General features: G+C 40.0%; 2 protein-coding genes across 11 annotated transcripts; both read right to left on the bottom strand.

Moving 5' to 3' along the window:
* Nucleotides 1-30,884: 30,884 nt before the first annotated feature.
* On the bottom strand, nucleotides 30,885-76,896 carry SUSD1 (sushi domain containing 1). Its single transcript, XM_054184841.1, is given in 17 exon segments — nucleotides 30,885-32,005; nucleotides 34,567-34,660; nucleotides 37,360-37,399; nucleotides 42,054-42,309; nucleotides 43,117-43,210; nucleotides 52,101-52,287; nucleotides 53,401-53,495; nucleotides 54,507-54,696; nucleotides 56,320-56,414; nucleotides 66,375-66,554; nucleotides 68,553-68,732; nucleotides 71,190-71,366; nucleotides 72,690-72,842; nucleotides 73,437-73,566; nucleotides 73,568-73,593; nucleotides 74,710-74,841; nucleotides 76,606-76,896. Coding segments are annotated over 17 exon segments (2,241 nt in total). The 5' UTR covers nucleotides 76,679-76,896; the 3' UTR covers nucleotides 30,885-31,866.
* Nucleotides 76,897-87,845: 10,949 nt separating this feature from the next.
* Nucleotides 87,846-135,001, bottom strand: PTBP3 (polypyrimidine tract binding protein 3). 10 transcript variants are annotated; one of them, XM_054186693.1, is made up of 16 exons: nucleotides 132,817-132,922; nucleotides 131,441-131,565; nucleotides 130,158-130,222; nucleotides 120,108-120,179; nucleotides 114,618-114,787; nucleotides 113,576-113,722; nucleotides 109,073-109,237; nucleotides 106,094-106,204; nucleotides 103,338-103,512; nucleotides 99,272-99,346; nucleotides 98,465-98,595; nucleotides 95,818-95,851; nucleotides 95,085-95,177; nucleotides 94,306-94,522; nucleotides 92,991-93,068; nucleotides 87,846-92,321 (listed from the first exon to the last, which is right to left on the bottom strand). In XM_054186693.1, exons 4-16 carry the CDS (start codon nucleotides 120,130-120,132, stop codon nucleotides 92,189-92,191), a joined length of 1,554 nt encoding a protein of 517 aa, XP_054042668.1. In that variant the 5' UTR covers nucleotides 120,133-120,179; nucleotides 130,158-130,222; nucleotides 131,441-131,565; nucleotides 132,817-132,922; the 3' UTR covers nucleotides 87,846-92,188. The 10 variants fall into 10 exon arrangements, with proteins under 10 accessions (XP_054042668.1, XP_054042667.1, XP_054042670.1 ...); XM_054186692.1 differs by lacking the exons at nucleotides 131,441-131,565; nucleotides 132,817-132,922 and adding an exon at nucleotides 134,875-134,949; XM_054186695.1 differs by lacking the exons at nucleotides 131,441-131,565; nucleotides 132,817-132,922 and adding an exon at nucleotides 134,634-134,673.
* Nucleotides 135,002-144,179: the final 9,178 nt, after the last annotated feature.

The raw sequence follows: 144,179 nt of genomic DNA, 5'->3' as shown, positions 1-144,179 counted from the left end.
ATTTTGCCCAGCGTTTTCTACAATTCACCTCCACAGAAAGTGGAAATCAAGTCATTGATTTAGTTTATGCTGGTTATCATTAAATTATTTAGCAAACAGTTGGATATTAAATACAGAAATGTTTTTCTTGAGCTATTATCTCTGTTCCTGAAGTTCTGAGATTTGCTATTTTGTTGCTATCTCCATGTTGATAAGAAGCTTTATGCTTTTCAGATTTACATGATACAGGCATTCTTGAGCTGCACCACCAGCAAGAGTTCCAGTTCTTCGCGGGGTTTTTCCCAGTGTCCTCTTCACTTGCACTTTATTTCTGCATTTTCTATCAAAATAAAATATCTAAATAACCTTGTGACGGAATGAAACATCCTTACAATAAAGAAAAATATCCATGGTCTCATGAATGTGCATTTAGAACCACAGAAAGATTTTAACATTTTTTATTAAAAGTGCAGAGGAAGGAGTAAAAGTGAAACACAGTTTGTTTGGTTTTAAATATTTACTTATATCAAGGTTTGGGTTCCATATGTCTTCATTTGGCAAATCTTGTATTTAGCTCAAGGCCTAGGTACAGGCTTTTAGAAATGGAAATGGGGTTTGGTGCAGGTTTCATAAGTCTCTGTACTTAGTAATCAAAAATAATAAAATTGTAAATAAACACTGTCTAATGTAGAAGAAGGTATTTTTTTTCCTGACACAATTTTTCTAAGAAATTATTTGACTTAAATGTGCACTTTTTTCTTATGAGTTCTGTGTCTTTCTGTTAACAGAGTAACAGAGGCAAGGTTTGGTCCTTTCTAATATAATATTTTAATAACTAATATTTAGTTCCAGCAAGAAGCAATGCAAAATAATGTTTTCTATTACCTTTCCAGGAAGTAATCAAGTTTGTGTTTGGAGTGCCTGTGTTTCCTTATGATTAAGCCTTTTTACTGTAAGGAGGAATACGTTTAACAAAAGACACAGAAAAATTACAACGTTGATCTTCCGAGAAACACTATGGATGATTCATTGTTACCATTTGCCTGGAGAATAAAGCAAAATTCACTCTCTTTTAAAATCTCTAGTAAATCTCCCTTATGAGTCTCTCTGGAAAGAGCAGTAACCAAAGCACTAGACCAGCTAATAATTGATATCCCACCTGTAGATTTTTTACCCCTCTGCTTGAATTAGTCCATCATGAGGTTGATGTACAGCTGGGATATTTATTCCTGCTCATGACAAATAATTGTTCGTCAATACAAATACTTCTAAATATAAATCTTCAATATTTTTGAAGGAGTGTAGAACACCTAACTACTGAAACCATGTTTAGCACAGGTTTGGACTGTATAAACTGTCTCATGTTGCATGAGAAAATCTGAAAGATGATTTCCGGAGGATCAAAGCTCCTTTAGATGTTTCCCCCCTCATACAGGCAGTGCTTACAGCATCGTGTTAAATAGAAGCATTTTTCTGGTATCACTATGGATGATTTGTGCAATAAACACAATTACTTTTTTTCAAGGGGGCATACAAATTTTATTGACAGCATTACAGTTTGCCCACAGTTTTACCGAAGAAGCTAAACCGGGCTGTGCAGTGGCTTTATCACATAAACAGTTTTTCAAGTCCTGTCCCTTTCAGTGCTTTTCAAGTAATGATTTAGCTTTATGAATGCCTCTCTTTGGTCTTTCAGCTGCCGGACCCCTCAGAGTTGGATAACTACCATAGAAAGATATTGACCATTTCCAGCTCACCAGCTGTCAAAATACTACACAGCACAATCCAGAACAGTGCAATCCAGAAGCAGCAGCTGAGGTCCAGTAAGGACCTAAAAAGTAATTTACCCCAGGACTCAGCCTGCAGGCAGGTGGCCCCAGTTCTCGCCATTGTTTTTTTTAAAAAACTTTTTTAAGGATTCAGTTTGTTCTTTTTACTGTACCAGATGTTTGAACTCAGTAAAACTGAGAAGACCTGTTAGCCCCTTCCAGTACCTAAAGGAGGCCTACAGGAAAGATGGGGAGGGACTCTTGATCAGGGAGTGTAGCAATAGGATGAGGGGTAACGGTTTTAAACTGAAAGAGGGGAGATTTAGATTAGATATTAGGAAGAAATTCTTTACTGTGAGGGGGATGAGGCACTGGAACAGGTTGCCCAGAGAAGCTGTGGCTGCCCCATCCCTGGAGGTGTTCAAGGCCAGGCTGGATGGGGCTTTGAGCAACCTGGTCTGGTGGGAGGTGTCCCTGCCCATGGCAGGGGGGATGGTACGAGATGGTCTTTAAGGTCCCTTCCAACCCGAACCATTCTATGGTTCTATGATTTTTTCAGTTTTTAAAAGTTTCAGTCTATTTTTGTAGACTATCAAGTTCCCTTGGCTGGTTTCGGAAGTGGATACAGAGACTTGATCTGAACTTCACTATGAAACTGGAAATGCTTTGGGTTTCAAGAGTGTGTTACGCTTTGTTACTGCAACTTTGTTTTCTACACAAAACACCAGTCACACTGTTTCACATTTAATTTTGTAATAGGCAGCTATTCTGCTATTTTCAGTAGAATTGAAATTTGGGATTCATGCTGTTGTTATGTTCCTGCAGTTTATTGCTTATTGGAGGCTCTTCAGTGATCTTTGTGCTTCTCTTTTTCTTGGAAGTTCTGCTTCAGTATCACCTTTCCCACAGGCTTTTTAAACACTTTTGGTATAACAAGCTCTCTGTTCTGTAATTTAATGAGAGTGACAGGACCTGAGTTAGCTTTTGATATGGTTTCATTGCAATCTATACAAAAACTGTCTGATTTCTCCAAAGTCCATGAAATGCCCTATTTTGTCCTGTGATTTGCCAGTTTCTGGGGTTTAGTGGGTTTTTCTTCCCCACTTTGAATTAAAAATTGTTCTCATTTACTGTTATCTCCTCTCATTTTTTAAAAACAGCCTAAGACGATTTTTAGCCAGCTTGATAGAATGATATTTGCACATTTTATTGCTATACAACCAGACGACGTGAAGCTAATATATTACTGATGAGGCAGAAATGTAGTGAGTGCTTTGCAAACCCAATTCAAATGTGAAAATGCTGCTGCTGGGTTTTGACATTGTTACAACACCCATCAATCAATTCAACATATAGAGGTGACTGCACCTTAAATGATTTAAAATAGCAGTGGGTGCTCAGCTTTCTAACTGTATTTACCATGCATACCATGCCTCATATATTTTATTCCAGCAGTGCAATAACTCATGTTAACAACAGAGAACCTTTTAGCGTGGATGAACATCTGTGAGAGGTGGGTAGGACAAAAGTAGCTTTATTATTTTAGTAGATTAGTACTACCAGTCCACACTGGAGAGCGATACCACTGTATGAAAGTGCCCTTGGTAACCAAGATGGTTTGATTCAGGCTGGCTTCATTTGTCCATATGTTAAAGGTGCCATCCAGGAAACACGATCTGGTGCTGGACACCAATCCATCTTTAGCATTGCTCAAAGTACATATTTGATTGGACAATAGTGAGTGTGTTAAATTAAGTGTTTAAAGACATTAGACAAAACCAGTGTGAAAGACTCATGAAAAAACCAACTGTAACACTGCCGGGTGGTAACTACGCACGAAACCAGAGCTGGAGGATTAGAAAAACTCTGAAGGATCTTTCCTATTTCCGTAGCACAGCAGACAGAAGACTAAACCCTGGAGACCGCAGACACTGACTGAATTCATAACTAGATTTCTACTTGAGAAAGCATTTTCTGGAGCTAAGGTACTGCAGGTCTCAGCTTTGGGGTCTAATGATTTATAGAAATCTGGAATTGCAGCTGCATTCCGATCAAGGACAACACCACAGGTGTTGTCACCACACTTGACAAGTGACACCAACTCTTAGTCTCCCATTATTTCCCATGAAATCCTTTTGGTCCAGCAAAATAGTACTTGTAAGGGGCAGCCTATACTTTTTCATACATCCTTGCTGGAACAGTAATTCAGTTCTTTAGGTCTGAGTCGTCTGAGGACCGGTGTGTGGTTTTGGCTATACTGTCTATCTTACCATAGGCTGTATGTGTATTTTACCACATCTGTGTATGAGTAGCGAAGTCATACTCATTCCCTAGTTGTGTAATGATTCAATGATGTATTAAATACATCCCAAGGGAGTTGATATCTCTGCTGTTCCCCTCTGCCCCTCTCTGGAATGGAGAAAAGCGTCACAAAATTCTTCAAAGACATTTTTCAAATGATTTCCTGGCAAACTCTAAGATCACTCTGAACTTGCAGAGAAATACCAGTATCTCATGCACTTTGGTGTCCTGGTGAAAGTCAAGTGCGTTTATAAACTGCATGTTCTAAAATACACACTTCATATAGCAGAATTACCTCTTCTTCAAGGTAAAGGTTTTTATCATATATCTGAAGACATGAAACAATTTTTTATCTCACGATACAGATCACACAAGCAGAAGGTATGGCCCCACTGGCTCAAAAAAATTAAAATCAGCCTCCTAAACCTGTGCACTATTAGTTTACCATCTTTGCCCAATTTAGCATAAGCTAAAGCATTATGTGATGTTGACACTGTGGTGTTGGCTTAATTGCTGATTCCAGGACATTGCCATCCCAGACAGGCACTGCGCTCACGGGACACAGGAGCCACATACTGGTCTTTCTTCCAGTGGTTTCATCTTCATGTGTTCATGCAGTGAATATTATCTGCTGTTCAACGTCTCCAGCAACAGGGCAAACTGGAGCAGACAGAAGACTGTAAACTGGAGGAAGTGAGGGGAAAAAAAGATGCAGAAGCAATAACAGTGTGAGAATTAAATGAAAAGTGCTCCTGCTCCTGAGATAGGGCTTGAACTTCATAGCTTGGTCAAGCTATGTGAGATGCTGCTAGAGCTAGCATACTAATAGAAATGAAGAACAGGATCTGAAAGCCAAAAGACATGTGACTTGTTTGCAAGGTGCAACAGTAGCTGTCCTCACCTAAGGACACGTTGCTTCATCCCCTTAAGGGACATTTTAGGTCTTCTGGACTGTGCGGTGTCTTTAGGATCAACCTCCCACCTTTTATAAGGATGGCTCAGTGTCCCTGTTTTTTGATAATCCTTTAGGCAGAATAATTTTGAGGAGAAAATTGTATCTTTTTGCTATCCTTGAAGGAAGCCTAGATTATTCTGGAGGGGAAAAAAAAAGCACTCTTCACTCTGCTAGCAACATCCATGGTACAGGTTTCCTAACATTAAGGCAAATCTTACTAGCAGAAAAAGGTCGAGTAGTTTGAAGAAAATTGCTAAAAGAGTCTTAAGACTTTGAATTTTAGTTGCAGCTTTTTGCTTTCACAAATATTCTAGTATCTCTAAATATTCAAAATCTGACTCCAGTGCCTACTAGGTCTTTCTATTTCAGAAGAGTTAAGGCTCCTTTAGAACAGTTTGGGTGGGAAGCTAATTTGTCTATAATTGCTTCTAAACTTTCCCTGTAGTTCCTGCGCACAGCTTAACTCGCAGCTAAAATGGCAGTTCTTGGATATTGGTGTTTTGCAAGGACATGGTGTTACAGCTATCAAATTTAAAGCATGATTTCTTTTTCAAATGCATAACGATGTTGGCATAAAATTTCAGTGTTTGCAAAATCTAGTTTTTAGTATTAGCCACAGGGACCTGATAAGAAGTTTTTCTTCCGGCAGTGCTGAGATACGTGCTGAGATATGTGCTTGTGATTGCTGTTCAGATGAAATCTATGAAATCTTGCAAGTCTGTGAATGGTGGCATTGGTACACATACCAAATCGGCTGTCTTTGCCCTTTGGTGTTGTTTTTTTTTATTTGAAATCTTGAGCACCTGGGGACTGGGAAAGTTTCCTCTCTGCAGTTGGAAGGCACAATGTCTACCATAGCAATTAGCTGTCAAGTGTCACTAACCTCCTCTCTATAGACAGACTGCTTTCTTTCAGAAATTGGGATGGGAAAGGGGGATGGCCAGGAATTTAATTTGCCTGATTTAATTACAACTAGTTAAGAGGTGAAGGAAGCAATGTGAAGAAGGTGAAGCAATGTGCCCTCATGGCCAAGAAGGCCAATGTCATCCTGGGGTGCATCAAGAGGAGTGTGACCAGCAGGTGGAGAGAGGTCATTCTCCCCCTCTACTCTGCCTTGGTGAGGCCACATCTGGAGTACTGTGTCCAGTTCTGGGCTCCCCGGTTTAAGAGGGACAGGGAACTGCTGGAGAGAGTGCAGCAAAGGGCTACCAGGATAATTAGGGGACTGGAACACCTCTCTTAGGAAGAAAGGCTGAGGGATTTGGGTCTCTTCAGTCTGGAAAAAAGACAACTGAGGGGGGATCTTATAAACATTTATAAATACTTACAGGGTGGATGTCAGGAGGATGGGGCCAGGCTCTTTTCAGTGGTGCCCAGCAACAGGACAAGAGGTAAAGGGCACAAACTTGAGCATAGGAAGTTCCACCTAAACATGAGGAGGAGCTTCTTTCCTTTGAGGGTGGCAGAGCACTGGCACAGGCTGCCCAGAGAGATGGTGGAGTCTCCGTCTCTGGAAACATTCAAAACCCGCCTGGACGCGTTCCTGTGCCACCTGCTCTGGGTGACCCTGCTCTGGCAGGGGGTTGGGCTAGATGATCTCCAGAACTCCCTTCCAACCCTTACCATTCTGTGATTCTGTGAAGCAGAAATGGCCCTTTTTTTCTATGGTATTTCTCCTTCTGAGCTGAAAACGTGACCTGCACATCTAATGACCCTCTGCCTCATTGGATCTCCTGTGGTCCAGCCACCCACCCCGGCAGCAGCAGGAGTGAGTTGCAGAAACAGGCTGGTACATCCTGCGTGGTGGTCTCTGACCCGTGATCCTTCCCACCTCCACGGCACCCAGTGTCCGTGGCAATGCGGTGGGTCAGAGCTGCTCACATTGACTCCTTTCTGCGTTGTTTGAGACCCATGCAGGTCTCCATTGAAAAGCAATTAATGGGGAACAGCCACTCACAGCGACCTGATCTACCTCTTCATGCACCAGAGGCAAAAAGGAGGATTTTTTTTTTTCCTGTTGATTTGAAATAGGATTTAGGAAACCTAAACCTTTTTTTGTCCTTGGAAAACACATAATTGTTTTGCTCCTCTCCTTTCATTTAATGTTTTAATTGCTCCCAGAGTCAAGAGCCTTGGCACAGCTGGAGCCTGGGCTGCTCGCCCTATTTTCCTGAATGGCTTTGGGAGAAAGAAAGTCTACCTCTGATTGCAGCACACTCATGACCTTGTGTCACTACGCTCTGGCATAAACGAGGACTGATTGTGGCCATCAACTAAGCATAATGCAGTGTTATGGGCTGGAAATTGCTCAATCTCTCTGTGGCATTTCAAAGTTATAATATTAACCTTTCTAAAGCACTCATTCAGTTTCTGCTCAGAAGTGTTAAGACATTTCAAAATGGGCCTATTTGTCTACACCATATTTCAGAAGTTTACAGGTTTCTTTCTTTTCAGCATCTTTTCCCAAACCAATGCAAGATACAACTCACAAATTCGTAAGGCTCTTCAAGTTGACCATATTTTTACTCCTTCATCAAATTTAGAAACACCAATACTGACAAAACCTTTGGACTGTGATAATTTTTCTGTAGACATTACCTTGGCTTCCTGCTCCACATTGTTACTTTAAAACTCTGGCTGTTTTGTCTGTTTTCTACCATCTCCTGAGTTTTTCCTATGTTGGGGATCTTCTGGAAGGGAGCACCCTCACGTGTTCCACTCCAGTCTCTTCCTGAATTATGCCTTGTACACTCGTCACAAAACAGGTATCAACTATTAATGAATATATTATAAACTAATTTCATGTATCTAACTCAGGAAATAACAATCCCAGCAAGGCCACGCAACAGCAAAAACAGACTTCTTGATTTAATTTTAAATTCAGCTGTGTGCCTTGGCAGCAGAGTTTCTCACACAGGGCACCGATCCTCATCCTACCCACTGTAAGAGATACTGTGATCAGCTCTGGGTGACCGTGGCTTTTTGAGGTCTGCCTGTAGAAAGATCCCACTCATCTTTTAATTCTGATTTCTGACATTTTATCAGTTGTCATAGAGTCACAGCATAGTTTGGGTTAGAAGGCACCCTTAAAGGTCATCTAGTCCAACCCTCCTGCAACGAACAGGGACACCTTCCACTAGATCAGGTTGCTGAAAGCCCTGTCCAGCCTGACCTTGAATGTTTCCAGGGATGGGGTTACCACCTCCCTGAGCAATGTGTTCCAGCATTTCACCACCCTCACAGTAAAGAATTTCTTCCTAATGTCTAATCTAAATCTACCCTTGTTCAGTTTAAAACTGTTACCCCTTGTCCTGTTGCTACACTCCCTGATCAAGAGTCCCTCCCCAGCTTTCCTGTAGGCCCCCTTCAGGTACTGGAAGGCCACTATAAGGTCTCCCCGGAGCCTTCTCTTCTCCAGGCTGAACAACCCCAACTCTCTCAGCCTGTCCTTATAGCAGAGGTGCTCCAGCCCTCTGATCATCTTTGTGGCCCTCCTCTGGACTTGCTCCAACAGGTCCATGTCCTTATGTTGGGGGGCCCAGAGCTGGACACAGTACTCCAGGTGGGGTCTCACCAGAGCAGAGTAAAGAGGGAGAATCACCTCCCTTGACCTGCTGGCCACACTGCTGGGGATGAAGCCCAGGATGCTATAGGCTTTCTAGGCTGCAAGCACACATTGCCGGCTCATGTCCAGCTTTTCACCCACCAGTACCTCCAAGTCCTTCTTGGCAGGGCTGCTCTCCATCCTGCCATGCCCCAGCCTATGTTGATGCTTGGAATTGCCCCAACCCAGGCACAGGACCCCGCACTTGGCCTTGTTGAACTTCATGAGGGTCACACGGGCCCACTTCTCAAGCTTGTCCAGGTGCCTCTGGATGGCATCCTGCCCCTCAGGTGTGTCAACCACATCACTCAGCTTGATGTCATCAAGCTGATGACTTATACCCCAATAGTTTACTAAAACTAAGTTGTTTACAGTTAGACTTCCTTTTTTGCTAAGCTGCTGATAGTGCTGTCTTTCATTGTTTTTAATGTTACCTGTGTCATACAGCAAGGCCTACTAAAGCAGTTAAGAATAATAATAAATCTAAAAAACTTGTTCCCCCTGCCCGCTTTGTGAGGAAGCAGGGAAACTCTTTCTGTTTACACTCTGCCTTGCTTTAAAAACTGATAGTCACGCAGGAATCTTTGAAAATTGCTGTTTCTCAGCACAGAGGAGCAGAAGTGGGATTTGAATCCTCATCAGGGAAGGTGCAAACCATCTGGGCAGTTGTTGCAATCCCCATGTGGCTAGGTCTGACCATCCTGCTTCCCTTCATGCCCTGCAAACCCCATTGTGGAGCAGCGTACCATGTTTTTTCCCTCCTGCAGCTTACTCCCAGCTGTGTACCATGCTCCTTCCCCAGGAGCTGTGCTAGGAGCTCCAGGTCTTCTGGTTCTTGCTGTATGAAAACGCCAGTGCCTGTGATTGCCTCTCTGTCAGTGTGAAAGCTGCAACCAGGAAACTCTTCCCTAACCTGCCACTACAAGGAATTAGACTGATTTCCATGCTGTTTACTTTGGGTGAATAGTTTGCAGAAGAGAAAAAAAGAAAAAGAAAAAAAAAAAAGAAAAAAAAAGCTGTGTTTATGTATCTTAGTTGAAAAAGTCCCTTGATGAGTTTCCCCTGACCAAACTTTCCTCCTCTCCCACAGCCAGGTGTTGTGCTGGTGCCTTTGCCTTGGTGCAGGTGAAGAGCTGCCAGTCCCCCGTACCACGCGTTCCCTCTCGCCAGCTCCAAGTGGTGCAAGGGCTGCCAAGGGCAGGGTCGAAGGCAGTGCTGCAGAGCAGTGGGCACGGGCAGGGGACGAGGGAAGCCCATTGCAGGGCTGGGCACCCACCCTGCAAATCCAGCGCGGTGCTGCACCCCTCCCGCCTCCCTGGCCAGGCCCTGGCGTCGTCTTTGGAAGTGGGACAGGAGCAGTGGTTGTTGTTTGCAGGATCCCAGCGCAGACCTCTTCAGCTGAGGTTCGGGCGCTGTCACTCCAGGTCCATGCTCGTGGAAACACCAAGTGTGCCCCTAACCCACACCCCCGAGCAAACAGCCCCCAGCTCCCGTGCTGCTGGCAGGCCATGAACAACTCTCACTGCGCCTGCAGAACAGCACGAGTGAAAACTCCAGTGTTTCATAGCCTGTATTTTATATGCTAGACTTTTGTTCCTAGGGATCACAGAATGACAGAATGACAGGGGTTGGAAAGGACCTCTGGAGATCATCTAGTCCAACCCCCTGCCAGAGCAGGGTCACCCAGAGCAGGTTACACAGGAACGCGTCCAGGCGGGTTTTGAATGTCTCCAGAGACGGAGACTCCACCACCTCTCTGGGCAGCCTGTGCCAGGGCTCTGCCACCCTCAAAGGAAAGAAGTTCCTCCTCATGTTTAGGTGGAACTTCCTATGTTCAAAGGTCACAAGGGAAAGGTGCCACAGGAAGAACCAGAGGAGGTGGCAGCAGATGACAAGCCATAGAAATGTTCAGGTAGAGATGAGCCAGGAGACAGGGATCAAACTGTCTCACACAAATACATGGCAGCAAAATTAGGTTAAAAAATCAGGCGTGGTGTGAACAGAAATGGGATGACAAACTAGCCATGTGTCTGCTTTCCAGTCCTGCCCTTGGACTGCTTTGACCCATGCCTCCCTGCCACGGACCTAGGGAGGTCACTCCGCATTTTCCTTTTTTCCCTTTTTTTTCTTTTTTTTCCTTTTTTCCCCCCTTTTTTTCCTTTTTTTCCCCCCTTTTCCTTTTTTTCCCCTTTTTTTCTTCTTTTCCCTTTTTTCCCTTTTTTTCTGTTTTGCAGCTGGATATCAAACACATGAGCAAGACTCATCCCTGCCTGGCCATCTGCTAGTATTTCTTATCATCTTGGGGCAGTCGGCGGCTGCTGCTGTCTGGCTCTCATCTCGCTCCGCTTTTCCAAGGCTTGCTGCAAGCCCCCTCCTCCCTGGACCAGCCCCTGGAAACCTCAGAGCATTGCTCTGCCTGCTCCTCTGCCTCCACACGCGGCCAAAACGCAATCTAAAATGGCCTGCACAAGAAAAAGCAAGATGTAGGAGGATTTACTTTTTAAGGCAGGAGTATCTGGCAGCCTGAGCAATGCTAGCAGGCTCCAGAGAGAGCTGTTTAAATTTGTGACACGTCAGCAGTGGTACCGTTGCTGATAAACACTCTCTGACTCACCCTCCTTCATGTGCTAGGCACAAGATTTTCAGGGCTTGCTGCAAGACAGACCCTCAGCCCTCGGTGTGGGACGTGGGTCAGAGGCAGCCCCCACGTGCTCGGCTATTGTCCTGTGATCCCCATCCCGCCTCCCTGCCCCCTAAACCCACCATCTGAAACTTTCCCGCAGCTCCCCGATCATAGAATTGCTGGCAAAAAAAAAAATCCATGTGTGGCCAGGGGGCTCTTCCCCTTGAGGGAGGCTCTTGTTTTCCATTTTCTTCGGCCAGCAGGTGGAGGGAGGTCATCCTCCCCCTCTACTCTGCCCTGGTGAGGCCGCACCTGGAGTACAGTGTCCAGTTCTGGGCTCCCCGGTTCAAGAGGGACAGGGAACTGCTGGAGAGGGTACAGCAAAGGGCTATGAAGATGATGAGGGGACTGGAACACCTCTCTTAGGAAGAAAGGCTGAGGGATTTTTTTCCATCTGGAAAAAAAGACGGCTGAGGGGGGATCTTATAAACATTTATAAATACTTACAGGGTGGGTGTCAGGAGGATGGGGCCAGGCTCTTTTCAGTGGTGCCCAGGGACAGGACAAGAGGTAATGGGCACAAACTTGAGCATAGGAAGTTCCACCTAAACATGAGGAGGAACTTCTTTCCTTTGAGGGTGGCAGAGCACTGGCACAGGCTGCCCAGAGAGGTGGTGGAGTCTCCAACTCTGGAGACATTCAAACCCGCCTGGACGCGTTCCCATGTAACTTGCTCTGGGTGACCCTGCTCTGGCAGGAGGTTGGACTAGATGATCTCCAGAGGTCCCTTCCAACCCTACCATTCTGTGATTCTGTGATTCTGCTTCCCTCTTCAGCAGCCCTGGGTGACATCCCCACGACTGGCTGTGGTCCGCAACCTGGCAGCTGCAAAGCCACAGCAGTGACTGCGTGGTGTCAGCTCCCCTGGGGAAAGCCTGGGAAGGCTCAGCAAGTCACACCATTTTTAGAGAAACTGCTAAGTTTGAATGCCTTTATATAATTATCATGACATGAACAATTCAGCAGTTCTTTTATCTTCTCTTTAATTTTTTTTCTCATAAACTCATATATTCTCCCTTTTCAATACTGTCAACTCTTCCTTTTTTAGGAAAACTCATTAGCTTGCTGCCTGCTGGCAGATACCAAGTATGTAGCTAAGTACACAGAGATTTGGGGTTTAAAAGGCTTGCAGAAAACACACACTTAAAGGCACATTACACATCTCCCGAGAGATGCTGACTAGCTCCGTCTCTGAGAAATTTTAGGCTATACCCAACCTCCTGGAACACCACGCCCATTAGCCCATGACCCTCTGTGTTAATAAACCCCAAACGATGTACACCGAGCAACGATGCCAAGGCAGGCAGGGTCACCTTCTGTGTGCAAAGCACCACGTACCCTGTGCAAGCCCTTTCCCTGAAAAAATCCAGCCTGACAGCATGGCTATGGATGATGCTCCCCTGGTCATTCCTCTGCCAAGCCATAACGCTCCCCTGGCTCTGCCTGCCCTGGGCAAACCCTGACCTCAGGTGGGCAACAGGTATTTCGGTATGAAATACCTACATGAAGGTGTTGGCCCAGCTTGAGTTTTGCAGATGTAAATCAAAAGTCCTTGTGTTACAGGCACAGGCATTAGCCTTGTATTGGAAACAGGACCAAGTGTGGCTGCCCTTACCATAATTTAGACTGTTTTTCCTTCGGATGGTTAAATAAATGTTCTTTGCAGTTGCATCGCTGCCTGCAGGTGCTCCCATTATTATGTCCTGGTGACTTAGGAGTTACACTGGGCTGAAGAAGATCATGATTTGATATGGCATTGATGCTGCCCCAGGATTTCCCAGGACACAGAGTTTACTTCTAGCCATAGACCCAAATGGGCTCCGTTCCGCTTCGCCTTTGAGGGCCCTGTGTGAATAGTTTGTCTTTGCAGAGCTCAGGAAAACAGCACCTTTGTCAAACACCGTGCTATATGACTGTGACAGGATTTCCGAGGAACGTCCTTGCAGAGCTGATTCGTGTTGCTAAAGGACAGGGAGTGAAAACAGAATCGCTGAAGGGTGCTCAGCTGGAAAGCAGCCGTGTGAAACTGCGGCTCCTGCAGGACGCTTTTGCTTTGGCTTGTTTTTCTGCTTCAAAAGGTTCCACACTCCTCACAATTTGAGGAAGGGAGACATCGCAGCCCCGAAACGAACCTCCTGTTTCTCTTACCCGTGACACTACAGAGGAATCTCCACCCCTTGTCTGCCCCTCGGCAGCCCCTGGGCTTTGCGGAGGAAGGAGCCCACGAAGCTGTTCTCAGAGCTCTTCCCTATTCAGCATCCTCTCGTACTTCTCCTCGACACCCAGATGTGGTCGGCAGCCTGAATCAATACCATGTCAGGCCCTTGCTCTGACACAGGAAACATTTGATGGTGCACAAGCTGGCTTCACCTCGGCTGCGTGGCTGTGATTTACACTAACTTGTGGGCATGGCTGGCAGGTCACTTGACAGTATGTTGAACACTGAGAGGTCCCAGTCAAGATCCCCTAAACCACATCTCCCTGCTTTCATCTTTCCTTCCTTCCCGAGGACCACTTTACTTCAAAGACATCCCGCCTTGGGGAGTATTTTCCCCAAGAGAAAGGGCGTTTTGTAAAGCAGAGCCCAGTCTCGCACAGCACAGGAGCCAAACCCCCAGGAGGCAGAGCTCACCACTGCAGGCAGAGCTGTTGTTACTGGCTGGCAGCACAGCGCCGAGCACTAGTTCCCTTTCCATTTCTACTGTCTGCCTCATTGAATTCATACCTTTCCTGTGATGGATGGGATGGTGTGATATTCGTCCGCAGATCAGGAGAACAAAGGCTGCAGTCAGCAGAGGGAATCACATGAGTGGGATTTCCAGAGATGACCAGTTCTGTTGCCAGACACAACTGAATGTGGGCTGAGCTCTAAATAAATTGAACAAAAAAGGCCCAAACAAACCAAATCCATACTGGGTTTTGTTTTCAGATTACTGAAAAGGAGTTAGCAACTTCCCTGTGATGATGGATGAACTGATGAAGATACAACAAGTGTGTTTTCAGCCTTCATGCTGAAAGCCAAGACTGGCTGCACTTTGAAGAGGACCAAGTCTCCTCTTCTCCCCATGGCTTTAGCTAAAACCCTTTCTCACCCATACTCAGGATTAAGCAGTCTATCCCTCTGCAGATCTGTCAGATATGCTCACCCAGTAGTATTTCCTGAACTAAACTACATCAGATTTATCAAAACAATTCAAAAAAAAAAAAAGAAAGCAGAAGAGAAATCTCAAAGATAGGGATTTTTAAGTTCATGGAAAATTTGGTGGTGCTGGGATAAAATTACAGGCACTCTAAGGCAGAATGGGAATCCAGCTTCATATGGCTTCAAAACAGCTTGGAACACACGTGCACATTTGTTTGAAAATTATTTCTGCCAGACCAAACCGCAAAGATGTGCCTGGTCCCTGAGAGTTCAGGGGGAGCAGCGGGAGGGGGCAGGGAGCCCAGGCACCAGACGCAAGGGTCGTGTGGAGGAATCGACCCTCTTCCAGCAGAGCTGCTTTGCAGCAAGGCGGATGGGGGTGATCAGGCTCTACGGGCCTCCACGAGTATTCCAGGCATCCTCAGGATGTGAAGAAAATCTAAGACTCTCCTGTGAGTCTGCCGGGATGCATGTTTTGGACCTGAGTTTTCACTGGGGCAGCGCCTCTCAAGGGAAAAATATAATTTCTGGGGCCCCGGTCGGGATGTGTCTTGGAAGAAACGCTTCAGGAGTCTTAATATCTGCACTACATAGCTTGCGGCTATTAATAGGGTTTTCCTAAAAAATATTCCCTTTGCTGGGTGCAGAAGATTCAATGATCTCTCTGTGTTTCTAAATAGCAAAACACCTACGTGATGACCCTGTGTATCCTAACCCAGAGGGTCTGCAGTCCCGCTTTTGACAGCGTTTTGCGCCATGTACCCGACCTCAAGCCTGATTCCTATTTTAGAGCTTGTCTGTGGCAGCCAGTGGGCTCATCAGCCTACTTGTGTTGTTGCCAGACCTGCAGCACTGAAACAATAAAGATGATGTTAATGTTCCCAAGCCAGTGTTTACTCTGTGAAAAATCTGCATATACGGGAATGCCTTAACCCTGCCGGGGTCTCAGTGGAAGAACAGTGATAATCACACATATTGCACCCAGGGGGAATGGAGACATGAGGGTATAACACTTACCCTAAGGAGGTGAAAGCTTACGGAAGAGCTCCACAGTGGCAGCAGAGGACTCACAAGCATCTCTTTCTAGTACGTGCTTTAACAATACCTGTTCTCTTTAGTTCAGCCTTTTTAGAGGTTACTTGTAAGAAAATGGCTAAAAGTATCTCAGCAACTAAGCTCCCTGCATTCACCCTACCATCCTCCCTCTAGTACAACAGCATCTCTAAGTGCAGTTCTGCACCATATAGAGGTGTTGCAACGAAAAATAAACTGCAGGTGGTGTGCAATCAAACACATGGCAAAGGAAGCCACATACATACATCACAAGCAAAGCTAGTGCAGGACACAGGGCTGCGATGGTATCCTCCATTCATCCCTTCTCCGTGTAGATGCATGTGAAGGGACACTGGAAGGCTAAAAATCAAGAACTGAATTTAAAAAAAAATTGACCCCTAAGGAAACATTTCTGTGGTTTGGGCATCATCCCAAGAGCTAAAGGGAAGTGTTCTTTTTATGGTTGTGCTTTGGCTCATACACTTTGGGCTGTTCTTTGTTTGCTTGACCCTTTCCTGCTGGAGAGCAAGTAGTAAGTCATTCTTGCCTTGTAACACCAGAACTTCCCAGGCCTTCAGTTTTCCGGCCTGGGTGCAGTAGCTGTACCAAGTACTGATGCTTTCAGTTCCTGTAAAACTTTCTGTTGTTTGTAGATGCCATTGAGACTTCCACAATTTCATCAAGAAAAGCAAAGAAGGCAAAATGGTCCAGAGGTTATCGAAGAAAAGCTGTGCCATGGCAACCTGGAGTGGAAAGACCGAGTGTTTCTCAGCAAGTGTTCTATCAAACAAGAAGCAGGCTTTGAATTTGCAGGGGATGCCTTCAGGGAGTTTCTGGCAAGACACAAAGTTTCCCCTTGACAATGCTGAGGAGCAGAACAAAACGCGAAGTATCTCCCACCTCCCTGAGAAATCTGCATCAAGGGACATCTGATCAGTTCACTGGGCCACGACCTCGAGGCGTACTGGAACCTGGAGCTCTCCCAGCTACAACTGCACCTCCACGGCGGCGCAGGTATGCTTCCAGCCCTCTCGACAAGCTTTCGGCAGTGCAGCTATGTTCTTAGGGGTGTGGTGATGTGACATGCTGATAGAAACACTGATGGAGGAGTTAGAAAGCCACACTGCCCCTTCTTGTGCTACAATTTATACGACTTTAGGGGCTGAAAGTAATTTTATGCAGTCAAAAGCCTGTTTATGTAACAGGAAAACCTTTTATCAGAGGCAAGAAAACGCAGTATCAATACACATAGAAGTGTATATTTATATACGCAACCCACAGAGACTGGCAAACACCCATTCTTTCAATGCCTGTGGCTACAAAGGATTACTCATCTGCCAGCACAAACACCCATTAAACAAATATTCCTCAAGGACTTTCCTGCATCTCACAGTTGGATGCTGGTGAAGCCTGCACTCTTGGTTGGCTTGGTCCACTTGGTTGGTTGGCAGCTCCACTTCCTCGGGAGAGCATTGCTGGAGTGACACTCCAGCCCAGAAGTGCCTCTCCAGTTACTGTCATGTTCACCTTTGCTGGTGGTGGGCCAGGGGACTTCTCCACAGCCCTGTGGGGCTCCAGCAGAGGACCCCTGAAGCCACTGTGATGTTTCTCATCAGAGCCACCTTTTCCTCATCCATAGCTCACTGTAGGAGCAGCTATTGCCCCTTCCTCTCCTACTCATCCAGAACAGCTCCAGACATCTCCATCCTCAGGAAGCCTAATTTGTAAGGGTGTAGCTACCCAGTTAGATGTTTATGGGCATTGGTCTACTCCCCAGAAGAACTGCTAGCCCCTAAATGCCTTGGAGAATCAACACCTCACAGATAAAAATCCCAACAGGGCATCTCAGGCTGAGGGCTTGTCTTTGGACATGAGGATTAAAGCACAGAGGTGGAAGGGGTACTATGGTGTTCTGAGGTGACACCTTCCTCTCTCCAGCTGTTCCCTTATGTGGGGAACACTGTGAAAAAAGGTGGTTTGAAATCACTAGGCTTTCATAAAGTTTGCACCTGACAAAATGTCTGTCTATTTAATTATTTCAGCACCCTTTCTGTAAAACCATGATCCTTCATTGGCAAAGGATTATTTTTGTTACAAAATAATCGTTGTGCTTGATAAACAATTCCGAAGCCAGTAGAAACCCTGGTGTATGTAACTACCAATGCCCATTTAAAATCTGGGAAAAATAACGTGAGGCTGTGAAACCTAGCTGTACCATATTTTAATCATCTACATTTCTCACTTTTGCCAGCACTTGGACTAATTGAAGTCACAGTCTCAGGGAGACCCTACGTGGTGGGAGCAAGGCCACTACAAGTCAGTAGTGCCAAAGCAGGAGCTGTTTTTCCAGTTCACTGGAATCTCTCAAACAAAACAAAAACAACAAGAAGATATACTTTATTTCAACTTACAATATTCTGAAACTCTATTTTACTAAAAAACATTGAGTTGTGAAAGGGGAAGAGGGTCTACTGTGCCAGACAAAAAACGGATGAGGGATGGTGGAGTTCCATGGGGGAATACAAGAAGACACTGGTCCCACGAGCACCAGAGGCTGCAGCCAGTCTTCCCGTGCTACCTCACACAGGCTCAGCCACGCAGCTGTCGTACAGCTCCTGCCCACCTTCAGATCACGGCTTCATTGCACCTGCAGATTGCTAGCGCACAAGCACTGGCTGTGTGCTTGGGTATAAAAATGGTGCAAACACACTACTTACTCAAGAAAAAGAAAAAAAGTAAAAAAAAAATAATATGTGTAAACCAAAAGCAGCAGAAAGCCTTGTTTCTTTAAAAAAAGCATGGGGGGGAAAAAAAGCATGCTTTAAAAAAAGCATGGAAGGCATTGGAACATGATTTGCTGGGTGGATGGGGATGCACTTTCTACAGTTACTATGAAAGCGTCTAGGATTATGGTATTCACGGCGTTCTGCAGGGGGAGTTCCCCCCTGGATGCGGGGAAGGCTGCGGACGTTGTCTATCTGGACTTTGGTAAAGCCTTTGACACCATGCCCTACAGCATTCTCCTGGAGAAGCTGGCGAATCATGGCATAGGCAAGTGTACTCTTCACTGGGTGAAAAACTGGCTGGATGGCCATGCCCAGAGAGTTGTGATTAATGGGGTGAAATCCCCTTGGCGGCCGGTCACCAGTGGTGTCCCTCAGGACTCAGTTTTGGGGCCAGTTTTGTTTAATATCTTTATCAATGATCTGGATGAGGGGGTTGAGTGCATCCTCAGTGAGTTTGCAGACGACACCAAACTAGGTGGGAATGTTGATCTGCTTGAAGGTAGGAAGGCTCTACAGAGGAACCTGGACAGGCTGGATCGATGGGCCAAGGCCAACTGTATGAGGTTTAATAAGGCCAAGTGCCGGGTCCTGCATTTCGGTCACAACAACCCCATGAACACTACAGGCTTGGGGCAGAGTGGCTGGAGAGCTGCCCAGCAGAAAAGGACCTGGGGGTGTTGGTGGACGGCCAGCTTCACATGAACCAGCAGTGTGCCCAGGTGGCCCAGAAGGCCGACAGCATTCTGGCTTGTATCAGGAACAGCGTGGCCAGCAGGAGCAGGGAAGTGATGGTGCCTCTGTACTCGGCACTGGTGAGGCCTCACCTCGAGTACTGTGTTCAGTTCTGGGCCCCTCTGTACAAGAGGGACATCAAAGTGCTGGAGCGTGTCCAGGGAAGAGCTACCAGGCTGGTGAGGGGTCTGGAGACCAGGGCATAGACCTCAGGAGAGGCTGAGGGAGCTGGGCATGTTTAGCTTGGAGAAGAGGAGGCTGAGGGGAGACCTCATTGCCCCCTACAGCTACCTGAAAGGAGGTTGGAGAGAGGGGAGTGTTGGCCTCTTTTCCCGAGTAAATAATGACAGGACCAGAGGAAATGGTCTGAAGTTGCGGCAGGGGAGGTTTAGATTAGATATTAGGAGGAATTACTTTACTGAAGGAGTGGTCAGGCACTGGAACAGCCTGCCCAGGGAGGTGGTTGAGTCACCATCCCTAGAGGTGTTTAAGAAACGTCTAGATGTGGCACTTCAGGGCATGCTCTAGTGGCAGAGATTGTAGGGGTGGGTTTTTTTGTTTGTTTTGGGGTTTTTTTTGTGTGTGTATGGTTGGACTCAATGATCTCGAAGGTCCTTTCCAACCATGAAGATCCTATGATTCTATGTTCATAGAATCATAGAAGGTGTTGGGTTGGAAGGGACCTTTAAAGGCCATCTAGTCCAACCCCCCTGCAGTAAACAGGGACATCTTTAACTAGATCAGGTTGCTCAGAGCCCCATCAAGCCTGGCCTTGAATGTCTCCAGGGATGGGGCCTCCCGCACCTCTCTGGGCAACCTGTGCCAGTGTCTCACCATCCTCACTGGAAAGAACTTCTTCCTAAAGGAAGGTGAAGCTCCCGCTCTCAACAGGACAAAGAGCAGATCTGACTTTTGATGGATGCCCAAACAGCCAGGCTAGAAAGCTGCCTAGTGGTGCCTGCTTCCCCCTGAGCTCTGCAAAATTTAGTTAGGGGCAGACTTTCCATATTTCTGGAAGGGAAAAAAATGTTTTCAGGAGAAACTATGATCTGACCCCTAACCCAAAGGCTGCTTCAGCCGGCCCCACTCGTCCCGCTGCACCATTTTCTCTCTGTAGGTAAATGTTTTGCTGGGGAAATACAATTTCTCCTGCTCCCTCCACCAGCACACCCAGAGCGACCATGATGTTGCAATCATCATGCACATGCTGCTGACTTGCAAATGACCCATCTGGCTACCCCCTCACATTGACAACTGAACACAGCTGCCTATGATGGACATTGCAAAAAAAAACCAAACCAAACAGCACAGAAAGCAGAAGTGGTGCATTCATCTCTTCCCAGATTCTGTCTGCTTTTTTTCCTTTATCTCTTGTGCAAGTCATTCCTTTCCTTACTCATGTTCTTGTGATAGAGTTTGTTTTCCCTGGCCTCCCTCCAAAGTTTCCTTCAGTAATAATTGTCCTTTCCCCTAGAACATGTCTGTATTTTCCACCCGTGACTTCACTGTGGACCGAAAAGGTGATTGTCAGCCCACAGCTTAGCACTATTTTGCAGTTGTCAATGAGGTGTTTCTCATAACGCAAGTGAAAGGAAAAATTACAGTCTCACTAAAGTTGGCTGCGTTTATTGTCCTTACTCCTCCTTGGGCCCAAAGGAGCTTCAGATGTTTGTCATACAGTAGCCACAGCATTCAGATCACAACAGTATGCTCGAAGCCCAAGGCCCTGCTAGCAGATGCTGCTGGTATTTCTAGTCTCTGTTAGCTTGTACCATACACGAGCAAAGTATCAGTGAGAGCAGATAACCCCACTGAAGTCCCAGTGGAGTTATCTACAGCGAGTACTGTCTTGTTCTGCCTCTCACTACCCTTTTGGAGCTGTGGAAACCAGGGTACTGAGGGTTCAGCTCATGTCCAACTCAAAGCAACAGAAACCGCACAGACCACACCACGGCCGAGGGGAACTGCGCAGGTAACGCTGGCTGCTGTTGACACCACGTTTACAGAATGCAGACAGGTTGCTCTACTTGTAGTTTCTTTAATGAGCAAGATAACATACTTAGTAGAGGCTTTTCACCTCCTCCTCTTGCCCAGAACCAGTATCAGGCACATAGCTACAGAGTACACAATAATTTAGTATTTATCTTCATAGCCATAGCACCCTTCAGTGTAACAGTCACACAGATCATTTTCACCAATTAAAATATAAATAATGCATGAATTCCTACAGCATGGAATACTGTTATATTCTACCAACTCAAAATGTATCGCTCGAATCATGCACACAAAGGTGGCTAAAAATCCATGTGAAATACCCCTATATTAGCAAGCACCTCATGTAACCACCTCATTCACCAAAGTAATGTAAAACCAGTCTGTATCATGCTACTGATGATACAGACAGTAGCATGACCTGTCTTGACCACAGACAGGTACCTCCTAAGCCATAAAAGATGGTTATCAGAGGAGAAAGGGGTAGCATTGCCCAAATCAGTGTTCATGACACAAAACTGACAGTCAAACTACAACAGTTCCAGATTTATGTTTTTACCAATTCACTCTGTGGCAGCCAGTGCAACCTCTAACTTCTCTGTTCCTCATGCTTTCTTATGGTACAGTGTTTTGAGCTCTTCAGGAAAAAGATGTTGAGTAAAGAACAGGTAATGAAGGCAGGGAATAGACTGACAGGCGTGGGAGTAAGATGATTGTCTACATTGAGAACCAGAGATATGGTTCTTCATCCCAGTGAGATGCACTCTAAGATAATTAACTACAGCGAACCAGCACAGGAAACATCATAAAAGGAGTTTTATTGTAAGGGAAGAAAGAGGACTCAGTACTGACAAGATTTTCCCCAAGTATAAAGGAAAAGCAGCAGTTTTAATAACAAAGAAAAAAATGAATATTGCAATGCCTAGAAATGCAGTTTGCCCATACCATCTGTGTTTCCTTTTTTTTTTTTTAAAGCAAAATTGGTTGATTTAACAAGGCTTTTTAAACAAAGCTCCATATTTGTTTTTAAAAACCTCTGTCAAGGTATGTTTTTTTGTAAGTATTTTTCAAATGGATGAATCCATAAATGATTCAAAGGGGTGCCAGAGCCTCGATTGCACAGAACAGCATAAGCAAATGTGCAAACCCTGACCACAGACATGTATCCAAGTCCCACACCAAAAACACTAGGACTCTCCTTTTGCTAACGGTACATGCTCCAGACTTACTTCCAAACGAAACTTACCAGCGCTGCCGCGGTGCAAACCCTAACTTACTTCAGCAGTATCTTAAGATCTTGTTTACCTTATTCTTATCCTTCTTAATCAAGTTTTCTGATTTTTATCAAGGGAAGCGAGGAGTGAAAGGTACAGACTTTTGAAAAGAAATCTAAAGAAGGAAACGAAGTCTCTCCCTGAGCCAGTCAAGACACTTTTACAAACCGCAGCTTCAAAATAATGGCATACATTCAAACGTCTCTTAGAAGGAGACTATGTGGACAGAAATCCTCAGTCTTGACATGAACAGTGTTTTTCTTAAAAAGCTCAAAAATTACACACAATAACTCCTCTAACGTGTGTCAGGCCACTTCCCCTTTATTTAGTTGGATCTCTAATTTGCTGGTAATGCCTCCCTACCGACATACATGAAAGCCGCTGTCTGCAAGGCCGCCTTTGGCAGCCTGAAGTTGGAGTGAACAGAGTGGTTCCGTCATTTGCTTCACATTTCATTCACTGATCCCTGGATTAAAAAAAAAATCTATTGGTGAAGATTATCTCTAAAGCGAGTATCTGAGACCTCTTTATGACAAACACGCTAGATGCTAGAAACATTAACAGCCATGAGTACTGGTCTTGAGTCACAGACAGTCTGTTCAGAGTGCCATGGAGAAACGCAAAAGCTTGATACGCAGCAGATCCTATGATTCTGAAAAATAGATTCTTAAATGCGATGGCAAATGTCCTAAGGGTCTGCAGGGAACCACGACAAAGGCAGATCCAACGCCTGGCAGCAGAGGAAGCAATTCTTTTGCAAAATTCCAACAGAGAAGAGGCAATATCTTCTGGGAGGGTATTCCCAAGCAGTTTGGGACAGTTTGCCTCTTCGCTGTACTTTTAAAATATGAACTCTCCCTAGGACTTTTTCTTAGAGGAATCATTTATTGTCAAGAATAAGGGAAGTTTTGTTTGTGTCAGATTGTAAAACAAGGATTGAAATGATACTAAGTTAAGAGGCACTTTTTTCCTCTTTCTCTGGTTTTCCTGCTGCTGGACAGAACGTTCCACGTTTAAAGTGTATCCACACACCTTTTCTGCCTTGGTTTGAAATCTGAGAGGAACAGTGCAAAAAAGCAAATGCCAGAGCAAGCACATTTGAAATCCCAATCTCTAACCTCAGATTGGAAGACCTTTTAAATACAATGTGTTTCCTAGTGGTTTAACTGATTAATTTTAATATTTTTTTTTTCCAACAGAAAAAAGCTCCCCCTCCCTACAAAGAGGAAAACAATGCAATCATATGCTTCCACACAATGGTGATTCCGTTGTGAAAAAGACAAAGGGAAACAAATGCAGCATATAATGTAGAAGAAAATGAATACAAGATAAAATGGTAACAAAGTGAAAGTCAAAGAACAGCATGTTTGCTTAAGGATGTCAAACACAGGAAGAGAAAGATTTATACCGGTTTTGAAAGTTGCTTGTTTACTTGGAAAAACAAGAACTGATTACAGTGATTTGCACTCAGGAACAGCCAGAGAGAAACCTGCTGCTTCTGCAGTTTCAAGACTTGTATCTGTAGCCTGTGATTTCCCAACAGCCAGTAGCCAGAGTCTACAGCTGTGAGAAAGGCTAAGACTGAAGTGGAAACTTCTCCCAGATTACTCATTTCTCACTAAAAAGCAGCAAATTTTTCCTAGGGCCTGGCAACAGCGGAATTAGCATATAACCTTTAAGCTGCAAAACCAGCAATAAATTGCAGCTAACACACACAAGGACCTGTAATCAGCAGCCTCCAATACAGAACCTTAGAGACACAGGTACCTGCAGACTCAGCACAGTTCCTGGAAAGAACAGAAATGTGTAAGAGCATGAATAGTTGAGTTTAAGAGGTCACCTTTAAAAGCCCACTGTAAAAGCCTAAGACTCAAAGGCTTTTCTTAAGTGATTGAATCTAATCGTTATCTTGCTTCACATTTAAAATCTTCTACACTGATCAGTTCATTACAGCACACCTGCATAAACCTATCACCTTCCTCTACTCCTGTGAACACCAAGATTTTTTGCATAAACCTTGTTCTACGCCCTCCACATTCCCTGGACATTGTTTGTGTCCATCTTTCCCAGAACACCAGAGCACTGGGAAAACATGTTCCTTGAGGAAGCCTGAGTCTACCTGTGATGATCTTCTGCTTAGGTATCATCATTCTGGACCAGCAGCTATCAGATAAGACCTACTTAAGGAAAGCCTGCACTTGCATTGATTTTTTTCTCTTCTATTCAGAGAGCTGAGTTCAGAGAACATCACTGCTCTTTTCTAGTGAAAAACACTTCTGTGATTCTCTATGACAGCCTTCTTCAGTTCCACTGATTTTTCCAATGCTTGTAAAAGGTTTTAACAATTAAAAGACTGCAAATGAGTACTGAAAAAAACCCACTGCTCTATAATTGTTTAAATCTGTCTGCAGAGAAGAGTGTGCAGGCATGCTGAAAGAGTTTAGATAACAAGCAGATCTGTGAACACTGGGCTCAACCACGCCTGGTTTTCCTTAGGTTTGTATCTTGTGATTGACCTGAATTTCTAGCAGAACTTGAGGATTGCTGTTAAATAAGCTCAGCTCTTAGCAGACACAGGAGACTAATCACATACTAAGCAGTAAAAGATTTTCATCATTGTTTGCACGCAAGTGGTATAGAGAATTGACTGTCCAGTGGATTCTTCTGTATTGCTTGTTTCCTAAAGCACGGACAGAGCATTTGTAACATCCTTTACTTGCGCAATAGATTCCCTGGTGTCTCTGGTGACAAGAATAGAGGCTGGATCCTAGACCTTCTCAACTGCCTGCTTTCCCCAAACTTGCAACACGATGGTTTTGTGATTCCTGTTGCTGTTCAACGTGCTACAGACAAAGACATTTTTATTGGGAAATGGACAGAGTTTGTAACAGGGTCTTTCTTTGGAAATCAGTAAAACTGTGAAAGTTACTTACAGTAAGTAACGCAGAGAGAACATTCAACTAACACAAATGAACTTGGACAAACTGATCCCAAGCACACAATGGAAGGCAGCAGGGGGGCAGCGCTGATCTCTCTCTGGTGAGGGAATGGAATCAAGCTGCGTCAGAGGAAGTTCAGCAGGACATTAGGAAAAGGTTCTTCACTGAAAGGGCGGTCAGTCATTGTCATGGCACCAAGTCTGTCAGAGTTCAAGAGTTCCCAGAGTTCACTGGACGGTGCTCTTAGTCATATGGGTTAGTTTTAGGTAGCTCTGTGCGAGGAGCAGGGAGTTGGACTCGATGATCCTTATGGCTCCCTTCCAACTTGAGATATTCTATGATTGTGTGACTGTAAACCTCAACCCACATGCCGCTCACACTACAGCATACCTTAACAATGGAAAGGGATACAGAAGTGAAATTCAGGATAAGTGCTCCAGGTTCTTAGAGACTGCAGAGCTAAGATTTTCAAAAGGGATTGGAAATCTTAAAAAAAAAAAAAAAAGAAAAAAAAAGCATCTGAGTGGGGGGCCAGTGTAGTGAAATCATGTCTCTTTTAGGTACTGCAGTTTCCACACGCTGTACCAAACCACTTTACACAGTTTTCACCAGGCTGTTATTCTTACGGAGAAGCATATCCTGACTGCAAAGATTTTACCCATGCGAGAGCATTTTAGGATATGACTAAACAGAGGAAGCAATTACTCAATACCCGAGACAGACTTAGGGGAAAACATCTGAGAAGGGAAATTCCAGGTACCAGACAAAGAGCCTGGAGGCAGAAGTATTTCACTATCATACTGACTTACTATCATTCGCTAGGACATGTTTATGTACAAATACGAAACAGTGACATCTAAATGGGATTTAATCGGATCACTTCTCATATTAAAGGTAGTATTCTTGCTTGCTGACACACTACCAATTATTCTGGGATCATCACTCCTGTGATTACAAAATCACTGTCATTTAAGCCTTTGTCTCTCTAAATGCAAACCCTTTTTAATGCACGAGCTCTGCCTTTTGTTTTGGAGGGTGAACCTGGGCAAAGCCAGAACTGGTGCTTGCATTAAGTCATATTATCCGATGAGATACTTTTTATACTTTGTCAAAGACGGCATGGCTTTTCATTGCAAAACGCCCAAAGCCAGTACATGAAAATCTGTTCAAACGGCTTGATCTGTTTGAAAAGTATGAATTGGTCCTGCTGTGGTAATTACCAGGAGAGATGTGGGATGAAAAAACAAACTCCCAGGACACCAAGAAGAAAGCAGAACAGATGACTAAGATCCTAAACTAACTCAAGCAATCCTGTTTAATCTCAAATGCTGTTGGACTGACCAACAGAAAAATCTTGTAAGAAGGAAAAAAAAAAATAGGATGAAATTGCATCTTTGAACAAGGGAATCACCACAAAAGCAATGCGCGGCTCGAAATTCCCTTCCACCTTGCTTCACACTGACCTCCTGTGTAGACAAACAGTGGATAAATAATAGTACTGCTGAAGAGTCTTTGGACACTGCTGTTGCCATACTAGGAAACATTTTTACAGCTACTGCTATCAATCTCTTTGCGAAAATGCACAATGTACTCCTCTCTCTGGCCTCTTTCTGTCTTGAGTTAAAACATACGAGTGGATTCTAAACTAACGTAAATACATATCATTGCACTAAATTTAGAAAGAACAATGTTCACTGGCACAGGGTGAGAACGTGGATAATTCCATAATTTCAAGGGAATTTCATTATAATCTTGGGCAGAAAGCCGATTGTATGGCCCAATTTTGAGCCTGTTTTATTGAAATAAAAGTGACCATCTGGCAGATTAAAGCCATGAAGAATAAAGGGAGTAAGGCAGTAAAATGAGTGAGAATTCACAGGAATGTAAAACAAAATGGAACTTCCTAACATGTTCATTAGCCAAGACCCAAACTCAGTCGGTCATTTTACACAGCTAAAAGTGAAAGCTGAGAACTGCTTATATCACCCTTCCGTTCTTACTATGTTAGGCTTTATCCAACATATTGGCACAGAAATTTATGCCCATTAACTTGCAACATCTTCACCAGACTACTTCAACCCATTTTGCCCTCTTTTCACTTCTCCCAGGATGGCTGCAGGAGAGGCTTGTATATGAGCTGTCTCTAAAGTCCAGCTAAAACATTCAGAGCTAAAAAGCTGCTCAGGAAAATGTGGGCCTTTGGAAATCACCTTCTGTTAAGAACTGACTTTATTTCTATAATCCTTTCTCTGTTGCTCCCCAGTCTATTAATATTTTTTATACTCCTGGGGGCAGAAACTGAACTTCCCCAACCCTTGCTGTGAAATTCTGACTATATCTTCAGTTACTTCTTAAGTCAAATGGAAGAAACAGAACAAGCTACACATACGTACACACATATATATTATACAGATATAATGTATGCAGTTTTTCACAATGTGGTGACCCAACGAGGACATCAGAGAACATAAAACATGAACTGCAACTGAAATACATCAGTTGGGCTGCCTTGAGGTGGGGAAGCACCAATAAAGGGTCACTCTTCCTTATTCATCTGTGAGACTGCAGGAACAAAAGCAGTATTTCTGGAAAAAATTCACACAAACATCTGGGGAAGGGTGGGGTGAAATACTGAACTTCATGCAAAGTCCCCCTTTTTCGTGACCACAAAGGTGCCATTTTTGTGAACTTCAAAATAGAAATAGCTCCATAATAGCCATACCACAAATAGCATCATCGCTTTCTGCCTACTCTGACTTGGAGCTCTCCGTCAGAGCCAAAAGGAAGAAGTGTCTGTGCTGTCCACCGAGTCATTTCTCCTGCTGCCAGGAACTGCAGTTGTGGAGGTGCTTTTGCAATGCTGACACTTGCTCCTTTCCAGTAGAGCTCAGCACTGAGATCACCAACTAATTTCACAGAGGCTCCTCAGTATGTCATCATAAGGCACTGGTTGTGTTCTTGAAAGCAATGCAATATTTAAATTTTTCAGAGACTTTCATAACTTCCTAGCAATGCTGTCACTAGGAACAGAAATACTTCCGTCTGAGGTAGAGATCATGGATCTGCCACCTTAGGCTGACCTCTGGCTGAATTCTGCTCAATGTGAAATGGCTCTGCAAAATAGTGCAAGACCTTGGGAACCGGAATAGTGACTGAGAACTGTTAAATCTGACACAGAAACAAGGAGCATACTGGCCCACGTATCTAGCCCCGTACATACAATTTATTGAGACTATAAATACTGAAACAAACAAACAAGCCCGGATGGCTTCTGTCTCTATCATGTCCAGAACAAAGAAATCTCACCAAATGATTTAAAGGACCCATCAGCAACATTTGGTAGAAACTGTACTTTACAATAAAAGGTTTTTCATTTCACAGAGACCATCAAAATTACCTGTATAAAGCTGGATTTTTACAGTAGCCTGGATGTTATCTCACTATTACAGAATAACAGATAAAGAACAGTTTAACTTAAGCTTACACAGAATTGTTTATCCAGGGCTACTGATTTCCTGTTTCCTCTACAGATGATAATGCTATGGAGATAATGCAGACATTGGCATGTATCTAAACCAAACAGTTTCTCAATATAGCACATCTTAATATAGCACCATGCATGGGTATAGATCAGCAGTAAAAGCAGAGCAGCTTCGGTTGGCTTTACCTTACCTTGGCCTGAGTGTGGAACACACATCCAAGGAAGCAGTGCAAAAAACATTGGAAGAAAAAGGAGAATTTCAGTGTTAACTGAAGGAACACCAGTGAAGGATCATTAGAAATGTCTCTAGAATTTCTTGAATCATGAGGATGTGATTACATCAATGTGGCAATTAGTTCCGCAGGATGCTACATATAAAACACAGAGCTGCTAGATCATTCCGTGAACTTGAGTATAGGGATTACAAATCTGTGTAACCGAAGTACCCCTATGGATGGACACTTGTCACTCCAAGGCCCCATTCAAAGTGGCACCGGTTAGGACTATCTTCTCCTAAGAAGTATTTTTGTAAATGAACTATCTGATCAGAAGTCTAAAAGCTCGTATTTTCAGTGAAACCCTTTCTAGCATAATGCTGTATTTCCTTCTAATGAAATGTCAGAGAACTGGCCTTCATTATCAGTACTCTTAAACCCCATTAATTTCACTGTACAAGCTTCTTTCTGTAACAGACAAAAGTAAGTACAGCCACAGCAATTTCATGTTGTTCTTTTTGTCCAGTCTTAAAATAGTTGTTCTGAGTAGAACTTTTAAGAACCTTCTTTTACTCTAGCTACTTTTTCACTTCCTACTGTTTAAATCTTCTTACTTTCCTTAAAAAATAATTCAACAAATATAACTGGAAAGCTCGGGAGCAACAGAGCAATGTTTCTGAAAGAGAGAGGCTCTAAAAAACGAACTGTTAACAACTGCACAATTATCTGAGGAGGGCAAGGCTAAATTATTTTTCTATGCTTCCCACATTAAACTGAAACAGATGTAGATGGAAGAAAGATAAATACACGACAGATGAAGACAGGCTCACAGCCAGAGGTAGGTTTGCCAAGAGTGACAAAGGAGGCAAAGAGGGGAAACTTGCAGGACTGTAGCTATTTTGGAGAACTTAAGATAGCAGGGAGTCCTGACTCATTGCTTCTCTGTTATCAGTCCATTCCTGTGTATTAATATGCTGCACTGCTCTGCGGTGCAGAGACATCCCAGTAAGTCATTAAATACATTATTTAAGTCCCAGCAGAAGTGTGGCTGTTCAGTAAGAAGAAACCTTGCTCTGAAAACTTTACGTTATGAAAGACAAGCTAGGTAAAGAAGAGGCACAATGAACAGGAATTACTTGTTGAAAGTTACATGAAGACCTCCAACTTTCCAACGATACCTACTGACAAGATGGCCTTTATGTTCCTGGTCTTGCATAATGTACTGGAACACTGCTGGTCTTAGTAAAAGGTGAAATAAGTTTTCTTTCATGGAGGACAGCATGTCTGTCCTCTTTAAATCATTTCCTGCCTCTCCAGCTCTCCCTTATTCAGGAACAGCTGCTCACAAACTCTCACAGGATCAGGGCAGCAGGAGAATGAACCAGAATGATGTGCTACAGTTTGTACCGCTACGCCAAACCTTGGCAAGCTATTCTATTGAGGAAGGGAATTACAAGCAAAATGTGTGAGAATGAATTCCGCAGGAGAAACTGAAAAATTAAGTAACAGTAGCCCAGTATGAACAGTTAAGTTGTTCTTTCTCAGTCACTGAAGAAAAACATTACCAACTCTTAATCACTAATGCAAAGGTGTTCTTACTCAGCTACTAACTACTGAAAACTTACTAACATGAAGGGCAGACTTCAGTAAGCAGTGGAAATGCTGGGTAACACAAATGATATCAAAGTACTGCTACTGCCCAGAACTGATATAAGCACCCTAGTTAGACGTAGCAGTTAAAAGCTCTCTCCTGTAACTCCGATTGTGATTCCTCTCCGCTACCAACTATGAAGTCTGTTGTTACACTTTGAAATACCCTTTTTAAGCACCAAAAAAGGAATTACACAACCCAGAGATACAGAACATCTAAAACTATAAAGCCAGCAAGAATCAGAAACCTTTAGAATTCCAAAAAGGGGTATCATATTTCAAAAGTGGTGAAACACAAAACATAACTTGGAAAAAATGACAAAACTGAGTAAAACCCAAAACTCTCGTGTCTTTATTTCATCAGTTAACTGAATGATTTTGCTAATATATCCCAAAGCTACTTCTGAACAGGAGTGGAATTAATGAAAGGCACTTGATTCTTTCTTACAGAAGGAAAAATATTAATGCCATAGGAAATTGGTTAATTGTATTTTATTAAATGACTCTAACCAGATGTTACACACCAGCTCGTTAACCAGACAAGGATTTAATGGCTTTACTCAGCTATAATTATAGAACAGAAATTAACAAATCTGCACTTAACACAGGTAGCTCCTTATTTAAATTAGTTTCACATGCCATTAAGGCTACTCAGCTTTTTGGCAAACTGCAGTTTTATAAGTCGGTGTATTATTTGCAATTATTGCTAATTGCTATGAGCAATGATTGCAGTATCTCTGGAACACATCTGTTGCTGACACTATTTAAATGTAACAATTTCATGGCTAATGACTCTGTACTTGTTATTGAAGTACCATTACCCGTAAGTGACTGATGAAAGTCTTCCATTTTTATACTTAGAAATACAATAGGCACTTTATCTGACATAATGGTTGATCTGTATTCTCTCTTATAAGGGGCCAGTTTATGCGTCCTAAGGTATCTAAAATAGCAGTTGATCTTCAGACAGTCTTAACTGGATCAGGTGATTATTCATGTAATAAAGTACAATAGAAACGCTCGTTATCAGGCATTCCTGGGGCTGGAATAGCTGAAAGCCTGTGGCCAACACACAGGACACATGCTAATGTCTCTGACACAAACCTGTTTGTGTGAGGGAAGGTTGTCCTTTACATACCACACCATCTGGAAACAAGGGGAGATAATAAACATCTCACTTCCAGTAACAAATACATTTCAGCTGCCCATGCTATACTACATATGTGCCATGCAGATATATCCATACCCAACAGATGCTGGCTTTGGTAAGAAGAGTGCACTTTCTCTATGCTGACTTCAAGGGATAACACATTAAAGAAGAGAGACATTTTCAGTCTCTAGGAATGTTGATGTAATCCCCCTTTGTGCCATGTCCACTGTAGCAGATAAATGTACAGCCTCACAGGCTAAAGCAGCAGGTGGGGAGTGCACTGTACTGTGGAGACAGGAGCTGGAGAAAGAGAAAAAATTCCAGTTAAAAAGAAATAATTAAAAAACGTTCAAGAGACAAGCATAGACCTGACAGAACTTACATCTGGTGGGATGTTGGTGGGATAAGTCACAGAGTTCCTAAAGTGTTTTGAAGACCTAAGGTGCTGGTATAAATTCTGAACATTACAGCCAGTTTGAGATGGGTAGGAAACATTCCCATCGGGCCTGATGACTATCTGACTTACATTAAATTTGGCATTGATAACACTCGTGCCCAATGAAGACCTTCAGAAAGGCACTATCCTTACACATCTGAATGGGCATAACATAAAAAAAAGAAGCAAAGGATTAGGAAGAATGAAGGCAAGTCAATGTGTGACAAGGCACCTTAATAGTAACTGTAGGCCAATGCATTTTTTAAATGAAAAAAATTAATAATATCTAAGGACATCAGCAGTCAGGCTGCGCGCTTTGTGAATCCAGTGTCAGACTTTTACTCACTGAGGAACAGTTAAAGCTGCCGTCAGCAACTATGCTAGTGGGAATTCACAATCTGTCCCACTGCGGTAATATAATCCCCGAGGCAGCAGACATGTGGCAAACTGGTGAGCATTTGAATACAGTGGTTCTTTGTGACAGAAGCTGCAGAACAGGAGAGCTTACAAGGACCCCAAGAAATAATCCAAGACCATTCACCTAACACGATGTCAAGACCAGCTGTAGCTGTGTCATTCCCGACAAATGTTTGTTTAACCTGCTCTTGCAGACCACCCAGAAGCCATGGTTTCACAGCACTAGCAGCAATCTGTTCCCATGCCTTCCTTTCCTCCTGCTCAGAAGCACACGGGTATACTGCCCATGGATGCTACATGTACCACGTGCGCTATGGATGAGAGGAAGCTGGTCTTTCTATAATGGCTTTTTGTATATTTGTATATCATACTTCCTGTCAGTCTTCTCTGCCAGGCTAAGCAACCTACTTGTAGATTACGCTACTCGCAGTTGGATCAGACAGATCTCATGTCTCCCTCGTTAAATTCCTCTGTCTCTTTCTCCTGATGGGCCACATCTGCCTTGAAGTACCATGCCTAAAACAGGACTATGGCCTTACAGTGGACAGGGCAGAAGGCTGACTTCACGTGTTTTTTCAAATTACCTTCTTACTCAGAAATGCATTAAACTGATGCTTATTTAAAATGAAAAGAGTATCTGTTATTAATGGAAATTGCAGCTACTGTTTCTTGTGAGCACTGTGAAGGCCCTTGTCACAAATGACATCTGTTTTTTCCATTCTCTGTCTCTTAGTGGGATGGGGGAGCTTTAATTTCTGCCAAGTACTAGTACTGTCTAATATCTTAAATAGTTCTCCTATCATCATGATGCTAATTGATTTGACACAGTTTTATAAAGTATTTATATCCTTCTGTCACATTTTTGCCAGAGAACCTGAAATAACTGAGAAGCCTTTCATACCATGACAGCCCAGGGCTGCCCTTTCTCCTGCAATAAGCCCTCTGCCAGGAGTGCTAGTTTAGACATCAAGGCAGTTATAGTCCCTTCTGCCTCAAATGTCAAAGCTGACTCTGACACTGTTTTTCAAAAAAACAATCAATCAAGACTGCAAGTTCAAGTTTACCACTGCATCCTATTGCCAAAAGAATCCTGCGATCCCCTTCTTTAATTACTTAAAGAAAGATCCCATGGAACCTTTATTTTGGAATTTAGATTGTAAGAATTGATTTCAAATTTAGACAACTACAAATAATCCAAATAATCGTACTTTCTCCAGCCCTGTGTAAGACTAGCTCCTTCTATTTCTGAATGCCAAATAAGCAGTTTAACTGATCAATGCTCTGTACTTCACAGCCCCCAAGCTGGAGGCTCCTGACCTTTCCAGGGACATAAGTCACAAGACTATTCTTAGAGATAAACATATTAAAGCAAGAACAAAGTCATAATTTTCAGTCAGATTTTACACATACATAGACATTCACAATTACTTAGAGGCATGTATTTGGTTTACTTTGAAAGAAGGATAGTTATAAAGTTACTGCCCCTGAATGCAGGATCACAAAACAGAAAGAAATCAATTTCTTAAAATTTTCTAACGTTTTATTTGTAGCCTTTAGCTAAAGATCAACTGCTACTGAAAAACAATCCTTTTAGGCCTTTTAAATAAAGTTGGGAAGACTAGAAATTAGGTCCTTACATAAGAAAAGTACATCAACATTTCTGTTGGTATGACTTCACTTTTAGAGTAACACAGGATATAAACTTAATTTATTTAGTTACCATTAAATCAAAACACCTCTGAACTAAATTCCTCGTGCTACTCACTGTCTGAATCCTTCCTTTATTAAGATGAGCCCCATACTTTTCAGATGTTTAGCCAGTGATTGCAAAGATATAGAGTGCGTCAGTTCAAGCAATGGACAGTGCTAGCAGCCACTGAAGGAACTCTTGGTAACAGTTTCTAACCACCCAAAAGACCTAAACCAAGCAGACTGGCATATCTGAAAAGAAAAACACGTAAGCCTTGTGCAGAAGGACTACAAACCTGGAGTTAATAACAATACATACCGTGCTGCTGAGAATGACAGGAACAGTATAAGGCAGACAGCAGCAACTGACCCTAATCCAACAGCAGTCATGTATTGCAGAGTGGGTGATAAATCTGAAAGAAAAATATCAAACAATTCAGACAAATACCAAATAGTGTACCTTCAGTCTGGTGACTGACCAACTGAGTCTGCTCAAAGGTAAAATACTGGACTTACTGCTCAGTCAAGTAGTAAGGGAGCTGACTATCTAGTAGTTACTGTCCAGTTGAGGAAGTAAGATTAAATGGTGTATTTCCCAAAAGTGATTGTACTTTTCCATCACTCAGTTTCCTGCCTTCTTCTTTCTAATTCAGATACTCAATGTCAACATTTTCCCCGCTCACCCTTGGGAATTTCAGTCTAAATCATATGCCAAGGTGGTCTCTGGTGCCAGAAAATCCTACTGCTTTATTAAATGGCTTGATGCATCTCCTTCAAAATTTTTAAGAATTTTTAAGAATTGCCTGAATTGTCTTCCCCATTCTTTTTTTTTTTCCCCCCAAGCAACAGAATAGAAATAAACCTGGCAACGACAGCCTTACCCAAGCCCATAATACCGTAAGCCACCCAGGGACAGAACAGAAGGCTTACTTTTCACTGTCAAAACCAGAGTTATTAAGAACTACTGGTGAAGGTAACCTGACAAAATAGAAACTCAATCCCTTCCAGCCAGCTCCATCCCATTTTCAGCACTAGTTAACAGTTAACTATTTCTTACTGTATTTCCCACAGACATCTAGGATGCAGGATCTTATTCCTGCAAGATTCCACTACCCTACTTGATGTTAAATTGCGTAAGCATGAGCCACGTTTTAGCAAAACTTTAAATTCTTGCAAAAATGGCACATATACACTTAAATGTATATGTCCACAATGAGAATCCAAGTGCCCAAACATCAGAAAAGCAACTTCTATTACTTAAACTGAACCCTTATTTGGCTCATATGAATGCATAGATGAGCATTCACCCAAAACACCCTCAACAATTGATCTGAAGCACAAAAAAAATCATACAAAGCCATATGGAGAAGCTGACGAGTTTATCATCTTTGCCTAACACTGCTCAGTGAAGCAAGGCTTGTATCTGTGCAGCATCTTTCACCTGTAAACTTACTATAAGTGTGTCAAAATAAAGAATTTCAGACAGGGACCCTACAGGGAAAATCTGTTCAACCTACAAACATGTTCAGTTTTGGTAAAAGGAAGTGTGCTTTTAACAGCTTTCTACAACTTTTTATGACCATGATTTATCATGTAATGTGTAGCTTTGTCTAGATGGCACCTGAAACAGGGCAATTTGGTTTAGATTTAATTTACAGATTTGCCTTCCACACAAGTTGAATTAAGAAACACCCCTTAATGGATTCAGTGAGCCAAAAGTACTCTCAGCCTCTCCAGCAGCAGTACATTAGGGCCAAGGACACCATTTGGCTAGAAGTCCATTCAATATAAAGGCAAAAAATTAATAACAGAAAGTCAAAGGACTGTCCTGTCCTACTCCCATCTTCCAACGCCCATTCTTTAATCACAAAACCAAAATCCACCTATACCTAAGACAGTCTCTGACAATGCCCTACAAGCTGATAAATGACAAATTCAGAAGAGGGCGGATTTATGTCTTTCTAGAGTTATTTTACAGCTCTTGCCTATGCTGCTCTAGCAATAGAGCCCTCAAACCCAGCAAATCCTTGATCTTAGCCAAATCTCCACAACCACAAATTGATTAGATATTCTAAATGTGATGGTAAATTAGATTTTCTAAACGTGATGGTAAATGAACTAGGTCACAAGAGTAGGCAACTAAAGGCAACCTAGAAATACACAGACAGTTGTCACCAGAAGATCAGTAACAGCAGTAGTCAGATGCAGGGTTTGTGAACAGCAGAGGAGATGCACCTCAAGCACTCCATGCACTACATGATTTATTATAATTCCAAAGTACTGTCTCACTTTGCAGCGTCACTGGATTTCCTGACTCAAATTTGTCAGTCTTTCAACTCAAAAGCAACATTTAGAGTTTACAGGGGACTCCAGTGATGCCACCTTCTTTGTCAGGGGAGGTGAATGTTTGCTTTTTGCTGAAACATGATGAAATGAGTGAAGAAAGTACTTTCTACCACAGTGGAAGGGAGGGCAACTTGATCTCTACTGGACTCCAAACTACTGTGAGGTAAACTCATTCACTAGAAACATTTTATAGCCAAAAAGTAAAACAAGGATAAAGCCATGCTGAGAAATTCACTGGCTTCTAAAGTTATGTCATTATACTTTTCAGAAACTGTGCTCACAACTACAAAAATTAGCAATATTTTTCATTTTTGCATGGTGTCTTTTATTTTCTTAAGTTCACAACAGGTCTTAATTCTCCAAGGATCACCTGAACATACAACATTCTAGCTTCTAAAAGCTAGAAAATGTCTTTTAAAAAAAATATATTTAAGCCAATATAGAACTACTTTAAAATAGGCTTCTAAAATTTCACATCTTCTGTGCTTCAAATTCTTTGTGCATAAAAATTGCTCTGAAGATTTGGATGTGATGCATAGAAAGGGTAATATTGTAACATAGGAATTAGAGAATCCATTTTAGAATGGATTAGTGAATCCATTAGAGTGGAATACTAAAATGCAGGGCAAATTTTCTGGATCTAACAAAATCCTCAAAGTCAACTGACCATTAATGGCAAATGAAGAAACAGACACTGAAATTATTAGCTTATGCTGCCAAAGCCATGACAACTTCTATTTTCTCTTTGAAGGAAAAATTGACTTACTTTTAATTTGTGCCCAAACAGCACAGGACTGTGTTCTCACCTGAAAATGAAAACATAAAAATCACTGTTTCTCATGCGAGAAATTTATTATCACTAACACTCTGCAAGAGCAGCCATCCACAACAACTGTATTTTATCACTATTGGGAATGGAGTTTGTTATCCCCCTGGTAGCAGACTCTAGCTTGTCTGAAAAGATTATAAACCATAAAGACAAGATTAGAGATAGAGCTTTGATGAAAGGCTGGCTCTAGTCTTCTAGATCATCACTCTTCCTTTCTTTCTACAACCTAGGCATGCAAGTAACATGAAAGGATCTTTGAAGCTGCTTGGATAAGAATTCATTTGTGAAATGCTACGATAAGGCTGTATACTCTGTATTAACTCTATCCCCATGTAGAATATATATGTCAAAATAGGTACTAAATGGAATGTTTTTCAAATACTAGATGTAGGGGGTTTTTCAGTTATGACAATTTGCTTGGCAATTTTTAACAATTTTTATAGAATACTTACAGTAGTTAATGTTCACAGGAGTTGAATAAATGTTTATCAGGGGTCTGCTTTGGCAATTGGTTAGCAAGTTTGGGTTTGGTTGGGTTTTTTTGTTTGTTTTTGTTTTTTTTTTTTTGGCTTTTTTTTTTGTTGTTTTTTTTTTTAAATAAGCTTTGGTCCCTGTAGAGCTTTCTTCCCCCAGCACTTCAGACTCGCACATACACAAGATGTTCTATTCTAAGTTTGATTGTCTATTGTATAATTGCTGTGAAGTCTATTTTTGCAGTGCTTCTACACATACTTTCCCGCTAAATGACTTTCACAGACTTTCATAGAATACATACATATATGTTTTTCATGCTTTGGCAAAATGCGTATTATGTTGCTCTGCATAACAGTAGGTTTCTAGGAAATTGAAGGCTGCATTTTGAAGTACTTGCACAAAAGGACGAAGGCACATTTGCATGCTTAATCTTACTTTTGTGTGTCTGCATGCTGAACTGTGGAATCTCTTACACTCGTTTTTTATAGGGAATTTTCTGGTTATTTAAAAAGACAAAACACTAACAAAGAAAATCCTCTTAGGAGAGGGAAAATAAAGAACAAGGGGTGGATTTAAAAACTCAAGCAAATGCCTGATTATGGGGGCACTGGTATGAGTGCCATCATCTTGAAATAGCCAGCTCCATGGTATACTGTAGTTTGCAGGAAATCAGTCAACTCCTGTCTATCAGAGACGTTACAGAGCTCCCAATAATCTCAGCAGCAAAGTTCACTGATCTGTAGTTTATACTAAATCAAATTACAAATCCCATCCTCTGATGAATTAGCACCTTTCCAGAAAGCTATCAGTGAAATTACTCCTCCAAATACTTGAGTATCCATAGATCTCAAAGTCCATACTTCAACCTGGCTATTCACAGCCAGCTAAACAGGAGATAGAAACCCCTTCCACAGCTGCACACTTAAAGGAGTTCTGGAGAAAAGAGAAAACATTTTGCCATGCATGTACGCTTTCCAAAAAATAAAAACAGTAATAATAAAAAACAATAAAAATGATTTCTTATTAGGCTAATTAAAGACTTTTGTCACAGTAGGGGTCATTTTGATTCCAATTTTCCAAAAGCTCATAGCTTTTTTCCTGAAAAGATGGTGTGTCATCTTCACCTTTCAGAGGCCCAGTCTCACTTCTGTCACACGCATCAACAGTTTGATCCAAAAAAGCCAATGCCGACACTGAACAAAAGCTATGCTAAAGAAATTAAGTTTAAACTCCAAACACCTTTTTTAGTTCTTGCCCTTCACTATGAGCCTTGTCTCTCTGCACAGCACGGAATCCATAAAGTAATCACTGGAGATTAAAATAGATACCAGATGGGTTTCAGTTATTTAATTATCAGTATCCCTCATGGAGAGGGACAATTCTAAAGGTGGGCAAGTTGTTCCTGTTATGTAAGATTTTTATGATAATGACAGTAAATTTTCATTTGTTCCCAAATCCTCTCTTGGTCTCCATCATCTCTATATTCAAATTGCCAAATTCATTAGTATTAAAAATGGTAATTTCCATTATCTCTGACTTCCTCACTGCTTTCCATGTACATGCCTCCAATGATCTCCTCAAGATCACCTGACCAGCCTTTTAACACACCTGAATGTCCTGCACAAATGAAATATGCACTTCAAATCCTCCATCTTGAAAAATAAACAGAAAGTAAAAACTGCACAGCAGACACCTTTCTCAGGACCTCCAAATCTGAGAAAGGGATAAAGGAATATCGACTCAATAAAATGGAACAGCTAACTTTTCTCAGCTGTGTCCACGTAACTTAATCTGAACTGATTTTCCCACCCTTCCCACAGGTATGTTGAGGAATAATGGCACTGAAAAGTCAGAACCAAGCAATGATTTTGCAGCATGTATGATACAAATTGTACCATTCTCAGTATGAAGGGGCATGGAGCCAGAAGAGACACTGGAGGATGCCAGAACATTAAAGTATAATAATGAGAACATTAGTTAACAGTCTATGACATATATTTCTAATGTGTCTGTATGCAAATGGAAATATGTTCACAATTAAAATACAGTACAGAAATGCTGATTTAATGTGCATTAATAATTGAGGGCAAATAAAAGGACAGATTTTTTAAAAAGCAGACTTTTAAATATTAACTCTTGAATCCAAATTCAGTTACTTAAGTAATCAGATTTTCATAAATTCTCAAAACCCAACAACCCACAATTTATAATTCTGAATGTCTTTAACCTGTTAATATCAACAATTGCACAAAATACAATAGCATGGGAATTGAAGATAAACCACTACTTTTGAGTCACAGATCTATGTTCCATTTCAAAGAAGCAGAGCTGGGAACCAAAGCTGTTTGGTATTTGCAACCCTAACAATGATTTATAAATTTTGTATGTAACTTTGTGTACTTCAACAAGTAACAAAAGCCATGCAGGAAAGTGTATATTAAGGAGCTGATCCATTCTAAATGGAAGGAAGTGAAGAGTGACTTCTACAAGTAACAGTAATAATATTCCATTAAATACTTCTGGCAATGCTAGAGATGAAACAACAGGAAATAATCTATATGAAAGAATAATGTAACTTAGAATCAGTTTAACGAACAACTGGCAGAGATGCATAAGCACTGTTCTGTGCAAGAAAAGACTCAATACAAGCAAGAACAGGAAGTGTTCCCAAGTATCAGAAAATATTGAAGGGAAAGAGCTAGGGAAATCAATGTATAAAATCCAAGGATATATAAACTGAATTCAAGGATTTATTTAGGAATGCTTGAAGAGGCTAAACTTGTATACATTTGACTCACTAACAGTCCTGTTCCACAGAGTAAATTTTTCTAAAAAATACAGTTTGTTGTCCAAATTCCAGGGTATTTTGGGCTAACTTAACATTATTTATGAACTGAATCCCTTCAAATGTCATTTCCCTACTTATTCCCTCACACAATTAATTAGAAATCTATGACAAACAACAGACTCATATCAGGATCAGAAACCACCTTATCTGTGCTATAAAATCTTCTCAGACTATTGTTAAAGTAGGTACCACACAAAACACAGGCTGCACAGCTTAGCAGATGCCAGTAATGGCTATTACGTGTACTTGTTTTACTTCACTCACTTTGGACTCAGGCAGAGTTACATTTCCTAATAGAAGCTGTTTCCACTTACTGAGATTTGGGTGTGGGCTTCCAAAATTGTAGAGAATTATTTATAAGTGACTCACAGATCAGTTTTTGCATGCCTCCTTGCTTCGTGCTGTAGACACAAAGCCACAAAACTCCATTTTAATTTTTTTGGGTGGCAGGGTGAGGCACTGTTTAGGTGGTTTTTTTCTTCAGTAGGGGTTGCTTTATTCTGTTTTTATTTACATTTGACATTCAGGAATTGTCTGCACATGAAAAGTCTATCCCCTGGCCCATATGAGAAAAGCCTCCTACTACTAAGACTTATGAAAACATTAGAAGCTCTTGACCCCTCAGATAGATAATGACTGGAAAACAAGTGGCGTAAGGACATCATGAGAAGTAAGACACTGGAGCATGAAACAGCTGAGATGCACCTTTCAGAAAGTCTTTGTATCTAATTAAAATACATATTTACTTTTCTAATTAAAATAAGTATTTACTTTAAAATGAAAAAAAAAAAAAAGATAGTAATGCCCTTTTTTCCACAAGGCTTTCCCAAAGGAGCTTGAGTTGAGATTCATTGCTACGTGGAAGGTAACACACATGATAAAATATGTTCTTCCTTGTCATTTGGAGAACTGGAATATTTCGTTATGAAATATTCAATTAAAAACTACAATGGGTGATTTTTTATTGCTAAGGAGTAATTTTCAGATTCTCATACTAATCTCTTTCACTAAATTCTAGCCCAGTAAAGACAACCTCAATTACTGAGGGCAGCGATGGTCATTCATTTTTAGTTTTTTTTCCATTGTTTGCCTTGTGGAATCCAGAGTTGCTCCAACATTATAATGACATAAATATCTGTAAGGAATTACAAGAGTTATTTAGAGAGCTTCAGACTTAATCTAATTCTGTCAACTAACAGATCCTTGCAACACCATAAAAAATTTAATACAAAGCTAACATCTTCCTCTTGTTTACCCAGCAACATTTCATTCAAAATGTGTCAAGAAAAGGTTTTAAAACATCCATTACCTTATTCCACTCACTTATTATTCTCAAAAAAACACAATATTCTTCTCCCAGCTTTAAAGGGGCATTATAAAACTTCCCGTAGTAATGTCTGTCTCCAAGAGCAATTGACATGTTATCAGCAACATCCTTCGCCCGAAATTCAGCTGCCACGTATCCTTTAGCCTCAGTGGTATTACTAAAGAAAGTTGCAGCAGCAAAGGAGTCACAAATAAAAGTGCTTTGCAAACCCAGAGGAAGCACAATCACTTGATAAAGACTGGAGTGAAACAAAAAAAGTAAATGTTAGCCCTCACTTCAGTGTACGAAGCATCAGACATTCATTAATTCACGTTGTCTTTTCTATTTGTAGCCTTTTAAGTGGTTTTTATTACCAATGTCCAAGACGAACGCTTCTTATACTAAAGTATCTCTTTCTCTGTGTTCCATTGCATTTTGAACCAAAAGCACTGTATGCACAGCTTAGAGCTGGTTCTCCTCATCACATGCCCATTAACTTCACCTGTTTCTTCATGTTCAGAAGAGCAAACTAAGTTATTGCAGGCTATCTCTTACTCTTCTCATCTAACGCGTAAGTTCATTTACGAAACAATACATCATTGGCCTCTAAAAATTTACCAGAAACAAGACTTTCTCTGTAACTAATATGAAATATTCAGAATATGCGAAAATACAGACAATGTTCACCATTTCGTCTGGCTCCTAGAAAAAAAAAAACAAGTACTGGCTGCATGAGTTTGTTGGAAAATAAAAAAATCACATGGGTAGAGCTGTGCTTGGATCCATCAATAAAAATCTACTGTGACTTCACTGTGGATGAAGGAAAAAAGACCAAAACCAACAGTGAAATCTCAGAATTATCAAAAACAGAATTTTGTTCCAGAAAGCAGGGAAGAGTCTGAGGCCAAATATTACTCTGCTAAGGGAGGAGAAACTGGGAGTTACAGCTCAAGTTTTCTCCCATCGCTAACAAAAATAATCTAACCCCCACAAAACATTCCAATATGTAAGTTACATAAATCTGCAGAATGTTTTTTGAAAGGGTGAAGAGTGCACAGAGACAAACCTGATCGGTCCATTTCGATCTTCTGCTTTCCGGAGTCGGAGCAAGGGTGCAGAACCTTTTACTGCAACAAATTCTACATCTGGGAAAGGGGGATCTAAAAAGTAAACAGATACCAGTGCTTCAGAGAGGTTTTACAAATATTTCAGGCGTGAGGGTTCCTAGCTATTTTTTCCCCTCTGTTAACTAAGTCTCAAACCACTGACGCTAAAGTCTGCAGACAACATAGAGTCTGGTCAAGAAAAACACAGAACAAATAGAAGCATGATGGCATGGCAGCCCCAGCTCAAACCCCCAAATTGAAACATATCTGCTAGCTTGGAAAACAAACAAACAAACAAACAAACAAAACAGAGATGCCCAAAAATGATGGTAGACTACAGAGAAATGAGACAGGAAAGATTTGTTGGAATAAACAGTATTATTTATTAGACTAACTGAAATGGTCAAGGAGAACAAAAAAAAAAATACCCACAAAAACCCCCCAAACTCCAGGCACGCAGCTCACCAGGAGAAATAAAATGAATAAAGGAGAATCTATTAGCGCCAAAAACGCTTTCAAGAAAGCAACTTCCTTAGTTACTGCTCACACTCAGCTAGCAATATCCCCCCTTAAATTGGATTTCAATATGGGTACAGAGCTCTAATTTGCTTTAGTGGAAATTTGCATCAAGGCCAACCCTGAACAAACACTTCTGCCTCTGATTTCAATGGCAATGATGACATCTGCACACACACAGAGACTGGTGCTATGATAATGAAAAATACCACTGTATGCCTGGAAGCAAAAATGAAAAGAGCTTCAGTGTGCACAACTGAGGCAGCAGAGTGTGAAGCACAGACTCTGTCCATCCCAGAAGTCAGAAATAACTAGCGCAGATATTCACAGGTATTGCTAGGCTGTTTGAAAACTGGTGTATCAAGCTGCTGAGATGGCATCTGACTAAGAGTAACAAATGCAGTATTTGTATACAGAAAACCAAGGCCTCAGAGCACTGTCAGAAAGAATAATCAATGTCATGGTGACAAACAAAATAAAGCCAATGCAGATTGCCAAAGTTAAGTCATGTCAGGCAAGATCTTGCTGAAAAGCATGGATTTTTCAAACAGCTGCAATACAGATAGCTGCACATGTATGTTGAAACATAGAAATTCCTTAGTTCAGCAGGAGAAAATGAGGCTTGTTAGAAAAAACTGTAAAGTGCGTAAAAAACTGGTAAACTGAGAGCTAGCAAAATACAGGATGTTGGAAGTGGAACTGCTGGGCTGCAGGAAGGTTATTAGAGGAGTTCCTCCAAGACTAAAAAAAAGTAAGTACTAAGTCTGGCATTTTGTAAACAATCATGGTGCAAAATCTGCATACAGATGAATTTTGCTCCTCAAACCATGTTAGACATTGTAAACCTGAGCAGTATGGAGACATCATGCAAGAAGAACTGAATCACCTTTACAGCTGTTATTTTGCAAAAACAGGATAAAAATTTACCAGTATAAAGTACAAGATAACCTCTTGCTACTAGCAAGAATTTTTCTGCTACTTGTTCTAAATTCTTTTGAGTAGTAGGAAGAGTATATTAGTACATCTCAAAATGGTAACAAAAAAAAAAAAAAAAGGACAAGGCTGCTCTAAAAAGCGTAAGAAACAGATTTCTGTAACACCAGAATAGTACCACCAGAGGTACAAAAAGCCCAGGTGTGATTATTTCACAGTGTCTGCAGTTGCAAACATTAGTCCAACAGAGCTAAGTGAAACCAGTGCAGAGGATGACTACAAGAAAGATCCAAATAAAGGAGAAATTGTCTTATATGAGGGAAACAAATCTTGTCTTTGTAGACAGTGAAAAAGGAATTTGAAAGCCTACATGATCTCTGCTTTAAACAGATGAAATACAGGAAAGGAACAATTTAAGCACTGTACGCCCAAAATAAAGACAACAGGCCATAAACGCATCCCTGGCAATAAAAATCCTACCTTGCCCTTTGCAAAGATCATCCTCAAGAGAACCTCCTGAGAGCCTACTTAGCCAAATGAATCATGATGGTAGTTCCTCTCTACCAGGTTGTCTTCAAAATCAGGGTCTGGGTGAACTACTAGCGAAAAAAATAGCTACAAATGTTTAAGATTGAAAAGAGAATAAGATTTATATATAGCAAAGCCTTAATGTTCTACAGTGGTTTCCCTCTAACAGACAGGGCAGAAAACCCTTTCACATAGTCTTCTGAGTTAACGAAGTGTACTGCATGGCTGGCTGCAAGAACAGGAAATGGTATTTACTTCAGACGGTCTTTTCAATACTTCTGCAACTGCAGATATTATAAAATGTATAGATAGTATTTCTATCTGAACAAAATAAATGAACAAGTAATATTTGACAGCCAACCTTTATGTCCTTTGCACCTTGCAAACCAAAGCAAACAGAACTTAAGACCTGTAAACCCTCCCTTAACTTCAACGGTTCTTCAGCGCAGACATTGCTAGTGAAGAGAGTGACAAGAAAATGTATGTGTCAGGGTAGATTTATCTGGTACATTTCTCCTATCTTCCTTTCTTAGGCATCCAATGCTACCAGGAGACACCGTTATTAATTTGTCTTGAGAAGTTTCCCATTTCCAAGAAAAACTTGTGATTTTCTTCTTTAATGCTACCCAGAATGTACACTGCATGCAACGTTTTTGCATCTTTTTTTCCAGATAAGCAGTGCAAGGGGAACAGGGGACAAAAAGACTGCTAAGTTCCTAAGAATTACTTTTTTTAATTTTCTGTAATTCGACAGGAAAAATGCAAAACATGAAAATAAATAGCCATCCAGCAGTGACAGCCCTCGTGAGTGGTCAAAAGAGAACAGTTATCTGAAAAAACACGCAGTGCTTTTAAAGCTTGTAGTCTTTTGCCATTTTTAGTTGCTGGTAAAAAACCCAAGTTACTACAAACATCAAGCGCGCTGAAGACAACCTCCCTGTTTTAAGAAAAGTGAACAACTTGCAACAATGTGAAGTAGTATTAATGTTAATTATAATGCTATACTATATTTAATGTAATGGTAATAATTAATATTAATAATACTAATAAATAACAGGAATGGATTTCATTTTTGCTTCAGTGACCAGGAAGGAAACTCTGAAGCAGTTATTCCATATGCAGTATTTGGCCACTACAAACTTTTAGTAAAAGAAGCATCTCTCCAGAAATTTAATCTTTAAAAGAAAAAAAGAAAAAAAAAGTCTTCTGTGAGGTCAACATAAGTTCCAGATTTAAAAATCCACATGGAAAATATACTAACTTAACACCATCTAGAACAGGTGGAGGGAAAAGGGTAATGCTACGGAGAGATGAGGACTTGCACTAGGTGGGCTGTGAGAAGAAAGCAAAGTCTTCCAGTCTGTTCAGGTGCTGTTAGCACTTTGCCTTTGTTAAACATTTTTGAGGTTTTTTTTAAACACTTCACCAGCAGAACAGACTAATGTATCTGTAGCAGCACCAGGAAAACACAGAAGAATGCAGCAAGAAATGCAAGTATATCCAGAGATAGTCCCACTCTAACCGCTTCCTTGCCACAGCAGTGCTGTGTTACTAACACTTGGACATTTCAGACACAGTCTCATTTTCCACGATAAGAATCCATCCACTGAGTCTCCCTCTGAACACAGAGGCAGGCTACAGGAAAGAAGTGCACACCAGGAGGTGCCTACCATTGCAACAGCACAGGGAAACAGCACACACCTGAACGCTGGAGCAAAAGCCTGCTTGGTGTTATACTGTAATCACGCTCTTCAGAAAAAGCTAGCATGTTGGAAGCAGTTCACTGTTACTTATCATGAAAGGATTTCTCAATGGAACAGCTGCATTTCTTTCTATAATCCTGGAAATGAGCTGTTTACTTCTTGTTTTAAAGCCCTGTTTTTTGCCAATACTGTTTACTGCTGCAGAATGTGGACTTCAGAGGTAAACTGCTGCAATACAAGGAATATGAGCACTTTTATGACATTCTCCAGTAGTGGTAACAGCAAAATTTAATGCCTTTCCTGTCACCTGACCTTTTGTACAGCTCTGAAGCTGTAACTCTGGACAGCACTGTACTACTTGCCTTTGTATATATAACCCAGGCAAGAAAGGTTTAAGTTTCATGTACACAGACACGTTAAAAATAAATGCACGAATCCATTTCTATCCCACCTTATATATGGATATGCAGAAAACCTGTTAAACTGAATTATTTGTACCTTATTAAAAAACCTTTGCTTGGTGCCAGCATAGCCCTCTTTATGGCTTCCCTTCATCATTTTCGGCTAATGATAAAGCTTTAAAAATAGTAATGGAATTGAACCACAAACTCCAAAACCAGATAGCAACTCTTCCCAAGTTCAGGGAAGTCAAATCAAAGATTCCTCTTAGAGCAAAGTTCTAACTGAAACAACCCTTCACTGAAATAACAACATTTGCATGATCTTAGTTTCCTGCAAACAGGGATTTTTCTTAAGGCTTTGAGGGCTTTATGTCCAAAAAGTTTTTTACTGAATTTTAAAACAAGGAAGTCAAGAATACTGCTGTAAAATTAAAAAAAAAAAAAAAAAAAGTAGAGATATTGATAGAATAGACAAGGGTTTTTACCATTTGTATTACTGTCTGAAGTGTAATTAAGTTTACTGTACATATTACAGTATAATTGTTTTAACAAAGTGAAGTGATTTTTAACTTGGAGAAAGACATTTCTTAAAGAAGGGATGATGGGATGGAAGGAAGGAGGTTGAATAAATCAAGACCACTTCTACAGAAAATGATAATTTAAATCTTCTTTAAAGATCGTATCTTAAAAATGGATATACTAGCAGCGTGAATGTGTGATCTGTTCATGTGTAAATTCATAGCTGAAAAGACCTTACGATCTATCTTCTTCCCCATTGTAGCCTATTCTTATATTGGTTTTTTTTCCGTTTTGCATTTCATTTATTTTACTTAATGCTAATTACATGAACTAGGTGAGAACAACATAAAGACTGAGACAGATACATCACTATAAATTTTTAAAGGAGTACCTGAAGCAATACTAAAGAACACCCACTGAAAAAGCAAAGAATTTTGTTCAGCATGTAAAGCACTGACTATAAAGCATAGACTTTACCACTGTGTGTGTGTGTGTGTGTGTGTGTGTACATCCATGGGTGGGCAAACAAATTAGACATCACAACCTGATCTGTAATGTGTTTTTCAAATACCGTGATGAAAGTGCAGGGCTCTGGAAGAATATACTTAGCATGTGATGGAATTCATTCTTCTAATTCAAATCACTTTCTAGACTCCCTGCTTGTGAGTCAACTTTCTGACTTACGTGTTCATACAAAGACAGAGAGGATACAGACACAAGAGTCTGTGGCCTGCATGTATATCCTGGACTAAAACAAAAAGAATAGCAGCTGAGAAACATAGGAACTACTACAACTCTCTGAACTACACAGGCTCAAGGTCAAACCCACCAGAAAGTGCATGTACAAACGTGTAAGAAATGGCAGCAAGTGTGAACAGTAACCATAGAATAAACTCAAAACACACCTGGGTTCTAAGCAAAAAGTTGAGAGGAGGAAGAGTAATGTGAAATCATCATTGAATCTAATATTAATTATTTTTACAAGTAGGAAATGTAATTCAGCAATTCAGGCATGAAAGAGATATTTCTAGTGTCCAGAAAATTTTCTGTCTTACAGACAGAAACTAAACTGCTCTAAAGTAAAAAAACCTAGCCAGACACCATAAATAAGCAGGCATTCATGACTTCACAAAGACCACAATTTTGTCACATCCAACATAACACATAACACATCTATCCCAAAGCAAACCTTGCAAACAGACTCAAATATCAATAGTATTTTAATGTGACTCAACTGAAGAAGTTACTCTTACTTAGGATATTAAAAACAAAAGCCAAAGAGCATTAGCTCTTTCTCTATTATCCTGGTCTTCAAACACTAGGAAGCAGTTAAAAAATTCAGTCTTCTTAAATTCTTACGTGAAACCAGATAATGAAACAATGCCTTGTCTGAGCATGCCTTAATAAATGATCTTCAAAAAGGCTAATGAACAGAGCCACCTGTAAATAGTGTAATCCCAACAGAAATAATGAATGAGAAAGTATACCCACAAGACACTCCTTTCCTTCCCTGGAAACAGACATGAACTCCCTTCTTGCTTAAAAGACAGTCTTGCTACCATCTTTTTACAACTACAATATAATCACTAATCATTTTTCATAATTGACTCGATTTCCTATCTCAAGTATACAGGTGCTGAGAGCTTGTCTAAAATAAGCTAAGATGACATGAAAGACCGTGCAAAATGCCTGCTACTGGAAGTGTGAAAGGAGCAGAATTTCAATGATCCATGAAGCATTTACTTGGCTGTATTTACCATCCACAAGATGATGGGCAAAACCAACCTTGTGCTCAGCAAAGAACTATTTTTAAAGGATGCTACTTGCCAGGGAGAAATGCAGGCTTTTAAGTCCCCAGTTCTTGCTTTTTTTCTTTAGAAATACTATGGATATAACAAATCCTCATTTAGGAGATACATAGATATAAATATAGATATTCAGGATATAGAAGTAGCTTTCTTAACACGCATTTACAAATTTTGCTTTTTGAAAGAAGACCCAAACTTATCGCTAGCATTATACATGCTTATTGTATTCTGCAACAGTTGTTTTTTTTTTTTATTTACACAGATGACTATCCTTGTCAGGAAATTAAGCCTGTTAGGCAGTGTTCAGCCAACCGTTTGGGACTTGTCTCTTCAGAATAGGTGAAACTCCACAGTTAAGATTTCCCGAACTCTCAAAATGTGGGAGGTGTATGGAAGCGAAGGAGATACAACATCTAGATTCACCCCCAGCTGGGGAAACAGACCAACTGACTGTGCATTTGTTAAAGGATGCTGTATGGAACCTTAGACAACAAATGAGGCCACCTCCAGTACATTAACAGTAAAACACTTTCATAAGTCAGCTTCCTTAGAGCCTCTGGGCTTAAGGCATATCTTGCATGTAAGCAGTACCATTTAGCCAGAAAGCCCCCAGAGCCAAAAACCAGTTTTCAGACTTAAACTGGCAGAAAAATTGAGATCATTCCACCCGTCCTGGAAACACAACCTTCTGGTTCAACAACGTACATGATTACAAAATAACGGACAAATGAAGAAGCAAATTATACACCTACTCTAAAATTATAAATAGTTTTTATATAAATTAAATTGCTTGTACAGATAATGCGATTCCCGAAACATAAGGCACAGAACTCAAAGGGACACTGCCAGAAAAATTATTTTAACTGTATCCTTTTCATTTTAGATAAACTGAAACAGCAACAAATTTAAAGTCTTATTTAAATTATCATTACTTGGTGAGCTTTCCAGCATGATCACTGTTGGCTTTTTAATTTTCACTCAATTTCAACTGCAAAAAGATCTACTTTTATTCTCTGGCTTCTATTAAAAAGGCACAACGTGGAGTGTTTGCACGGCAAGTTTTGCATGAAGATTGCTAATGACAGAGCAACACCTACCTATTATTGCTTATTGAAAAAAGTAGCTACCAGATATAAAATGGCTTGTGTAGCAGGATCTTTCAAAACAGAAATGACCTAACTTTTACACAAAGACCTTTTCTGGGGCTATGTATATGCATTTGTTAAGCACTAGCTCAGCAGAGAGGGAAACATGCCAGCTGCTAAGGCACAAATACCATTTCACAAGCACCTGCTGCAAAGTGTTCTCTGTAGCTCTACTGAGCAACTGACTTGATGCAATCCTGCAGAGTTTAGGAAATACCACAGGACAACAGTGTAAAGGGCTACACCTTTACTCTGAGCATGTATTGAAAAATTACCTCACTCAACCAAATTCTGAGACAGCTTACTAGTTTTTACAAAACTACATGTACTTAGGAACTCCTGGATGCTACTTCTGAGTGACAGCTAGGAAGCTTCTGAAAATGTATTATCAAATCATTACTGTAATTGCATTTAAATTAAAAAAAACCCCGGTCATTGTATATCCTAAGCAGTAGCTTTAGGAAACGAGAGATGTTTTGCCTTTCATGAAGCTTAAAAACCTTAGATTTACTATTACAAATACTGTAATACTATCAATTTCAAAACCACCACAAATCTCATTCTTCATGAGCAGTCAGAAGAGAACCGGTTCCATCTAGTGGCTGAACAGAATTTTACACACTCAGAGAGCTTGTCTCTTTGGAATTCCAATTTGTGGCCCCAATGGGAAGAACAACACCAGCACCAAACACTGCACTTAACAGTGTAACAGTAATAACCTAATTCAGAAAGTCTGACAGTATTGGGATGGTGCAAAACTGTTCAGAACTGTTTGTTCTAAACAAAAATGAGCTAAAAAGTGACGTCTGTTTTTTATCACGGCACCTTAGTGCCACACAAGTATCTTGCTAAATAGTGAAGCTGAGACTCTTCCCTACAGAATCGCTCAAATGCCTTTTAGGTTTTGTACTTTAACAATTGCAGATGAAAGTATCTGTCTGAGGTAGTTGCAGGACTCTCTGTACTTTGGATCCTTGCAAACTTTCGTGATATCTGTTGTCTTGAATACTCACATGAAGTGCAGTTTTGCTATTATCTACATTTAACAGTGGTCAGAACTTGTACTAAAAAAAGTGACTTAGTCTCTAATACGGCAGGGAATTTAATGCAGCTCCCCTATCTACCCATCTTGTGTCTAACCCACCAAAGTATCTTTTCCCTGCTGTGCCAAAATGACACTTCAAAACATTGTACCCGCATTTCTCTCCCCCTTCTATTGCTGGACTGTCAGTCCTATGAGATCTGTGAAATCAAACAATGAACAATTCTAAGCATGGAAAGAGCACTTTGCTAACGCACCATATGACACAGATCAACAATGCTGTTTCACTTGAGCTTCCTGCACCCAACAGATGCTTTTGTAAATTTATAAAATAAATGGCAGGACCTACCTGTGATTTGTGTTGTCATGGAAACGAGCAGTGAAAAATTCAAAGCTACCATGGAAATATTAACTGAGTAATTGGTGCCTGGCTGCAAATCAAAACAAACTTCTGGAGCCTGCTTGTGTGTGGTGAGGTTGAAAGTCATTTCATGAAAGAACTCCTTCTGATACCAGCGCTGGCCCTGCACATGAAACTGTAACAAAACAATCAAGGCATAGAAATTGCAATGTTTTCATATATCTGCACTCAGTCATGTCATGTACGAGAAAAAGCAGAAAAATACATCACTGCATACAGAGTACCAAAAACGTTGGCGCTGACAGTTACTCAAATTCAAATGCTTCCAAAATTCGACAACTGGAGTCCTCTAGATCAGCTCTGGCATTGTCCTAGTTCTTTCACCTCTCCTCCTCCTAGTCTATGCTATTTTTTTATTAGTACTGTAATTTCCCCCAATTCTTGATTTCCTGCAAACATACAGGCTTCCAGTAATAGTGCACTTTCGTTGTATTATTTCCTCATAGTGCAAAGTGATTAGTTCTAAAAGTAAGCTCACATGAACACCTCTCTGGTTTGACCCTGAGGATCAAGTCAAAATCAAGTAATTTTGACCTATGTTAAAATGCCAAGTATCCTCCAGGACCTGCCTACGGACAGCTATGTTTCCAGGCATATTTACAGAACCTTGGTTTTTTTATTGTTTCAGTTGGATTTTGTATGTGTTTGTTTTGTTGTTGATGTGCCAAATGATCATGAAGTTATTAACTTAAGACCTCTCCTGATCATTTCTCTATTAATGAAAACTAAAATGCTCACTGTATTTTAATGATGTGCTAATTTTCCTTTAAAGACATACCACGCCTTTACATAACCTCTGAGCACCTCTTAGCACACAGAGATCTGAGACAACAGCAGGTGGTCAAGAGTCTGGCAGAGACAGAAATGCCCTGCTGGGATGAGGGAAGACTGAAGGCATGTCACAAGACACAGTGGACTGACTCCGTGGAATTGGAACAGAGCTGTCTGAGGCCTGAGCGTGACAAAGTTGAACGTACAGATAGGGAAGGCAAAATAGAGTAGAACAGGGTGGAAAATAAGCTAGAAGAAGGAAACTACAAAAGAGCATGGTGGTTTCTTTCTTTTTTGAAGGTTGCTATGGAAGCTTACTCTCTGTGTTTTCATGAGAGACATTATTAGGATAAGGAACACTGCCAGCAGCAAGTGTTTGAAAAGTTACAGGGGCTTTTTTCACATAGGTGATTGATGTAAATGGTTTTCTAGATTCAAAATACAGATTGTCACTTACTGAGTATCTGTCTTCCACATCAGTTCCCCTGACACTTCTCCGCCATTTCAAGCAGGTCTCATTAAAAATTAATACATTATTGAAAGCTTCCTTTACTGTAGAGACAATAAAAAAAGGGAATAACTTATTACAAAAACTTCAGTTTCTTCATCTTAATTGAATGAGTAGCTGAAAATAAAAAATAAAAAGGTTTTTATTTTAATTCTATTCTGAGAAGGAGGCAGAATCTTATTTCTTTTTGAATGAACAAACACAGTAAATAAATGAACATATTCCAGGAAAAATGTCTTTCAGATAAACCCAAGCAGGCTATTCAGCAAATCAAGATAGGATTTATTTGTCCAGACCTACGGAGGTTATAACAACAGAAAGACCCAGGGCTTTAGACCTTCTGATGGAAATAAAGTTATCATAGAACAATTTGTCACAGTTGATGCCCTTTAGGAAAAAGCACAAGAGAAAAGGCATTTTTGTGGATTGCAAAGGCAATTATTTCTTAAGGTCTGTCTCATCAGAATTAGTATGTCAGAAGGCAAGCTTAAAGTTTCCACAACGAAAATACTACAGAAACCTGCTGTTAGAAAATGCCTTCTCTACAATTACTGAAAAACTGCCAGAACACTGCTCATCACTGCTAAACATAGGAACATTATCTATAATATTCACATTACTTAGATTAGTACCATACAGCTCAGCAACTGGGAATTCTCCCACAGGCAGAGAATCAGTTTTCAAGGCAAGGAATGGAAACCAGTAAGCACTGTACCATGGACTGAAATTTCAGCGTGTAGCCAGGAATGCCACTGCACCAATCCTGCCTCACACAGAAGACAAATATCCTGAAGATGCAAGTTTGCCAAATCTTTCTGAAGGGGACTTACTGCCACTGCTCTGTTTACTCATACACTCAATGGCCACAGTGAGCAGAAAGAAAGATGTCTTCCAGAAAAAGAGGATGGTGACAGTGGCTACATGTGTGTAGTCAGCATCAAGAATGATATAGTCTAGGAGACAGCCTGTTATACTGCCTGCTAGACTCAAAACAGTGAATTCTGCAGCATAGTTAAGTTCTTTTATAAGCACAGAGAATACAAAGCACAACCTACCCTTTGTCTGAACTGCCACTGTAACTGAGACGGTGATGTTTGTGGAAGAGATGGTAGTAATATTCACCACGTAGTTACTGCCAGAGCTGAGATCTAAACACACCTTTGGATTATCTTCGCTTGTAGTGATATTAAATATCGCATCTTCCGAGAACGTCTTCTCATCCCATCTTTGGCCCACTATGTGAAACTATTAAAGGATTAACAAAAATGATGGTGTAATTGGTTGTGGCTCTCCAAAATTCAGAATACAAGTTCAATTAAGCCTTGAGAACCTAGTATTACATCTGTTTTAGAATATGAGCTCAATCAAAAAAATAGGCTTGTGACTCACTGTTTTGGTGCAACAAGATGGCTTAATAAATTAGATATTTAATTTCTGACTGTTAAAATTATGAATAATTTTTCATATATTTCTACAATAAATAGAAGGAATCTATAACGTGGACCCTACAAACATCTCCAACACAAATAGTAAGATGTAAGTAAATGTTCCTTCTTGTTTACAGCACACAGATGGAAACTACCTCTGCTGGCTACTTTCTTATTTCTAGTTTTTCCCCTTGCCCTACGGAATCAGTACTAAGACTGAATGCCAAACAACAGTAAAAGACAAGCTGCCCTAAGATCGTCCCAGTGGAGTGAAAAAAAAAAACCTGTTGTGTGAATGAGATGAAGGGACAGACTAAACTTATGTAGTTGAGCTCAAGGTAGTCCACACTGTGTTCTGGACTTTACTGCATGTAGTCTATGTCCACATCATCCTCAGTTTTGACTATTCTGAAGTGTCTTGCAGACAGCTGAATTCACACAAAAGCACATGCACAGAGCACACTACACCGGAGATCCACAGCTCGCCAGTTACCACTGGGTACATGAAAAACTGGTACTGGTTTTGAACTGTTAAGAGTAATGGTGAACTTGGTTTTTCCATCTCAGCAGTGCTCAATAAAAGCACCCAAAGTAAAAATAAGTTGGTTTATAAGACAGGAGGAGAAAGACAGATTGTTTTCCAAACTTATTACCCAATCTTGAAACCTATTTTTCACATTAACCTACCCACCCTGGAGACCCTAAATAATCCCCTTTTTCTTTTTCCCCTATGTGTACATGCTCAAAAAAACAACCTTTCTTGGGATGCTATCATTCTCAAAGCATGGCAATTCATATCATACTGTTCTGGCTTTCGATAATGCTGACTGAACTATTTGTTTCTGAGAATTTATATCTTATCTTTTATTCTAGATTATAAATAGATAGCAAGAAAAAAAATGGAAAAAAAAAAGTAGTTACCAATGTTGTTTACAATTTTCTTTAAAAAACAATCCTAAAATGTTCAAATATAAGATGGTTGAATCTCTTGAGCAAGGCAGGGTATTTCAATATACTTTGTATTTCTAAAACAAGTTACATCAGTATGTGCAAATGATACACTGTTTACTTGAAATGTTTGCATCACAGACTGGACAGAGCTCAAGTTTTGCAATGTTTTCTATGTCAATGTGACCTTGAGCTCTACAACAGCATTTAACTAAAACATAAACTTGTGCTGAAACGCTTCTTATGGTTTCAAGCAGGTGTGTAGGTGATTTACTGGAATGGGACCCCAACGGCTTTTTAGTTTTTCACCTAACTTCAGGACAGGGATTTGTTTCTTTCCTAACCCAGACACCTTTGGGTTTCTAGGCAGTTCACTGGGAGCAGTGAGACAAATTACCATACAAATAAAACCCACAAAACAAATCTCCACTGCTGACCCACCAGAATTAACCAGGACAAAGCTACTCCCAATCTCAAATACTGCCCCACTTACTGTGTACGTTTCCTGCACTCCCAGTCTTCCAGTTTTCCTTTGCCACTTCAAACACGTTTCATTGAATATGGACAAATTACTGAATAATTCCTCCTCTGTGAGCAAAAACATGAATACAGAATGAAACAGTCATTATTTCTCATGCAAATCTTAATATATTTGGAGCAATTGTTTATTTTTTTTCTGTTTTGTTTTGGTTTTTTTTCAAACAAGAAAAATAAAACAAGGTAGGCAGAAGTTAGGTAGCTAAGCTTTCCCTTAACTGTGTCAGCTCCTAAAATTAAAATACAAAGCTAACTGAAGAAGCATGTCCTGAGCTAATGACTGTGAAGACCTTAAACACACAGCCAGCATTAGATAAACTACCATGACTAATGAAAACAAAATACTTTGCTAGGCTTGCATTTTAGTGTAGAACAATTTTAATCCTAATGACTTTATAGCTCTTGAAGAGGACATTAAAACCACATTACAGTTTCCTGACAGCAAAGGAACAACCTTATTAACTCCATCAGACTTCTCATATGTTTCTATAGGTAAAAGCATACATATACAATAGCATTGTTTGTTACACAAGACTCTTCAGTATATACTGTACTAAAGACTAGAATCTTTCATACCAGGTGACCAATCCCAGCAAAAGCGCGAATGAGAAAAGACATTTTGCTGTGCTTCGGAGATTCCTCTTAGTCGTAACACATTAAACTGCTACTATGCATAGGCATTCCTGGTCAAAGTCTTTCATTAAAGTGTACTTATGACAGTTATTACACCACCAAAAGTGAAGAACGATAAATAACATCCCAATTCCACTCCTTCTGCCACCTGTCCTATATTCTCCTTGAACTTGGGTGCCAGCATCTAGATCTCGTGACACACAATGGTCTGTCTTCTAAAGAATGAGACACTCACAAATCAACTTGAAGACTTTGTAGACCATTGTACCTCGTGGATTAGAAGTGTCATTAAATTGCAAATGAAAAAGTCAAGCAGATTTTAAAAAGCTCTCTGTAAGAAAAAGACGCTACCAATAAGCCAACAAACTTAGAAAGAAAGGCTCTCCTGAATACAACAACCTGCATTAAAGCATTTTAAGAAGCCTTTTGTGTTAGACTGGAAAAGACCATTTTTGGAGCTGAATTAATGTTTTGGTTCATTATTTGTTTGGGTTGCTTTTTAAAAGGTGTTGATATTTTTCCTTGTTTTATAATCAATAAAATTAAATAACACAGCCACAGTAAAACACTTTTCAGAACAAACACTAGATTAAAAGAATGAAGCCCACAAAACTAAGGCTGTAGGGAATACAGCTGTAGCAACCAGGGATATATCCCTCAACATACCTGTGTTAATTTACACACTTTTAAGAGTTGGCTTATGCCTCAGAGAAAAAGCACAGCAAGGAAGATCAACTCATCCGTTCTTTTTTTAGGCAGTTGTCTCACTGCTGTCATCAGACACAGAGCAGTTGCCTTCACATGACAAGATAATCAAGTATTCTCCCAGAGCTAAGAACAAAACTCCTTCTGGTCACAACTCAGATTGACAGTGAACGTATTTGCTCCTTTTCTTTCCTTCACCAGCCTTCAAATCGTCATTCCTTTGTCCCAATACCAGATTTTCTTATTACATTCACTACATGACAAAGGTCATACAAATGCAAGCTCATATAGCATTTAAGCTGAAAAGCCCTTACTAACTGGTGAAACTATGAAGGGGTTTTATATGACAGTCTTGGTACATACTTCAGAAATATTCACAAAGTAGTTGGTGTTAACAGTCTGGTGTAAAAGCAAGCATTAGTTCCGGGCACTCTTACTCCATATGTAAACTTCATTACCATTTCACAGGGACACCCTTGTGGCACATGGACATGAAGCTGTCACTGAAATAAATGAGTACATCAACCATCTCTAAAATTGTAGGCAGTTATTTAGAACTAAAGTGTAACTGTCTATGTATTTTGCAGCACTTTTCTTTTTCCTTTCCTTTTTTTTTTTGATTGAAACTGTCATAAAACTGTCTTTGAATGATATCTCCCTCCACATATCCAACAAACAGATGCCTCACTCTCTCTCCCTCAACTAATTTTAATTCCCCCACTCCAAACTGCTATTAAATATGGGAATTCTGTTGAAAACCCTCTACATAGCAGAAGAAGAAAGAGATTAATCTGCGGGTCCTCTAAAAAACAAATTTCCTTACAAATGACTGTGTGATTAACTGTATTTAATTGCTGCTTATTATTATTATCTGTTTCACAGTGATGTCTAGAAACTTCACAGTATTAAGGCTTCTGTACCAACACAGAGCAAGAGAGTACGTTCAGCTGTTGTGTTCTTTAAATCAGATACATTTATATTAAAAGAGCGGATGGCAAAAAAGACTCATTAGACCACAGCCAGAGGGAAAAATGTTTGCATATTCATGACATCTGAATTAAAATGCGTAACGAGGAAAAAAAAAGGTAATCTCTGAGACTGCTCAGCAGATAATCAGGCACTTGATTCATAAGTTTATAAAACAATCAGTAAAAAAATAAAGCAAAATAAAGCAGCAAACAACAAAAAAAAGTGATTATGCCAGCTATTCAGGCAAGGAAAAAAAATCTTATACAGTGGCCTCCTTGGAAGGAAGAAGGCAGAACTAGTAGCGGTTTCTTCTGTAATTACGCCATTTTTTCTGTCGTGCCTTCTGAACTTTCAGAAGGACAAGGCCAGCATGCAATTACCCACAGAAGAGCTGGCAGACTTTTTCTCAAAGTTTCCACTCTAAATGGGTAGGAGTGAAAGAGGATGAAAAGCTGCAACATGCTGAAAAAACGTGACCACCACAACAAAGTCCTGGAGACTTAGAAGAGACTGCTTTTCTCCCTTACTCTTACTGATCACATGTTCTTTCATTTGTACAGTAAGTGCTTGGTTTAACGTTAATTCCAGTAGCATAAACACAGTATCCAATAACAGCACAAATGTATTTCTGAAAAAAAATATTCTCACACCTAGAGGGAAACAGGTTCCCTGTCAGATTAGTTCTTCTGTTAAATTCAACAGTGACTTCCAGAGCTTGGGAACTCCCGATGTGAAACGCACTATATGTGCCTGACCTCAGTGTGAAGTCTTAGCAGACAGTAGCACCCAGATCTTCAACATATCTGATTTTGATCAACAGCTTTCACTCAGACTCACAAACGAGACAGGAGAAGTGAAGACCCTCAGCCTGCCCACAATTCAGCACTAGAAATTTCAACTTGTGATTTACCGAGAAGGCCACTGGATGCCACTGCTGCTCCACTGACCTCCAGCTTACCCTCACAGTCTCCTTCCTGTCCCAAGGGAAAGGGTCCTAGAAACAACATGCAAACGCCTGGAGACCAGAGCAGAAGGGTGGAAAAATACCCCGGAGGAGTCAAATACGGAATGGCAAATCTGTGAGAAGGTAGAGATATGCAAATACTACTTGGCTGTTAGCAGACAGGAAAGACAGATGCTTGTAAATAGAACACAAATAGGAGAACACAAAAAGCGAGCAACAAAGTGATGCAACAGTGCCAGTGAGTGTCGGTGCTGGGGGGGGGGACCGGGGACGGGCGGAGAACTCATATTAGGAAAGACAAAGAAATTCATTCTAAGAAGGAAAACAAGGAGTGGAGGTCTGAGTCTCCTTTACTCCACTTTAAAAAGCTTGGCTAGGAAGGAGGGCCTCTCTCTGTGCTTAAGTGTGTGGGGAAAATCTTCATAGTAATTACATCCAGTGCCTCAATGCCTGTACTGTCAGGCTGTTCTGCCTTAACCCTGTGCTGTGAGGATCAACCTTAACCCTTTGTTTATCAGCCTCTTCGAGTTCAGGTCCCAGTACTCAGTGTTATTATTTGCTGATTCCAAAAAAAAAAGGTAACAGACAGACAACTCTATGTCTGAACAGTCATTAAACCCACAACTTCTTCCACATATACAATCCACTAGTCCTCAGTTGAAGGAGCACTTGACTACCACTGACCTCAGCTTGAGATACGTCCTATCAGTGAAGTATTTTTGAACTTGCATGAAAAAATTGTGTTTACCAGAAAGGGGACAGAACCAGCTCCAATCTGACATTTCATCTTCTGCAGGTAGCTAAAGAGCATCCACATGTGCAAATTCACTTACAGAGCTCTTCCCACCAATCCCCACACAAACATGCAATGTAGGGGAAAGAAAAAAATCCAAATACTAGCTTTCTTGTAGGTTTTGCCTGTTCCAATTCTGTGAAAACTGTGAATGATGGTGCAAATGCCATCTGCTGCTAACACGCACCACACACGTGTTCAGACACAGAAATGAAAAGAGAGTGAACAACAATTCAAAGTGAACTTCTGCTCAGACTGTTGAAAGCACTTGTCCATACCAAACAGGCAAACTGCTCTTACACAGTAGCTTTCACAAGTACATATGGAATTTATTTTACAAAGACATCTTCAGTATTTATACCTTTTAGGGCAGCATGATAAGTTTTTACAAGTTTTTCACATTTTGAGTAACGCATGTGCTTCCAGTTTAACTAGCATTGCAAAATTTCAGCAGGTTTTCACCTTCAGTCCTAAATTTTACAGAGGAAGCCCACAAAGAAACTGCAAAGCTGTAGGCAGAGACAGTCAGGCAGGAAGGAGCAGACAGATAGCTAATGATCTACTACTTCCTTTGTTTGAAAAATCTTACCAGGAGACAATCAGGAACAGAGTAATTCATGTATTGAACCATACTGACAAAAGTGTAAGAGATGCACTTGTGAACATACCTACAAAGCAAAGATGTATCAATCAAGGGTGTCAAACCAGACAGGATTACATGGGCTGGGATTAGAAATGCACATGATCCCCAGCTGAAAGAGGCTCCCAAAACTGGTATTTGCCACCACAAACTGTGTAATTATTAATTTGGGTTCAAACAAACAAACAAAAGCCTAAACATCCCTGTAAAATGCTACACTTTCTTTTTCATTCGTTTTAACTGTCACTGGGTTGCATCACTTTGATCTAAGTACAATTTCCCATAACACAAACCTCCACCTGTGTTTTTCCAGGTAAGTAAAGAAATTACCAGAAATTTGGATTTAACATATCAAATTAGGCCTCTATAAGAACTAAGGCAAATCAGATCATTTTCACGGATGACTATAATTATCCTAACTGTTTGACAGGATTCTTATTCCTACAGAACCACGGGTTTTGAATCAATGCCCACAGATATGAGCGACACCTTTTCTATTAAGCTCATAACTGTTGACATGAATTATTTACACATGGCTGGGAATAAAAGTTAGGACAGCAACGGTTAACTCATTCAGTGTCGTGTGGAAATCACTGATGCTGCCACCACACAAACATTCCAGCTGCTTTTCTATACCATCTCTTACTGCACACATGAGGATGTAAAAACTGACATTCCAGAGGGGAAATCAGTCATTGGGAATACGGATAAAGCATAGGAGAAGAAGGGAAAGTGAAAGCAAGGGGAAAACAAGTCTGGATTAAAAAGAAAGGAACTAGACCCTCTCAGTTGCATGACATTATCTCTGCTGTAGGTCTACAGTTAAATTACACCTGAAGGATGATCCTGCTCTGTTTATTCCTGACTGGATTCAGATTTTGCTTTTGATTTTTTTCAAGGTTTTTTTGTTTTTTATGATGTAAGTATTCTTTTCCTCTTCTGCAATGTTTTAAAGTGCACAGTGTGGACAATCTGCTATGCCTTCTCTGGACTGATTCATCAAACCACTCTTCCTTCTAAACCTTCAAATCTCTGAAGCATCCTCCACCTTCTTCATCCATTAGGATTTTCAGTGCACCCATTTTCTGGGAAATGGCTCAAAACCCACCAACACCTTATTCTCTTGATGCTTTGAAGATACTCCTCAGTACCATAATACCCAAATTCCACGTGATTATCTCAACAAAATCTCCAAAGATCAAGACATGCAGCTAAACTCTATTTGTGGATGGGGAATAATAACGCAGAAAAATGAAGCATTCTGAAACAGAAAATCAATCTTTAGTCAAAGATGGACAGTTCACATTGCATTTCATAAAAGGTAACGTAAAAAAGCAAGCATGGACACAAGAGGTTATGACACAGAAGCTCCAAGCTCAGGATCAGAAAGAACGTGAATTGCTGTGAAGAATTATTTTTTTTCCATATTTGAGTTCCAGCTTCACAATACGTTGGGACTGGATCATCTTTTTCTCTGTACACCATGCACATGACACCTACAATCTGCCGACAGCCCGTACTGCCTAACATTGCTTTGGAAGGCTCTCACAACCAACCAGTAACAATTGCTGTGCTGTCAGACTCACCATTAAAGGGACACAGAGGTCAGTTTTACCTTTTGACTATAACAGCTATTTCTCACTGCCTGAGTTTTGGAATGTTCTACCAATAATGTGCATTACCTTTCCATGCAGGTCAGATTCATTCCCTCCACAACCTTTTTACGTATATCTATGGACTTTTCCCACCCACGTGCAGCACTTGCCTCTTTTGCAAGGACAATATTTCACTTAATACATAAAAAACCACTTTAATAAATGCATTCCTAATAATATAGTGAATAGTGGTACTGGGGAGTTATTAAATACTGAGAATTTATTCTGTAATGCAGACTTACATTTTCTTTTTCTTGGATAAAAATAAGGAAATTGGACAAACCATCCTTCATAGACACCATATTGTTGCTATCCACACCAATAGATGCTAAACACATTGAATACTAAAAAACTCCAAAGAAAACAAAAACAGAGAAGGTGTTTTCTAGGAGCAAAATAATGAGCAGCAGCCAACCCAGCCTATGTGCTTACAGCCATTGACTAGAGCCAATTGTTATAGGAAGGACAGATCAGATACCGTGAAAAAACTCTCCATGACAAGGACATCTCTACGACTAGGGACCCGAAAATTGGAAAAAGCCTGATGAATAGTAGAAGAAAGGACTCTGAAAATAGGTTAAAGAGCTGCAGTAGGTAACGGGACTATTTCCCTTCAAAATACCCCTAACAATTGTCCAATTAACATAGAAAACTGCACCAGACACTGCCCCTCTCTGTGCATGAACTGACCCCTTCATAACTGTGTCGAAGATTGGAAAAAGTACCGGTTTTAGAGCTACATATTGTATTAAGAGTAAGGCTACCCTGTAATCACTCTATTCTCCATAATTCATCTTAACTTTCCCTGGATGCCCAAGAAATAAGTTCTCAAAAGTTAAGCTCTATGTGTGTGTGTGTTTGTGTATGTCTGTACATGCATGCACACAGACAATCTACACATATTACAAGGGGAAAAGATTTTACTTCAGCATCTATGTTAGCCCTTCCTAATCTTTTACTATGAAACATTTGTATGAAAGTTCAATGAAAGATAAAACCAACTCGTTTACACATTTTCATTTCAGACACCCTCCAGTTCCTCTCCCTGCCCTTCTCAAAATGATACACTTCATGGACTTGGTAACAGCTTACCATATACATTGAACACTGTCCCACCTGCAAGTGCAGATTTAGGAACAAGCATCTCAGATAGATAGCCAAGGCATAAATCACCTTTTTTTCTGGCCTTCTGACAGACACGATAAATAAAAAAAAAAACCACCCTTATCTGTGGAATCCACTCAAAAAGAGTAACATGAAGGGGATGACTCCCTTTTATACTTTTTGCTTTTATAGAAAAATGGAACTATAAGTCTTATGTTACCTTCTGTTGCATTTTGAGCACACAACCAGAACAACCTCTCTCACTAAGATTACTATCAAAAAAGCTCAAGGTGACAATTTCTCCGCTGAAATTCACAACAGGAAAACCAAGCTTCTTGTTTCAGACTACATGCTATAGTGCTTCATAGCCAAAGCCCTTCCCTGAAACAAACTGAAACATTATTCCCATAAGGGAATCTTGTTTTCATTCCGTAAAGAGCTTCCCAGATTTACCATGAAATCCCATCAGAGCTCAACACAATGTGTGCCTGGAATAACAGCACACTATTTCTGCAATGAAAAGAAATGAAACCACACATCCCTACTCTGCAGGGCAAAAAGAAGTTCTAGGACAAGCTGTACAGGATGGCGAGACTCACACATTGAGCATACTGGACAGCAGGTATTTAATTGCTGGTATGTTTTCTGCACTTCAGTGTCTTGAGTTTATGTATACACATCAACAGTTGGGAAAGGAAGACTGTAATCCAGCTGACTATTGCCAGACTTCATTGCTGATGACTTAATCCAACCAGCGCCTCTCAGTAATGTTGCTAAGCAATTTTTTAATATTTAAACCAGCTACTATAATATGTACTTATATATACACACACACATTTACTATATAGCCCAACAGACAATGCAGCAGACAAGGGCTTTCCACAGCAATCACTGCCTAAGAAATGAAGAAGTGACTATCTGCCAAAGAGAACATACTCAAGGGAATTTCTTACCTTCCTTACTTCTAACGAGGTTTTTCAGGCAGTAGGAAAAGACAAATGGTTTTCCAACTTCTATCCTAAGTTATTTTCTCTCATTTTAATGGGAATTACCAATTAATTACACATACCCTTAGGATCCTACACATCTGAAAGGCATCATTACTGAAACAGAGATTTGAAAGTCATTCATTACCTCTAGTAAGTGTGAAAAACACAGCAGTTAAGAAACTCTGTAGAAGACCTCTGTAGAGTAGTACAGGAGACCTCTGTACTAACTTCCTATTCATGATTTTTTAATTTTTTTTCAAAGAGGCCTGGACTAGTTAAGACGATTTTTTTTTAAGTTTTTTTCTATTCTACTTGACATAACTCTGACTCATTTTTGGCCCTCTGATCCAACAGCTACAGCTGTAGTCTACATTTTGGCCCCTGGCAAAGCTCTTGCTGAAATCACTGGTAATCCTGTGGGTGCAGTCTGCAGGTTCAGGCCCTTCAAAGCTTCAGAGTGCTCAAGACAGAACTCGCAGCATTGTAACGACAGACATGCCTGATTAATTTAGCCACTCTACACAATGCTTGCTTCAAAACCAATTTAGAAAGTACAGCTATGCGAACTGCCTAAATTAAACATGAATTATGACTTCTAACACGAGCAGTTCCACTTTTATTAGGGCACTACAAAAAAAGTGAGAGAACTGCTTTTCTGCATGCTCATTTTACTTGATGTTTTATATTTGCAGCAAATGCTCAAGACATCAAGTGAGGCAAGGGAGGCATCAAATGGAAACTCTGTGAAAAGGCTTGGTCTGTGAAGTGGTAGCAGTCAAAGACATACTTCCAGTCCTTTTGAAAAACATAAGGACAGATTACCATCTGCAAAAGACAGCACTGCTACTTAGGAACAAGAGATGGAAAGCCGTAGAGCTATCTTGTGACACGTCTTTCTAAGGACACAGAACACTAAGGAGCACAACAGCCATAGTCCAAAACATCTGCTATTTTTTTGCTATTATTAAAATGTCAGTACATCCTGTCTCCAAGCCCACAGCATGACACCACCTTCGCTACAAATTTTCTTTCTCAGGACTCATTCTTTTATAAGAAAATCCTTCTGGACTGAAATTCAGGCAACTAGATCTAGGCCGGAAAGGCAACCATGAACGAGTTTGGGCAAAATGAGAGAAGAAAAAAAAAGAAAAGGGACTTTTGAATTCCATTGGCCCTACTTTCATCACAGTGCACTTGACGATATTAGGCCCACAATAAAATATTGTTAAACGTCTTCTGCTCATCCGGTGACATTCCCCTTGCTTTTAAATCTGTAGGTTCTCAGTGCAACAATGAAACTCAAATTACTTTAGTCCCTTTCTGTTTGAAATAAAAAGCAAGACAGCTACAGAAAGATCTGTGGCATCCCCTAGAAACTGTTGCGTGGCTAACATTCTCTTCCATGACCTTTCCACACAGAAGTACGACGACGTTCCATACATCGTAAATCAGAAAAGGATTTACTGCCTTCAGCCTTCCTCCTGTTCCTACCTTTGGAACAGGAATGAGAAACTATTTAGATTGCACATCCCACAGCAACGTCCTAGAGTAATATTTACCTTTGCATATGTATGTAATATTCTCCCACGACTGATCTATTGTGCATTCTGAAAAATTCCTGTCTCCATTAAAATAATATCCTTCTATACACTGATAGTACACTCTGCTCCACAGAGTGCTCGAGTTGTCCCAGATCATTTCTGTGTGTGGAATCAGCAAAGGTTTGCCGCAGTCTGTTCCTGGAACAGAAAAAACAGGATAACAAAACCTGAAAATGAAAACAGGCAAGGCGTATCAAAAGTGTTTAAGGAAGACAGATGAATTGTCCAAGTAAGTAACATTTCACTTTTTTTCACTTCCTAGTGATTTCTAGAGGTCAGGCCAGCCCTTTAGAACTCAGAATTTTGTGACTGGAGACTTTCTACAAGGGTGGGGCACTTTGTCCTTTTAGAAATGGAGAATAAGGATCTCTAAGCGAATTTTGACAAATCTATCTTCTCACAGCACTCTCTTATGCTATTTATTCCTTCATTTTATGTATTGTTACTAACAATAGACCTGAAAAATGACACACAGTCCAAGGAACAACATGAAAGAACAGCATCAAGAAGGTTATGTTCCTTTGCCAGGGGATTTAATTCAAGCTTTGAAAAAAAGGTGAAGCTGCTACAGACAAGCAGAAAGAAAGTAGAAAATTTTCTGGGGGAAAATATGATGGATTATTCAGACCACTTTGGAGATAATTAGAAAGCTGGGGTAATGCACTTACAAATTAATTCATTTGCTCAGCTGCTTTCAGGGGCTTCATAATAAAATTAGGGAACAGAAAAGAATAAAGAGCGAAGATCAAATCAATGGAAGAATACTACTTAGGGTTAAAATTCCCTTTGAAATCCACAAAGAATGTTACGCCCCAACAAAAGATTCTGCATCACTTCACTTAAGAGAAGTAAACAATGTAGGAATTAAAATCTTACCTTCACTAAAGCTTATATGCAGAAAACAAACGTTTTTAAAACTGTTTATTAAATAATCTTAAGTGATTCTGAAATTCTACTCAGAAAAAAGGAAAACAAAGAAGTAAAAAACAAAGTTTATAGAATCATGATTTGTACAATCTTTAAAGGAAAAGTTTAACATATGAATTGCAGTGGGCAATACATCCACCACCATGACTACCTTCCTCTTCATATTCCAATGTGTATGAATGTACGTATCTATTCTAAATCATTAGAAAAAGCTTTAGAATAACAAATGCACATGCAAAGAATATGCTTAACTTACAGGACAGTATGTCAGAAGATAAAAAAATTTCTGCTGCTTAACTCCAGCTATTTGCTCATGGCCATCCCGTAATGAGATTGCAAGGCAGAAATGCAGAAGTGCATTTCTGTGTAACATAGCGAACCTTCTATTTATACTGGCAACCCATAATAAGAATATTAAAGAAGATTCTAAAAGTAGAGAGTGGTTGTAACATACAAATTGCACATTCAAAAAAATTAATACATTTGATTGCAATGAACAGAAGACTTGACCCTGCTGGATCAAGCTGAAAAGATACTAATCGTCCAGTGAATGGAAAAGTGAAAACTGACAACGTAGAAATTGACTAAAGACTGTAATTATCCTGAGGTCACATTAATTAGTATTATGAGCTCAGAGTTAAAATACACTAGAAATCTTGTTAGGAAAAATACTTTGTTTTAAATGCACCTCTGTGGATGTACTTATCAAGGAGCTTGTTAGGCTACATTCTTCCAAATCATAGTAACAAAAGGCATTTATGACTCATGTTAAATAACAATAGCATGCTTGAGCAACCATAGTTTGGAACTGGAAATTGTCCGAATATGGGAATTTTAAAGGAACGCTAACTGCTAATAGTGGCTCAATTTCTGGGTAGTGGCTTCAACCACAGAGTAGATATTAAGCTAGAAAAATGGCAGCAATTTAGGCTAAATTTTCATCTAATGGTAATCCCAATGCTTGACATGCACTGGGATTTTGTCCTTAGCATGTTAACTTTTAACAATTTATTGCAACTTCATTAGCAACACAGACAAAAAAAAACCCTGTTTAATATACGGCCTTTGTTTTGTGACTGAACTTCATATGCCAGAAGACTGTATAAACTGAATGCCCAAAGAGGATGTCTTTAACTGATGACTGCTAATTCTTATGGTGGCTGAAACCGTATCTATGCTAAATAAATCTGAAGACAAGATTTGATTTACCTTTGCACACCAAATCAGCACCATCCCACTGCCCTTCAGCATTGCAGACTGCAGTCTGATTGCCGCTTGCAATAAAGTAACCATGATCACAATTGTAAGTAACTTCACTTCCATAGGTGGTCCCACTTAGAGATACTGGATGCGCATTTAAAACAGAAGGTGGAACCCCACAATCCACACCTATGGCAAAGAAGAAAGAGGAAGACAGACTTGTTAGTCAAGCAGCAGAAGTCTGCAGAATGATGTCTGCAAACCCATGAGTATTTCTTTTGTTACAAACTAACCCTCTTCTCCTGTGGTACGGCAACACTCCCTCATGTCCCCTCCGACATCCCCACCGCCACTCCAAGCACTGTAGCTACTCCAGAGCCGCTTTCAAATGAAAGTTACTTCTCTCTGCCTTTCTCTCAGAATGGCATGCTAAAATCTGTGACTCCTTCCTCAACCTAGCTGCTGGTATACAGAAAATGTCCTGGTTTTTTGGGGGGAGGTTTGGTGGGTTTTTTTAATCTTTAAGATTCTCCCTTCTCATTTTTACAAAACTGATTACAGGTGGCAAGATGGTTCCATACCATTTGCAGTGAGCAACAGTCAAGAGGGAGGCAGGTGAACAGAAACTGCCTTTAGGAATCAAAATTTTTAAAAGTGCGCAGGGACCCGAGAAATGCAAAATCATAGAAAAGGTTACAACATGCAACACAAAAAGTTCCTGTTAAAGCAAGGGTATACATAGTGTTCAAAATGCATTGCAATAGCTGCTATATTCACGAACACGTTGAGTGGTCGTTTACAAATGCATAAAACAAAGAATTCCAGTAGCACAAAAAAGCAATTTGTGTGATATGATGTCCATTTCCTAAGGTAAGCAACCATCTAGAAAGCTTTCACGTTAGCATGACACAATGCACACACTCAACAGTTTAACTACGCCACTTCACATACATCAGATCTTCCCACTAAACTATCTGACTTTTCATCTCAAGACAATTCTTCTATTAATATTCAAGGGAAGCTGTACTCTTCAATCCATATACTTATATTTAAAGTAAAAAAAGGGGATCTGCTCCACTTACATCACCCTGATGTTAGGTCACACATCTTACCAAGCTTGACCTACATTCAATGGCCAGTTTCATCATGACTATAAAAAACAAACTCCTAAATTACCATACGAAGGAAGACAAACAACAAACTTACTGATTTTCCTGAAAAAGACGACACTACACTTGTCCGGAAGAAATTCTTAAATTAGTGATAAATACTTATCAGGGAAGCTCTCAGAGTTTAAAGAATTATTTAAAGGTGCCTTTCCTAATATAAAAAAAAATAAAAATCAGACTTGCAGGTTTTACAAAACGAGAAGTCCTAACTGAAATCCAGGAAAAGAGCTTGCAATACAAAGAGGAAATAAGTTTGTCACTTCAGACTCATGGGCTGCCTCTTGGTATTTGATGTCTTTTATTTCAATTAACCATGAGACACGTGCTCAGAAACTCTGACCTGACCTACCATTTGACCATCGAAATTAAAAAAAAAAAAAAAATCACATGAAAAAGCAATCATTGAAAAGTATTAATAAAAAACAAATGTATAAACAACTCACAAGGGCTGCATTACACAAGCTTTCTTTGGGGACCCTCTTGAGACTTTGAGCACTTCCTTTTTGTTTTCAAATTCACTGTCCTTCATTAATTTTGGGGGAAAAATGTTATTTGAATTCTTTTATTTTTGATGCCAGTAATTTAATATTTTTTTATCTTTATTTTCTTATGAATTTTCTACTGCTATTTAATATTTCACTTTTCCCAGCCACACTGACTTAGCATCCTTATTGTAATTTATTTTTTTCCGATAGACACACACACAAACAGTACATCAAAGGGGGAAAAAAATAAAATAGGAAAGAATTAGAAACCAAGAGGGCTTTTGTATTTTGAGATAAGGAACTCCCCTCACCAAGTGGTAATTTTCAGGATGACAATTCTCCCCTGTAGAATCATTAGACAGTATAGCTTCTACTAGCTAGCACTTCAAGTGTCATTTAACTAATCTACAGACTTTCTAACTACTTGCAGGAACACTAAATCCTACGCTTGTAAGTAAAACACCAAAGCAAGTCGAAGTTCTAAAGATGCTCACAGGAAATTTAACACTTGAGGGATGTGAAAGTGTTTGCTCATGCACAAATGCTCTTGAAATCGTGAAGGCTATCCAGCGACAAGGGGTGGTACGATGCCTCTCTCTTGCATCTACAGTCAACCTTTGGAAAAAAACTTCATAAGCTGTCAGAAAAATTGTTCTTTTCATGAGAGGTCACTAATGCCTTCCAACTCTGTGGCCTTTTCCATGAAATGCTACAGAAACCCAGTTGTTTTAAAGGCCTTGATTCACAGGCAAAAGGACATGTTGCAGTTTCTGTAAAAATGCAAGGACCAGCACCAAAAATGTCATTACACTAACAAGAGGTGGCACAATTTTATAACCTGTCCTTTTTTCTTCTTTTTTTTCGCAAATAGCCAGATCTTGAAAAATTATCCTTTAGATTGAGGAAACAGTGTACTGTCTTTCACAAACACACTTTCCCATGCATAAGCCCCCTTAATGAAGAATTTAAGAAAGATTTAAGACTCTTTTCACCTTTACAGCTTAAAGTGGCAGGTTCCCAAGTTTCATTTGCAGTGCAATACGAGAACTTTCCCTCATTGCTGTAAAACCCTTCTTCACATTCATAATGAACCGCACTTCCTGGTAGCAAGCTGTAGTTCCCCACAATGTAGCCATGCTTCATTTCAGGAGGGGAACCACACCCAATTTCTGCAAAGAGATTGGGTTAAAAGATCTCACAGTACAAAAATCACAACACATGACCACTTTAAGATGAGCTGAACAGTCACAACACAAAATACACCCAATCTGATGAATGTGAGGGGTCACCAAAGAGGTAGAAGATTAAGAGTTGAACAGTTGTACTGGCCACAGCTGGAGGAACACAGTGATCCAGGTATTGCGCTACATCTTTACGAACATACAGCCGGAGCCATTTACAATGCCAAAGAAGTGATACTGCAGTGTGATGGTGCTTTGCATGCCAGCCTCATTGCACCAATAGCTGAATGAACCCTCAACACCATTTCAGGACCCAAAGCACAGGTTTTATTTCCCTGTGCGTGAGAAAGGTGAAGCGCCGTGGATAAGCTGAAATGAAATGGTCTGCCCCTCAATTCCTTCACTTCACCGAACTAGCCTGCATACAAAAGCTACGTTTCTGCAGCACAGCTGCTTGACAGGGCTCCCTCGTCCTACTCTGCAAGTGACACCATCAGTACAGACACACTACTTTACCACAGCATGTGGAGGGGGAAGTTGGTGAGACAAGCAGGATTATCAGCAATTACAGCAAGACGAAGAGGAGCACTCCAGCTGGAAAAACTGGGTAAACTACAGGCAGTGAGCTTTACTGACGGTTCTTGCAATAATTCAGAAGTGAGAACTGGACATAATTGAGGCAGTTCCTTCCACCTGGGATGCCTGGGTTCATTACATACTCTGACAGCTACAGCATGCTGCTCTAGCACTGGTAGCACTTCACATCTGTGAGAACCTACGCTAGAGACAAAAGGAGAAACAGTTTCAAATTGATTTTTTTTTTATGGCAAGATAAACAGAACAGTTTATTTATGCAGGTGGCACAGTATGTAATAAATAGCTAAACTATTATTTTATTATTCCTTTCCCCTAGGCTGTTTCATTCTTCTGACCTCTCTTACCAGCTATTTCTCATCTCTTCCCTTCCCAGTCATGCAGTGTGATTATACAAGTGGATTATACCACACTTCCTTCCTATTCAGAAACTAACTACATCACCTTCATGGCAATGTTAAGTTTCTCTGACCCTGCACCTGAACCCCTGCTGAGAGCATGCAGAAATCGTTTCTGGTGTCGACTCTTACCATCCAGACATCACTGCAACAAACTGAACGCAAGAAGAAAAAAAATAAAAAAAAATCACACAGCAGGCAAAGTCTACAGAGAGGCTTCTGCCCTGCACACTTAACAGCACAGGTCAGAGCAGGTACTACTACATCGTGTAAGATCTGATTTTATCTGCTAGCAGAAACAGCATCCAAAGACTCTCACCTTTGCATGAAACTATGTTCTCATCTGGATGAAAAGAACGCTCTCCATTTTCTAATTTATAACCATCATTGCAGTAACACCTGTAGCTTCCTTCAGTATTCACACATCTTGCATTGTGACCACACAGCCCAGACTCCTCACATTCATCTATATCTAAAAATTCAGAGAGAAATACATGCACTTTGTAATAGGTTGGGTTTTTCAGTTAATTAATGTAGGATCCAAGCTTAAAACAAATAGAGCATTCCATGAAGTTCCACATAGCTTCTGATGGCTCTTCTGCGAAACAAAGGAGCTTATCCTTGCCTGCTGTTCAAGCATCTGGAAGGAGAAGACTCTCAATTTTGTAGTTAGCTACCTTTTAAATTGTTTGTGCTTTACCTGAAAAATAGTTTCCAATGTTATCTCCTGCTACAACAATCCCAGAAATACCCTCTATCTGCAAATATCTTAATCAGTTACAACAGTTCATTCCTGTAATAAGAAACTGCCTAATATTCTACACTAAACGTGAATAGGACATTGTTACAGAAAGATAAGTATCATTTTATTTTCTTTAATCTAGCTGCTGCTTCTGGAAAGACTACTGCTTGCATTTGACTGTGAAGCAATGATTTGTAACACAGCAAAGAATGCAAAATGGAACTAATTCATAGTGGTTAGAATGCAATGGGAAAAAAAAAAGACTTGTGCAGTAGATAATTAAGTTCTGGATTCATGATGCTCAAGATTCTTTGTGATGTCTACCTGTACAATTTGTGCCATCATTGGGAATGAATGTCTTGTTGTTGTTGGAGGCTCGGTATCCTTCAACACAAACACAGTAAAAACTTCCATGTGTATTATGACACAGTGTATGATTTCCACAGATCTTGCTGGGCTCCAATCTGGCATTCATCTTTATCTGTCAACACATTTAAAACACATTAAGAAAAGTAGAATACCCTTCCCTCTTCACTCATCCTTGTGTAACCAGACTTCCCCTTACTGTTTTTCTAAGTTATTTGGGATGTAAACACTGCTAGTAAGCTGGAGGATTTAGACCAACAGTGGCTGTTGCCCCTGGATGAAACTGTGAATATAGTTTCATGACACTGCTTAAGCTGATCTAAGAGGTGTTGAAACCAGAGGGCCCTGCTCTCTGCTTCAGCTCTTCCTTACAGTTCCTCACTCAACTGGCAGAAAATTAACATGGCAAAATATGCAGCTTGTCTTCTCCCACAATAATGAGACAACCGAACTCTGTGCAGGGCCTGGTAGGTACCCGTGCTTGTGAAGGAAGGGGAAGAGATGGGAGCGCAAGAGCTCAGAGGTGGAGGACCTTCCCTTTAAGCAGCGGTAAGCCATTACATATGCTCAGACGCAGCACTTGACATCATCCTTTAGTTCATGTATTGATTTGTATGAGACACTATTAAAAAGACACTATCAGCTACAGTAATAAAGCTAAACAATGCTTTTCATGTAACAGACATTTGCACTTAAGAACTCTGTATATATGCACACTGTTATTAAGAACAGACCTTCAACTTCTGAAATTAATTTTAGTTACTTAGTAATCTGAGATAACCAGAACAATCAGCAAAAAAAAAGCAGAAATCTTAATAGTTTTATTGTCTAGTTTTCAGTTTAAAAATGCATAGGTTGAAAAGAATAATAAAGTGAAGCCCACCATATTTATTTTTTTTTTCTTTGCTGAAGCTAGGATAAAAAATATTAAATAAACCATTCCAATAAGTGATATTTAAAAAGTAAATGTTTGATAAACCCCAATATTTTCTAAGACAAAATTAATTTAAATCATTCATTATGTAACAGATAATTAATAAAATAGTAAAGCAACTAAGTACAAAACAATACTTATATAAAATACAAGTACAGTACAGTCCCAAGGCCAGCCGTTAAAAAAAAAAAAAAAAAAAAGGAAAACAAAGCTCTTACCATGTTTTGAAGAATTCAGTAATATTACTCAAGAAAGAACATTTTAGGAATGTACACAGTTCCTGCCAAGGCAGCCTACCTTGACAATGGGTTCTTCCATTGCCTACAAATCCATAGTTACAGATGCAGACGCTTTTTCCTTCAATTTGATGACATGTAGCATGGATGTGACAAGTTGCACAGACATCTGAAACTGATCTGTTCACAATTGCTTTAAGAACAAAGAGACATGATTTTTTTTATTTTTTTTTTTTTTTTTTTAGAAAGGACCAGAAAGGTGGTTTGGTATAGGTAGCTGGCACAGAATGTAAAGTGGAGATAAAATCCAGATTAAAACACATAGAATAAAATCCATGTCCTCCCACCTCATTTTCAAATTTGCAGGAAAACCACAGCCATCATATTCAGAGACCAAAGATGAAAAAATAAACAGAAAGGATTAAACAAAATAACTATACTGAACAGTTTTCTCCACCTATCTATTCTTTGACAAAAAACAAAACAGCTTTTCAGCAGCTAGTAAGGCTTAAGAGACTTATAGTAAGTAGATCTATCCAATATTATTAATCTTTTCTCCATATTCATTTTATTTCCCTGTTGACTTGATTTCTGTTTCATCATTTATTCTGTTATTTTTTTTCTATTATTTACACACAGGCATTTGGGCTATTTATCAGCCTATTTGTATCTTATATCATCAATATGTACATGGTATAAATGTTATTCATAAAAACAACATGGAGAATGCTGCCAGCAGGAAAATGACTTATAGTAAAGTCATTTGAGAAATGAATTTATATTAGAAGTAGTTTAGCAGCACATGACACATAACCTAATTTACTGTAATTTGGTATGGCTATAAATACACATGAAACTAGAATAAAATACGAACTTACACCCTTAATTGTATTCACACTTTTAGGGCATTATGTGCATTCCTCTCCATTTTTTGTAAGCTCCTTTTGTTACCTTCGCACATGCATTGGCTTTCGAAATGACAAACCTCAGAATGGACTGCTTGAATGTAGGCAAAGCGTTTTTAAATAAGTAATTGATACTGCAAAAGATGATGTCTCATGATGCTGCACACGGCAGTTTGGAATTTTCTTACTCTTCTAAGACATCTAAGATTGGTAAGGACGGCGTGGTTCTTGCAGAATACAAATCTTAGTGTGTATATAGCAGGTCTGACAACACCTTGCATGCCTTTTCATGGTGTCTAAATACATAACTGTAACTGGATGGAGAAGGCAGCTGAACACTCTAGCCAGCTTTTTTTACACACCAAATTTATCAGCACGATAAAACTGCCCTTCAGCACGCACAGTGTTCCAGTTTTATTCACGGTGCACTTCTGAGTGCATTAAGACTCCTAATTTTCAATGCTTTTATATAACTTCATATACTTTTTTGTGTGTGTTCCTTACAAGAACAGACAACAAAAACCGTAGGCATACAGTGGTAGCTAATGTAAATCAGATAACTAAATTTGAAAACAGCCATGGTAAGAGCTTTCTCATGATGCTTCAATCTTCTGATAAGACACGGGCGTGTCCTCCTCAGATTGCTGCTCTGGGAGATAAAAAACGGTTTTCTCCCCCCCCCCCCCCCCCCCCCCCCGCCCTACCCCCTTACTACTACACACTAAACTTTGCGACTTATTTCTCCTCAGTAACACACAGTTTTTCACTCCGGCACTGAAGTTAACCTCACGGGTTCGGTCCTAGCCCGGACGCTCCCTCAGGCGCGACTCCCGCCCAGGCCGGGCCCCTCTCGCCCGCAGCCGCCACAGCCCTCACCGGGCGGCGAGGCCAAACGCGGTGCCCCGAGGCCTGACGCCTCCGCCACCACCGCCAGGCCCCCGACATCCTCCGACCCACCGCCTGCCCGCAGCCCTCCCACCGCTCCCCTTCGCGCCTTCCCCGCCTCGCCCGAGGGGCACCGCCCTGACGGCCCGGGGAGGGGCCGCACTTACCCCGCCGCCCCGCGCACTGCAGCAGCAGCAGGAGGAGGAGCGGCCCCAAGGCCCGACCGACACCCGGCCTCATGTCCCCGCCGCCGCCTCCGCGCCCCTGGGTGCTGCGCGGGCCCGGTGCCTCTGCATCCTCCCCGCGGGGTGGAAGGTGGGAGGGGAGGGCCACAGGCCGCGGCCCCCGGCCCTTATCGCCGCCGCGCCCTCGGGGCCCCCCCGGCCTGGCCTCTTTCCTCCCTCGGCCGAAGAGCCTTTGCCCGCAAAACCCTCTCTTTTCTTCCTTTTTTTTGTTTTGGGTTTTTTTTTTCTCTCTCCCTTCCCTGGCACAACCCCTTTCCTTCCCCAGGACGCCGCCTGGCAGCGCTGATAAGGGCTGTTGCCGTCCGTAGCGGCCGGCCCTCGCCCCGGGGGTGGGGGAAGAAATGGAGGGAAGGGTTATTTATGATTCCTGGGAGCGGGGAAGGCCGCTGTAGGGCTGCACCTGTGGGCAGGTGGCAGCTGTGCTGGCCCCTGCCCAGCCGTGTCGCCTGTGTACCAGAGGGACCCTCTGGACCCCTCTGTCCTTGGGCCCGCAAGGAGCTGGCACATCAGGTCTACAAGTGTGTGAAAATGGTGTAGCTGTGCTTGGCCCTCGGTGCTTGAGATTAAGGAGGCCTTCCACATCATAGGCCTTTGCCGCAGTACAGGTGGATTCCAAAACGTAATGTTTTTAATCAGTACCAGCAGTGCCGCCTGAAGGGTTTTCTCCTAAAACGTGATCCTCCTGAAGCGCTGGGTGCTCAGTCAGGCCTCCGAGCCTGCATTTTTAGAAAGCTGTGTAAACTTGTGTTTATCTACAATTGCAGTTGCTCGGGTATCACAGGTACAACAGAGGAATGCCGAGGAGGTGAACGGGGGAAGGCTAACACAAATGTAGATTTAGGCATCGTGGATGTGCTCTAATGAGCTTCCTGAAGAGGTTTTGGTTGTGTGCTCTGGTGGCTTTACATTAATGCTAACACAGTCAAGTCCCTGTCTTTTACTGGTGTCTGCTGTGTTATAACGAAAAAGACCAAACAATGTGTCTAATTTCAATGGAAACAAACCCCATTTTCACAAAACTATCAGCTTCATTGGTTTATTTATGTAAGTTGGTCTGTTCCACTGTTTTTTAATTACCATTCTGCCTGCTTAAGCATGTATACATTTTTAACCAGCTTTGTTACCCTTATTCATCTTGACCAGGACAAAAAGTGACCTGATTCTTCAGCAGCGGCCAGTTACGTCACAAGCAACCCTTGTTTTGGAATAACACACTACACATGTCAGTACCGCATATTTCTATCTTAAATTACTGAAATTGGAGGCATGGTGGTAAGGAGTTTATCACTATAAGGAATGATTCAGAGAGGAATTGTTCTGCACAACGTATTAAAAATTGTTTAGAAATTACATTTTTTCTCTCTCTTAGCAGCCCACCTAGTTGCAGACCCACTAACCGCTGTGATTTCTACTGTTTCTTTCATAAAAAGTAGTGGGAACAACTGTTTATAAACATCTCACACAGCCAACGTGAAAATATTTTTGGCAGCAAGCCTGAAGAAATATGTCACTATATTTATAAAGAGAACAAGCTATGAAATGTAATTTAAACATTCTTCAAAGAAAGTAACAAGGAAGGGTATCATTAAGAGAAAATACAGGACCTAGACTGGAACAAAACCTCATCGTTTTGTTCCAGTCTAATATGTTTTAAACAGCAACTAATCGTCTGTTTAAGACATACTTCAATACCAAATAATTAAACTAATACAAAGACTATAAATTACATATATGTTGTTTGCATATCTAAATTCAAAGCACAGTCATGTGAAATAAGTGTCAAAAGGATGATGAGAGGTCATCTCTTCTGGTTTTCTGCTCCACAAGATAAACTCTACATAGATGATTCCTGACATACTTGTCTAACCTGCTCTTTATAGTGATAGTGATGTAGAATTCACAGCATTCCCAAATAATCTGTTCCAGTACTTCGCCTTCTTTGTGATCTGAAAGTGGTAATTTAAGGTTCGACTTAATGTTTAGTTAAGTTGTTAAGTCTTTTTTCAGTTCCCAACAGCCTTCATGATCTGGACCCAGATTTGAATCAGCCACTGAAAAGAGTCACTGATTGCTTCTGCTCTGAGGTCACCTGCATAAGCCCTGAGATAATTTATTTAGAAAGACAATTAAGCATTCAGGAGGGTAAGACAGATCAGTGTCCCAACATGGTGATCCTTACCGCCTAGGCAAATTTAGTTTATTTCATAGAAAAAACTGTCTATTAAGAATACAGGATAATACCCACATAGATTTTCTGTTTTGGATAGGATAAGGTTTTTAATCTTTCCACTGTCAAACATAAAGGACCTAGTTTGTAATTACAATGTTTCTTTTGTCCCTAATAGCATTAGATCTCACTACCCAGAACACATCTGTACCAGTATTTGCTTCCATTTCTCTTCTTTGTGATAAGAAATCAGTTGTGATGGTCAGAGTAATTGAATTCATGCCGAGACACTTGGAAGCTTCCTGTGCCGTTTTTCCTTGCAGCTGTCTAAATGGAGGTAATTTAAAATCAGAAAGGCAAAATAATAATAAAATAATGGAGATAATTTAAAATCGGAAAGAGGAGATTAAACATCTCATCTACCGTCTATATTTGTTCTGTCTCCTTTACAGACAATGAATGTCACTATGTCATCTAAATCACGTTCTTTTTGTAAGGATGTTTGGCATAGATTGCGCTACTTATTCTGATGTATAAAGACAAAATATTTGATACTAATGGCTCTTACAGCAAAAAGAATTTTAAAAACACAGCAAACATCTTCAGCCAGAGTGAATAAATATAATTCATCCTTGTTAACAGATCACTCAGCTATTCATAATGCAGTTGCATTCTCGAACAGCATGTTATCAAGCACTTTTTTCCAGCTGGCTATGAAAAGAGCAACTGCAACCTGATGGAAGGTTCCTTCCATCTGAATTCTGCCTTTCCTGCCTATTTAAAATGAATCAGATTAATAAATGGTCTCTGGTTATCCACTTAATTTCCAGAATAAGCAACAGCAGTTGTTGAAGCAGAAATAACTGAAAAATTGGCTGACCCTCTCCAGCTTCTAATGAAAGTGCTTCAGTGAATTTTGCACAGAAGAAAAGCATTCTTTTGTAATGAATTTTGCTCAAAAGGAAATATTACCACTCAAGTTGTTTGCAGCATTTCTGCCTGTACTCTCAGGTGCCCCTGTGCCACTCTCTCCACTCCTGACGAATGAAGTCAAGACGAAAAAAAGGTGGGATTTCTGCAAAAGAATTGGAGTGAGAGATACCCGAATTTGAGCCTTAAATATTGAATGCTTCTATATAATTTCCCTGGAGGATAGGCCTGGGATGAAACAGACATCAGAGCATGCCATATACATCTCATAGCAAGAGCATGGTAGGTGATAAAGCATGCTGACAGTTGCTGCTAATCAGAAAAGCACTCTACAGAGCAAAAGGGATGCTATCTGTGGGTTTTAGCATAGGAGCAAGAGCCCAAACAGAGCTTTGCCACATACTCGCTGTGACCTTTGATAAGATAACCCCTTTCTGCCTCTCTTTGCATCTCCCTCCCACTTAGTTGTGAAACTGGGATAGTAGTCCTACATAGGTGTGTTGAGGCTTAATACCATAAAAGCAGGTCTGAGATGATGCAATGTAAATGTCTCTGATTGATGTCACTACAATCTGACCTAATTTTTAAACCACAGGGACTTAGCATCGGTCTAACTGGGGCAGCATCCTAAGATTGCTGGATCTTGGAAATCATGCAGGAAGGCTGCTGACTGCTTCTGACTGTTCCATGCTGTTATATATGAGCTGTGTCATTATTTTGAGGGCCATGCTGACTGAAAGCAATCGTTGAGAGGAGAGAGGCAGAGCCACAAAGGTAAATAAGGAGAAAAAAAAAAAAGAGCAACAGCACCCCCTTCATACATTATTAAAAAAAAAAAAAGTAGCGTTGTGATTTCCTTAACTCCAGATAAATGAACAGACATCTTTTACTTTCTGATCCTAGAATACCTGCTACAGTCAGAAGAGAAAGAACCGGGGAACGAGCTTGATGCTTCCTTCTCTGCCAGGCTCCCCGAGGGTGCTGGCCTTACTATTGCAGCTGCACAAAACTTAAAAACAACTTATGGAAAAAGCAAAAATTAATGATAATTTCTTTGATAGGTACAGAAAGAAACCCAAATCCCATTGGCCCACTATTATCCATCTCTCATGATATATTTTGGGGCAAGATCAGTCTAGAGGTACCATCATTAGATGGCAAATATGGCAACTTGTCAAACTGTATTATCTATGAAAATAAAAAATTCCATGCACACTTCTTACAAGAAGGGAAAATCAAATATTGACTAGAGACCTAAACAGAACAGGTCTCAAGCTGTTCAGGCAGCTGGGGGTTCTTTTCCCGTGGGCTTCTTTCCCTACAGGCTAACTGTAGGGAAACAGTCACCTGGCTGTCACCTGGCAGACTCGTATTTGCATCAACACTTTGTAGTGGGAAAGAAGAGGGGAAGAATGTAATAACCAAACCTATCCTAGTAAATACCTTGACTTTCCTTCCCTGAGTTGTTTTTGTAAGCAGTTCAGCTTTCACATGTTGTTTATCCAATTTAAAGAAACTGTTGTTATCTCAATTAGAAAGCACCTCAAGTTACTGTATTTTTAAACTCTGGGAACACAAAGCCAGCAGGATGAGTTGGATTTCAGATTCATAACATTATGCATTCATTTTTGGCATACAAAGAGAGAGTGCTTTTGTTTGGTTACAAAAACACCAGGAGCTCTGCTCTTTGGTCTTTCAAAATTCAATTAGGTGTAACTCTAATATTTCAATGTTTACTGGCAATCAGAAGAGAAAGAGACTCTGGGTGAGGATATTCCTGTGTTATCATAAATTGTAGTAAAGACATAAGATTGACATTTCTAGGGTAATAAAAGGTCATCTTGTCTTTATATATATATATATATAAGCTGACAACCCTGTTTATTTTCAAATAATTTACAATATTCCTACAAGACTCCTCAAGTCTATCAGTAATGCTGCTATCCAGAAATTGATTTGCAATAAGAGACCACTTGTCACAGTAATTAAAAGTTGAATTCTTTCTAGTACTGAACATTTGTTATTGCACCACAAAAATACAGTAGCTAAGTGACAAAATCATCGAGCATTACTGGGATTTTTTCTGCTACCTGCTTCTTCCCACCAGGAACAGAATATGTGTTAGTCAACAGGACCTAAATAAAAATTAAGGATCAGAGATACGCTTAAAGATGATGGACACTTCTCTATAAAAGCAAAAGAACATATTTTGGGGATGGGTGTTCACATTCTAAAGCATCCTAAAAATTTGGAGGAAAAGACTGACACAACTAGACTAGTCAATTTTTCCATTTTATCTAAAGCCAAAATTAGGGAGATTACTATTAATCTCTGATAAAGGATCTGTGTGTGAAAATGCATTGTTGTATGTACTGGCTTTGGAACACAGCTTGTCAAACCATAAAACCACAAGTATTTGATACAAGTATTTGTTGGCTTTTAGAGAGATTTTTTTTTAAAGCACTGTCTAGGGTTAAAATATTTCCAAATATTAAAAAAAAATCTGAATTCAGGTATTTCCAAAATGAAACTGTTCTTTAAATGTAATCTTCCCTGCTTTAATCTGAAAAATTAGACAGAGAAGCGTCACTGTAGATGGCACAATAGCTAGGAAACAGGGAAAATGGATTTGAACATAACCTACTGCTTAATTGTCATCAGTATTATGGTGAAATGTTTGAAAAAACAAAGCACTTCTGGCAGAAGAACACTCAGAGACATCTGTGTATTAGAAGTGTAGAAACATCTATAGGCATTATTAACTTATCTTATGCCTAAGGAAAAAGAGCTACATCTTGGAAATCATGACATTTAGAAATAACCTGCTCTGCCTTTATAGTTCTTGTTTTTCTTCTTTGTATAGAAGAAACCCAACTCTTTAAGACAACCTGAGCATTTCATTGCAGGTTATCATGAAATTAAAATATAGTGCATATTAACTGTGCTTTTCTAGTGGTCTCTGAATGACAGATTTGTTCCAGCATAGCCTTTCTCAAACAGCAACTTTTCCAAATCTTGGGAATCCAGACTTCTGAGCAAATTTTTACTCAAAACAACAAAAAAATAATTGTTACTCAGAACAGTTCAACTTTCATTTGTACATAGAAATCCTTCTACACTTATGATTCTAGAGACAATTATGCATAAAGTGAACATTTGGACCTATAGTAAATGTTTAAGACCCAGAATCAAAATTTTGGGCATGTTTTAAACTTGTAGCTCATCTTCCTGAGGAATGCATGGCCAGCTTACAAGCTAGAATATTTCCCCAAAATTAACCTGGACAGGACAGTCAATAAGCATACGAGGCATCAGTAACTGCTTTTCCTAGACTACTTTTCTGACCTTGTAACTAAAATACACTTTAGAGTTGCAGAAGAGGCATTGCAATTGTTTTTGGTCACGTGCAATGTTCCGCTCAAAACTCATGTGATAGCATTACGAAGAGAGAAAGAGAGACAAATGAAACTTGTTTAAATCCACAAAATACCATAGATTAATCTGAGCCAGAAATCAAAGTTTGTCTTACAGTGCACTGCCAGTAGTAACCTTTAAATCTGCAGGGAAAAAAAGTCCATACAAGAATATAAGCTTTACCTATATAAATGTATAGAAAACCAACAAACAGACATACCCCCACCCGCCTCCCCACAACAGACTTTGACATGAGTTACATGTGGCTACTGTGAGTAGTTAATGAGCTACTCACACACTTAATCCTCTTTTTACCTTCTTGGAGAACTTTCTATACTCCAGAAGAACTTGAGATTCAAATAATGTAAGTCTGTGGGAACTAAGCGATGACTGCCTATTGAGTCCTGCACTAGACTGAGTACTTTTGTCTTGCTATGTATTACATCAACTCACTGTCTAATTACAATTACAGAATTTTTTATTTCATACCTATTTGAAATATAACTATTTCATCTGTGACATTATACAGCTACCTAAATCAAATATTACGATTTATAATTGTCTTAATAATATAACACTGTGCATTAACATAGCATTAAGATCCAGGTAAATGATTTTACACTTCTGTCCAGGCTGAAGGTGCAGTCCCATCATTGGGATAGTAAGTGAGAAGATATATATATATGTTCAAGTTTAGCAGTGTAGTTATTTAGATAGGATCCTAGACTTTGAAAGGGGGGAAAAAAAAAAAACCCAAGATTAGTCAGCAGGATTTCTCAATGTACATTCAGCACCTTAATCAAGCCCATTGTTTCTATGCAATTGATCTGCAAAGTTATCAGCAGTTTTCCCGTTAGATTACATGAGACAGTTAAGTGACTGAGATATCCCAGGCAAGAGAGGATGTTGTTGCCACATCTTATGGTTGTGTCAGACCCTTCAGAAGTAATTTCTTCCTTATCTGTTTTCATGCTGATGAGTGGCAATAATGACTGCAAAAATATTTTTCAGAGACCTTGATTAACATCTGATGCATCAAAATAAAAGTTAAGTGAAAGGTGTTATCTTCCCATAATATAAAGTTGGGAGAATCTAAGCCCTGCAGAATAAGCAGCTTATATAACAACTAAAGATAAAGAAACACAGTAATTTAACATCTTCCTCAAAGAAAAACAATTTACACAAGCAGCAGTCATAGTCCTGCACTGAGTGCTGAATAAAGGGCTCCATAAAGAGCTCTGGGAAGTTCTTTGTGCCCTGAAGATGAAATTAGCCTGCCCAGGCCATCTTGCAGGAGACAGGTTGTAACCAACACTGCCAACCCAGAGCAGAAAGAGAGAAAAAGACACTTATGCCCGAAGTAGTCTTGGCATCAAGGCGCATGGTGTTTTGTATTAAGTTTTATATCCCTGTGGCTGAATTAACATTAAAAGATCTTCTCTTGGGAGATGCTTAAATGCAAGAACTCAAATAGGATAATGCCTTGTCGTTTACTGTTGGAACAGAAGGCACTCAACAACCGGGATCCTTTCAAAATCTTCAAGTTCCACATCTGATAGACCAATGACGGGTAAGCTTGTTGAAGCACACACAGGAACAGGGTGAACCCTTTATGCTTCCAGCAAGGGAGAATTTAAAGCTATGTAGTCACACTAAGAACATACACACAAAAAGGAAAAGAGTATGTAACATGACCGAACGTCATATATGAAGGAAGACGTAGAAACAACTTTCGTTTAATAGATGTGGTAGAAGGGAGTACTTCAGTAGCAAACCCTTTTCAGAAACTTACTGTACTCTTAAATAGAAAAACTACTTTCACAGCTTTGTAAAATGAGGAACCTTAGTTACACAATTCACAAGATATTTCCAAATCTGTTGAGCAGATGAGTCAAATTCTGCATATGCAGGAATGACATTTTGCTGAATGCACCGTATTGCTGCTGTTAAATCTCATACTGCTTTGGGGCAATTTGGCAATGAGAGAGAATTGGAAATAAGAGGAGAGGAAAGGAAAGAACAGGCTGGAACTACTGAAGAATCAGCCAGTGATAGTCCCATGTTCTTTGGTAAGAACTAAACCTGACAATTTCAATTTTTTGTCAGTTCTTAACTGAAAATTTTTAATTAGAGGAGAACCCGCAATGCTCCCTCCAAGCACCCACCCACACTGCAGTAACTAAAATAGTTTATGGAGCTACATAATGGGATGTTCTTCTCAGATCATCAACAGAATTCATAGTACTGAACAGAATGGTTATCCTAATTTCCTTAGCTTTTGAGATAGTCTTAAGTGTAATTTTTTGTGTATTTTTTAAAATAGCCTCACTTTTATTTTTTCCAGGCAGTGATGCTTACTCACCATACAGGGTTTGCGAATACATTCTGTAGGTGTGTGCTGGGTACCACCATAGAAACAGAAACTCTGTGCAACCACAGCGCTGCAAGCCTGCAGCATTATGCAGTATCCTTCGGTCAGTCCTCTTTTAAAAAACGTCCGAGCGTGGAAGACCCAGATGGGCTCTGGAGGGGGGGAAAAAAAACACCCACAAAACACTCAATGAAAACTATTATAGACCTTTCATCATACAAGAGAACCAGTTAAACCATAGCTGGAAAAACTCTTTATGCAGTACATTTAATGCAGGTACTACAGAAGATATGCCTGTGCTTTTCAACCAATTTTTAATGCTTGCATTAAAAGCTAGGGTTCTCTCAGATGGACACTGACTAGCTGTACCTGAAGCAGACTGGAAATAAAAAACAGGACCTAAAAGCGTTACCCTGATAAACAGATTAAGCGGCAAGTATTAAGGAGTGGGAACGATCACTAACCTGAGACTAAAGAACTATCTCCTCCTAAGAGCTCTTTTGGAGTCAGGCAGCTCATGTTGCTACCCTACACTACCCTAAAGAGGTTTGTCCTCATTGTCAATGGACAATTTATCTTGTTTTTTGCAGCATCTGAGTTGAGTTTACGGTCGACAGTTCAAGCATTGGTCTGGAAATGGTCTCTGGGAGGATTCACTTCTCTGAAGTCTCTTTTCCCCTCTGCCTCCCACACTTCCTCTCACCTACGTACTCTACCACATGACTTCCACTTTCATATCTTTTGTTTGGACATCCTCGTACTCACCTGCTACACTCTGAAGCACTCAAGGCCAAATAGCCAAACGCACTTAAGAAAATGCAAGAGGGGACTTCTATTTTATTTTTAAAACATACATTATCTTGTTTCCAGCTCTGTAAACAGGTGAGCACTGGGACTGTAGAGTAATATTTTGGGATGGATCCAAACCATATGAGATCTTACCTGTTGGCAAATTCACCAGTTACTGCCCTTTGTGTTTCAGCTTGTAAGTAACAGAACAAATTCTGCTATCAAAAAAAATTTATATCCATGCTATTTAAAAGTGATTTTTCACTTTCCGAGATAGACACTTATATTAACTACTTAGCAAAAAATAATTGCTTGTCATTATTCCAGGGGCACAACAATAGCAGACAAGAACTTGAGATGGGATTTGGTTTTTGGTTAAGGAGGAAGGAGAGAAGATGACAGGTAAGAATTTTGTTCTCCTACCACACTGCCTCAGGCAGATGGGTGTGTGTGTGTGTCTGTGTACGGTTTTGGCCATGAAAAGCTAGCATTTTCTCCAGAATGCTCTTCAAATATTTAAGTATCAAGGGCAAAATCAATATTTACACTTCGGGACTACATATATAGCCTTTGGAGAATAAGTGTTTTGCTGAAAGCTGCAATCCAGTCTAAACTGAATTAGATTTTTTTGCCTACAAAAGCATCTACGTTGATAGGTTGGTAATAGTATAGTTTACACTAGATTTACTCAGTGCTGTAGTCCTAGCCTGGAGACACAGGCAGTCATTAAGTACATGTATGAGACTTCAGATTCTTCAAGATCTGCTAGGCTGGAACTCTGTGACAGACAGTTAAATCCTTGCCAGGTTGGCTGAGAATTTTAGCTCAGAAAGAGCACTACACTCCCCACATCACTGCATACTTGCGCCTATTGCTTTACTGTCAATCCTGAATTTTGGATGCAAGAATAAGAGAGTCTGTGTTGTGTAACACACAGAAGGACAAGCAGAAGAGTATGAAAGAAAAACAATCATCAAGAAAGCTAAGAAACAGGAAGCTGAAAGCAGACCATCTTTTTCAGCTACTATTCACATTTTTTTAAAGCTTTGCATAAATGATTCAAACTTGAATCCTAAGGCTAGAAAAGAGTACAGCATGCTGAAAGAGAAAATAAAAGAACTCTCATTAATGAGGTCCCAAGGCTTGAAGTCTCATCCCTGTCTCAAAGTATGAGCAGTCTTCAGCTGCTGTATTGGCTCAGTGTTGTAGAATAGATTTCCATCCTACTGAAAATTTCTACCCTGTTCAGGGGAAAGTTTAGGTGCTCCTGAACTTCAACTGTTGTTGAAGATACACATTAGTCCTCTTAAAATACTTTTGATACAAAACACTTTAGCATACATGGCCATCTAAGCAAAAGAAAAAAAAAACAAACAAAACCAAGAAAAAAAACCCACCAGAAAATAAGGGATTAGCTGCACAATTATAAGACAAGAAAAAACCCACCAAAGCAACAGACAAGAACACTGGAAGATTTAAGAGAGTAGAGCTGTAATGACATTTATTAAAAGGCATGCTACAACAACTAGAGTTAGGAAAAGAGTTAGGTATAGTAACAAGTAATCAGCAAATACACTAACCTAAAAGAAACAGAATATATTGCAGCATAAACAAAATCAAATTAACTATGCACTACACAGTCAGAAAATAGGTTTCTTTAATATTACATCTTTTCAGTTTTAAGTCATCTCAACAGACATGGAATCCCTTTTATGCAACACCACAGATGCTTTACAAATGAAAGCTGTTGCTTATTAAAATATACAAGACATTTGTGGTTTTTTTATATAAAAACATTTTACACTTCCATTTGTTCCCGAAAACACTTTTTGCCAGGTTTAAAAAAAAACCCAAGGCATGAAACATGATGTTAAAAATATTTACAGTATATTCTTGTGTTAGATGAACATTTTTATAAACTGAAAGGGAACTTTTATGAACAGATCATGTAAAATGAGGGAATGACAGCAATTCTTAGCCATGCTTTGTGTGTCTTGAATACAGTACTAAAAGTAGTCCATTAACCCTTTGCCTTATCTCATACCATTTGGTTCACATTATGATCTCATTTTCCATGGTGTTTCATCCACCAATAGTAGTCTCAAGTAAAGGCCACTTTGCACTGGGTCTTCCCATCAGAAAGGAGCATGAGAGAAAACAAAGGTTTTCCACAAAATGTCTCAGTAAAACCGGAGCAGTCGGTCTTTGGTCAGAGAGTGAGGTGATGTTCCAATGCAAGAATCTGCTTGGTTAGCAACCTTTGTCTTGTGCTGATGCAGTTTTAGGGTGAACTTTTGCAGAAAGTGGATAACATATTCAAAAAGAATTAGAAAGTGCTTAAAATGAACTGAGTACAAAAGTGGTAGCTTCCCACTCATAAATAACACACGGTTTCCAAGAACTGTAAAAATGCTTACAGTGATAACATTAGTCTACTAAGGTAAAAGCTTTCTTCATCTACCAAGGACCTTCAACTACGTCAGCATTTCATTTCTTTGGGACTGCTCCAGGCACAGCTTGTTATTACTATTCAGAGTTGGAAATATGTGGGTTATGCTTGGATTCCTTCATATTGCAGTACAATAGAAAAAACCACAATGGTAAAAGCAGAAGGATAATTAAATCTGTATTGAAACAGCTGTAATTCACTTCTTGTATAATTAGTGGACAACATTCACTTTTAACAAGATAGATATACAATTTCCAGGGGAAAAAAAAAAGATTTATTATACTTAAGACAGCAATAGATATGAAAAAACCCTACACGGAAAACTACTGAAGGCACATAAACTTTGGTCCAATTTTGTCCCTGTCCTCTATCCCCCCCACAATAAAATCCTGAAGTTAAGTACCTCAGAAACTTTCCATTCTTTCTTGAAATAATTCACAATTCTGAACTGTTAGGATTTGCTTTGAACAGAGCAGGCAAACAGTCTTGTATACAGCAAAGAAATCTTCAGGCGGCTATTAGAAGATAATTTAAAGGAAAAATTCTGTGCAATCTGACCAATATCCTTTCAGCACAACAGTAACAGCACTAAGTCTGCTAGTTCTGCTCTGCTTAACAATGTACCAGGGCAAAAGGAAAAGTCAAAACAATGCTTTTTGTTAAGCAATTGACCTCTCATTTGAAAAAGAGCAGAATGAGCTAACAGTATATAGTGACAAGCAGTAGGCCCATATCCCTTATAAAAAAAGAACTCATCACTTTCCCACTGAGATGAATCAGAGAAGCACAAGATATTTGGTCACACAAACCACGCTGGTAGTATTATCAATAAAGGCAAATAGTTTTCTCAGCATACCAACACAGATTTGCCATCTGTAATCAGAAAAGTCATATGCAGGCAAATCGCCTTATATATATGGAATATCTTGGGCATATAAATCAATCAATCAGTGCACAAAAAAAGTGCAACTGAAAGGACAGGCAGACAAGGCAACCAAGTCAAATTATGAATCAAAGTTTCAGAAACTTGTTTTGATGTTCGAAGACATTTGAAGAAATTCAAAGAAGCAAACGTTTTACCATTATGCAACAAGTTACAGGTAATTTGAAAAGGCACTAAACTGCTCCTGGGTTACTAAAAAGGCCTTACTACACTTTGAACCAAGTGTGCATCCACCAAATAAATGGAGCTAGAGGTAACCCAGAGCTGATTTGTGGACTTTACATATTCAAAGGCAGAGAACTCTACGCTCAACCATTTCCAGTACCTGTAGTCACATTATAACCACTAGTGTTTTAGAGTACAAGTTACAGGTTACACTATGCACATTACCACGTACTTCACAAATGACTTAAACAGAAATTAAGAACTTACACTAAAGAAACAATGAACCTATCTTTAACAACTTAAGGCCACAGTATAGAGAAGATGGAGCCAGAATCTTCGTGGGAGTTATACAGTTAACAGGACAAAAGGCAGACATGGGAAGCTGTATCTTTTAAGCCTAATTACCTATTAGGGAAAAAAATTCACGACGAGGGCAGTCAAACATTGGAACAGTGAGAACAGAGAACTTGTGAAATCTCCAGTGGGATTATTCTACAGATTGTTGCAATGATGTAGGTTGGAAAGGAACATCTGGTGGCCTTGATTCTACCTCTCACTCAGATTAGGACCAGCTTCAAGCAGTTGCTCAGAGAATTGTCCAGTTAAATTTCCAAGATGGAGATTTCACAAGTTCTCTGTTGCTGCTAACTGAAACCTCCTTAAAAGGTGGTTCAGTAAACACTATAAAGAAAAATCTCTTAAAATGAAATTTAAGTTTTTAAAATACAATCAGAAGTTACTGAAGTTCATACGTACTTTCAACAGCAAAACTAACTGCAGCTCAGCTCATTCTCCAAAGAGAAATGGACATTCAGTATCAAACGATTTTTCATACTTACAAAGGAAAGAATGATAGCTTTTTAGTACATGAAGTTTAATACTGAGAGAAAAATGCAGAAACACAGAAGTGAATATTCTGACACAGTGAACGTCTCTCAACCAGTTGGATGAAGTCCAAAAACTGGAGTAAATTTGCTGTTTAGTCTTTCTATGTAAGTTGTATTTAGCGCATTTTTCTGGGTGTGAATTTTTTTCAGTCCACTACTGGAACCAGAAAACTGCAACCAGGTAAATTAAAAGAATCTCTACATGATTATGCAATGAGTTAAACCTCATTCCCACCTCTATCCAGTCTCTATACCAAACCACAAAAGACTAGAATTCAGAGTTTTACTTAATGAAAAAAATATTTTGAAGTATCAAGGAGAACATTTCCAAAAAGATGAAGATGACAATTTTCACAACCTCCACAATATATTTTTCAAGATACTTCAGATAAAACTCTAAGCTATTGTATCATAAGCACATAGTAAGGCACATAATCAGAAAATAAGTAAATACACAGTAATTTAAGTAATAGACATTATAGTGGTACAAAAAACCCTTGAAGTTTAATTTTTCTGCCCCCAAAAATGACCTTAACAAAAATAACTTCTTAAAAACTTGTCAAACCATCACAGATCTAAATATTTTTCTATAAGATTATAAACGTTTCACTCTTTAAAGAAATGTAAAAAAATTCTTTGAAATCAGGACTATTTTCTTGTCTTATTTTCTCCAAAGTACTATTATACAACATCAATTCATAGTAAAAAATAAGACTTCAAATTTCCGGTCCATGGTTAAGTGAAGCTAAGTCTGATACCATGTAAAATATCTCTTACTCAACAGAGAGAAGGCACTGCCTTTTCTCTAATAATTTAACCCATATGAACAGCACAGACTGTTTGGTTTGTTTTGTTGGTTTTTTTTGTTTGTTTGTTTTTTTAAAAGTTATTTGTAAATATTTGCCAAAGTATCACCACACACCCTGGTAGCATAAATACTATTTAGAGGACACTCACAGTCAACACTTGCTTTTCTTCAGGAAACCCAAGCACTGCTTCACATTCAAACTAATGTTTAATCTGTCTAGAGTAGATTTACCATTTTGTTAGAAATACTCTGTTTGGTATATTGTACAAGCACTCCAAAATGTTTTGTAAGGTTGATTTCGAAAAAAAGCTAAAAGGATGTTCTCAAAACATAATGTTAAGTAGGAAATTTCATAATAAAGATTGTTGCTAAGACAATTTTACAGAATAATCTTTCTATGGATGAATAATAAACTTTGATCACATACTGGCAGCTAAAATCAGAAAATATCATCACTTAATTCTTTGGATATGAATGAGCTTTTTCTCTTAAGAGACGGAGCTGGATGCAGCTGTTCCAGCCTCTCTTTGAAGATTTTACTAAGACTGTGATGCAGCCTGAAAAGGAGAATTCACAGGAAAGTCACATTGAACATCTTGAGAAGGAAACCCGGAGGTGATGGTTGTCTCCAAGGTCATAATTGTGAAGCTCAATGAGAGCGTGAAGTGCTTCTTCCACACAGGCCAGGCGGATAAGAGCCATTTTGGAATCTTTCCTGAAGTATAATAAAAAACATTATTAATCCTAACCAAATTTTCATTGCACTAGCCAACACAGAAAATGACACAAGGTTTTTTTCAGCCACATCACACACACTAAACTCCTGCACAGTGAAAGAATCAGAACTATTTATGTATCTGCTAAAATGAGGAATTAACAAAACTATACAAATTTTGCAGATCAATGGCCTGCTGCTGTGGCATTCTTCCATTACACTGCACTTCAAAAAACAGGGTCAAAATAAGGCTTGAAGACCTCTGAGAAACACGCGCATTGTCCATATCAATGGGATTATTCTAGCAGTAATGATCATGCTAAAATAATGCTGCCAAGCAACCTTAATGGATGTTACAGCATATTCATTGTCATCTTTTACCTGGTATTTTACATATACACAGCTTGTATTTCTTTCAAGCGAGTATGAACGTAGGTGGAATTTGTCAGAAGGCTGAATATTTTTCATTTAATTTTGCTAACATAGTATTCCATTTAGAATTTAATGATTAGAATTATCATAAAAATTGTCATAGCTATACAGCTTTTGCCTATAGAGATATACATATGGAATATTGCCTATAGTTATACACACGTGGAATTTGCCAAAAAAGCAATTAGCCATATTCCAGGATGAAAGCTTGCTCAGCACTTTTACAAGAGAACTTACGGTAAGAATCTGAAGGCTTTCACAGTAGATCCTGCACTTGCAAAAAGGTTCTTCAGATAATCAACAGTAACAGAAGGCCTATTTGAAAAAAGACCAAACAAACAGAACCAAAACAAAACCCTCTCAACTTGTAAGAGAATACAGAGTTCTGCAATATGACAAAAAAATCTCAATTCTGTCTTCTAAATTAAATTTGAACAGCAAAAACTATCTACACCAACTCAAGCCGTGTCAACACTTTATCCCAAACATCTTGTCTTTGACACTAAGATTTAGCACCACACTGTGCTACAAAAATATTTCAGATACACTCTACCCCTCTTCATCCTCCCCCATTCCCCCCTCAGTTAAATTCAGATTGAAAAAAAAAAAAAAAAAAGAAAAAAATCACTTAAGATCTTAACTGGTACCTTCAGAAATACTTTTCACCTTGTAATTACTGTGAGTGTGCTTCACATATTTTCAGTTTTGGAAGTGTTCTGTTTTACTCAAAGAGGCATTTTCTAAGTGTCTTTTTGTTTTGTTTTTGTTTTGGTTTTGTTTTTTGTTTTGTTTTGTTTTTATTTTTGGGGGTTTTTTTGTTTGGTTGTTTTTTTTTTACTTTATTTGGACAAAATTCCATCATTTTCCCTTTTCCCTCCCTGCACAACTGCCGCTCCAAAGAAGTTTGTAAAACTTATGTTTAGTTGTCACTCCATACATTGTAGACAATACTCTAGACAGGAAAAAAGGTTGTTTCAGTTTTAAAGAACATGCTTCTTCATACTTTTTTTTAAAAAAAAAAAAACTTCCCCTGTGTGTAAGAGGTCTGAATTCTATAGAAGCTATTCTTTAAAAACTATTCTATTCTTTACAATGATTAAATGACTATTCTTTAGAATGATTAAAAACTGCATCTACATTAAATAACAATGCCAATGATGAACTTGATGTAATGTAACTCCAGTACATTATGTAAAAAACCATGTCTTTAGTCTCTGCAAAAGTTTATAACACAGGGCTTAATATGTGAAAAACAAAAGCATATTCTCAAGAAAATGTAAACTGTATTAAAATTCATAAAGAAGAGCATTCAATCAGTTATCCTCTTTGGTAACAATAAAAAAGTGACAGTTAAAGGCTTCACTTATTGTTAATTACACAGCAGAATGAGATAAATTCTCAGGAAACCATAAAAGGCCAAGGAAATTTAAACCTTATGTCAGACTTTGCAACTTAAGTTACAAAATAAAAAAACCCCAAAACTAAAAAAACTTAAGTTACAAAAAAACCTAAAAAACATCATTCCAAGAAGATCACACATGTAGATACTCACGGGATGTTGGCGAGATGCAGCGTGTCACATGGGGGAAAGATATTTTGGTAGCTCTTAGAGCCAGGATTCTTAAAGCGATGTAAAGGGCTATTGCTATAGTCCTTTGTCAGTTCTTGGCCCTCTTGCCCCTCAGAAGGAAGTTGAACTGTCCGATGTTTTGAAAAAGTAGTACGAAGGACCCTTCCATAAAGCCTCTGTCCGTTCAAGTAGTTGATAGCTAACCAGTGGAAATACAATTTGAACAGGAATAGAGGGAGGGGAAGAAAAAAAAGGATTCTCTGAATACTAATATTGCCTTCTATTTAGCGTCAGATTTCACATTCTGAATTTAAACTGCAACTTCCATGTCTATTAGGTGGGCTATGTCATAACATTATATTTAAAACATGTATAAGGATGTAATATAACTTTCAGTCTAAATGCAACAAAAATGCAAAGCAGCACTTCAATGAAGAGCAGCTGATTATTCTTCAATAGCTAGATATAGGATAAACTACAGGAAAACTGTATGATGTATTAAGATAAACTACAGGAAAACTGTATGATGTTTTAATTCTAATATTTACTAGATTGAGACTCACAGGATATTTTTTTTTTCAAACCACTTACATGAAAGCTAACAGATCGTGATTGAGATATACAAGGAAAAGTTGGTATGAGGTAAAGCATCACAATGATGGATTTAATTTGTTTATGCTTGTCACTGACAGATTGCAAATTCCTCATCTATATCACACTCATGCTAGTTAGAAGCATAACTGTGGCTTAAAAATCAGTACCTAATTGAGCCTGGTTTGCATCTGCCATCTGAACCAAAGCATTTTCTTTTTTCTTAAACATGATCTTCACACGATGCACATCACCATACACACCTGTGAAAATACAGAACGGAAATTTGTCCAGAGCATTAATACAAATAGCACAAGGCCAAGTCTGATTCTTTTGACTAACATTAGTGTTACAAAGAATAATCACTGCATTAAACAGTTTGGTTAGAGTATTAGTATGAAGGAGAGCTTTAAAGTTTGTGTATTATTTTTTGAGGCTCAGAAATGGGGGAAAAAACCCAGGATCTTAGTCATAAAACTACATGTTTATGTTCAGCTGTTGAATAGTCCAACAGTGTTAAAGTCCTCTTAACAGAAGCATACTAAAACATTAGTATGCCAACAGTCATTGTCCTCTGCAACTAGCGTATGTGCCAATTCTGTACTCCATTTCCTCTGATGCAATCTTTGTTTTTTCATCTTGCTTTGCTTTCCCATTTTTTGAAGTAAACAAATTGGACAACATACTGAAATTCTTCTGACACTGTGAACTTTTTGCCTTTTTGGTACCCTGTGGCCTACAACTATGGACTCAAATTATTGTCATTTTGAAACCAGCACATTCTCTTGTGTGTTTTTTGGACAAGGACAGAAGAATGGAGCTTGCATTAACCAGCATGTGTCAGATAAATAAAAAAAAAATACTAGCCCTGCAGTTTCTAAAGGTATATTTGACATATCTTACCAAATAGGATGAAAAGTCCATCTGGTGTGATGGCCTGTTTAAATGATAAAATGAGTATATTATTTTTAAAGCCATGCAAATAAAGAAATCTGTTCCATAAGTGCGTGGTGAACAAAAAGAATGGAAGAGATACTGCACACTAATACATAAACATGTCTTTCCAAAAGCCATTCCCTGCAATAACTAGTGTATAGCATTCTTGTTAATATATATTTTCTACGCACATATAAGATATTTAAACAAGCTAACACTTCAGCTCATGCATTTTCATCACGCAAGACTCATTCTGTCATGCTGCAGAAGTTATTAACGTTTTAAAGTGGCTTAATTACTTGAACTTATTCTTTCCAAGCTAGCAGTTCATTCCCTGAAAAATGAAAGACATTTGCTAAACCGGAAAGAGAAAAGAGCATTCAAGAACACCTTTATATTTTCTAAACAGCAGACTACACCTACAAAACTAAAAACAGTTGCTTCAAAATATGTTTTTGTCTTCAGTTTTGTCCCCGTCTCTGCATATGACCACGACACGCTGAAGTGATACACATACCATTTAACTGTTTATATATGAAATATATAGAAAGTGGCATTTAAATTGTGTTCTATTAGAATCTGTGAACTGAAAGCTGAATATTGAAAGAAATAATTTTTCTTCAGTGGTTTTTAATTAGATCCTTGTGTACCAAGCTCCTAAAGCACCAAAGATGATAATTGGCAGCCAAATTTTATTCAGCTGAGGCAAAGGTTTTGCCAGTAATGAGTATGAAAAATACCTGGGTATCTGAAGCACTACTCACACTCTCTGGCCCTATTACCTCTAAGCTCACAACATTTGAAATGTGTACCAAACTAAATTATTTAAAAACAGAAGATACTGCAGCCTAAGTGTAAGCCCATACCATTTTATCATCAGCATTTAGTAATAAGGAACAACTACTACCAATGTAAAATTTAAATGCTTCTAGAGTTTATCCTTCTGGCCCAAATATTCTAATTCAGCATAGAGTTTATTTAAATAAACTTCTTAACCAAATGAGACTGCAATATTTCTACTAAGAGAGCTAATTTAAAAAGTCATGAGAGAATGTTCAAATGCACACTGAAACCCTGTAACAGGGGAGAAATATAAATTGAAATAAGATCAAACAGATTTTCTATACCCAGAAAAAGAAGTGACAAGGCTCAGAAAACCACTACTGAAGAACAAGTGTTACACAGTTGCCAAGAAATGTATTTACAATTTATATTTCAACCAATTATTGTTGTGCATTCTTATTTTTTACCTTTTAAGAAATTGAGCATTTTTTAATGCATTTCTGTTGTATTATGCAATGCAGCACAAAGTTCTACATGACAACTTCTTAGATACTAGTATTAAGTAAAGCAGCAACATCCTAAAAATAGCTTTGATCTATGCTTCACGCAGGCTTATTCTTGAAAACCACACTCTTTTAAGACTCAAGAGAATCATCTTGAATAATCAGCTGTGGAAAGCACATCCACAGCAATCATCAGAAATTAACTGATAAGATATGTTAACAAATAAAAGAAAAAGTTACTTGTCTTACAGTCCTAATCTGCAGCTGTTTCTTTTGATGCTTACTGTGGTATTCAGATATTAGTACAAAAGCAAAAACACAGCAACTACTTAAAAATCAAAGCAACTAGTCAACAGATTTTTAAGCCTCGATAATAAGAAGATAACTTCCATTTTGCCAGTAACTCCTAATTTTATCAGTTTTATGGTTAAGTGAATCTAATGAGTGTGTAAAACAAGAATTTTACATTGCTGTAACAGAACTGCTTGTCAACAGTCAAGTAGAATTGTGTTTTGAGTGTCATGGTCTTGGTAAAACTTGATTTTTATTTTTTAAAGATATGTACATTGCTTTAAATTAAGCACAGATCAACGTGTAATATTTGAGTAACAGGACTAAGCTTATAGAACACTCCATATCATTTCCACTATAAAAATAACTATCCAAGTTGTCCTTAGCAATTTTACTGCCAAAATATGAAAAAAAGAAAAAAAAATCTGTGTGGTACTATGTAAAGCGAACATGTGTATTTATTAACTTTTAAAAATAGATTTACAGGGATGTCAATAGCAAAGTGCACCTGTGTTTTTCTACTCCAACGTGGGAAAAGTTGCAAAACTAGAAAGATCCTATGAGTGTTTTGAAAGGTACTTGATTTGGTATGCTTTTATCTCCTTTTCTCTTCCCTCTTGTTTCTTTAACTCCTCATGTTTTGTAACAAATGAAAAATTCTTTGTCTTCTCTAATGATAAAATAGCATGCAGAGGAGTCATATTAACAGAGATACCAGTAAGTTTAGTCATAATATATGTTGTTTACCTCTTCAAACATTTTTCATGTCTGACCGTAGGCTTTTCTGTAGTTACTAGCTACACTGCTAACATACGTTTCCCAAAGTAAATTGCATGGGAAGATTTTCACTGCTGACTGGAATTTTTAAATCTCATCAATATTGCAAACTATCTCAAAGAAGAATAGAGATGTCCTCTTTTTATATTACCAGCATAGAGATTTCCTCTCTTACTCTTTCAGTGACTGTCAACTTGCAAGAAGGATTCTGGCAGTTGGTACAAGTTCATACTTGCATCAGTTCCACCAATCAAACTTACTTCAGAGTTGAGGTTGCTGACTAGTAAAACAGAGTTTCCTGGAACCCCAGTAGCACCAGGAGCAGTCATGTGTTCAGACGGTGCAGATGAGATGACTGCAGGAGAACCAAATGCTCCAGGAACAACTGGAACTGAAAGACGTGGAAAGGCATTAATAGGATCACTTGACATCTCAAACTGGAAAAGACATTTTAAAAAACAAAAGCAGGTTATGTTTGGCAAAAACATCAATATTCAATTAAAAAACACTTTTAAGGAATTTAGTTATTTCTAGTACCTGACCAATAAAGCAGGAAACACCTCCCCTCCGGAGATAAAGAAATATTCAGCTACGCCAACAGACCCAAACAAAAGGGGACAAAAATGCAGCCCAAGAAAGAAGAAAAATAACGTAGCCCAAAATTTTATCCTGTGCTAGAAAGGAAAAGATCACTGAGTCTAAAAGACTATTTATTTCTAATTTTATAGCCAGAAAAGGGGAGACCTCCTGCGTTAGCTTTGAATGTCGTCACTGATGTCTTATGATTGTTGGAAAAACAGATGCTTAGTTTCTTCTCTTGCAGGTAATCTTTATCACAACATTTAATTTCTTCACTTATTAAACAATAAGCTACATCAGCATATGTTTTTTATCACAGAAAGTAGTTTTACTGAACAATATGAGAAAGAGAATCAGAATGACTCAAACAAACATTATGTTCTAACTATTATATATATTTTAAAACAATTTGCTCTGAATGCAGGTATATTCAGATAGACCACTAGCCCCAAATGCAAATACCACGTTTTTAGACAATAGAAACTTACCAGCACCTTGAGCAAAGCCCACAGCTGGGACAACCCAAGACCCTGAATATGATGGGAAGATGATATTTTGGGTGCCTAGAGAAAACAGACACATCTAATTGAAACAGATTTTAAAATTTTTAGAAAACAGAAGAGACTTCAGTAATGAGAATCAGCTTCCAGTGTTGCTATTCTGACTTCGGTCCATGATTACATATTTTATAAAACGCTTGGGTTAAAAAAATCTCAAAATCCAAGATTTTATGTTTTACAAAGATAATTTTCATCCAATTCTGAAGGCAAATATTCTGATCAGCCTTAAGTCCCTCTCTAAAATGAAGTCAGGGTAAAATGTAATTTAGACAAGTTTGAATAGGAAAGCACAGAATAGATTAGTATCCATTAAAGTTAAGACACCTGTGGTGCAATGTTCAACAGGTTTTAGAATAGATTCTAGAAATTCTGGAAGTAAGTACACTCAAAGACATTTTGCAATGATGAGATGCAACTATTTCCTAGATATTTCTAAAACCTGTATGGGCTAAATAATACAAACAACTACAACAAAGCCGAGGTTCTGCATTTAGTTACTAGCTATTGAGATGCATACAGAGGGACCTGGACAGGCTTGAGAGGTGGGCCCATGCCAACCTCATGGAGTTCAAACCAGGCCAAGTGCAAGCTCCTGCACCTGGGTCAGGGCAATCCCAAACACAAATACAGGCTGGGCAGAGAATGGATTGAGAGCAGCCCTGAGGAGAAGGACTTGGGGATGCTGGTGGATGAGAAGTTGGACATGAGCAGGCAAGGCACGCTTACAGCCCACAAAACCAACAACATCCTGGGCTGCATTAAAAGAAGTGTGGCCAGCAGGTTGAGGGAGGTGATTCTGCCCCTCTACTCTGCTCTGGTGAGACCCCACCTGGAGTACCGTGTCCAGCTTTGCAGTCCTCAGCACAAGAAGAACATGGACCTGTTGGAGCAGGTCCAGAGGAGGGCCACAAAGATGATCAGAGGGCTGGAGCACCTCTGCTATGAAGACAGGCTGAGAGAGTTGGGGTTGTTCAGCCTGGAGAATAGAAGGCTCCAGGGAGACCTTATAGTGGCCTTCCAGTACCGAAAGGGGGCCTACAGAAAAGCTGGGGAGGGACTCTTGATCAGGGAGTGGAGCAACAGGACAAGGGGTAACAGTTTTAAAATGAAAGAGGGGAGATTTAGATTAGATATTAGAAAGAAACTCTTGACTGTGAGGGTGGTGAGGCACTGGAACAGGGAAGTTTTCCCAGGGAAGTTGTGGATGCCCCATCCCTGGAGGTGTTCAAGGCTAAGCTGGATGGGGCTTTGAGCAGGCTGGTCTAGTGGGAGGTGTCCCTGCCCATGGCAGGGGCGTTGGAACTAGATGATCTTTAATGTCCCTTCTAACCCGAACCATTATATGATTCTACATGTATTTTTCTTTTATAAGGAGATGTGCTTTTTCAGCTTGTATTACTTCGTAAATAACCAGTGTTTTTTATGGTTCTCCTGGCAATCACAAGCATTAAACAGATTTGGAGTATCAACATACAGTGAGTACCAGCCTCGAAGATAGCTCAGTGATTTTCACATTAGCACATAGAGTTAAGCGCTGCCCAGGGCGGCACACAAACTTGCGTTCTAAGAGGCAGTTAGACACAAGCTTGAGCTGTGGATTCTTCCATATGTTAGCACACTATATTTTTTAAACATGGCACGTATAACCAGCAAATACAACCTGCAAGCCTTGCAATATATCTCTCCTACTACTCAAACCTCCACCATTAACTAAAATAGCTACGTTCAATAACAGATGGTTATTGACAGGGGTGATACCATAAGTATCTGTACAAATGAAACAGACACCACAGATCAAGTATTCATGAATACTGCATCACATTATACCTCCTCTTATCTGTAGCAACAAAGGGTCTTTCGTACAAACAACCGAATACATTTATCACACCAAAGCAAGTCATTGTCTTCTTGAAATGCACGCACTGGTGCATTATACTGACAAGTTCTGGCAATACAGGTATTAATCAGTTATTCACAATCCAAGAATGATAATGGAAACATTAATGAAGAAATAGATAAAGCGCTTTTGTTCTGCAAAGTAAGACCTGCATGCTGCACACTGATACCAAAATCAGGCATGTAAAACTTGTCAAACGGAGCTAACGCAGAAAGATCTGGAATTCTTTGTTGCATTTTTTTATGTGTAAAATCATTTGCTTCACGGCTTGGCTAGCCACTAGCTTTCAAAGCAAGCTAATTCATGTATCTCTGCTTATGCTGGGTGTGGGAACTCTGTAAATGCAAAACATTCACAAAATCTGCTTCTTTATAGTGCAGTATCTTTACCACCAAAAATAAAACAAAAGGAAAAAAAAAGAGAAAAAAACATCAAGTTTCAAGAGCAGCTCACTTTTGCTATTAAGATAATTTCAAGCCTACTGAAAAAATGGATGTATTATTCTGGTAGTTACGTGCTTTATGTTATAATTCTCCATCAAAACTACGTCCATTAGTAACAATATAGGAAGTGTAAGTGCTGACATGACTCCCAGCTTCTTTTCCTCATGTCATGCATCTGAGGACTATCAGAACATGCCTATGGCAACACATGCACGACGTTACCACTGACAGAAAGGCTAGAAGCATACTTCTCCGAGTCTACAGCCATTTTTTTTTTAAAAAGAAAAATACCTATGCAGCTGCTTCACTGTGACTGCACTACAAATTTGGATACAGATACCAGACTCTTGTTTACACCAGCACCTCTGCTGTTCTAACTATTAAAGTAGTTGTTCGATCTGAAAACAAGATTGCTAGCAAAGACATGCTTGGAAGAGTGAGGGGGAATGAAAAGGAGAAGTGTTCATGTGTTATCCTCCAAAAGCACACGTACAATGTTATCTCTGCCCTACAAGCAAGTTTGTCGTTAATCTACTCTAATTGTACTTTCCCCTTTCATTGACATTGCAAATTTCAATTAATCAGAACTTATCAGATTTATAACAGCACACTTCCATGATGCTGTATGGCAAATCCTCAAAAAAATTATAAAGATGGTTGTACATTACATAAATGTACTGCCTGCTTTAATGGGACCAGCAAAATCAATCAAGAAAGTGGTGAGTTCGACTCATTTTCTTACTCTAATCTAAGACACCAAAACCAACTGTCCAAAAAACCAAAGCAACCCCAGTATCTGCCTTAGCTATCACAGAAAACTAAAGGGAAAAAGAGAATTATTCCCAGCCCTTGCTACTGTTCTAACCAATTGGATGGCACTTAGGTACCTATTCAACAGCTGAGAGAGTTCTTTGCTGCATATTATTGCTAATGGCTGTCATAAGAGAGAAAGAAAAATAGCTAAAAATCACTCAAATTGCATTGTGAGCACTTCTGCAGGGTCTTCAGGTTAATCTGTTTGGTGATTCGCAGTTATTACCAAAGTTGATCAAATGAGCATGCCTGAGCTATTTACGCCAAAAAGGCTTCTCCAGTGTGGTTTCAAATAGACACTGTCACCTCTATGCCCTGGAACTGACTTCTAAAATTCAAGAAAATTTCTAAAATTTTATATTTTAGAAGGTGACTTCTCAACATACATAAGTAACTATAGTATTTCTAAGTTTCATATGGTTTTGTTTGTTACAGCAGGCAGGTATTCAAAAATAACACGTAAGAGCTAACACCCTTAAAATGCTTATATTCAAGCAGCTTTAGGCAGCCGGTGTCAATTTTGGATGACTGCCATTGACTGTTCTGATGTGCAACATTTATTATACTACCTGTACCAATGATATAATTTCACAACATTTTACAAATGTAGCTTTTTGACAACACTTTGAATTTGCCCAAGAGCATTCCTCATGTTACAGTTTCAGATATTCATCTATCTTGACTAGGACTTTCTGCTTTCCATACAAACTTTACTGGATCTAACAAACAGAAATGTACACAAACATTTCTATGAACCTGATATGAAGCCAGAGCATAAATGCAGCATAAAAAGTACAATGATCTTTTTGTATATTTATCACTAGGAGTCAAGGTTTCTTACCATAAGCAGGAGGCATGGATGGTTCCAAGAATGGTTGGCCACTACCACAAGGAAGGTCAAAGCGAGTGAAATCTCTACTTTTGTCATTGTTGTACTTTACCTTTAGGCTAGTTAACCTGGAGAAATCAACATGCATAGTGCAGCATGTAGAGTAGATATTTTGGCCATCCAGAGCCTGAAGAAAAATAATTACATTTTCAGAAACAAAACACATAGTGGCAGCCACCACTCTAAGTTTATTTTCACCTCCCAATTGTATCCAAATAGAAATTCATCTTCTGTTTTTAAAGTGTTGCTTTTAAACACCAAGCAGACAATTATACTGCCACTATCCTTACCTAAACATCCCGTGTAGAGTTCTAGTGTAGTCCACAAATTAGTAAGTATTATGTCACCTTTTGCCAATGGACAAAACATAGCTTTAAACATGATTTGTCTTTCTAGCTGTGCTTCTACTCTTACCTGTCTTCCACTCAACGCACAATATCAGATGCTAGTAGTGATACTAATTTGGAAATTTTTAGTGTAAGGCACTGCTCCTTACAGTGAAGGGAGAACAAGTTTTATGAGGAGCAGCTGAGGGAGCTGTGGTTGTTCAGCCTGGAGAGGTTGAGGGGAGACCATATCGCTCGCTGCAACTACCTGAAAGGAGGCTATAGCAAGGGGGTTGTCGGTCTCTTTTCCGAAGTAACAAGTGGAAGGAGTCTTCAAGTTGTGCCAGGGGAGGTTTAGATGGGTACTAGGAAAAATTTCTTCACCAAAAGTTTTGTCAAACATTCCACCGGGCTGCCCAGGGAAGCAGTTGAGCCGCCATCCCCGGAGGTATTTAAAAGAGGTGTAGATGTGGCATTTAGGGACATGGTTTAGTGGTGGACTTGGCAGTGTTAGGTTTACAGTTGGACTCGATGATCTTAGAGGTCTTCTCCAACATAAACAATTCTACAAAATCCATCTTTTCAAGAGCAGCTATGCTCAGAAAGACCACTGAAGTAGTATTTTCTGCCTATACCAGTCATAAAAGAATCATGATAGATGAAGGGGGAAAAACTCACTCAGAAGATACTGGTTTGTTATAATTATTTACTATAATCTAGACTATAATTTCTGTGAAATCTTTAATAAGGTATAATTTATTATTAATATTGTTCTTCAAGAAAAGATGCTGTTGCTAACAAACAGGCTGTAATCCCAAGTACCTTTACTAATTCCAATATATATTTAATCTCTAAAACACATAGTGAATTTACTTACTGGACTAAAGTGCAAGTAGCAATAGATAAAATATTCTGTGCCTTTAATTTTGAGGCCAAGAATAAAGTCAACTTCAATAATAAAAGTAGGGTAGACGTTCCATTCACTCTAGTCTTTCAGTAATTTAAAAAAAAATGCTAAATACCCCTTAACACTTAGCAGAATCTATTCTTCTGTATACCTTCTATGTGAACTTTAAATTTATTTTATTTATTTACTAATACTGAGATGACCACATAGGTTAAAGAGAAATAGGAAGTGTCTCAGGTAAGTGAAGTATTTTATTTTCCATCTTTATTTTTTACTTCACAGTTCAAATATAAGTGACGATTTTTAACCCTGCTGTCCCTTCTACAAAAATCTTTGAGGTCTCAGCTATCAATTTCATTATCAAACTACTCCCTACTGAGGAAATTAACAACATTTTCTAGAAAATAAAATATTTAGCTATTATAAGGAAACTAATTCTAAAAGTTGTTTTGGAAAAAAAATGTATTTGGTTTACATGGGAAGGTTTTGGTACTGGGAGGGCTGCTAGCCCTCTGGGAAGAGATATGGGGCTGCCCTGTGCTGGACAGAGTGAGTTCCAGCAGGCTCCAAAACAGATCTGCCGTTGCCCAAAGTGGAGCCAGACAGAACACTGGTGGTGCCTCCGTGATAACATGTTTCAGAAAGGCTAGAAAACACTGTGCAACAGCTGGGAGAGAGAGGAGTGAGAAAAATGTGAGAAAAACAACCCTGCAGATACCAAGGTCAGAGAAGGAGGGAGAGGAGGAGGCAGTCCCAGGTGCCAGAGTAGATATTGCTCTGGAGAAGATCATGGTGGTGCAGGTTGTCCCCCTGCAGCCCACAGAGCTCCACAGTGAAGCAGATATCCACACTGCAGCCCATGGGAAGGACCTATGTGGAGCAGTTTGTGAAGGACTGCATCCCATGTGAAGGACCCACACTGGAGCAGGAGAACAGTATGAGGAGAAAGGAGCTGCAGAGACAAAGTATTATGGACTGACCACAACCCCCGTTCCCTATCCCCCTGCGCCACTCGGTGGGAAGAGGTAGAAGGGCTGGGAGTGAAGCTGAGCCTGAGAAGAAGGAATAAGGGTGCAGGGAAGGTGTTTTTACTGCTGTTTTTGTTCCTTACTATTCTACTCTATTTGTAATGGTCAATAAATTAAATCAGTCTTCTCTAAGTTGAGTTCTGTTATGCATGTGAATGTAATTGGTGAGTAATCTCTTCATTACTGAGAACGTGCATTTTAAAAATCAGGGTACAGCTCATCTGAAATTAAGAAGTTTAAGGTGAAAACATTGGTTACCGTAAATTTCTCACTGAAATTCAAACAAGTAAAACATGTAACATTCATTTAATCTCTGGGTATTTAACTGCAGCACTCCTAGTATTGAACCCCACTGAAAATATACCATTTAGTTTGAAAGGCAGCAATGTGCCCTTGTGGCCAAGAAGGCCAATGGCATCCTGGGGTGCATCAAGAAAATGCACTTACCATTTTGGCATGAAATGCATTCCCTGGATCATCATACTCAAGCAAAGCTTGGAATTGATTGTTCCTAGTGAAGGTGATAATCTTCACAACAAATCCAAACCTAGAGAAAATCTGAGAAGGAAAAACATGGACTTTCAGAAACAATGAATAATTCATGCACACTAAAAACTACCATTTAATACTTCATACAAATTTCAGAAAGTTATTTCTTTTGTGAGAACAGAACAGAAATTGAGTGAACTCAGAATTTTGTTTCAGGTAAAAAAAAAAAAAATTAAAAAAGAAGCTACAAAAGATGGAGAAGGACAAAATTTCCTTAAAATTTAGCAATGACTGTTCAACTAAGAGTAGGGAAGGCCAGCCCAAACAGGCATTTGTCCAATGTCTGCAGAGAAATTGCGGATAATCAAAGATGAGGTTTGAGAAATGGACTTCCACAAGTCAGTTGAGATGGGAACTGCAAACTGCCTTTCAAGATATCCAACTTTACATTCTGTACTTCAAATAAATTCTGCAAATTTGGTGACGAAAAATACATCTTAAATAGTTGATATGCAAATTAATTAAGCAGACCCACTGTCCAAACTAGAAGACAAAGAAGGAAAAAAAGCAAGACAAAGACCTACTTTGGGATCTACCACTCTAGTTTACAATTAAATGGTATTTGATTTATTGCATACACAAACATTGCAGAAAAATTTTAAAACGTTGAAATTAAATATATGTACACTCAAAATGAGAGTGTGCACTACAAGAAGGTGTCTACAAAGACCTAGGACAAAAGTATAGCTACGACATACCACGCAAGTACACAAAAACTATGTCCAAATTAACAGTGGAAGAGGAAAGGTGATTTTGGGGAAGTACTAACACTTTTAGAATAAACTGTTAGAATTGATGCAAAGTCAGGAAAGCAGAACCATCCCCCCAGACAACTATTAAGCCTGGAATGGGAAGAAAGGCCAGAGATAAGAACAAGCATCTTTGTCTAGCCTATTAGGCCTAGAATCATGGATACAAGACACACTGACCTAATTCTTTGTTCCCAATTTTTCAATCTCTCAGAAAAAGGTTTTTAGGCTGCAGTCATCGTTTTGTGGTAGAAGACAGAACAGAAACCTTTTTCACAGCAATTTAAAATTAGCCAGTGATTTCCTCTTCATAAAGCACTTCCTCTTAAGACAGGCGTATATAGAGCTTCTGAACATATGCTTTTCCATGTTTATCCATGATTAAATAGATCTTTTTAAGATAATGGAATTAAATGTATTCCTGTTTGGTTTTAAACCAAAAACCCACTGTATATATCAATTTTGTTTCTCCCAAGACAAAGCTGAATATTCAGTATCCCATAATAAATATTTTAAGGTGAATTGTGGTAAACAAAGTGTTAGTTTCTTGATAAGCAGTTTTAACTACAAAATACAATGGAAGGTTTGGATGACAGCTTGCCTGCTAGTATTCCTATGAAACTATACTTACCAATGAAAATTTTAATTTCCATTAACATTACCACACTTACAAAATAATGTTATATTGTAGCTATCAGTCACAAAGTGCTGCTTTAATTAGAGGAGATGGCCCCTTGTTAAGAACTCCAAATAGGATCCCTTTTCAAATATTGCTTAGTTTTCCAGACCATTGCAAAAGTGGGTGAATGATGGTCATTGGCCAATTCAAAGACTGCAAATATAGTTCTGCTGCACTGAAGCACACATTAATCAAATCGAAGTAAATTAACATGAATTTTCTCTTCCACTGCCCGCTTATAAAAAACAAACATACAAAAACACACAACCCACCCCCCCCCAAAAAAAAATCCACACAAGGTTCGATCGAGGAGTTGCTATTGCACTATTAAACTAGTACAACTCGCATAACCACAGACGCTTGTTCTCAGGTTATTCTGAGCACACTAATAGTCCTAAAGACTTGACATAGTATTTGCACAAGCTCAATAATCAGTGAACAATACTCAGCTACAAACAAAAGTTTAGATCAGGCAAATTGCTACATCAAAGTGACAACTAGTATACTAGTTAATCAGTATCATGGGGGGAGATACTAAGAAAGAGGAAATATTAAAAGGTAAAAGGATAAAGTATTGGTAACAATCAACTATTGTTTGAGATTGTTTGTAGAGCAGCAAAAATCTTCTTCCAGGACTGTAGGTTCTTATGAAAACATCCCAATTATTTTAAATCACATTAATTTAAGGAACTTATATTTGGGGAATGTCTTTTATGGCACAAATTTACTAGTGTTACAAATGCTTCAAGTATGAAATCCTTTCCACTATATGAAAAAAGTATTGACAAATCTTTCAGGCACAAAGAAATAGTCTTGTAAAGTTATTGTTTTAAACTTTATAGTTTTCAACAGCATAGCACAACCACCTAGCAGGATTGATGGTAATGTCTTTCATAGCTATAGCCCACCACTATTCCAGGCTTTCAGAGGTAGTTAAAGTAAATGGCGTTCTAACAGTTGATGAATAATCAAAAAATATTTGTCCAAGCAACCATACCTGCATATTACATCACTTGCCTGGAATTATAAAAGTGAATATAAAACCATAAAATATAACACAAACTAGAAAAGTTTCTCAACACAAAGAGTGCTAAAATATCAATCCACAAATTCATAACAATCAGTATTTCACTAGTTCATCGTGTGGATGTAAATCAGGAGTATCGCCTCAAGTTTGTTGCTGCTTCCACAGAAACCAAGGAACTAAAAAAAGTTAAAGACAACATGAAAATCTGAGTACAGATGGACTGTTTACTATTAATTTTTTTGTGCAAAACTGATTCAAGCCTAGATTCCTAAATTGCAACAAGTCACTTTAAAGTGACAGTCCTCACTCAAATAATTAAGGATCCACAGGTACTTTAAAAAAAAAAGTTAAAATTTAATGGATTTACAATGGCAACACTGAAAAATATTTTAAATATTTTTTTTTTTAGCAATCCTCGTTACCTGATGCAGCATTTCTAAAGTCACAGGGTAGAAAAGATTTTCAACAATGACTCGAAGAACAGAACCTTGATCTGGAGAGACTCCACCGTCAGCAACAAGAGCACTTTCAGTAACCTGGTTTCCAGGCTGCTCAGCATCCACAGCATGCAATGCAGCTTGGGCTCTCTGAAACAATGACACAGCAGACACCACAATTAACTTACACACATACAAGTTATTCATCTCTAAACAAAGTTCTCTTACAAAGGAAAGCACGTAAAATGCATTTTAAATGCAGCTTTTAAAAAGCATATTCCCTTTATCTGAATATTGATTCAAATCCCACTTTGATAGGTAAATCATATCTCTTCCTTCCCCCCTAAAAGAAGTCAGATCATACTTTCACAGAATTATTACTTTCTTTTAGTTAAACTGTTACTATTTTGTAAAGCCATATAGGCACAATTTTGCTTTGATTCAGTAAGCTTTTGCCATTCTAGAGATTTTCCAGCAAATCAATATGACAACAATACTGTAATAGACTAACAACTAGTCAGTGTACCAAAACCTATTTGCTCTGCTTTATTAGGATTTCATTCTCTTCAGGAACTAAGTTTTGCTGAGGATAAGCTTAAGGCTGCATACCCTGCTCTTTTTTCTGAGCCAAGCTATCTACCACAGAAACCACTGTCAAATCTCATTTCTCAAACTGCTTCATTGGGACTTTGGAAGTCTCTATGCTTGTTTTTGATGGGCTTTCCTCAAAAAGGTTTTCAGATTACTTCCAAGAGCACTGTGGAGAGCCATTCCTTTCCAAACGTAGCACTGTAACTTGAAGTCATGTCTCAGTAACACTATTTCCTTGGAAGACAGACTAAACATGGCACACGGTACAGATGTTACCTAGTTTCAGAAATGTGTTACCCTGCAAAATAGTCTGTACCTCAGGCCTGAGTGTAGACACTAGGTCAGTAGCCTAGTGTTCAGCTGCTCTGCTAGGGTCTCTAAAACTTAAATAAAACTCAAATGTAAGAGTCATAAGTGAAAAAAAAAGTATAAAAGTAGACAATGTTGGTTTTATAGAAAGAGAAATCAAGTGTCATGTGCTGAGTTGAAAATACTCTGAGAAACAGATACAAGGAGTCTTATTTGCAAATATGAGTATAGTTTTCCTGAGGCTGTTACATACACTATATCCTTAAAAGTCTTGTTATTTTACCAATCCAGCAATCTTGGAAGAGGAGAGACAAATAATATTTATCAGATTGACAAACTTGCAAGATTTCAGTGACTTTTGTGTCAGCACAAATTAAAAATGATCACCAATTTTTGCCCCAATCGCTACTTGCAACATTCTTACAGAAAACAAAATCATGATACAAACATCACAGTATATAATTTATGTATCTAAATGGGAGGTCAACTGCAATTCATCCAGGAACCCAGAAATCCAAATGAATTTCAACTGCAATATGATGGTTTGTATACTTTGATCTTGCTGTGCAGAGTATTTCCTTGTTTGGAGATTAGGATTTAAATCACTCATCTGCAATGTTCAATTCATATTCTTAAGAATTCAAGTTTTAGTACCTCAAAAATACAACAAAGAAATTAATTCTGGTGTTTGGCATGAAGTTACACATAAAACTGATGTTTAATCAGTAAAAATATCCATTTTACTGGATCTAGGGTTCTTCTTAGAATAAAAAGTCAACAGAAAAAAAATAACGTTATTAAGAATCAACTTGAACAACTTCAAGATGATGATTTTCTGTTCCTGAGTTTAGCAAAGCCTTGGAACAGTACCAACAACGCAAACATTACAAAAGCAGGTTACATGACCTCTCACAGTAACATCCATATCTAATAAAGTAAAAAGCTTCAAAAGAGCTGCTTTTTGAGCAGAGAGTGGTTCATCATGTCAGCTGGGTTTGCTCTTCCACGTGTTCTTCAGATAGCATCTAAAGACCTGTGATTAGCAATTAACTTTTAAGAAAACACAAACATATAAAATTGAAGTAGTGTATTTTTGTGGTATTCTTGCTACTATATTATGAACACAGTAACAGGGGGGAAAAAAATCAGGACTAATCATTCAGAGAAAAGATTTGCTGGAGAAGACAGTAGTTTCTTCATATTCTGAAGCTATTGAGAGCTGTTACCTAATATTAAAACTTAGGAATGGAAAAAGTTCTTCCCAAACATACTGTAAGCAAGTATTTCTACATAGTGTAGAATGTAATAGCTGGGTCATCTACAGCAGGCTGCTAAGGACTGTTTCCAGTCAGGTTTTTAAGGTATCTGAGGATGGAGACTCCACAACCTCTCAGAGCAGCCCATTCCAATGTCCTGTACTGAGGAGCCCAGGACTGGACACAGCGTTCCAGATGTGTCTCTTCAGTAGAAGGGAAGGTCACCTCCCTCAGTCTGCCAGCAATGCTCTGCCTTCTGCAGCCCAGGAAATTGCTGACCTTCTTTGCTGCAAGGGCATGTGTGTTGGCCATCAGGACCCCCAGGTCCTTCTCTGCCAAGCTGCTTTCCAGCTGGTTGGCTCCAGTGTACCTGGGGTTACTCCTCCTCAGGTGCAGGAGTTGGCATTTCTCTTTGTTGAACTTAATGAGGTTCCTTCTGTCAGTCCATTTCTCCAGCTTTTCAAGATTCCTCCAAATGGCAACACAACCATCTGGGATGTCAAATACTCCTCTCAGTTTTATATTGTCAGCAAACTTGCTGAGGATGTTCCCCATCTCATCATCCAGGGCGTTAATGAAGATTTTAAACAGTATTGGATACAGTATCCAGCCCTTAGGATACTCCAGTAGCAATGGGTTTCCAGCTAGACTTCATGCCACCAGTCACAAGCATTTTAGCCTTTCAGATCACTTCACAGTCTACTTACCTAGACTGTATTTAATCAGTTCATCTATTGTGACATTATGGGAAACAGTGTTGAAAGTCTTACCAAAGTCAAGATAAACACCACCCACTGCTCTCCTCTCATCCACCAAACCAGTCATCTCACCATAAGTGGCTATCACATTGGTCAGGCATTACTTCCTTTTCAAAAACCCATGATGACTTTTCCCAGCCACCTTCTTGTCCTTAGAATGTTTGGAAATGGTTTCCAGGATTAGTTGCTCCATTACCCTCCCAGGGACTGAGGAAAGCTGATCAGCCAGTTGTTCCCTGGATCCTCCTTCTATTCATTCTTTAAGATAGGAGAGAGAGATTATCTTTCTCCTACTCTTCAGGAACCTCCTCCAATTGCCATGACCTTTCCAAGATCGTAAGAGTGGCCTTGCAATGACATCAGCCATCTCTCTCAGCACTCGCAACAGCATCTCATAACGGCCACAGACTTTTGTTTATCCAGTTTGTTTAAGTGTTCCCCAACGAGATTCTTCTCTACTTCCTTCATCAAGACTTTCCCACAGTTCTCAGCTGCTTGGTATACCCAAGGGTAAGACTAAAGACTGAGGAGAAGGCATTCAGTACTTCAGCCTTTTCCATCTCCTTTGTCACCAGGGCTCCTGCTCCACTCAGCAGAAGACCCACATGTTCCCTAAATCTTCCTTCTGCTGCTGATACACCTTGAGGAGCCATTCTTACTGCTGTTCACATCCTTTGCCAGAGACAACTCCATGTGGGCTTTTACTTTCTGAACCACATATGCTGGATATTCCTCCTAGATCACCTGTCCATGATTCTACCTTTTCTATGCCTCTTTTTTATGTTTGAGTTCAGTCAGGAGCTCCTTGTTCATCCAAGCAGTCCTCCTGACACCTTTACTTGATTTCCTGCTCATCAGGATGAACCATTCTTGAGCTTGAACTCCTCCACAGTTATTTTACAGACATTGAGAAGTCCCTGTCTGAAAGAAGTTACTGCTTAGATGACAACTAACAGAAATAATATCTATCAGAATTTGACGATTGGTGTAGTGGAAGGTAGTCTGTTTATTTAGCGGTGTTGTGATTTAACCCTGGTAGGCAGTTAAGTGCCACACAGCTGCTCGGTCACTTCCCCCCAGCAGGGTGGAGGAGAGAATTGGAAGGGTAAAAATGAGAAAACTCATGGGTTGAGATACAGACAGTTTACTAGGTAAAGCAAAAGCTGCACATGCAAGCAAGGCAAAATAGGGAATTCCTTTAGTACTTGCCATTGGCAGGCAGGTGTTTCGCTAATTCCAGAAAAGTAGGGCTTCATGACACTTAACAGCTACTTGGGAAGAAAAAGGCCATAACTCTGAATGTCCCACCTTCCTCCTTTTTCCCCCAGCTTTTATTACTGAGCACAACACCACACAGTGTGGGATATCCATTTGCTCTGTTGGAGTCAGCTGTCCCAGCTGTGTCCCCTCCCAACTTCTTGTGCACTCACACTGGCAGGACAGTGTGGTAAGCAGAAAAGTGATACTACGTAAGCGTCACAAGCTACTATGAAGAAAAATAACTTTATTCCACCCAAAACCAGTACAGAACTCATGTGCAATCCTATCCTGTTAAATTAAAATATTGTACTTACAGCCTGATCAGGTAGATCACCAGTTTTAAGTTCTCTGTGACTGGAATACTGAATATAAACGGGCTGATGGCAGAGGTGAGGTCTAGTAGGAGTATAATAATCCATCATACCAACAGCAGCTTCTTCAGAAGCCATTTCCAAAAATGCCTGCAACCAATACATATGAGGTTTTAGTGTTGTTTTGTTTACAGGAGAGAACAAAGCATCAAAGCACCATTTATTACCAATTCCACTCTCACTAAAAATAGATCATATGAAAGTACAGTACTAATCTGCTCAGCATTAAAATGCATTTGTGTGTCCCTGTTTATGGGGATGTTTGATTTGATTTGTGGGTTTTCTTAAAAGGTTTTACATTCTAAGTACAGTAAGTCATTAAAGAAGGGGTGGAGTAAGTCTGGCATATGGGAAGCAATGCTGCTAAAAATACTACACCACTAATTAATTTATTAGATTCCTGAACATAAGCACTACTGCCTAGGTAGCAGATACACATACTGATTGAAAAAGTAGGAACAGGACACTAAACATCTGTCAGTTTTTGTACTATATTAACCCAGCTCAGTGCTTTAGACAATTTTCAAATGAATGCCTGTTATTTTATAGAATTGCAGTGTTTATTAATGATGTGAACTACCCCGTCACATCTGAAAAGATTAAAAACCAAAAAACCCTAAGCAATTTATTTCACATTAAAAAATTAACATACATGTTAATTATTTAATCAGGCAGGTTATTTCAAGACACATGACAACATCAATAGGGACAATGTAGTTCTTCACCATCTATATATTCTCACATAAGGTGTTTAGCAATATTATTAACAAGTTACTAAATCATTATCTAATCCAAAAGTATATTAAAAACTTAAAATAAATATCAAGACATCCTTTCACAGTTGAAAACATGAAAATCTTGAGCTCTCAATGAAATATTTAGGCATTGTTGTGATCATTTCAGCCAAATGCAATACCAAAAGGGTCATAACGTGAACTATATCCTCAGGCTTGCTCTTATAATTGAAACATTGACAATAACACACCTGACTTCTTCCTTTCAGCATCAAGAGGTTGGTTACCTTGCCAAAAGGGAGGCCTAATGAAATGACTTCTTCTTCAGTAACGCCGTTTGGAATTTGATGAACATGAAGGACACGTGAAGGGGAATGTGGTGATCCGTCTCTTTTACACGTCTTCTTTTTATCCTCGTTATCTAAAATATTTTAGGAAGGGGGATGTACAAGGAAACAAGATAAACATTACACAGCAGAGACACCAAAAACTAAGGGAGATAAGTCAATGGCAGTTCTGAGACAGCAGTTTATCTACAGCTCTTTGAATCCTAAGAAAGGACAGTTGATATATAACCAAAGGACAGTTTAAGAAGATCCCTTCAGCTGTCCAAATCTCCCCTGCAAGAGGAGTATGTGGTGTGTTTGTTTTGCTTTGGGTATGCTTGTTTATTTTCTTACCTTTTTTTTTTTTTAAAAAAAAGCTCTTACACACAGAGAGGCCAATAACTTCTTCCCAAATGCCCGTGTAATGTATTTACAAAGTCTTAATTACACAGAAGAGGGGCGATTAGTAATTGGGAGGTAATACATTCTTTTTTTTTTTATTACTAACTTAACTTCCTGCATGGTATGTTTGTTAATTAGATTCAGTTGCTACCTCAAATATTTTTTTATTTATTTTATTAAAGAAAGCCTGGTGTCCTACATGATTGTAAATTTTAAAAGGTCTTTGAAAAGGACAGACAACAGCAAGGCATTAAATCTGTACAGATTATATATCCTAAAGTCCTCCACTTTGACAAACTGCCTTTTTTTTTTTTTAATATATGCCTATTTGGATCCTGTAACAGGTAAGTGACCAATGGTTACATTTCAAGGAGACAACTCTGAGTCCTTGAGAGCACTTTTAAGCAGAACACCACATCTGGAACAGGCATATTGTTCTAGAAGCTATCGCAATGGAGTAATAACTTAAAGTAGTAAAAATGAAATTCATTAGCCAAACTACAGATGCTATCGAGAGATTTTCCTAAAGCAAACTCATGAGACTTGATGAAAAAATATCCTAAACTGAGAGGAAAGACAGCATATTTAATGGAAATTGTATTGAAGTTGTCCTGGTTCCGGTGGGGATAGGGTTAACTTTTCCTGGTATTCCATGCCATGTGAGCCACGCCCACCCTGAGCTGCCGGGGGAGGGGGCAGGAAGTTGCTGCTTAAAAGCGGGCTGGGGCGGCCCGGGTCCGGCCGGCGAGCGGCGGGGGAGCAGCGGTTCCGTAATCGTGTTTGTATATTCCCCTATCCGTGGTGTTGTTGTTGTTTGCCTGTTCCCTTTGCTGTTCTGTTAAACTGCCTTTGTCTCAACCCAAGAGTCTTGCCTTTTCTTACGATTCTTCCTGTATTAGGAAGGCGCGAGCGAGCAGCACGTGGTTCTTTGTTGCCGTTTGAGGCTAAACCACGACAGAAGTCTAGCTGCATACCATTTAAATTAAAGGAAGAAACAACATCCTTTTTTTCCTTATGTGCCACAAACAGCTTCACTCCAACAAGTGAGATAGCCTTAACACCTCACATGTTACATTTAGCCTTCCACAGAAAACTACACAAGATTAGTAAAAAATAGCTGTATGATCTTCATAAGTAATTTCAGATTTTGCTGTAGGTTTTGAGTACAGTCTAAGGCTGAGATGCCGTTCACACGAGTCATCCATTATAAGGATCTTTACAGAGTTGTGGGGTTTCTTTAGGTGGAAGCCTGGAAAACTCCAATTTAGAAGATCTAAGTCCCAACCATGGCACACTCATAAGCCAAGTTATCTTAATTCCCCCACCTGCAAAACAGAAAAGTCTGTTATGCATTGATTTTTCCATCAAGAAATTTTAAACGGCATTATGTGCTCTGTGACCATTCTGAAAAATGTGAATATGTGACACGCTTTAAGACAAACAGAAATATATTAAACGCACATCAGTACCAAGCCACAACAGGATACAATACTATTAAAGCCTAACAACCCATCCTATTTTGTTAAATCTACTTTTCAGATTCAAAACGGACAAGATGTCCTTGACTTTACTACGTCAAGGCTGCTTGACTAAAGAAAGTAAGAAATGAAACCTAACAGGAATTTTGCCTTTAGTTTAAGATGAGAGACTCTCACAGAAGCAATACCTTCTGGGTTCTGACTCATTATCAGAGGTGACAAGATGGAGCTAAGTGGCAAGCATGGCATTTTCTCTCTGCATCTTCACTGAGTGTTACAGGAATTTGCAGGTCACACATTCAGCCAAAAAGGACAATGCTTACCAGAACAGTTTCAGCTTGTTTTCCATACCTACCCACGGAACCCATAACCAGTATGTTAGCTTTAGTTGATCTAATGTCTGATTAGATCAGATGACTTCTGAACAGCAAGCAACACCTGACCTAAAAATGCTATTACAGTGCTTCTGTTCCTGTTGCAATTAGCTGAAGTTCCACAAAACTTAATATAAGTCACTAAATCAGCAATAAACGCTAACACTCATTCCATACCAAGTATAAAGCCTTCAGCATTTTTTAAATCATGCTTCATTCTCCAGCTATTGTTTGATACTAATTTTGATGCAGAGTGATAACAATGTGGTTTTTCTGGCATCTAAATTTCAAAACTGATGCAATGATTCCTTAACGGATGCCCAAGGCAATCACATCTTCCAAATTTTACACCCATTGGGTGAAAGCAAAAAATTCTTTCAGACAAAGGTAAGAGAAGTCTATGAATAAATTGAAGTTTGGGGCCTGGTGGTACAAAATACGAGTTCATTACAATCATGATTCATGACTGGTACAAATATACTTTCCAAGTGACCAGCCTCAGATCAAGAAACTCAAAACGTGTTTTAGATATGTGACCCACTAGATGAAAAAACTGCTGCAGGTGAAGCAGTTGTATTAGGTAAAGCGCATCATCTCAATAGAGATTATACAAAATGCAAAATGAGGCATAGAGTGATCAATGAGAATTAGAGGGTTTTTTGGGTTTATTAGGGGACAAACACATTTATCTTTTTTTAAAGTTTAATATGATTTAGACACCCTGGACATCACTATGAGGATCAGTGGTTGCACTGGCAATTAACAAAAGCCACTTCAATTCAATACAAATTTGTATTCCTTGCCAGATGGTTTATTCTCACAAAAATACCATCTACACAGGCCTGAAATATATTTCAGCTATCAAATTACTGAGTTATAAGGTAATGCTGTTTCAAGCCAAGCAGAAGTCCCTAGACATCACACTGAATCAACTAGCAGAAGTATGAGCAATTTGACATGTGCAAGTCAAAGAAATCAAACCGAAAAATCTTTGAGTTAGTTCTTCAGACTATTCCTTCTTCATATTGGAAATATAGCAAGCAAGTCTTACTTAGATGCATATCATCTGCTATGTCTCTTGCCCCATTATAAAATCAACTATTTGAAAACCACTGCTGACAGGCAACTGTCTATTTCACAAGTTACTTAATTTATGTTACTTAAAGTTAAGTTATGTACCCATGGGACGTTAATATGTCAAGCCCACCTAAGCTGGAAGTACCTTTAAAGGAAGCACTCCCAGCTTTGTCTCACTTTCAACTTTTTGTCTGATCTAAAACTACAGGTAACCAAATACATTTTCTGCATGTTTCTCAACACATGGAGTAGGACAGAGCATAAATTTCTTTGGATGATAGTTTAACAGAAGAAACACATGGTGGTGGCTTCACACTGACCCATCACATTGCTTAAATAGACCCGGTTTCCTTACCCTGCATATATCTATCCAATTTCCTACCATCTCCCAAAAAAAACCACTCTGGTGAAGAACAATCTGTGCAGATACGTAGTAAACCAGATCAAGAAAACATCTGTCCAAGAAAAAAAAAATTATCATTTTTCCTACTTCTTCCCTTGCAATAACACTACCATTCATCTCAACCCATGGAAAGATTGTCTGCGGATAAGAACTGGCAGGAAAATATCTGAAAACAAGTCACGGGACTGTCTGTGCTGCTGGTCAAGAAGTCCTGGAAGTAGAGTGGAAAGCAGGAATAAGAACACCCAAGAGAATCAGCTTAACTATCACAAATCCACACAATATGCCCTATATTCCACCAAGCTGAGACTGGTACAGGAGTCTAGTTGGAGGTCAGTAACAAGTGGTGGGTGTTCCCCAGGGGTCAGTACTGGGTCCAGTCCTCTTCAATATATTCATCAATGACCTGGATGAGGGGACAGAGTGTGCCCTCAGCAAGTTTGCTGATGACACCAAGCTGGGTGGGGTGGCTGACACACCGGAAGGCTGTGCCACCACACAAAGAGACCTGGACAGGCTGGAGAATTGGGCAGAGAGAAACCTTATGAAATTCAATATGGGCAAGTGTGGGGTGCTGCACCTGAGGAGTAATAACCCCATGCACCAGGACAGGTTGGGGGCTGACCTGCTGGAGAGCAGCTCCTGTGGAAAGAGACTTGGGAGTCATGGTGGACAACGGGATGACCATGAGCCAGCAATGTGCCCTCGTGGCCAAGAAGGCCAATGGCATCCTGGGGTGCATCAAGAAGAGTGTGGCCAGCAGGTCAAGGGAGGTCATCCTCCCCCTCTACTCTGCCTTGGTGAGGCCACATCTGGAGTACTGTGTCCAGTTCTGGGCTCCCCGGTTCAAAGGGGACAGGGAACTGCTGGAGAGGGTGCAGCAAAGGGCTACCAAGATGATTCGGGGACTGGAACACCTCTCTTAGGAAGAAAGGCTGAGGGATTTGGGTCTCTTCAATCTGGAAAAAAGACAGCTGAGGGGTGGATCTTATAAACATTTATAAATACTTAAAGGGTGGGTGTCAGGAGGATGGGGCCAGGCTCTTTTCAGTGGTGCCCGGGGACAGGACAAGAGGTAATGGGCACAAACTTGAGCATAGGAAGTTCCATCTAAGCATGAGGAGGAACTTCTTTCCTTTGAGGGTGGCAGAGCCCTGGCACAGGCTGCCCAGAGAGGTGGTGGAGTCTCTGTCTCTGGAGACATTCAAACCCGCCTGGATGCGTTCCCATGCAACCTGCTCTGGGTGACCCTGCTCTGGCAGGGAGATTGGACTACACGATCTCCAGATGTCACTTCCAACCCCTATCGTTCTGTCATTCTGTGATATTCATCCTCTGTCTCTGTAATCCTGACAGATGTGAAATACTTCAAAACAAATTCCTTTCAAATGCACAACTACAGGAAAATTGAGTAGGCACTTGAGATTCCGTACAGAAGGCCACTCGCTTGGTCATGGTTATAGAAAAGAGATATTTTTTGCCCATTTCAACCAGTCAGTTTTGGAGGTCCTCAATACTATCATTGAATTGGATAGACTCGAGTGGCTCTACCGTTGGAGTCAGATTACGGTTTAGGCTTAGTAAGGCTAATGGTGACAATAAAGAACTAAAAAATACCTTTACAGAGAAAAAACACACTGTTGAAGAAGAACTGTGATAAAAATCTTTTTTTTACGTATACCTGTAACTGGAGTAGTATCACTCATGGTAAAAGGTCTGTTACTGACACCAGAAGACGGTTGTCAGGTCCACGCTAAAAAATAAAAGACAAGATTACTAGTAAAATCTGTTAGAGAGAAAGAGCTTGATATAAAAGCACAACAGCTCCTGTAATTTTTTCTTCCCAAGAACAGCCCCTTTTTATACACATTATCTACTATTGCCGTGAACTTATTTTTCAGGAAAAAAATTGCCAACCACGCCACTTTTCATTCTGTCTCTGCTTTAAGGATACTGATGATCTGAGGCTCCAATTACTAACAGAGAAGAGTCTAAGCACTACAGGTTGTTATAAAAAAAAAAAAAAAAAATCAGTCTCTAGCTGCCACTTTGTACGACTGCTCTAATATGCCAGCCAAGCATCAGCTTGAAAATGACAACAAGGAACAAGGTACCACAACACCTCTGAAAGACAGTTAAGGTTCCTGAAACTTTCACCACACTCTTCCATAAAGCATTTTCATGAAAAAGTTGAGACTAAGCGAGTGGTTCTACAAGATGGAATAAGCTGATCTAAACAGCTCCTCACCACTGTCATTGCCCTTGCCCCACTATTCCCACCTGCTCGTGGTCATCGGCTGTTTATCTTGCACCAGCACTGCTGCCCAAGAGATTTTCCATGAGAGAACTCAATCCTCCAAACTGCCAGCACTCCATGCTGAGTTAGGTAAGTTATGGTTAGTTTATCAGCTGAAAGAGGGGTTGAAAAGTGCCAGGATCCAGTCTGAAGAAAGGGGTAGGAATACATGAAGAGGAGACAGGACTAAGAAAGCACCCCTTTGGCAGCAGCACGCCATCATATTGGCTTATATCCTTTAAGCTGTCTGTGCTTAAATGGGCAGTTTTGTTCTTTTCATGCTTGCAATTAACCATGTGTTCCTGCTGCTTCCCCAGTGTTGGGATGGTCATTGGCAACAGAAGGATTTTTTCAGCAAAATTTAGCTGCTTGTGAAACAGCACAGGTGTTAGTGTGGGATGGAAGAAAACATGACTGTGCTCATTCCTTTCTGGCAGGAGTACAGACATTACTGTTAGCCATGACACTACATCTTAACAGTATGTTTAAATGCAACATTTAATTGTGGTAAACACTACGAGAAATTATTTTTACATTAAAAAAATAAAAAAATATAGAAAACATTCTAAAGAAATTCGAATTCTAATTCTTTTTAATTGCCACCAATTCTACTCTATGTCCGAGGTCATATCTTATTAATACAAGAATTACCAATTGTATCTCACATGCTTTAATAACCACTCCCCTCCATTCAAAAAGTCAGAGAAACTACAAGCTATAGTGACAAACTGATAACTTTAAAGCATTTGAAACTAAGGAGACATCTTAAAGGTGCAAGGAGGCAAAGAAGAATCCAGTTCTTACACGTTTTCAGGTCATCAATAATGGCAAACATCCACAACAGCAATTTCTGCATCCATAGCTACCTGTCAAAGCAGGTCACCATCTCCCTTCCCACAGCTTAATAGATGCTCTAAAAATATAAAACACACCCATTATATGAAAGTTCTGAAGTACAATTCTAATGCTAAACCAACTCCCTCTCTTTGGGATGCAACACATGTGAGGCACAGATCTCCAGACTTTGACTAAAAATCAAGTTATAAGCATCAAACTCAAAACAACAAGTCGTCTAATTTTATACATAGAGAGGGGGGAAAAAAATGTAGCTCTGGCAATTAAAGCCCTGAAGTCAGGTTTTAAGCACTTTCAACATTTTCTGTGTAGTGAGTTTCATTATTGCCACTTAATACTCATGTTTACCCCTCACAATAGTAGCAGAAACCAGAAACCCAGATACTTGTTATTGAAAGAACTCAAGTTATATTTAACTGAACAATTTTTCTACTATTAACAGTAACTCACCATCTACATTAAAAGAAAAAGTGAAAATGTAAGAGTGACCTGAACATTCTTTCTCCACTTTCCACATATGCTAAGAATTTTATTCTTCCCTTCTCCCTAAAATAAAAACGCAGCTACACATATGCCAGATATAAATACCATGAGTTTTCATTAAGCAGCAAGGTTAGGAAGAAGGCAGGAGTCGTTTTGTCTGCTGGACTCACCACAAGCCTTTGTCTAGGAATATGCAAGGGCCCAGTAACAAAAAGTACTTCTTAAATTGAGAGCTACTCAATCATTATCTGAATTAAGTACGAATATTTTTTTGTATAACTATAATACTGTGTGTTTTCTCTCTATTCTAGAGACAGTTTGCGTATGTCTTCACCATACAATTTGGCTACTTGTTAAAATATTTTCCTAAGAAGGCTCAACTTCCAATGTGCCTATACTCTTTCCATGCTTCACCTACTTTTTATGCATTTATATGTCACTTCAGGCAAAGCTTGTGAGTAATCCCAGAACTGGACTGGTCTCTATCAAAAGAAGCAATCAAAAATCAAGACCAAATTGTTGTTGAAAAGAGATCTCCTAATGCTAACTCAGTTTGGTTCATGTACATTCAACAGATTTGAAGGTTGCTCTGTTTAAATAAGAAGTATTTAAGAATTAAAGTATTTGGTCACTTTCTTAGCATTCTAGTTCCTATGTAAACTGAAAATATGAGAATGCACATATTATGTCAGTCCAAAAAAACCTAACACTTCTAACAGGTGATGCCCAGGTAGAACTAAGAAGAAAAAGTATGTGATAATATTTTCTCAAAATATTCTTCCAGAACCACAGAAACATACATGCACACAAACACAAGTTAACTGAAGGAGAAAAAGCCACATGATACACATCTGAAAGCAAGAATAAATATTAGAGATATGAACAACATGTTAAACACTTAAGTAAATGTGTTAATATAGTGTATCATTCACAGTAATGACTTATACCACACAACGAAAATTAACACCTAAGTCAAGGAAGAAATATAAATGACATTTGTCTTTAAAACAATTTATCTGTGGACAGGAAAAAAAAAATGATGATTTAAACTAGACATTTTAAAACATCCATTTTGAATGTCAATCACACTTTCCCTTTAGGAGGAGACTAATACAAATAATCAAATAACATGTGCTTAGAGCAGAATTCACTGCAGAATTCACAGACTTCTAGACTGCCTTCACAAACCTTACGGAAGTTAGTCTATGGAAAAAGCTTATATTAATGTATGAGCCAAGCTCCAAGTAACAGACTTTTATAATTCTGGGACATGCATTCCTTAGGCATTCCTTATTAGTTTTGACCTTGTGAAACAGATTGCAGGACTAGAAGATGCAGGAATACACACAAGGTCAAAAAATGTTTACAGACAAGGTTTTGTCTACTCACACAATACATGCATATTTATCTCATTATTTTCATAAAATGTAATTTCAAGCCTGCAATAATTTTAAGTGATCATTTTAACAAATGCGAAGTTGTTTTTCACTGTATGATATGTAGGAAAACCACACCTCTTGCCTCCCCAGAATACCAACACAATCTTCAAAATATTTACCAAGAACAGAATTTTAAAGAGGCAGATGGTATCACATGGGCTCAGAGCAAACTGGTAATGGAGCTTCACAAAACATTTCATAAAACACAGATTTCAGAGTTCTATGGTATCACGGTTTAGGTCAGGACAGACTAAATGCATTAATTAGCGTGCAATAACTGTTTTAATTACTCCCTCTGTGAAAGAGTGGTTATTAATGCAAAGAACACTACAAAGTGTGGCGTTCTACAGAACATTACAGAAAAGTGCTTTTCGCTACGTCCCCCTTTCTTGCTGAAAGGAGCACTGTGTACCAGAAGGTCAGACTTATGGGCCTGCAACATCACCCTAATTACTTCTGGGATGTCTGCTCAGTAGGCCAAGGCACATTCCACCACTACTCAACACCTCAGGAGCACACATTCATCTGGCAGTAAGTAGTAGGAAGTTACTCACATCTTAATTTAACACCTTCTGCAACAGCTTCCAGATCTTTATACACAAGACTGTAACAGCCATGGTTAAGATTACAAGCGCTCCCAGCCACATGACAGTGGGGAGAGCAAGGAGGTAGAATAAAGCATTAGCATTTGGACTCCAACCAGAGAATATACCTTAACCATACAGGTTGTTCTCCCCTCCCCAACAGGTTGCATTTATATAATAAAACAAGTGTATTCCGTGCACTTCAGTATTTCCGTTTTAAGAATAATTTATTAGTAAACGTGACTTTGGAGAATTTAATAATTTGCACAAGACTCCAGGAAGGACAGATATATTACCAAAAGCCTTTTCCATACTTCTTATTTACACAACACTTTGCACACTAATTTAATTTGGCTTTCAATAAAACTGAATAGATTCATTTGAAAAGAATTAATCTGAAGGTTTAGTAACTTTTATCTTGCATGTTCCTGTTGTTTCCTTTCCAGTGTACTAACATAGCCTATTCATACCTAAAGCAACTAAAACATCACTTCTTTAAAAGTTATTTTCTGAAATGTATTGCAGTGCATTCCTGTTTAGAGAGAACACCACCTTTATTATTGCAGTAAACCCAAAATGTTTCTGGTTTGTACACTAGGAAAACTCTTAAATGAGCATCACCAATATCAAAGACATTTGCCTGCCCCTAAACATACTACAGGCTGTGAACAAGCATAGTAAAATGTAAGGTCCAACTATTGCTTGACTAAGTTTGCACTACTAAATGTGAGAGTGAGCAAGAGAAGTGAAAATTGCAAATTACACGATTTCCACATTGAAGTTTACACTCTAATGAGGACATGGTATAGAACCGGATTACAATCTACTGTATCACAGGAGTTCACAGTGGAAGTTGGCATGAGCCAAATGTAGGTATCAGTCTAACAGTTTGCTTTTCACTTAAGCCGAACAATAACCTGACACTTCACAGACTTTTATGACTACATTTCTCTTATTACTAAAGATAAAAAAAAAATCAGTAATGTTAAGTCTACATCTGGATGCACAGACATGTTTATACTTCCAGCTGTGACATTTAAGACTGACTGCTTCAGAATTTAAAATAAGAGACACCATTACCCAGTGTATCAAATCTGCAGTTTGATGCAGAAAATCCAAAACAGACCTCATGACCAGACTCCACAGGTGAGAACACTGTAATATTACATACTTTGTATTTATGCTAGATACAGGGCAAGAACCTAAGGAAATAATATTTTCTTCTTGAAATTGTGTGCATCCCATCAATTGCAATTTGAAGATGCCAGAAAGTAAATAATTAGTTTATGAAAGAAATTACAGGCTACTTATATCAATCACGCCTTTCTAAAGATTCACTAGCACAGAGGCTTCTCTCCTCTTCTAGGTTCTTTCCTCTAACATGATGTCTAGACTGCTCAACTAAATTGGGTCACTGGAAGAGGTTGCAGTGGAGCAAGGAGAGCAAAGTAGTAAAATAAACTACCATCAACAAAAGCAACCTTCAGTATATGATTATCAAGAGCTGTAAAATTGGTGTGACAAGTTAAGTTTTTAAATGAACATAAAACATGCATTTTCATTCTTAAAGTATGAAATACCTCCACTTAGTATAAAGCAAAAGAACCACCATGGATTCACAGGAAGCTACCGAAAAGATTTGTGCCTCAACTGATCAATCATTCAACTTAAAAGCATAAAACTGCTTTTTCCAACTTACAAATTTTCAGAGCCTTACAAGTTGTCTCAAAAAAAAAAAATGCCCACTCTCAACCATGACACTCTAAAGAAACATGTTTTGGATTGTCTGCCTTTTGAGTATTTAAATTTCAGCTTCGCATTTGAAGCTTTTCTCTACAACAATGAAAGCTAGGAGTTTTTTTTTTATTTTTTAAAAGGAAGATACATGTTCTCAAACAATCACATAACTCTAGGACTAAAAGCTCTAAGAACTGCACACTTGAAGTCAAGTGGTTGGAAAGCAGTAAAAGCCTGCATCACATAAACTAAGTATTACTTGAATAAGCTCTTGTCCTAATAGGTGAAACATTTGCATCAAGATCAACAATAGAGTATAATACTTCTGTTGACAAGCTGAATTTTCAATTACTGCTTAATATTTTCTAGGAGAGACTTGTTGTATGCAATAAAAACATGGTCACACCTACAATACCCACAGTTCTTGTCCTTTTTGTCTCATCTATGGTTTTTTCCTCCCCGCTTCCTTAGCAGTGTTCCTTATCAGTTTTTCACTGCATGACACTTTCTCATGCAAATGGTCTGTCTCTGTTCCTCAGCCCAACTCTGCTTCACCTGCTGGAGCAATTAGTAGTAAACTAGCCACTGTAAGAATCATCCTTTAGATTAAAGCTCAGTATTAATATATTAATTATATAAATGAGTCATAATCTCAGACTGTCTGGAGACACAGGAGACAGCCCAGCATTAACATACCCCTATTTTTGTTTACATTCTCCCCTGTATCCAGAATGCCTATATCTTTTGTTTAAATGAATGCTCCATCTTTTCAGTATATATGGACAAACTCTTCCTTCTCCTAATATCACCAGTCACACAAAATGAACTTTTCCCTTCAGTTTTACTTCACAATAATACATCCTCTAATGGTCTTCATTTCTTCCAACTCTGAAGAGAACACACAAGTTAGTTGGCGAAATAATAATTTTCTGTGATCAAAGCATACTGTGAAGTGATTTAACAGTAATACTAAAATCATTTTACTGTTAAGCACGACTTCTTTATTTTTAACCCTGCCCTTCTGCTCACAAACATACAACCAACTATGGGAGAAACATGATTCTGAGAAGAAAAACCTATGAAGCAAATACAAGTCCTGAATTTTATTAATATTTAAATCCATTCATCCTGTTAATATTGTCTGTGTTTTATAAAACACTGGTAGCTAAATGAATTACCACCTTTGGGCAGTCTTTGCGAGTTTTAAATTAGACTCCTTTGTTTAAACATCAAGAAGTTAACACTCAGTGATCTAGAACACAGTTTTAATCTGTGTTTGAATTGCATGTTTTGAGAACTCCAAGACCTGGCTTTTTTCTTGTCATGTTATGAGTCTCTCTCCCTATCGTTTAAGGTACACACTGAAACAGCAACTAGTACCATGATAAAGACCTCCTCCAAGAGAGCACTGTTCACACACACTAGGCTACGCTTGTCACAAGCATCCACTAAAAATGTCAATTTTGTACAAAAAACAGATTAACCCTACGGATCAAAAATAAAATTCACAAAAATAAGAAATGACCAATGAATCATAATCTTGTTCCTTGATGATTCTACATCAAAGATGGTATGCATGTTATTACTGTCCAGTCCTCAGCCCTACAGAGAGCAACCGTGACACAGCAAAAACAAGCAACAGAGAGCAGAGACAACAGGGGACCACAGCATATACTGTATGGTCTTTGCATTTACATGTTAGTCCCATTAGTGTATATACATATAAATATACACACATACACGGAGACTTATTTTACACGATGATAAGACCAAAATTGCCATCAGCAGTGCTATTAGCAAGCCAATTTCCATACAGAAAGTATGTTATGGGATCCTGCAGAAAAGACTTAGCAATGAAAAGTTATTTTTAAGTTACTTTTACACTTTTAAAGCACTTAATTTTACTTCCATACCTTTTTTTTCTATTTCAGAAAACAAAGGCATTGTACATACATAAACTCTATTTCAATAAATTGAAAATAGTGTGTTAGTGGATAAAGCAGGGTTGTAGAGAATAAAAGGAAATCATATATAAACATGGTCATCTTCAGTGACAAACTTATGTAACACTTCCAAACTCATGAAAATTAAGACAACGCAGTTTCTGAAGGAAGAAATAGCTGCTTTTAATCTGTAAAAAACATAAAACTAAAACTGCATAGAATTATACACACTAATTTATTTTGTTTTTCAGGAAGTGATACCTATACACATTGACCATTCCTTTAAATACTACTTTAGCTCATGCATTAAGTTGACCTGTAAGACTGGACCATATATGTAGCTTTGCCACCCATACCTTCACTTACACTTTGGTACCCCATCCCTGTAAATACTTGGTTGTCTGGAGGAAAATGACCAAGGGGAAAAAAATAATTTATAGATTAAAAAATGCAAACAACTCAAAGAGACTGTGGATGTCTGAAGTTTGTACTCATCTGAAACTGACCAGTTTTATAAGGAGAGCAAGCTTTTCTATACATCTACCAAGTTTTATTATACAGAAAGTTTGCTAGCACTGACAGAAACCAAATGAAAAATGAACAGATCACCTATGTTTGAGAAGTTTCCTCCACAGAAACTAAGTTCTGCAGTACAGCTTCCACCACACCCACGGACTTATACTGTGCACTGAATAACTTTGCAAAAAAGTTATTATTCATTTCAAACTGCCTGTGTTTTGGGAAAGGACAGGTAACTGAAACAAGGGGGAGGGAACAGATGTGAAGCTAGAGTAATTTTCCTGGTAACACAAGATTAGAACAAATAGGTTGTCTATATACATAAAGCAAGAAAGATAAATTAGAGACTAGAAAATAGAAACAGGTGAACTAACAAAGGAAAAAAGAGTAAGAAAAAGAATGCATTATAGTCGGTAGTAAAATGAGAAAATGAACAACCAAGAACCCACAGAAATGGAACTGGAAAGCAAATCCTAATCAAGCCCAGCAAAGCTAGATAGGAAAAGAAGGCCTAACAAAACCAAGAGGGATTATATGTAATTTACAAATTAAGGCAAGTCACCTGGCAATATTACAAGTCAGTAAAATACTCAGATGCTATACTCATTTAATTTGCAGTGGTCTCTGGGTCACTGTGGCAACATGCATTTGATACTGACTGCTGAACAGTATTGTAAGTGTTTCTAGCCCTAGAAAATGATACAGTTAAAAGACTGAAGGCATATAGAAACATAGAATCATTTAGGTTGGAAAACACCTTTAAGATATGGGAGTCTGTATCTCATGAAGGGTTATAGAGTAGTTTCCACACTCAAATGCAGCCCTTGAAGTATGTCGTCACCCTGGAAAAGTCCAAAAACTTGCTTTGAATCCTCCCTTTAAAAAAGTCTATGGCCTTTTCCAAAATGTTGCAGTCTAGGAATTATCTAGTAAGCAAGAATCAAAAGGTGGAGCGATACTCCTAAACAAATCTCTGCAAGGTGTAATAGAACGGATCTGCAGTGACATAACAAATTGAAGTTATTTCATTTCCTTCTCATGTGCCATTGCACATGTAGCTACCATGCCACCTAAAGACAAGAAGGGTTACCAGTCCATGATTTCTCCACGAAGTCTGATCGCAAACCAGAAGACATGGTAAGATTTTATTTCTGCCTATACCTGAACTGGTTTTGGACCATCATTATTCCCACAATTAATGCAACCGACCACCCAAGAGATAGTAATGTTTTGTTTAAATGCTAATATCCTAGTAGGGAGTACTGACCCCACCACACACCTGTGCGAAGTATGCACACTTGCACAGAATGTAAGTATGCAAACATTATTTTGATTCCTTTGCTTCTGGTATTCACTATTGAGAAAGAATGATCTATCTGCTCCTTGACTTTAAATGCCACTGTAACACACCATGTCTTTTAACAAATAAGAATGGCAGCAAGTTAAATTACTTGTAGTACAGTGCTGTTAAGAAAGTTAATTGCAAAGATGATGCATAGATTATTGAATCATATGACCATTCACTCTATTGGCTTTCACAGGAAATTTAGGGTACGGTTTCCTGGTCAGTTTAAGCTGATCTAAGGCTGCAGTGAGCCAAGGCAGTTGTGTCATTCCCCACCCTTGTGTCTTCATGGCTCCCCCTGAAGTGACTAACAACTGCAAGGCAGCATGGCACCAGAATAACTTAATATGCAGTTCACACATGACAATTACTACACCACAAGTGAGGTGCAGAAACGTGCTGCTAATGATGGTGCTGCACTTATGGCAACAGTCCTTAGTTTGAACAACTTTAGCTAACAGGAAAACAGCAAGAGCAGGGAAGAGTGGTACCAACAGGAACAGTCAAAGTACTTTTTCCTTTTTACCTACCCACTCTGCAACACAGAGTCAAAAACGCTGCTTCGTACTCCAATGTAAAAGTCTCATCCACAGACCTGAAAAGATAGGTTCTATTATCACATGCTGTAATGAAAAAGAAAAAAAAAAGTCTCTCATGAAGACTATGCAGCACAAAATGAAATTAAAAGTACAAAAGATATACGATGGTCAAGAGCAGAAAAACCAAAAGGAAGAGTGCAATTCCATGCAACGGTTAATGAATGCAGAAGAAAAAAATTAAGAACTGTACCTTGAAACAGCGGCTGTAGGCATACTTTTATTACATAACTAACTCTCATCCTCACGTTTTGACACAGTATTATGTTTAATCAGGATATCCTTTAAAAGAAAGTCAGCCTGAACATACTTGTGCTTATCACTTAATACCTCCAGAGGTGCTTCAGCTAGCGCAGGATTAGTTCAGCAGAAAACTTGATAAATTCTCCCTGGTAGGACCCAGCATATTTAACTGCTTATCTCCCCCCACAGGGTACCTAAGCAGATAAATTTTCTTGACTATAGACCAAATCAAATAAATAGTACTTTAACCACTGGTAAGGAAACTATAAGATTGATTTATATTTTGCTATTTTCATGTTTCTGATTGTGACAGATGATTCCCATTTCTGATTATATCAGGTATTAATAGTAAACAAGTTTGTTCAGTGAACAGCAAGCTCATAAAGAGGAATACCTTCATTCATACTAAGCTTACATTAGATATTTTTCACAAGTACATAATTTAAAGTGGGTTAGAAACAGGTATTTATGAAGGAACTACAGGAAAAAGTGAGCTATGTAATTCTACTCTATGCAGAATATAAATCCAAAAAAGTCAGAAACATAAGGATAATAACATGCAAGTGGTTGATGCCTCTTTAAGAGCTTGAACATCATCTGCCAGAATTCAAAAGCCTTGCTAAACCTGAAGATTTAATCTGGTACTGGACTAGCTGAATTTAACTTGCAAATACAGATTCAGTTGCTATGTTTACTGTTGCTCCTGATTTTTTCCTCTTACTAACCCACAAGGAAGCCACTAACCTCAGTTGAAGGAAAATATACATCTATATACATACCTGGACTGCCTTCAATAGTCAACAAAAAAACCCTATAAATTCAAGGAATTAGTAATGGTATGAACTAATCAGTCTAACTTGAATCAAATTTTCCTTCAAATGCAATAATCTTAAATATTAAAAGCCAATTTCTTTGCCACAAACCAGGGAAATTTTTACAGCTTTCTAGAGAATCTTTCTGCTCCAAATACTTACCCTCATAAATACAAATTTTGGATCTAAATTAGCCGCAGTATTCCATAGAAATAAATGAACCCCTGTATTTAATTTCCATATTAGTGACAGTGAAGTGTAGTTTTACTTCTTTTCCTCTTCCTATTCTGAAGAGCATTTAACAACAACAAAGTTACAAGCCAGTTTATGAAAAGTTTTAACTTATTTTACTTTAAATTCATTACGCTAGGGCAGTTTTAACCAATCACAGTATTAATAGCCTGCATTTTCAACTAACAGTTTGGAGATCCTCCAATTGAGTCCAATTCTCAGAAGGTACTTAGCATCCTCTAACAAAAAAAAGAACACCTCCAAACCACCCCCCAAAAAACAGGTCTTCCTGAAGAGTCACATTCAGCATCTAACAACTCAGAGCATACTCAAACTTGCAGTTATCATCAACCACCTGTACCATTACTGAAACACCTAAAAAGCTCTACTTAGGAAAATTTCATTAAAAACAGTCAATTTATTCACCTTTAATGTACCCTCAGTCTTTGCCTTACTCTCTGACAAGCAAGTTTCTTAGGAAGATTCTACTTTGTGATGTTAGATTTGTACAGTTTAAGAACTACAAAAATTTTCCTTATACTATTTCTACTCAAAACAGACTTGTCAACCTTAAGTCATTTTTAATATTAGCATTTCAGGGCAGTACATCAACCAATGCATGCGCCTTTTTCCCTCCTCTCTCAATTAAAATGACAAAACCTTTATGAAAATTAAAAAAACGCTTTACAAAACAAACTCATTAGACTAGTTTAAAGAGAATAGGGAGACCATAGGAACCATACACTCAGCTTAGACAGCAATTCCACAAGCTCATAAGCACATTTAACAGATTAAAAAAGAGCAGACTCTCACTCCAGTGAGAACTTTCTTAATTTTCTTTTGAAATTTTCCAAAAAGTGGTTTCAAAGCAAATGTGAGAAAATGCTGATCATAGCAAAATTAGTCACTACATTTTTGATTGAGGTTCTCCAAAAAGATACTTCCTAATATTGTTTGTTTGATTAATTAGCACTTATATAAGAGTGTTCTCATCAACCTCCATCCCTGTCAAGGCTTCCACTGCAACAGCGTTAAAAGATGTCAGGAAAGTTTGGGCTGCACTGCTTTGAGTCAGCAAAAAGAACAAGAAGAAAAAAAAGTCTTCCTAACTTCTGGTTCAGAATTCCTCAATTTGAAGAACAGCTAAGATTTTACAGGTCACCAAGGTATAGGAAGCACTCTAAGTTAATAATATCTATGTCTTTGCATGAATTTAGAAGCACTGTCTTTAGCGATTGTTTCCATTTTCATGTGTGCATACTGTTATGATGAAAAAAATAAAAGAAACAGTAAAGTACTTTACTGACCTTAGGCATTCATTCAACTGTCCACAGTTCCTGGGACAGTTGAATTTCCCACCATGGTCAAACTTCCCAGGCTTTGGATTTTGAAATACTGATAGGCTAAAGAAAAAATACCAGCAATCACATGCACTTAAAAAGTAGTAAGCGAAGTTGGCAGTATGCATAATGAACTTAACTTTATTACTTAGCTTCAAGTTAAGAAACTTTATCAAGACTTGTGACAGAAGTCAGTTTTCCTCACGCTACCCCAGCGATGGGAGCACAGTGCTTCAGACTAGACAGTAATAATTTTATCTTCTGAGGAGCCCATACTGTATAAACTGACTGTGTACTGTATGAACTTTATCACTGTAACGACTTACTGCCGTACTTAAGGCCTTCGGTGTGGTCTATAAAAATGCATTTAGGACTACACGAATGATCATTCAGATTATTGATTAACGTTGCGGAATAGATGTCAATCAGTTCATTTTCACATATGCACTTCTACCGGGCACCAGCGACACGGCAGACAGCAGCACCCCTACAGTTGGGTTGGTTTTTTTTCCCCTGCTGCAGAAAACCAGCCGCCAGACTTGAGGTACAAAACTTAAGTTACCACATGAAACTGCCACCTTCAAAAACCTGCCGCGACGCTCACTTACCGTTAAGGAAGCAGGGCTCTTAAACACGTTTAAAAAAAAGTGGTAACTCTATGATGGGATTAAAGACCGTCCAACAAGTATCATCCCAGCAGCGGGCGGCAGCTTGGTCCGGAGCCCCCCGGACGTACCGGGGGGAAGGAGGGAGGCCCCGGCCCCGCCGCCGGTACGGGAGGGAGGGCAGCCCCGCCGCCGGTACGGGAGGGAGGAAGGGAGAGAGGGCAGCCCCGGTCCCGCCGCCGGTACGGGAGGGAGGAAGGGAGAGAGGGAAGGAGGGCAGCCCCGGTCCCGCCGCCGGTACGGGAGGGAGGGAGGGAAGGAGAGCAGCCCCGGTCCCGCCGCCGGTACGGGAGGGAGGGAGGGAGGGAAGGAGAGCAGCCCCGGTCCCGCCGCCGGTACGGGAGGGAGGAAGGGAGAGAGGGCAGCCCCGGTCCCGCCGCCGGTACGGGAGGGAGGGAGGGAGGGAAGGAGAGCAGCCCCGGTCCCGCCGCCGGTACGGGAGGGAGGGAGGGAGGGCAGCCCCGGTCCCGCCGCCGGTACGGGAGGGAGGGAGGGAGGGCAGCCCCGGTCCCGCCGCCGGTACGGGAGGGAGGGAGGGAGGGAGGGAGGGCAGCCCCGGTCCCGCCGCCGGTACGGGAGGGAGGGAGGGCAGCCCCGGTCCCGCCGCCGGTACGGGAGGGAGGGAGGGAGGGAGGGAAGGAGAGCAGCCCCGGTCCCGCCGCCGGTACGGGAGGGAGGGAGGGAGGGAAGGAGAGCAGCCCCGGTCCCGCCGCCGGTACGGGAGGGAGGGAGGGAGGGAAGGAGAGCAGCCCCGCTCCCGCCGCCGGTACGGGAGGGAGGGAGGGAAGGAGGGCAGCCCCGGTCCCGCCGCCGGTACGGGAGGGAGGGAGGGAAGGAGGGCAGCCCCGGTCCCGCCGCATCCCCGCCCGCATCCCCGCGCCCACCTCAGCGCCGGACGGCCGCCTCCCGCCACCCCGGCCCCGCTGGGAAAAGAAGGAAAGAGAAAGCAAAACGAAGAGAAACCCGCACTCCCCGATTACCACAAAGTTCCCCGCGAAAGCTATCGGTCCCACAGGTCCAGGCCGGCGGCGGCTACTGATTTCCTCCTTGCACAAGTACCTGGCGGAGCAGCCGGCGGCACTATCCCCACCCCGAGCCCGGCCCCTCTCTGGCACCCACCTTTCCCCTCGCTCCGCTGCCTTCGCCGGGGACGGGGGGTACCTCCCCCGGCACCCCTCTCCCCACCCCCGGCACGGCAGCCCGCTGCTCCTAGAAAGAAGGAGCCGGGACGGGCCGGCCCACCCCCACACCCCACCCCGGCAGGCCGCGCCCCGTCCCGCCCCAGGCGGCACCAGGTGAAGCCCTCAGGGAAACACCGACTGCCCCTCGGTGCGGCCTCGGCCCCGGCTCCGGTACTAACCCATCCATGGCCCGGCCGGAGTCGCGGCCGGGGCCGGGGTCGTGGGTGGCAGTGCGGAGCGCGGGTGACAGGGAGAGGCCACGGGCGGGGCCGCCGCCCCCGGCCCCCCCCCCCGGGCCACCGCCCTCCGCCGCGAGCCCTGGCGCAGGCGCACTGAGGCGCGGCGCCCCGGTGGAGGGAGCCGGCCAGGGCGCAGGCGCGGTGCGGCGGCGGAGCCTCGGGGGGTGGCATGTCCCCGCCGTCCCCCGGGGGGCGCAGTGCTCTCCTGCCCCGCGCTGGGTCTGGGGGAGCTCGGGGAGAGGGGGAGACAGGCCCTTCGGTGGCGGGGAAGAGGATTCTGGGTGGGCCGGCTGGTAGCCCGTGACTTGTGTGGCAGGCAGTCTCAGAGCTGGCCTCAGAGACAGCACAGTCTCACAGTTCTCTTTCCACAGGTCTCATCCCACAGAGGTGCTCTCCAGCAGGTCAGCCCCCAACCTGTCCTGGTGCATGGGGTTATTCCTCCCCAGGTGCAGCACCCTACACTTGCCCTTATTGAATTCCATAAGGTTTATCTCTGCCCAACTCTCCAGCCTGTCCTGATCTCACTGAATGGCAGCACAGCCTTCTGCTGTGTCAGCCACCCCTCCCAGCTTTGTGTCATCTGCAAACTTGCTGAGGGTGCACTGTGTCCCCTCATCCAGGTCATTGATGAATATATTGAGGAGGACTGGGCCCAGTACTGACCCCTGGGGAACAACACTTGTCACTGACCACCAACTAGACTCTGTGCCCCTAATCACAACCCTCTGAGCTCTGTCTTTCAACCAGTTTTCTATCCACCCCACTGTCCATTCATCCAACCCACACTTCCTAAGCTTCCCTGTGAGGATGCTGTGGGAGACCATGTCAAACACCTTGCTGAAGTCAAGGTAGACAACATCCACCAGCATCCCCTCATCTATCCATCCAGTCATGCCATCATAGAAGGCTAGCAGATTAGTCAGACATGATTTCCCCTTGGTGAATCCATGTTGAGTACTTCTGATAGCTTTCTTTTCCTCCACATGCCTTGAGATGATGTCCAGAACGAGCTGTTCCACCATCTTTCCAGGGAAGGAGGTGAGGCTGACCGGCCTGTAGTTCCCCGGTCCCTCCTTCTTGCCCTTTTTGAAGACTGGAGTGACATTGGCTTTCCTCCAGTCCTCAGGCACCTCAGCTGTTCTCCAGGACCTTTCAAAGATGACAGAGAGCGGCCCAGCAATGACTTCCGCCAGCTCCCTCAGCACTCTCAGGTACATCCCATCAGGGCCCATGGACTTGTGGATATCTAATTGACCTAATTGATCTCTCACTTGATCCTCCTCAACCAAAGGGGAGTCTTCCTTTGTCTAGACTTGCCCTGTCACTTTCTCCAAAGTCTGGGACCCCTGAGAGCTGCGCCGAGCAGTAAAGACCAAAGCAAAGAAGGCATTCGGTAACTCTGTCTTCTCCGCATCCTCCGTCACCATGGCTCCTGCCTCATTCAGCAGTGGGCCCACAATTTCTCTAGTTTTCCTTTTGCCTCCAATATACTTGAAGAAGCCCTTCCTGTTGAGGTTGACATCCCTTGCCAGGTTTAATTCCAAGGAGGCCTTGGCTTTCCTCGTTTCATCCCCGCACGCCCTGGCGGCATTCTTGTAATCTTCCCAAGCGGTCAGTCCCTTCTTCCACTTACTGTAAACTTCCTTCTTCCACTTGAGCTTTTTCAGAAGCTCCCTGATCAACCATGCAGGTCTCCTGCATCCCTTGCCCGATTTCTTTCTCTTGGGGATGCACCGATCCTGAGCTTGGAGAAAGTGGTGTTTGCATACCAACCAGACCTCTTGAGCCCCCTTACCTTCAGAGCCCTAGCCCATGGGATCTCTCCAAGCAGTTTCTTGAAGAGGTCAAAGTTAGCCCTCCTGAAGTCCAAGGTTGTGATTTTACTTCTTGTTGTTTTGTGAGTACTGCCCATGATCCTGAACTCTATCTTCTCATGATCACTACAGCCAAGGCTGCCCCCAACCTTAGCATCCTCCACCAGTCCCTCTGTGTTTGTCAGTACTAGGTCCAGTAGTGCTCCTCTTCTTATGGGCTCCTGCACCACCTGTGTCAAAAAGTTATCATCAATACACTGGAGGAACCTCCTGGACTGTGCTGACTCTTCAGTGATGCCCAGCGACAGGACAAGGGGCAACAGGCACAAGCTGGAATACAGGAAATTCCATCTCAACATGAGAAAAAAATTCTTTACTTTGAGGGTGGCAGAGCACTGGCACAGGCTGCCCAGAGAGGTGGTGGAGTCTCCTTCTCTGGAGATATTCAAAACCCATCTGGATGCGTTCCTGTGCAACCTGCTCTAGGTGACCCTGCTCTGGCAGGGGGGTTGGACCAGGTGATTTCAGAAGGTCCCTTCCAACTCCTACCATTCTGTGATTCTGTGATATGTTAGAGCTGGTTATGGGGGCTGTAAAGTCACTGGGCCACAGGTAGGACAGTGGGCAGAGGCATAGAAAAGTGTGTGTGTGAGGCCTGTGGAGCAGGGTGGGAAACTGTTGTGTAACACATGGTCTTGTCTGGTAATTTCCATGTATCTGAGATGGCTGCGTGCAGGGTCAAATGAGTTGCTTCTGCATCCTGTTTCCTAGGGGTAGGAGCCCAAGGGGTGGGACATACTGTGGAGACACCAGGCAGCGACCAAATGAGGCATCTGCATGTCATGAGACTGGAAGGAAATATGTTCCTCTAGTTCATGTCCTGTGTAGCGTGGACCTTAAGGACTTCCCTGAACTAACTCCTTTTCTGGGCTATGGCGTTAAAGAAGTGTGTAGCCTCCATCAAATGGATGAGAGTCACAAGACAATTCTTGGCATTATCCAAGTCCTGTGACTTAGATTGACTTCAGTGGGAAATAGAGACCTGCCACAGCGTTTGGGATAAAGCTCTTTTTGTATTGTAGAATACGTGTAGAAACATGGGGTATCTGAGGTTTCTTCTATCACTCTTGACATGAGTCATCTAAGAACATAGGAGAAGAGGCAGCTTCAGTGCAAGTGGGTTGAGAATTCTGTGTGAGATGTCAGTGCTTCACATGATGTGGAAGTTACAAGTGTGATAATGATGTGAAGTGTGTACGTGTGAGGGTTAGAGTGGGACAGCAGGTATAAGCAGGCCCCATTGGTCTCTCTACTAAACCTGGCCTGGAACAGCAAGGATTAATGTGTACAAGAGGTGTCTTAATTTTAAGTGTGGCAGATTGTGACAGTTGCTTATTTGACTGATGCACAAAATCACCTGAAACTAAAAGCTAAAAGGCAGTGAAGACAAGATAATATTAAAAAAGGGGCAGATCTGTATGCTTTCAGAAGCCATTTGCAGGTTGGTGCCCTCATAATGTGAATTCCCACACAAAGTGGGAAAAGGCTTGCATTTGTATTTTTTCAGTGCCTAACACAAACACAGTACATGACAGCCTCCTTTACAGGAAACAATGGGATTTGTTGTATTTTTGCATCTCCTGGAGATCACTCAGTGCAAGACTTAGTGTGACACGCAGGCTTTTGATGATTACAATTCCCAATCCTCTCTCCCTATAGGTAATGAGAATACATTTGGTGAGTGAACTGCAAGCACTTCCTGACAGATGATACCTATCGCCTGCAGGAGGGTATTTGCATTGAATGTGACAGGACACCTTTTGAGTCCTGCTATAGGGAGAGCAAGTGAGAGTTGAGAATAAGCTGGTGAGTAGCAAGTTCACCAAGTACTTGGCCCAATCCCTGCCTGCATCAAGGACCGCCTAGGAAAATGAGTGCCTTGGAGTTCAAGGAACACACACACCAAAATATGGGACTGGATTTGATCGAAGGCTGTAGGTTGAGTCCTGTTATGTAGAAATAGAATGAAGCTTTTTCAGCTGAAGGTTATGAAGTATATAGTGGCAAGACACTGTTGTCTCTCATCCTTTTTGTTTTCCCTCCAAGCATGGTAGCATACCCGTCTGTCTTTGCTGCCACAGCTGCCAGCGTGGCCGGCCCATACCCTGTATTGGGGAATTAACCTGATCTTAAAATAATACTTTTTTTTTAAACTAGGTAATTTGTCAACCAGCTTGGACCCCTAATCCGAGTCAAAAAGTGTGTCTGTGTGCTGTGTTTCTCATTGGGGACTGTTAAGGCAGAAGGCAAGACAAGCATGTTGTAGAGAGGGAAATTTTATTTCCCCTGTGTACCTCCATTTTTTTGTGGTTTGATAGCACAACCTCATATATCCTTTAAATTCAGCCTGAGTTCTCTAATCTGGGAAAAGTTGCAGTCTCAAGTGGAAATTGTGAGAAAATTGTGGTTTCTTGTGGTTTCCACCTCAGACCAAGTTTTGGTTTAAAGGTTATCATCACTTGTGAAATAAATGAGGTTATGAGTGTGTTGTTTGATTTAATTGGTCAATTTCCAAGAGTAAGTTACTGAAAACAGTAGATTTTACTAAGAATATGGGAATGTTTAAAAGTTTGGTTTTCTGTTACCTGTGAAATACAGGAGCAAGACAAATCGCCATGATCAGAAAACCCCATCCAGCATATTGACAGCTGAGGTAAGATTAGAAGTGCTTTGGTGAGTATTCATTTGAAAAAATCCATTTTATTCATAATACCAGACTCAAAAACTGATATTTGAATCAGTTATGATGAGAAAAGGAAGGTAGAATATATATATATGAATATATATCTATTATATAGGGTAATACATATATTCTAATATTAGAATATACATTCACACATATGAAAATATACTAATATATTCAATATTTTCAATGTATTAGAATATATATATTATATATGCTAGTAATTATATAGATTTTTTTATATAAATATAAAATCAATAATTTTGGAATCCTTTGAAAGATACTTTCTTTAGAGATTGTGAAAAATGCCTTACAGGTTCATCCCTTGGCACAAATGTTTCTTGTTACGAGTTAAATATACAATGTAATTTAAAAATACTCTGAGGGTTCTCCTGTAATTGGTCTGTATACATTAAAAATAGAAAAAAGTGTGTTCCACCAATAATTTAGACGATGCTGCTGTTGTAGAATGCTTTTTAATTAATTTCCAACTGCAGTTCACAAAGCCAATAGAAAATTTGATACATTGTTATGATAGAAAAAGAAAATAAATCCTTTGTGATAGCGCCTGCGAGCTGGTTGTTGACATATGCAGGGAACAACAGACAGGAAGACAAATTTAAACATCCCCTTCCTGGGAGGGAAAGAGCATAGGGGAGAGAGAGAGATAAAGATAATGCGAGGGAAAACACTTCTAGGCCTAAATCGTAGAGCTGGAGTTGGCTTTGGGAGTTAAATGCTTTGGCTTTGGGAGTTAAATTCCTACTTTCCCTGTGATGCGCAGTGTTTGTGTTTTTTAATTCGTCCACTTATTTTACTCATTCTTTTCTTTTCTGCCTGCTTCCCTGTTTGCTTGTGTCTGTTCCTTTTTCCCTGTTTGCAGCTTTTTTAAATTGCATTCTTCCTGATACCTGTCAAATTCAAGTTTTTTGCAATTTTAGGGAAGTTGGTGGAATTGTGCTGTCTATAAATTAGGTGCCAGTGATTGGGTTGAATGGACGTCCTGTGTTTCAGTTGCTTCTTTTATAAGGACATATAAATTGAACGATGGTCTTGTTTACTTTAAAGAGGTATATGGTATAATTTAATTAAGTAGAACTTCAAGCAAGAACAGAGGTCTGTATGCACAGATCCAATTATAGCATCAGGGCCTGGGTGCACAATAATTAGCCTACTTAGCATATAAATATGATTAGACAGGCACAATCAGTCAACATGATCTATTCTAAACAAACTATGTTCATCTGTTTTCAGCAGCACAGCATTTTATTGAAAATTACTTGTCTTTGAGTTTATTAATATCAGATTTAAAGAAACTGACACCTACCGTATTTTTCTCATTCATATCTTATTGATATTCCTATTGTCCACATTACTAATACTTTCTTACACTATGAAAAAAAGACCTGGCCTGTCTTTCTGTTTTGTAATTTTGTCCTGTCGAACTTATTGCACAAATCCATTTTGGAATTTAGCTGATCTGTTTATCACAGAAGAAAACCTTTTCTAGATTCTCAACACTGAAAATACTTTATCTTTGCTGACTCAGTCAGTTTTTAATGCTTGCCACAAAATCAATATGTAATCTTCAAGTCATATTGTTCCCATGTGCTGTAACCAGGAATGCAACATCCCATGTACGCTTATTCGGTACTGAAAGGAAATGGTTCCAAACTTCTCCATTTCTTCACTGGATCTGATCTGGCATGACTACCTGCTGTTCTGTGTTTTAGAATCATAGAATCATAGCATTGCTGAGGTTGGAAGGGACCTTTAAGATCATCGAGTCCAACCTTTAGCCTACCCTGACAAAAGCCACTTCTAAACCATGTCCCTAAGTGCCCCAGCTACCCTTTTTTTAAACACCTCCAGGGATGGTGAATCCACCACCTCCCTGGGCAGCCTATTCCAATGTTTAATAACCCTTTCAGTGAAAAAATGTTTCCTAATATCCAACCTAAACGTCCCCTGACATAACTTGAACCTGTTTCCTCTCATCCTATCACTTGTCACCAGGGAGAAGAGGTCAGCCCCCATCTCTCTACAACCTCCTTTCAGGTAGTTGTAGAGGGTGATAAGGTCTCCCCTCAGCCTCCTCTTCTCCAGGCTAAACAACCCCAGCTCCCTCAGTCATTCTTCATAAGGTTTGTCCTCCAGACCCCTCACCAGCTTTGTAGCCCTTCTCTGGACACGCTCCAACACCTCAATGTCCCTCTTGTAGAGAGGGGCCCAAAACTGAACGCAGTACTCGAGGTGGGGCCTCACCAGTGCCGAGTACAGGGGGAGGATCATTTCCCTAGTCCGGCTCACCACACTATTCCCGATACAGGCTAGGATGCTGTTGGCCTTCTTGGCCACCTGGGCACACTGCTGGCTCATATTCAGCCGGCTGTCAACCAACACCCCCAGGTCCTTTTCTGTCGGGCTGCTTTCGAGCCACTCTGCCCCAGTCCTGTAGCGCTGCATGGGGTTGTTGTGATCCAAGTGCAGGACCCGGCACTTGGCCTTGTTGAACCTCATACCATTGGCCTCAGCCCATCGGTCCAGCCTGTCCAGATCCCTCTGCAGAGCCAACCTACCCTCAAGCAGATCAACACGCCCGCCCAGCTTAGTGTCATCTGCGAACTTACTGAGGGTGCATTCGATCCCTTCATCCAGATCATTGATAAAGATATTAAAGAGAACCGGCCCCAGCACCGAGCCCTGGGGGACACCACTTGTGACTGGACACCAACTGGATTTAACTCCATTTACCACCACTCTCTGGGCACGGCCATCCAGCCAGTTTTTTACCCAGCGAAGAGTACACCTGTCCAGGCCATGTGCAGAAAAAAAAAATTTTTTTTTTTTGTCCCCATCCAGCCCCACAACTGCCCCACGGGGCTGACATCCCCTCGTCCAGTCCCTTCAGGGTGCCACGGTGCCAGGCTGGGGGTGGGCAGGCTGGCTATGCCCCCCTGGCCACCCGCTTGTATCGCTCCGTCTCGTACTCACCCTGGTTGGGTTCCATCATCTTCCGGCAAATTTTGAGCTGCTCCAGATGGCTTTTGTCCACTTCCCGCTTGACCAGGAGGAAGAGGGTGATGCTGGAGGGCAACCCGATGGCCCAGGCCACCCCACCGGCTTCATGGGGTTCTTGCCCTTCTTGCGCATACGGATGTACTCCACCCCTTCGGGCAGACCCCTGCTGCTGCTGCTGGGCTCCGGGCCGGCCTGTGGCCCCGCTGGCCGGTGGCAGCTCTGCCCCAGGAGCCGTGTGCCTGGGAGGGCCAGCCTGGCGCGACCCATGGCCAGTCCTGCTGCTGCCAGCAGCCCCCTCAGTCGGCCGAGCGCCGCCGCCATGTTGGGCCGTGCCCGTGCACCCACGTCCATAGTGGATGTTTACACATCCATAAGACAGAATTTTTACTTATTATGAAACTCAGGGAAATGAATTTATCTGAGAAAGAGTATGTTCAATCTTTCCAGTGAGCAACTTAGCACCGCTTTTGCTCTCTTCTTGCCAGGTTAACAAATAAAAAATATGACTTTCCATCTTTTCCCCAATATCTACTGGTAAGTCATTTTAAACAATATACCTAATTACTGTGGATTGTCAACTTTCATGATCATCACAGTAAAGTCAATAGTTCAGACATCTTTGTTACATTTGCTTCTTATTTTTGCCATCCAAATATATCAAATCATTGCTATATAAGTACTAACTCATTGGAACAAACTCATTATTATATGGTTTTAAGATTTTTTTTTTACATTATTTAGTAGTTGGCAGCTAAAAGGTCTTCTAAACTGCTGTTTATTTAATGGGGAAATATTCTGTTCTACGTTTTAATTAGCACCTATTTACTTAGAATAATTCAATACATTGTTGTCTCTCATGTAGTTTTCCTATTAAAATTTTTCAGTTATTTGTAAAATGTTATGTGTACATAGTCAGATGTGCTATGTTTCTGGGAATACAATACAATACAACTTCTAGTAGGAACTTCATTTCGTTTCCTGGAAAAAATCCAAGAGGTTTCTTACCAGGGTAGCGTTGACTAGGACATTCTGCTTTGCTCATGCTTGACAACCCAAGGCCTTTACTAGCAACTGTAGCTCAAGATATAACAGTCCTAATTAAATCTGACAATTTGCTGCAACATGCCAGCTCATCAGCTGTTTTGACCTAACTAGATGTTGGGTCAAATGTAAGGTCATTCCACAAACTGGATTTAAAAAAGTAACCTCCTCCACCACCTTTTTCTTGGAGTCAGTCCAGTTCAACAAAGTGGGGATAGTGATTTCCAGTAGTGTGGGGCAGAGCAGACATCTGGATAGACCAGCCATGGACTTCCATGGCCCATTCCTTGTCTGACTTACCATGCACTGTTTCAGCTGGCAGCTCCTGGTAGGGTTTGGCCCCTCCACTCGACTGCCCGCTGCACCGTGGCTCAGCAATACAAGTTGCATCTTTGATCCTACTGGTCCCTTCTGGAGAGAAACTGAACAAGACGCTTCCTCTGAGAAAACCAATTCCCTTGAGTGAACCCTCAAAGTGACAATTAGATACGGTGATTTACTATTCCGCATCTTTTACAAAGAGGCCTGATGCATCGCAAAAATGGGGTGCAGAATCTTATCAGAATTTTACTGGCAATTAAGAAAAGGGAGAAATTGTTTTGCTAGGCTACTAAAAGCTGTGTTTG

This window comes from Rissa tridactyla, chromosome Z, assembly GCF_028500815.1.
Source record: "Rissa tridactyla isolate bRisTri1 chromosome Z, bRisTri1.patW.cur.20221130, whole genome shotgun sequence".
NCBI lineage: Eukaryota > Metazoa > Chordata > Aves > Charadriiformes > Laridae > Rissa > Rissa tridactyla.
Note: the sequence above shows the minus strand (reverse complement) of the source record. Positions and strands in the feature narration are given on the sequence as shown.

What these genes read in the sequence shown, in the direction of transcription:
- PTBP3 (XM_054186688.1), bottom strand. Translation starts at nt 132,977, where the DNA reads ATGCATACTGCCAACTTCGCTTACTACTTTTTAAGTGCATGTGATTGC. An exon ending in CTGCATCTCGCCAACATCCC is followed by an intron (nt 93,069 to 94,305) that starts GTGAGTATCTAC and finishes TTTTTCAAATAG; the next exon opens with GCCTTCTGTTACTGTTGATT. An exon ending in AAAGCCTTCAGATTCTTACC is followed by an intron (nt 92,322 to 92,990) that starts GTAAGTTCTCTT and finishes ATTATACTTCAG; the next exon opens with GAAAGATTCCAAAATGGCTC.